The sequence below is a fragment of the Orcinus orca genome, chromosome 1 (genome assembly GCF_937001465.1).
Source record: "Orcinus orca chromosome 1, mOrcOrc1.1, whole genome shotgun sequence".
Taxonomy (NCBI): Eukaryota; Metazoa; Chordata; class Mammalia; order Artiodactyla; family Delphinidae; genus Orcinus; species Orcinus orca.
In genome coordinates, this window is record NC_064559.1 from 43,423,968 (window position 1) to 43,545,863 (window position 121,896).

Sequence of the window (121,896 nt, forward strand, 5' to 3'; positions counted from 1 at the left end):
CTGTTAGTTAGCTCTGTGAAATCCTCTGGAAAGCCTTCTGTCATCTCCAGCTTCTTTCCTCAAGACAAGTCAAAGTATAATAAATGGTGTTTTGCATATTGAGAGGACCACGGCAATTGCCCCCAAAATTCCTCTTTAAATTATTCTAAGTTAACCTAATTTACGTGCCTTTATTAAGATGGGAGTTTATAAGAAATTACTCACCCTGCTATTAGAGTTTGCTCAGGAATCTAAACGTATAGCATTGGTGTAGCCTTCTTTAAGAAAAACTCCATTTTTAAAAGATCTTATTTTTACAAATTTACGGGACCATGTGAATACACTGGTAGGACCCCCTCTCAGGACCTTGAAAGCCACCTATAAAAATGAGAAGCTCCGGGGCTTCCCTGGTGGCGCAGTGGTTGAGAATCTGCCTGCCAATGCAGGGGACACGGGTCCGAGCCGTGTCTGGGAAGATCCCACATGCTGTGGAGCAACTAAGCCCGGTCACCACAACTACTGAGCCTGCCCGTCCGGAGCCTGTGCTCCGCAACAAGAGAGGCCGCGATAGTGAGAGGCCCGCGCACCGCGATGAAGAGTGGCCCCCGCTCACCGCAACTAGAGAAAGCCCTCACACAGAAACGGAGACCCAACACAGCCAAAAATAAATCTAATTAATTAATTATTTTAAAAAATGAGAAGCTCGGAAGCTTAAGCTTAATTCATTCACAGTAAACCCACCTCTGACTGAGGGGCTTCTTGAGTGGCAGATTTATTCTACAAGTATTTGGAGTTCTGTCTCTTCCTGCAAAGGAAGCCTGTAGAGAAAGGGCCAGGAAGAGAGACAGTCTGGACATTTAAAAACTGAACTTCCATAGTTCCAAGCAATTAAAATCACAGCTGAAAATGGACATTTCAATAACATTCATTCCACAGCTATCCTTTATTCCTCAGAAATAACCAAATAACTAGATGATATTTAAAACGCCTTCAGCAAAACTGTTGGTGGGTGGGTGGAAGGTTGATATCTCCAACTCCTAGGAAACAGACTTTGCGTTCTGCTTTGTGGCACTGTCTGAGGTATGACACACACAGATTCATTATGCCTCAGAAATTAACCTGAAAAGAAAATGTGAGGGCTGCAAAGGTATTCGCTTTCTCAGCATAACCCCTTTCCAAGCTCGCCTGCCCCCATCCCAGGGCTACTCACAGGCGGCGGGGCTATGGGAAGGAGACCAGGCACCAGGTGGACCAGGTCATTTTCTCGGTGCTTTGTCCCTGGCTTTTATTTTCTGGGAGTCCCACAGAGTCAGCACAATCAGGATAAGCTGAGCTCATGTGCGGACAAAGAGCAGGCTTAGTGCCCTGGGTGCAGGGCTCTCCCATTTCCTTGACGTGCTCCTGATGGGAAAGGCAGGGGAAGGTGGGAGATGCACGTTAGAGAAAAAACCTTGGGTGCCTCTATCATTCGGCCCAGATCAATTCTTCACATCGAAAAGCAAACGTGATAGAAGAACAGACCAGTGACTCCAGAACAATCAGACGGGAAGTGTGACAAAGAGCTGGCTTTGTATTCCCAGTGGCAAACTTCTGTGTGTGTGGAAACATCTGGAGAGATGACTGAACTCAGTTTTGAACCAGATGTTAGACACTGTATCGATGTGGCCTCTACCAGCATCCTTCGTTTCCGTATCCGATGGTTTAACCTAGATCCTCCCAAGGGACCTGGTACCCGAGCCCTGCAGCAGCTCAGTCCTTGCTTGCTGTGTGGAGAGGGTGGGGCTGGGGAGACACACAACGGCGGCTCCATCAGAAGTGAGACTGGCACTGGAGCTGCACCGCACGACTGTCCCCTTTCTTCCAAAGGGCAGTCTAAAAACGACGGCGTCTCACTCTCCTGGCACAGCATCAGTCCTTCATGGAAGGGATCTACTGTCGGGACAACTCAGCAGCTTCAAAGGCCTGAGGGTTCCTGCGGCTGAGAGCAACCCCGTGCATGCGAACTCCAGGTCACCCCACAGTGGCGAGCACACTTGTTCAGCTCCTCGCTGGCTGCCCGGCCCTGACGGAGGAAAGCGAGTCCCTGCTTTTAAGCCAGAGGAACACAATTACCTCCTTATCCATTTTTAAACAACCTCTTCCCTTGCAAATCTCTGCTAATAAGCACAGCTTATCTTTATTTACCAGGTAGCTCCTTTCTCTTCGGAGATACCACCAGGCCCGATGAAGGGAAGCAGACAGAAAAGCATTTCCTACAAAATGACAAGGAGACAGCACTTTTCCATCTAAAAATACACAGATGTCCTTCTCCTTGGTGGATGCTGACTTGCTATAGATAGTAGGAGACAGTGTTGGAAGAAGTCTTAAGAGAACTCTGTGTGGTCTGTAATTGATGGGCGTCCCCATTTAACTGTTCTGTGTCCTGCTCATCCTTCCACCAAATGAGCTAAACAGCAAAAGGCAAAAGAAACTTGAGGGCTTCCCTTCCCTGGTGGCGCAGTGATTGAGGGTCCGCGTGCCGATGCAGAGGACACCGGTTCGTGCCCCGGTCCGCGAAGATCCCACATGCCGCGGAGCGGCGGGGCCCGTGAGCCATGGCCGCTGAGCCTGCGCGTCCGGAGCCTGTGCTCCGCAATGGGAGATGCCACAACAGTGAGAGGCCCGCATACCGCAACAACAACAAAAAAAAGAAACTTGAAAGCCAACTGGTCTAGCCCCTGCCTCTGAGCAGAGAGTTACACTTCACCCTTCAAAATCCTTAGATTAAAGGCTCTTATCAAGGATGCATGGTTTTTGTTTTGTTTCCTTTTCATTCTCATAAACCGGGAGTGAAAGCCCTTATCCTGAGTCCAGATACTAGAAATTCCTTTTACTGAAGCGTGCACTTCATGACTTTTATGTCACTTTAATGCTAAAAATGCTACTTCCCTAATTAGGTGATTCCTATGCAGTATAATAACAGCTCTGTCGTATTTTATTTTACGGATCTTTAGAATACCCTGGAATATACAAACCACAGCCACAGGCATGAAATATATATTAAAGGAAACAGCAAGGTGGGACCCCTAATCTCTAAATCTGTCCATTTGCATTATTATAAAGACTGAACAAGATAAGTTTCAGTCCTATAAAACCCATAGACCTAGTAAAGACTCAAACCTCTGTCTCAATTTCACGGGGAGCTAGATGGAAGCACAGTCCCAAAGTGGGTGTCGTTAAGGGAAAGTAAATACCCTCCTCTAGGTCAAAGTATTGCTCATTTCCCAGGCAAAAAAAATTTTTTTTCCCATTCTAGGAAAAGAGGCTATTTTCTGCCTAGCTCACCTACAAAAGGCTTCAAAGATCAGAAATGGTCCCAGGATGACCTGAACTGTGAGGTGCTCGGGGGGGAAGGAAATGTATCTTATTCGTTTTTTTTAAATCCCTGACATTGCATAGAGACTGGTGGTGGTGATATGATGATGATGATGACAGCAACTATGCTTTGTTCAGCACTTACAGTGTGCCAGGGACTTTGCTACATCCTTTATGTGCATTAATTCATTTATTCCTCACAGCAACCTGTGAGGCAGATACTATTAACAACCTTATTCTATAAACTCAGAGTGTCTGTGAAGTAACTTCCCAAAATCACACCTCTAGTAAGTGACAGAGATGGGATTGAAACCCAGATCTTTCTCCAGAACCTGTGAACTGAACTACTCTGATAATATAGCCTGGTGCATGTTAGATGCTTAATAAATGTATGTTGAAGAAAACTGAGCAGATGTAATGGAATTTGGTGGAATGCTTCTCTCCCTACTTCAAACTCCTGTCTGACTTGCAAAGGCCTTGTTTGTTACAGGCTACATTACTGTGATTATTATTATAGTCTTAGCACTCCAAACTAGACTACAATTTCCCTGAGGGCAAGGCAATATATTCTTCATAATAATAATAGGTACTGTACCAAGCTCCATCCTTTATATATATTTTTTAACCCTTATAATAATTCTGAAAGTAATATATTATTATCCCCATTTTTCAGATGAGTAGACAAATGCAGAGAGGTGAATGAAGGCTACAAAGCTGGTAGTGGGAGGTTTAAACACCCTCTGTCCACCTCCAAAGCCAGTGCAATTTCCACTCTGACCCGTGGCCGCTTTTTTGACCTTTGTGTCCTCTAGGTGGCATAGAATACAATGCTGTGGCAAGCATGAATCAGAGAGTCACCATCAGATATATGCAAAATAAGAATCACTTTTATTTTTCAACTTTGCTCTCCTGAGAGTAGACATCTTACATTATCCACGTCTTGAAATTCACCATGATCCAGGAAATGTGGGTATTATCACCTCCATTCACAGCTCTGTCTCCTTGTTGGCCTTGTCAAAATCATGGAACTCTTGTTGAGAGGAGGAGAGGAGCTGGAATGTTATACTCTTGGTCTGGTCTGGCCTGGTTCTCTGCCTGGTCTCATTTGCTTGGATGGGCTACAGAAAGTCAGCAGTAGGGGGTCAGGAGGTTGGAGGTCAGAGTCTGTTTATGTGAGAGGGCTAGACATAGAAGGAAACCCTTCACTTTTTTTTTTTTTTGGAAGATAATATATTGAATAGAAGAATATCTTTATTAACTTGGAGCTGTAGAAAGATATTTTAGATAAGACAAAAATGTCTATATATTAAGGAAAATGATAAACCCAACTGCAGTAAAATTCAGTGTTCCCAATCGTCAGAAGACACAATAAAGAGATAAAAGCCAAAGAATGGGAGAGAATATTTTACAATATATAGGACCGATAAAAGACTTGCATATGGAATATTTACCAAACAATGTTTTTTAAAAAGAAAAACCAATAGAAATATGGACCAAATATTTAAATGGGTACTTCACAGAAGAGTAAATCTAAATGATCAATAAAAATAAGTGAAAGTACTCAATTTCAATAGTAAATCAAATTTAAAACCACAACCACCAGATTGTCGAACATTAAAAATGAGGCTGTAGAGCAATAGGAATTTTCATATGCTGCAATATAATGTGTAAATTGGAGGAAACCCTTCACTTTCTCGGTGCTGTCTACTCTATATCCCAGGACTGGCACCGCATCACTGCTAACATTTACAGCATCTGCTGGCTCGGCTAACAGTGCCCCATGTGGTTTCCATGGCTTTGATGTCCTTGAGGGAGCCAGACCAATTTCTCTAGCAGCTCCAGCTCCCAGAGGGACAACAGTGGTTTCCTAGATCCTAACACTGTCACGTGCTATGTCCACTTCCGAGGTTAGGGTGTTCTCCCAGAATCCCTACCCCATCTGGCCATCCAGTCCCACCTCCCTACAAGCCTGAGGATGGATGTCTGGCACAAGGCAAGGGTGCTTCCTTGAACTTAGACTGTCAAGATGTACCACTTCTATTCTCAGTTGAGGACTTTCTCCTTGGAGTAATGACCAGTCACTGGGGGGGCGGGTATGAGGAAGGTTACCTTTCCTTGACACTTGGTCACTTTTTATGAAAGAATGCAAGAGTTAACCTAAAAACAAGAAAGATCTGAAAGAGTGATAGATTCCTTGGCCAATCAGCCCCTTCATGTCTGAAATCCTTAAAAGAGATCTACCTAAAAAATATATTTTATTTGAGTTCTCTGAGGACCTCCATGAAATGCATTTAAATAACAAACCCAGTTTAAACCAAGCCCTCCAAACTGTCTGATATCACTTAGTGCTCATCCGTGCAGTTGACTTTCCACTTGGACATAAGGAAGAGGACAGGAACCATATCTTCCCTGCACTCCCAGCCCTCTGTGTATCCCATAGTAGGTACTCAATAAGCATTTGTTGAATGAATATTGAAAGTCATCAGAGAGTCTCATTTGGCCTCCAGGAATAAAGTATACTGAGTAATAGAGGATAACAGAATAAAGGCACCCATGTGGTCCCTGGCTGTCAGTGGAGCTAAGCTCTTAGTACCTAATAAAAAGTAACAGGGCTCATTTGCAGCTACATGGATGGACTTAGAAATTATCATGCTAAGTGAAGTAAGTCAGAAAAAGAAAGACAAATATCATATGATATCACTTATCTGTGGTGTCTAAAATATGACACAAATAAACTTATCTATGAAACAGAAATAGATTCACAGACATAGAAAGTAGACTTGTGGTTGCCAAGGGAGAAGGAGACTGGGGGAAGGTGGATTGGGAGGTTGGGATTAGCAGATGTAAAGTATTATATATAGGATGGATAAAAAACAAGGTCCTATTGTGTAGCGCAGGGACTTATATTCAATATCCTGTAATAAAGCATAATGGAAAAGAAAAAAGAATGATTAAAAAAAAAGTAACAGGGCTCTTCTGATGGGACCCTTTGGCTTCTTGACAATTACAAGTGAATTTTGGGAATAAATATTTTGACATCTAGACCCGAAGCACTAGTCATTTGAGGACAAGTGAGATTGAATCTATGATGGGACAGCAGAAATTAGGAACTTGGCATTAGGTTGTGAGAATGCAGTTCGGTAGGAGTTGGATGAGGCATGGAAGCCAGAAGACCAGCTTCAGACAAGAACCTTTCTTCCAAGTCCCACCAAAATCAGCCTTCAGCATGTAGCTCCAGTGCACATGGGCTGAGGGTGAGCCTTGCTCCTCAGTGTAGTTGCTTTATTCCCCTTCGTGTACATCTTGGCCTGGCAAAGTCCCCAGCTCTACCCAGTCCCGTTGAAACCTAGTCCCAGCTCTACCATCCCATTTCTTGTGGGGCAAGTCACTCAATTCCTCATCTATAGAATGGGCACAATTCATATCTGCTGTACTTGACTCAGTGTTCCTGAGGGAAATCATATGAGATTATTCATTCATCCTCTCAACAAATATTTATTGAGCAGTTGCTAAATGACATCATACTGTGAGTGAGATTGTGAGAGACACAATGATGAATCAGACTGGCTCTTTCCCTCGGGGATCCAGGCAATGTGCGTGGCAAGGCAGGTCTATATTCCAAGGTGGAAATCATTAGTCCAAGAGAGGTCTCGATTCTGGGCTATGGGAGCTCAGAGGGAAGATGGATTATTCCAGAAGGAGATATGAAGGAAGGCTTCAGAATGGAAGCTGCAGCTTTTGAGCTGAGTCTCAAGAGTTAAAATGGAAGCAGTTTGGAAACAAAATTCCTATGCAAACATTGGGCATAGGTTATAAATAATAACTAATTTATGAAATTCACTGTGTTCCAAAGTAACACCTGACTAAACTTACGCAGACTTCAAGCAAATGTTAGATAGCATTTATCTAGAGCTTGCGAGGCACCAGTTACTGTATCCTTTACATTTGAGAGCTCATGTCGTTTGAGCCAAAACCCTGTGGAGCAAGGTCTAGTATTATCCCCACGTTACAAACAAGGAAGCTGCGGCTCTGAGAAGTTGAGTTCCTTGCCCATGGTCACACAGACGATAAATCGTAGAGCCAAGGTTTAAACTCAGGTGGTCAGAATTCAAATATTGCCTCTCCGACAAAGGAAAAGAAATATCAAGGTGACTGCTCAGATAATTCAGTCCCCTCAGAACTGTGATTTTGAGAGATATGCATGTTGGATCCTGGTGAATTACAGCACAACCTATCCGGGAAATTACATTTCAGACTGGGAAGGTACAGGAAGAAAACGTCCTTCTTCATGGGTATAATCTCAAGGAACCCCGGAGTAATTTGCACTGTGGCCAGTAGATGGCAGAAAGTGACAAGAAAAGGACTGGAAACCACAGCGGGACACCCAGCTGGCTCCCAGTTTACACCACAAAATGTATTTTGCCTACAGTACGGTTTGTTTAAAGTAACAATTTTTTTCCTCAGAGCGAGCTAGCTCCCGAGTACAAACTGTAATTGATTGAAACTCTCCAGTCACGGAGTCCCAGTACCATGAGGAAGGACTACCTCAGCAGCTTCCTCTATAAAACTTTCATCCACCTCTGGTCAGTGCTGACCAAGCCACCCCGGGCATCATCCCCAGCCTCTTTTTTTCCTGCAGGAAATCTTGGGGCTGTGCAAGTGATAATGCCTGGAAAGTACTTGGCAACATCTGAAGAGTTTTATGCCTGCTGAGTTAAGACAAAAGCCAGCGGCGTATTCCTTCAACAAGGTGTGTTAAGCCCCTATTGCGGGCCAGGCTCTAGGTTCAACCCAAAGCTTGCGGTTGCTATATATCTCCTCCTGGTTCCGCAGCTGCTCACTATTGCAAAATGAGCTAGGAAAGTCAGTGCTGTGGATTCATTTCCTGAGTAGCTCTGCCACAAAACTAGGAGAAACCAAAGATATCCTGGAAACTTGAAAAGAATTACAAGATATCTGATTGTCATCTTAGAGGATAGAAGACCTAATTATTAAAAAAAAATTAGCATTCAGAAGCTATAAAGGAAAGTATACTATTAAACTTGATTATATAAACATTTTAATCTTCGGAACTGCAAAAAGCATTTTGAAAGTTGAAAGAAAAAGACTGCAAAACATATGACAAAGAACTAATATTCTTAAATACAAATATGCTAAGAACTCATAAATTAATCAAATTTGTATATCAGTAACCCTTCTAAAATCAGTAATATGGGAAAAGGCAGGCAGGTCACAGGATTTTTTTAAAATGAGAAAACAGCCAATAAAACGTTGGAAATTGGCTCAATTTCATTTATAACTAAATAAATGCACATTTAAATAGCTTACTTTTGGGTGTAGCCCTCTCTCAGGCTATTGATAAGTATAAATTAGCAAAACTTTTCCAAGAGCAATTTGACAGCATTTAGAAACATGTCTGCATGGCCTTGACTCAGAAATCTGTTTTCTCTGCTTCCCTCTCTCCCTGGGTGCACTCACCCAGTCCCATATTTTTAAACATGTCCTATAAGCCAATGATGCCCAAACTAGCCAGCCCTGACCACTCCTCTGCCCCAGGCTCCTTTCTGAACTGGTCCCCCAGCTGTGTGATAGACACAGAAAACCTCAGTCCACACAGGGACTCTTCTTCCCTGCCCCACCTCCTCAAACTTGTCCTTCCTGTCCCCCCTCTCCCACCCCTTCTCAAGTAAGTAAGCATTTTAGCAAAGTCTCCAGACCCAGGAGTCATCCTTGATACTCCTTTCTCTCTTTGACCATGCCAGAAACATTTTCATCTTGGGACCTTTGCGCTTGCTGTTCTAGAATGTTCTCTCCCTTGCTGTGTGATGGAAGCTCAGATGTTCAGCCCAATGTTCAGGTCTTTCATCAGAGAAGCCTTCCCTGACCACTCTCTCTGAAACAGCAACGCTATTGCTCTCCACTTCCTCGCCCTGCTTTGTCATTCTTAGCACACATTTTGACATATATATGCCTATTTATTATCTTTCTATCCACTAGCAGGTAAATACCATTAAAACAGGACCCTTATCTGTCTGCAACACAGTGTTCCTAGTACCTAGAACATTTCCTGGCACATAGCAAGCTCTCAAAAATAGGTGTGGAATAAGTGAATCTAGGACTTTATCCTATAGATGCTCATTGCAGACTATATATATATATATATATATATATATATATATATAATATTTATAAATAATCTGTGATAATATTTAATATATATTCAATTAAATGTGCCTTAATAGGGACTAGTTAACAATTAAATGAATTATAGTTTTTTAAAAAAAATCTTCAGTTTCCTCATATGGAATATAGAGGGGATAGAAGTTCCTACCTCCTGTGGTTTTTATGAGACTAAAATAAAATGATGCCCAGTAGTTGGTACATAGACACACCCAATAAATGCCAGTCACTGCTTAGCAGACATTTTCTTTAAATGAGTGAAATCAAATGTTCTGATGTGGAAGACGTCTACAGCATGTCGTTAAATAAAAAGACTACAGTTGCAAAGCAGTATGATGCTAGAAAAAAGCCCAGAAAATATCTGGGAACCACCCCTCAAGCTGATGATGACTGTGGCAGCTACCTATTGCAAGTAAAGTTCTCAGAGAAAGACCTGGGGAAGAGAGCAGGAACCAGGCACATTACTGTTTTATTTAAATATACTTCTGTATTGTTTGAATGTTTTGCAAAACATATTTACTACTTTTACAATACATTGTTTTTAGTTTTGAAAGAAGATGGTACATGGAAACCAGAGGAGTGAGAGCTTCTCAGAGAACCACTCCATTGTTAGGCTGCAAGAGGGAAATGCGTTGACCTTCCGGAAAGCTGAAGTCAGCTAGTAAAGGGATTTTGACCCCAACTTGACTTGCATTTTCAGAGATGAAATCTGATACTATACTAAAAGTTTGAGACAAATGCATTCCACTCAAGGCTGGTGAGAAAATTTTAATTGTTAGATTTGAATTTTAAGCAAGCTCACAGGATGACGATGAGGATTAAATGAACTAACAAGTTTGAAACACAGAGCCGCGTACATAATGAATGTCCATTAAACACCAGCTGAGTCAGAATCTGATGCAGAGAGGAACATGTGTAAGGACCGGAGAGAGTTATTAAACTACATTTACCGTTTGCTTCTTTCACTGACCAAATGATAATTGAGCATCTACTATGTACAAGGCACTGGGGCAGGTATAGGATAGAGCAGACAGACTTCTTCTTTGCCCTCTGGAGAATGCCTTCTCTTAGTTCTTACACAGCTGCAGGGCTCCTGGGGTTAGCCAGGACTTGGGGAAGCTTGGTTATTCACGTATCATGCTGTATTTTTTTTGTCTACAATTAAGTATATAAAGCGATAGAAACTCAATGGCTATCTTTAAGCTTAGAAATTTAATCCGTGTCACAAGTGCGTTCTTGAGCAATGAAATGGCATGAAAGTTGTCCCTAAACAGCAGTATTTCAGAAGGGTAATTTGGATGAAATAACGTACTTCACAAATGTCAACAGGTTTATTGAACCGTTCATGTAGCAGAAATGGCAGCTATGAGGGCTCTAAGGAGACAGGTTCACACTTTTGGTGCAAAGTAACCCATTACCTAAGGAGGGGACTCCCTACAAGTAAAATTGAAACTCACGTTGCTACACTCATGTACGAGAGTCAAGGTTCCCATGGACCCTTCTGGAACATTGTTTACTTGAAGAGGCCCACGCATCCCAAGCACCAGCCCAGGGAGGAGGCATCGATGGAGGGAGGCAGATTGGGATACAATTTCAACATAACCTCCCTGAGCAGCTTCCCAGGTCCAAACTTGGGGGACTCTCCCAGAAAGAGCGTAGTCCACACAAAAATTCATACACATTTGCAACTGTCTGCTTACATGAGTTTGTTGCGTTGGCCCTCCATCCATTCATTTCACAAGAATTTCTTTAGAATCACTGCCATTCACCTTTTTTTTTTTTTTTTTTTTTTTGCGGTATGCGGGCCTCTCACTGTTGTGGCCTCTCCCATTGCGGAGCACAGGCCCCGGACGCGCAGGCTCAGCGGCCATGGCCCACGGGCCCAGCCGCTCCGCGGCACGTGGGATCCTCCCAGACCAGGGCACGAACCCATGTCCCCTGCATCGGCAGGCGGACTCTCAACCACTGCGCCACCAGGGAAGCCCCATTCACCTTTTTGACTCCTCTCATGGGGAACAATCCAGCACCATGCTCAGAGAGGATGCTCCCCAAACCATCTGTAGATGTTCGGAACAAAAACAAGTGGGCTTGAAAAAGATTTAGATAACTCCTTTGAACAGAAAACATTCTAGAGCTTTTCTCTGTGTTTCCTCCACACTACCTTGTGCTCAAGCAAAGCACTGAACGGAGGACACGGCAATAGCAAGGTTGGCCATGTTATTGATATTTGTGGAAGGGGGCTGAGCAAGACTAAATTGAAGGCCATTGAGACTCACAATTCTGGGATGGCTTCCATGGAAGCAGGAGACAGGAAGAAGCTAGTTCTGGTTGCCCAGTTTTGGTGACGCTTCAGAACTAACCTAATTCCATCAGCTGCTGCCCCTTATGGGGTGTCCTTTCTACCTTTGGTTTAAACTAAACCAGATCTCACCAAAAGCTGGTTTTGTTTTAAATCTTCTCCCTCCTTTTAAATAATGAGCTAAGTCCATATAACCTGATGTAGGAAGTTGGCCCCAAAGACACTCGGTAAAACTCAACAATAAGAAAATAAACAACCCAATTAAAAGATATACACCCATTTGGTGTATGCTTTCACCAAAGAAGACATAAAGATGGAGTACGAAAATATACTCTATGTCATATGCATCGGGGAAATGCAAATTAAAACAACAATTTTACACACCTATTAAAATGGCTAAAATCACTGACAACACCAACTGCTGGCAAAGATGTGGAGCAACAGGAACTCTCATTCATCGCTGGTAGGAATGCAAAGTAGTACAGTCACTTTGGAGGTCAGTTCGACAAGTTTTTTACAAAATTAAACATGCTCTTACCATAAGATCAAGCAATTGCACTCCTTGGTATTTACCCAAAGGAGTTGAAAACTTATATCCACAGAAAAAAAAAAAAACCCTGCACATGGATGTTTATAGCAGCTTTATTTATAATTGCTAAAACTTGCAAGCAACCAAGATAACCTTCAGTAGGGGAAAAGATAAACTGTGGTATACCCAGACAATGGAATATTATTCAGCACTAAAAAGAAGTGAGCTATCAAGCCATGAAAAGACCTGGGGGAAACTTAAATGTATATCACTAAGTGAAAGAAGTCAATCTAAAAAAGCTACATGTTCCATGCATGACTCCAACTACATGACATTCTGGAAAAGGCAAAACTCTGGTACAATATTGTGACTCATAAGAAAAATATATATTTGGTAGTTCAGATGACAAAAAGATATTTCTCATATTCATGAGCTTTTTTTTTTTTTTTTTTTTTTGTGGTACGCGGGCCTCTCACTGTTGTGGCCTCTCCCGTTGCGGAGCACAGGCTCCGGACGCGCAGGCCCAGCGGCCATGGCTCATGGGCCCAGCCGCTCCGCGGCATGTGGGATCTTCCCGGACCGGGGCACGAACCCGTGTCCCCCACATCGGCAGGCAGACTCTCAACCACTGCGCCACCAGGGAAGCCCGATATTTCTCATATATATTTGGGCTTTGGCCATGGTTCTTGGCTCATAGGTCCCAAAATCTTTAGAATTTCCTAAATGCTGAGAGTGTTCAAGGTGCCTTTTTTATGTTAATGAGGTGACTTTGGGGGGATGGTAAGCATCTAAGGATGGAGGTTGATTGCTAGTGGAACCAATTCTGTGATTAGAGGGTTGGAACTTGCAGTCCCACACCCCTGACCTCCAGGGAGGGAAAGGAGGTGGACTTTGAATCAGTTCCAAATGACCAATGGTTTAATCCCTCATGCCTACATAATGAAACCTCCATAAAAACCCAAAAGGATGGGATGCAGAGAGTTTCCAGGTTGGTGGAAATGTGAAGAGAGCATGCCCAGAGAGGGCGTGGAAGCTCTGCACCCTTTCCTCATACCTTGTCCTCTGCATCTCTCTCATCTGACTGTTCCTGGGTTATATCTTTTTATAATAAACCAGTAATCTAGTAAATAAAATGTTTCTCTGAGTTCTATGAGTTTCTCTAGCAGATGATTCGAACCAAAGGAGGGGGTCATGGGAACCTCTGATTGATAGGCAGTTGAGTAGGAGCGCAGTTGATTAGGAGCCGGGGTTTGCGATGGGCTTCTAAGTACTGGGTGGGGGACAAGTTTGTAGGACTGAACCCTTAATCTGTGGAATCTGATGCTATCTGTGGGTGGATAGTGTCAGAAATGAGTTGAATCGTAAGACACCCAGCTGGTGTCTCAAGAATTGCTTGTTGATGTGGGAATCCCCACCCCTACATTGGAAATTGGGTCCAGGATTCCATTTACATGGATACAGTAAAAAAAAAAAAAAAAAAAGTCAGTTGTTGTCAGGAGTTACAGGGGGAAATGATGAATAGGCGGAGCATAGAGGATTCTTAGTGCAGTGAAACTATTCTGTTTCATACTATAATGGTGAATTCATGCCACTATAACTTTGTCCAAAGCCATAGAATGTGCAGCACCAAGAGTGAACCCTAATATAAACTATGGACTTTGGGTGACTCTGCTGTATCGCTGTAGGTTCATCAGTTGTAACAAATATACTGCTCTGGTGGGGGATGTTGATGATGGAGGAGGCTCTGCATTTGTGGGGCAAAGAGTATATGGGAAATCTCTGTGTCTTCTCCTCAATTTTGCTGTGAACCTAAAATTGCTCTAAAGAAGTAAAGTCTAATTTTTTTTTTTTGTAAAGTTTGTGGTTGGTGAAGGGAACCCAAGGAGAAGAGAATGGGAGACAAGTCCTTGGCTATTTCTTTAGACATTAAAGAATACTTTTCAAAGCCAAGCCTCCTGTTCATTTACAGAAAAGTATGCCCAGATCCCAAAATTCTTTAGAAACATTTCTGTTCATTTCCTCCCAGATGTCTTACTTATTACTAATTCTAAAATTAAGTGCAGAACTTTGAGGGTGAGAATGATATTTCTGTTCATTTTTTAAAGAAGATATTTGAATATTCCTCTTCTCTATAACCATATACATTTCAAACGTAAATCTTGAGTTAAAAGATAAACTACCCCTCATAAGCATCCCAAAGGATTTCCATTTAAATTAAGCAATTCCTGCATTTAACCTTCATTTCTTTGGATTTTCCCGACAGGTCTGCGCATCATTTCCGGCCCTACCCTCAACTCAAGTCTCTCCCAGCCATCTGTATCTGTCTTAGTAGGCAGTTCTTTCTAAGGGCAGGTCAGACAGGAAAAGCTTCCATCAACTCAGCAGGAAACTGGTGGACTCATGTTCTACCTCCTTCCTTGACCACCACTTTCTCCCCTGCCCCCAGCATGGAAAATTCAGCATAATTGTGGGAAGAGATAGAGAAGGATGAGTTAGCTGTGGAGGAATACTTCACGGGAAAGTTATGGGAGGTCTGGGAGCATTCATATTACGAGGTAGTCAGTCATTCTACAATCTGCCTTTACAGAAGCCTTAGATGGAATAAGGGGTCATCAGCTGAGTCAGTCACTCAATACTCTGATCATCTATCTTGTGCCTTTGCTGATGCATGTGAGAAGTATCATCACAGATTTAAATTGGAAGACTTAAACTTTGCAAGAAGCCTAGTGCTATTGCTAAAGTGCTGGCAGTGTAAAGATGAATTTAAACAAAAAGATTTTTTTTTTTTTTTTTTTGCCTTATGGAAACTAAGAAACTCCAGGCTACTGTTCTGAAAAACAGTCTCTTCTGGAGGAAATCATCATAGAAATAATTTAGAAAATTTAGGACAGTAGAAGAAAATAACCAACAGGGGCTCATCCTGGTAAAATTTCAGAATACTGGGGGCTAAGAGAAGATCCTAAAAGTGTCTAGGAATGGGGGAAAGCAGAGGATGTATTTATAATGTAATAATACTTATTAAGAAGGTTTAGGAATCATTGTAGGACAGTAGTATAATGCTTCAAAATTCTGAGGGAAAAATACTTCCAGCCCAGAATTCTCTACCCAGTTTGAAACTAACAAACAGATATGAGGGTAGAAGAAAGACATATTTAGACATTCAAGGTCTCAGAATTTTCCTTCCATGCACCCTTTCTCAGGAAGTTTCTAGATCAAGGAAAAGGAAGATGATGGATCCATGAAGAGGGGGATCTAACTCAGGAGGGACACAAAGGGAATCCCCAAGATGTTGGTGAAAGAAAATTCCAGGATGACAGCTCTGCCCCAGCTCAGAATGCAGCAGGTCAGAGTGCCCTCAGAGATCTGTCTCCTAGAAGAAATGGACAGAATTCCTGGTGTGTTAGAAGGAAAACCAGTAACACAAGAAAAGAAACATAATAATGATATACTATATAGCTCATGTGTGAATGCCATTCGTATAGTCAAAATAATGTAAATACTGGTTGTGGATCTAACCCAAAGTGTGATTTAACTATACTGGGAAAGTGAGTGGGCAGGAAGCAATAAGTGTATGATAGAAGTGAACAGTCTTCCATGGTGAGAATTCACTGGATGATGCCTAACTGAAAATTAAGAAGTCGATGAAAGTAAGAAAGGAAAAGCCAAATAAGCTGAAAGTGGTTAACAGGGAATGGTAAATAAAGAGAGAAATGCGGAAGGCATTGGTGGCTTTTGTAATAAGCTTTGCCGAACCATTTGACTTTTACACTATGGGTGTGTATCTTTTGTTAAAAAGATAAAAATATTTTAAGGACACATTGTCTTCTAGAGAAATTTCCATCTTCAATGGCCTAGAACCACTGCTATAGTTTTAGAAAGACCATATAAAGTAGCAATTAAAGCATGAGTTTTGAGTCAGACATAAATCTCGGACTCAAATCCTAGAGTGGCCAGCTAGTAAATTGTGACCTTAGGAAAGTTAGTTAACATTTTGAGCCACAGTTTCCTCATCTGTAAAGTGAGGATATTATTATTGTCACTGATAAGGAAGTGGGTAAATGAATAGAGAAGATCTAAATAATGGAAATAAAGTCTTAGCTGTGAATTAATTTATCTGACTCTCTGAAGCCTGCTACCCTTCATAATTCAGCACCTAGTATCTTGCCTGGCACACAGGAATGGCTCAATGAGTATATGTAGAACAAATGAATGAATGAGTGAATGAATGCATACATGTATATAACTCAGCCCCAAGCCTCTCTGGATATCCTAGAGCTAGTTCAACCACAGGGAGAGGAAATGCCATGAACCCTAGACTCATGGACTTAGTACCTGGGGCAGAATTCATTAGTTGCCAACAAATAATGTATCTTTCATTCCTTAATATTTGAATTTCAAGTTTTAGCCAGGCACATGGTTGCCCTTGTGGAGACTACATTTCTCTCCTGCTGGCGTTTCTTATCTTCTGCTATTAGGACTTCCTGCAACACTGCTTCTTCTTTACCTGTTTAGTCTCCTTTTCCTGGCCTCCGAAGGCAAACTCATCCCACTATTGACTGAGCCCTGTTTTGATGTGCTGCCTTTGGCTGTCAGGACCAGTTGTGATGGGGCCAATATAGTGGAAAGATAAGCAATTCCAGGGGAAGTGGACATCTGGCTGGTGCCATTGGGGACTTCTAGATTCATCCAAATGTTGATGTCTATCCCAACAGATTTTAAAATGTCCTTTGGAGGTGTATGGCTAAATACAGTAATCCAGGTGACTTTTACCCAAAGTAGAACTAAATGATCTAATTCCTTGGTTGCTTTACTAGTTTGTCTATTGAAAAATCTCTATTCCTAAAATTTATTTTAAAATAGGCTAGTTGTCTAGCAAGGTTTTAAGGATTTCTCTTCCTCACACATTGAGAATACTAGGATTCAAGTTGCAGGCCAGCTCATGCACCTACCAACTCAAGCCTCTGGAACTCTTCAATATATCCATGATGGTAGAAGTAATAAAACTGATAAGAACTACAAAATGGATAGAATCCCCATGGGAAAGTGACAAAGAATCATTTTAGGTAGGAAAATCTCTTCATATAAAGTTTCCTACATCAAATCTCAAGACAAAAACCATAGAAAGCTACTAGACCCTTCTGTGTCATTCACTAGATACCACTTTCACAGAATAGATTCTATTTAAAACAGAAAACTTTCTTCTCCACTGTATTAGTTTCCTAGGGCTGCCATGACAAAGTACCACACACTGGGTGGCTTAAACAACATAAACTTATTTTCTCACAGTTCTGGAGGCTGGAAACCCAAGATCAAGGTGTACGCAGAGTTGTTACTTCTAGGCGTCTCTCCTTGGCTTGCAAACAGCCCCTTCTTGCTGTGTCCTCACATAGTCTTTCCTCTGTGCACTCACAACCCTGCTGTCTCTTTGCGTATGAAAATTTCCTCATCTTACAAGGACACCAATCACAATAAATTAGGACCCACCCTAACAGCCTCATTTAACCTTAACCTTAATTATCTCTATAAAGGTCTTATCTCCAGACCCACATTCTGAGATACTGGAATACCTGAGGGTTAGGGCTTCAACATTTGAACTGGGGAGGGGACACAATTCAATCCATAACATGCACTTTTCCTCACTAAGTGAATAACTGGGATCATTCACCATATGGAGAAGCAAGAAGGTCATTTCACTTACAGGAAGCAGTGAGAAAACCTTGAGCACTAGAATGTGAAATGTTGGAGTCTGTGTGACAAATGACAAGAAGTGACATGCCCAGAGTATCAGATGCCCGAAGAAGAGGAAATCATGGGAGAGAGGAGTGGTTTGTAACCAGATCCTGGAAGGTAAGGAATTGGAACATAGGTTTTTAGGCCAGGAGTGGTGAACTCAAATGTTTGTGAGGCCCAGGGAGGTTATGCAAATGAATGGAGCTGGGAAGTGATGCAGGTGCTTGTGTACAGTTAGAGTATGATGGAGACAGTGGATGCACATCACACAAAAAGGCAGTACCCTCACTAAACAGGAAAGGACCTGCTCAGCTGCAAGCAGGCCCAGTGGCAGCCATTATCACCAGGTCTTGATATTCTCCCAAGAAGCCAAAATCCATGAGAATGTAAGTTGGGGCAGTCACTGTGGAAAACAGTATGGAGGTTCCTCAAAAAACTAAAAATAGATTTGCCATATGACCTAGCAATCCCACTCCTGAGCATATACCTAGAGAAAACCATAATTCAAAAAGATACATGCACTCCTATGTTCATAGCAGTACTATTTACAGTAGCTAAAACATGGAAACAACCTAAATGTTCATTGTTAAATGAATCAATAAAGAAGATGTGATATATATATATATATATATATATATACACACACATAAATACATACACACAATGGAATATTACTCAGCCCTAAAAAAGAATAGAATAATGTCATTTGCAGCAACATGGATGGAACTAGAGGTTATCATACTAAGTGACATAAGTCAGACAAAGACAAATACCATATGATATCACTTATATGTGGAATCTAAAATATAACACAAATGAACTTAACTATGAAACAGAAACAGACTCACAGACAGAGAACAGACTTGTGGTTGCCAAGGCGAAGGGGGAGTAGAGGAATGATGGATTGGGAGTTTGGGGTTATACTATGTAAACTATTATACATAGGATGGATAAACAACAAGGTCCTACTGTTTAGCACAGGGACCTATATTCAATATCCTGTGATAAACCATAATGGAAAAGAATATATAAAAGAATATATATATAACTGAATCATGTTGCTGTACAGCAGAAATTAACACAATATTATAAATCAACTATACTTCAATATAAAGAAGCCAAAATCTAGATTTTCATTTAAAATAAAAATCTAGATTTTTATTTTTATTTTCCAGATGTTTAAATGATAGCTTAAAATTTTTTAAAAATATTATTCAAGTCAATCAAAACTCATTTGCTGACCAAATTTGGACCACAAATCATGAGTTTTAATCTTACTCTAGATGCTTCTGAGTTAGAAAGTAACATGAGGGGAAAGAATAAATACTTGTATATACCTAGCACTGTTTCAGGTACTGAAAAAAATTTATTTTAATTAAGCCTTACATTTCTAATAGAGAGGTATTATTTTCCTTTATTCTAATGGATGAGAAAACTGAAGCTCAGATAGTCAGGAGCTAAGGCTACCTGGCCAGTCAATGGAAGAACCAGATTCAAACCCAGGATGTATTGGCTACAAGGCCCTTGCACTTCCACACCATCATTCCATCTTCTATATTAGCTCTTCCCAACCCTGGCTGGCACATGGAAATCACCTGGGGAGCTTTTAAAACTCACCATGCCCAGATCACACCTAAATCAGATAAATCAGAAGCCTTGGTAGTAGGACCCAGGCTACAGAATGTTTTCAGACCTCTTCAAGGTGATTCAAGGGGAACCAAAAACAATAATCACCTGAGATCTTGTTCAAAATGCACCCCAGATCTACTACATCAGAATCTGCATTTAACAAGAGCTCTATGCAATTTGAATGCACATTAAAATTTGGGAAAGATGGATCTAGGAGGGAAGCAATGAGAGCCTAAAGTAGGCTTCAAAAGTCTGGCTTCATCTTCAATAGTTTGCATTTATTAATTATGCAAACTTGGGGGCTGGAGGAGAGAGAGGATTGGTGGGGGAGAACAGGAAAGAGAGAAGAGGAATTTACAGTACCACAATGAGTAAAACACACCCTTGGGTCTGAATGCTATGCTTTTACTTCTAGTGAGTTCTCAGGTGCCTCGTTTCAGTTCATTTGCTTATGCTTTTTCCTCAGATTATCAGAAGATAACTGGCCCTCTCTTCTGTGAAAGAAAAATTTATTCATGATACTAAAACAACAGGGCAGACTTTATTCAGGGAGCCTATAAGATAGATATGGGGACTATTGCATTGGGGGTTTTGCAGTAGGGGAGAGAGATGAGCTCAACTCTGAATGCAATAAGGAAAATGGAGATTTTCTAGTCAATGAGAAGGAGGTGGAAGAGCGGGGAGGGGGAGGGGGAGGGGTGGAAATTTACTAAGAGGAAACACCTTAGGTAAGAGGGGATTCTGGCTAAATCAACCTAACAAGGTTCTTGCTGAAGGCAGGTCAGGGTAATCAGACATCACCTGGGGGATGGTGGGGACTGAGGGATTTGGTTAGATATCAGGGGTGATCAGATGGGGGATTCTGCTAAACCAGCTTGACAGGAAAAGTCCAGGCCTAGTTGGGAAGAGAATTCAGAGGAGCCTGTCTAAAGTTCAGTCAAGGAGAGACCGTCACTTTCCAGCCTCAGACTCTTATCTTGAGAATAAGAAAGCAGAGAAATGACCATCAGTTAGGTTTCAACTAACTGTGGACCCAACTTCATACGAACAACTGGCATCCCACAGACATTCGCCACTCTCTTCGGGCCACTTAATCATCTGGGAGGCAGGTGAAAAGAGAAAAGGATAATGGCCTGTCCAGAGCAGGCAATGTGGCCCAGCTTTGCAGGCCCTTCACCTCTTCAGCCCTCTAGGTTTCCCACGTGGATGTGGCATAAATGAAGTCTGGAGCACATGTGATTCTTGGGCTCTCCTCTCCGTTACAGCCTCACTCACACGGCCCAGCATCCGCTCCTTCCTCCCCTCCTGATACCCCTGCTCATTACCCCTCACTTCGCCCTCCTCATCCTCCTTTTCCTCCTAGTTAGGGGCCAGGAGGCCTGGCTCTGGGGAGGCACCCGTACTGTGTGTTTTCACCTCTTTAATCCTACCATATTATCTGCTGTTCCTACCACCAAGATCTTTGACGGCTGCTTTCATTGTGTTGTCAGGTTTCCCTTTGATGCCTAAATTAATACTAATGGGAAGCCCTCCGTCTCAGGCTCTGTGAGCTGTGTGCTTACTTTCCTTTCTGCTCAGTTTCTCCCAGTTGAATATTCCTCAGTCTGTGCTGTGTGCTCATCTGTCAGCCCTTTCTTGGTTCCATTTTTTAAAAAACCTGAACGTCTTACACACACGGTTTGCCACTCTAGGGCCTGGTAATTCAGAAAGGAGTAAGAGAGAAAATTATACTGAAACCTACCTGATTAGCCATCAGGACTCAGCCCACTTGAAACTGCAGACCACTGGCTTTGCCCCTTTGCCTTGGATTGAATGAGTGTGCCCTCCCAACTTGCTAGTGTTTCTTATTAAAGGACTCTTCTAGGGGTCAATCTCTGTCATTTGAGGAGCTCACCAAAGGCTCACCTAACCCCAAATACTTTCTTTCATGTCTGATAATACCTGAAATTTTACCTCTTTAGAAGATGTTCTTTTAGGGTTGTTTTTGTTTGTTTTCATTTTTGTTTTTTTTTTTTAGATTTGAACCAAAGGAATGAACACAGTCAGCATTGGGATGGTTTGCATATGAAAGTAATGATGAGTATTTATTTGGATTGGGGGACTCTGTTGACAGATAGTGAGAGCAAGATAGAGGAAGAAGTTTTTTTTTTGTTTTTTGTTTTGCTGTACGCGGGCTTCTCACTGTTGTGGCCTCTCCCATTGCGGAGCACAGGTTCCGCACGCGCAGGCTCAGTGGCCATGGTTCACGGGCCCAGCCGCTCCGCGGCATGTGGGATCTTCCCGGACCGGGGCACGAACCCGTGTCCCTTGCATCGGCAGGCGGACTCTCAACCACTGCGCCACCAGGCAAGCCCAAGGAAGAAGTTTTGAGTGCTAATGTGGGGATGGGTGAGTGGGTAGGTGGGGACCAAGTGCCACTTCACAACTTTGCCTGTGAAGGAGGCAGCTGTGACCTTAAGGAAAAATATATTAGCCTCTCCCACTCCCCAAGATCATCTCTCATGTTTTCTTTCCCTCCCCAGGCAGCCAACATTCAATAAATACACATTAAAGGCTGAAAGTTATGGCCAGAAAGTGAAGAGAAAGTGCAACAGAGGGGTGAAAGTGAGAGTAAATTGATCACCAATCTTAAATACCTTCTAGGTTCAGAGATACAAGCCACCACAGAACACAAAGATACAGATCTTGCCTTTAAACTTACAGTTCAAGGTAGGAGGAGACACAGAAGTGAGACAGGGAGGGGAGAGCATACAAATATATATATACATATATATATATATATATATACACGCATACACACACACACACACACACACATATATATACACATACACTCACATATAGTAATACATATTATATATGTATATTTCTCCTCAGATGTCTCTTCATACCTTAGACTGTAAGTTTATACACATACCTACACATAGTGTTCAATACATCGAAAGTCAAAATGATCACCTCTCTATCATTACTGATCAAAGTCTGAATCTCATGGGCTAGAGGAACTGCCCATCACCCACCATCTCCTCTTAGATTCCTTCAGCAGCCTCAGCTCAGCACAACTATCTCCTATTGTTTTATTATTGATTCTCCATCTCTTCTGTTTTGCCTTATATTCCTTAGTAACACGTTAACCATCCAGGATCTGTTCTCCAAGTCTCTTATCTTTTCCCTCATGATTGTCTTTTCTGTGTTTTTGTTTTAGTTGGTTGGCTTTTATTCTTTGCTTTAAGATTTTTTTCTTCCACCTGGTCTTCCAAATTATTCATTTGAATATCAACAGTGTCCATCCTCTCCTTCAAATTGTCTACCTAGCATTTTGGCTCACAAATCACAGTTTTTAGCTGGAAATTCTCTTTAGAGCTACCCTTGAATTCCCTTAAGTGGTCTTATCTTCTTCATTAAAGTGGGTAAATATCTCCCAGGCTGCTCTGCTTTGCTTGCATTGTTCTATTTGATCTTCACTTATCTGGCTGAGGGGTGCCCTTGGATGTGTTATTTTTCTTTGTCTGCTCTTTGGGACCTCTCCCAGTTGTTGGAACTCCCATGGAGACTAAGGTCTTAATTGCTCTGAGCTGCCTGCCAGTCTGGCAGCTGTTTGAATCAGGACTGACAGCTAGGTTTAGTGTTGGGAATGATGAGGAAGTGGGCTGAGGTCAGGTTGCCATCTGCCCCAAATCCCCTAGAAATCTAGGGGAACTGAGTATTTAAATCACACTCCACTGTATTTTCAAGAATCCTAAACTTACAGTCAATGATCTGGATTTGAATGCAGTGTTTTCTTCACCATCTGAGTGATCTTGAGTGTGTCCTTCAAAACACAGGGTTGCACTTCCTCATGTATAAGTTCAAGATTAACCGTACTGACCTACTTGCCTCTAAGGGTTTGTTATGAGGATCAGGTAAACTGGTAACTATCAATTGTAAACATTGATATGTCTTTGTGCTTGCTACTCTTCCCAATCCTAGCTCTTTTTTCTTCTTTGACTAAAGTAATAAGGATGGAAGAGTAAAGCACTTGAAAACAACTTGAAATGCATGCAGCTCCTAGAACTCTATGGAGAATTGCCTATGAACAGAACAATCATAACATGTTTTTCAGGGAACTACTAATTTACCTCTTTAGCACAAACTGAAGACAGGGAGAAGGCAGAAGAAAGGCAACTGCAGAAACACACCAATGCCTGCTCCCTCCCCCCTTATAAAACAGGGAGCAGGAGAGATAAGAGGAAGTGGGGGAGAGGAGACGACAGAGATTAGTATAGCAGTTTGGGGATCAGAGAGATGATCTTGCACACCAGTTACCATTTATGTGAACTTGGGCAAGCTGTTTTATCTCTCTGAACCTATTTTCTCTTTTGTAAAAAGGGCAAATAATATACTAGTATTGCCATAAGGGTTTTGTGAAAATAAAGCCAAATTCCTGACATCATTAAATTCTCCATAAATGGGATTGAATCGTATATGTATTTCCTTTTTCAGACTGCCCCCACTACATATGTTTGACTTTACAGACTGACCTTTTTTCCTTTTTTTTAACTTAAACCCTCAACCCATTAGTTGCAGTCTAAGGTGGGAGTGGGGGGTGGAGAGGATCCCTTTCTTAAGTTATAAAACGACAGCCCTTCTGTGATGGGCTTCTGTGATGAGTCTTTCCTCTGTCAAGAATAAAAATAACATGAAATGAACATTCCCATTAGCTGAATACAGGCCCCAGAGAGACTGGCATCTGTCACTACGTCATTGTGAGGACACATTGACAAGCAGGGACACAGAGTGCCTGGTGCAACACTGTAGGTCTAATTATAGAATCTTTACTTCCCTGGCCTATTTTGGTAGGGCTGGCCCCCAGCACAGATCTGTGCAGACAAATAAAGCTTCTGCATCTTAACACTTGGCTTGACAGCCACGAGGCTTACTGAACACCTGCTTAGTGCTAAGTACCGAGCATTAGAGAGATGCTTTCATTTCAAAAGAAATTAAAGAGATGGTCAGTGCCCTTGAAGAGCTTATGGTCCACATGGTCAAATTGCTTCTATAGTCTTGCCTTAAAAAATATACACATACATATTTTTCACACAAGTTGGATTTTGCAGACGCTTATTTTAAAAACCTTAAATGTTGTTTCTCGATCCTCTCCATTTCATAGTTTAGGTAACTATGAGGCCTGCAGAGTATGTGTAGCTTGTTTATGCAAAAATTATATTATTTAAGGGACTAGAATAACTAAATGATATTTTCTGAGTACAGACCTAGTAGAGTTCTTAACAATCATATTAGCATCCTTCAGGCAGGCTGAATGGGGCCTGTGACCCAGTATTTATCACATCTTTGTTTTCCTTTGCACCACACACAGATACAGAAGAAGACTGGCTTAAAGGAAAAAAGGGAAGCCTTTTCCAAAGGTGACAGTGCGTGAGCCAGCAGCCAGCCCCTGTGGTGGTGGTGGGAGATGTGCTGACCCCTGGGGTCTCAATCAGCAGCAGCCTGGCATCCACGTCCTTCCCCACTCGTGGAAGAGCTTCATGGAGTTGCTCCATCTTTGACCCTCTGAGCAATCATCCTTGAAAGAGCAAGTAGAGGGCAATCTCCCTGAGGAGGGGGTCTATCTTATGAACTTTTCTGGCTGAGGCATTAGAAAAAGATAATAACAATTTTTTCGCAGAAACTCATCCAAAGCCTTCAAAAGGTTTTATTTTATTTAATCCAAACATCCGTACCCACGTTAACTCCCCATCCTCAGAACTCTCCACTTTTCCTCTCACTCGGGCTATAACTAAGTACTCCAAGCAATGAGTGATGCCTGCAGTAGGATAGACGTTTCCACACCGATTGGTCCTGTGACCAATTGCTTTAGACTCATCACTGAACCACTCCCACCGCAAGTTTCCTAGTCTGTAAAGTTGGGATCACAATTCCTTCTCCAGGGACATTGCCTTGAGGGAGTAAAGGACCTGGCAGGAGGAGGCATTCAGGGAATGGCAGGACTTCTTTCCTCTTCACCTTGGTTTTCCCAGGTGACCTTCGTGTTGTGAGGGAAGTAGGTTCCTTTCTGGGGTCCTTAGTAGAAGCGTGCAGAGAAGCTCCAGGAAACCGCTGCAGACAAGGGCTGCCGAGTTCAGCCTTTTGCTCAGAATCACAGCCCTGGGTGGCACTTAGCAGTCACCTGGACTTTTCCAGTTGTGAAACCCTGGGCAAGTGCCGTAGACCGAATGTGTGTGTCCTCCCGAATTCATATGTTAAAACCTAACCCCAAGAGGATGGTATTTGGAGGTGGGACCTGTGGGAGGTGCTTAGGTCATGAGGGCTCTGCCTTGTCATGTCACGTCCCATGTCATGACGGGATTGGCGCACTCATAAAAGAGCCCCCAGAGAGCTCTGTCACTCCTTCCTCATGTGAGAAGACAGTGACAGGAAGGCTGTCTGTGAACCAGGAAGCAGGCCCTCACCAGACACTGAATCTGCTGGTACCCTGATCTTCTACTTCTAGCTTCCAGAACTGTGAAAAATAAATGTTTGCTGTTTAAACCACTCAGTCTACGGTATTTTTGTGATAGCATCCCGAACTGACTAACTTTCAAATGGAGAAAGTACTAGCGAGACTACATCAAGAGGTTATTACAAGGGTTTAAAGGAGTTCAGTTACGCAGTGTTTAGAACAGTGCCTGGAGCAGGGCACTTGCCAGGCCAGTGTTTACTCTTAGTGGCATGTCTCCAGGCTCAATAAATGGAGCTGCTGGTGGAGATGCAGCTGTACACAGATCTGATTTCTTGCCCAGTGCTTTTCCGCAGACCCTGTGACTCAGCTTTCCTAAAATGCACATTCCTAGCTCTTTCTCTTACCTTGGAGAGGAATTAGATCTATTTCATGTAGCAGGGTAAATCGCCAGGTATAAATTTCCCATTGTCTGCAAATCTATGGTGAAATGTTAGCCCTAATCTGAATTAAGATTTAATTTAATTACATACAGTGTTTTTCAAGACATAGTTTTGAAAATATTTAGATGGTAATAAGAATTTAAGCAGTATACTGTGGAGGACAGAATGATGTAGCTCATATCTTATGCAGGAAGCCAGAAAGGAATTATAACATCTAAAAAATACGATCAAATTAGTACCCTGAAGCCTTAAGAGTTTGGTTAATCACCATTTGCATTAAATTTCTCTTACGGAAGAGAGTATCAGGTTCAGCCCAACTTCTTCATGCCCAAGTGATGGGCATGACTGCCTTGGCCTTGGCCTTGGTTTGGAAGGACAAGCCAATTTAAAAATGGGCAGAGGATCTGAAGGACGTCTTCCCAAAGAAGACATACAGATGGGCAACAGGTACATGAAGAGATGCTCAACATCCCTAGTCATCAGAAAAATGCAAATCAAGACAACAAGATATCATCTCACAGCTGTTAGAATGGATGTTATCAAAAAGATAAGAGAAAGGCCGGGAGGATGTGAAGGAAAGGCAATCCTTGTGCACTGTTAGTGGGAACGTAAATTGGTGCAGCCACTATGGAAAACAGTATGGAGGTTCTTAAAAAAACTAAAAATAGAACTACCATGTGATCCAACAATTCCACGTCCAGGCGTTTATCCAAAGAAAATGAAAATACTAACTTGAATAGATATATGTACCCCCAGGTTCATTGCAGCATTATTTACAATAGCCAAGATATGGAAACATCTAAGTGTCTGTCAATGGATAAATGGATAAAGAAAATATGGTGTGTGTGTGTGTGTGTGTGTGTGTGTGTGTGAGATATGGAATATTATTCAGCCATAAAAAAGAAAGAAATCTTGCCATTTGCAACAACCTTGAGGACATTATACTAAGTAAAACAAGTCAGAGAAAGACAAATACTGTATTATCTCATGTATATGTAGAATCAGAAAAAAAAAAAGGCTTATAGATTCAGAGAACACATTGGTGGTTACCAGAGGCCCAGGGGGGAGGGGGCAGGTAGGTGAAATGGGTACAGGGAGTTAAAAGGTACAAATTTCCAGTTATAAAGTAAATAAGTCATGGGTAATACTGTATCGTATATTTGAAAGTTGCTAAGAGAGTAGATCTTAAATGTTTTATCAAATCATTACAATGTATACCTTAAACTTGTGCAATATTAAATGTCAATTACATCTCAATAAAACTGGAAAGGGAAAAAAATCCTTATTATGGACTAAATTGTGTTTCCCCTCTCCACCTGCCCAGTTCATATGTTGAATCCCTAACCCGCAACGTGACTTTATTTGGAGGTAGTTTCTTTAATGAAGTAATTAAGGTTAAATGAGGTCCTAAGTGTGGAGCCCTAATCCAATAGGACTTCTGTGCTTATAAGAAGAGAAGGAGACACCAGGAGCACATGCAAAGGCCCTGAGGACACAGCAAGAAGGTGGCCATCTGCAAGGAGAGAGGCCTCAGGAGAGACTAAGCCAGCAACACTTTGATCTTGGACTCCCAGCCTCCAGAACTGTGAGGAAAGAAATTTCCATTGCTGTAGTCCCCCATCTACAGTACTTTGTTATTAGCTGACTACTACTAATCCCACCTGTGCCCTGAACTCTTTCTCTTCCCTGATCTTGAGAGTAGAAACACTAACATACATACATGTAACACGGAGCGGGAACCATGAAAATAGTCGCCATTTCCAGCAACGTAGAGTGTTTAAAATCATCTACATTAGCAAAAAGGAAAAAAAGAAGTTCTGCAAGGTCTTGCAAGTTTTGTGTAAGGAAGGAGGAAGTATAACTGAGGTATCTATCACCTCCTTTTTTTTTTTTTTTTTTTTTTTTTGCGTTACGCTGGCCTCTCACTGTTGTAGCCTCTCCCGTTGCGGAGCACAGGCTCCGCACGCACAGGCTCAGCAGCCATGGCTCACGGGCCCAGCCGCTCCGCGGCATGTGGGATCTTCCCGGACCGGGGCATGAACCCGTGTCCCCTGCATCGGCAGGCGGACTCTCAACCACCGCGCCACTAGGGAAGCCCTATCACCTTCTTTTTAAATTCATTTGAGTAACAAATGAAAAAGTCCATTTTGATGTTCAGAGGTGAAAAATAAATTGTTGTTTTGCACTATGTTTCCTGTTATATTTCCAGTTAGGATGTAAAATCTTGGGAATAAAGTGTTGGTTTTCCCAAGTGTTCATTTCATTCAAAGCAAATTAGTCAAAGAATCACAACCTGTATAAATCCATCATCATCAGGGCCCTTGATCTCAGAACACTACTGTGCTGAATCCTGAGATAAATCTTCATGCCAGAAATCCTATTATTTAGAAGTACAACAAAAATAACAATCGGAGATGACATCAGGACGGTGAGAACATTACACTCTTCTTTGCGTATCAGAAGAAGCTAACATCCGCTCATCACTGGCTGAAGCAACAGTACAGGAGCCTGAGAAATATCTGGTTGGCTCCAACATAAATAATCTTCCGTCCTCTGGGAAAAAAATCTTTTTTTCACTCCATGGCTTTAGAAAGACCATTGACATGGGCACACAAACATCTTCTGGAGATGGCATGGAAATATCATTCAGTGAGTTGAGGACAGATAAGGATGCGTGTTTACACTTGTGAAGTAGATCCTGCTTGGAGGATACCCAACACTTTTGTCAACACGTCCCTTCTCAATCCTTGGCCTCTGGCTTATTTAAAGGCTTTAGAGAGAGTATTGGTTGAGGGTGAGGGAAGTGAGCAGTTAGGTAGAAGAAATTGGCAAGAGTTCAATACAGATAAAACTGAAGAGATGAGGCAAGGCGAGAGGAAACATCTGGAGCCCCTGGCAGGGGTCGTTTCAGGCTCCTCGCCTGAAGTAACTCATTACTGACTCTTCTTCATTGTTGGCTTGTAATCTGGTCTTTCCTGCTATTGCAGATTTGTCTAAAAACAATAGGAAAAGAGCAAACATTACCCTTTGTTTTTAAGATTCACAAGATATCCTCTCATATCTCACATGGAGATCCTATTTCAGTCATTCACAGCTAGTTGGGGTTTCTACTTAAACTGCCTCTCAAAATAGCACTTAACTTGGAGAACATGTAACAGGGAAACTACTCAGGGTCTCTCTGGGTCACTCATACCTGATCCCAAATCTATGAGAAATCCCTGCAACTGTGTTCCTTGGGCCTGACTAGGCTGAGTCAAGAGACAGTACATTTACCTGGAATGTTCAGAGAAAGGAGTTGTTTAAATATATATATATATATATATTTTTTTTTTTTATTGTGGTAAGAACACTTTAGCCTCATAAATTTTAAGTATACGATACAGTTTTGTTAACTGTAGATACAACGTTGTACAGTAGATCTCTAAAACTTAATCATCTTGCTTAACTTAAATTTTATGCCCATGAATTAGCAACTCTCCAATTCCCCCCTCAATCCAGCCCCTGGAAACCACCTTTTCTCTCTTCGATTCTATGAATTTGACTATGTTAGATACCTCATATAAGTGGAATCATGTAGTAGTTATCTGACTGGCTTATTTCACTTAGCATAATGTCCTCTAGGTTCATCCATGTGACTTGGAATATGGATCTTTCAATCGGTAGAATCAAGATCCATTGGATACTGAAGCCCTGTGAACACAGGTAGACCTCTCCAGGCTCATCTAGCAGATGTTTTTAAGTCTCAGAGAAAGTCAGGCTCTAATGCTGACCCTCAGTTAACCATGGAGCAATTACATAGAAGTAAGTTTGGTTGACTCATCATAGACATTGCTTTAGAGAACAAGTTTCAGATGTTTTTTTGTCATCCTGTCATTTTTACTTACTTTCTAAAAAATGAAAAATTTAGATACTTTTGTGACCCTTATCCCTTCCCTCCAATTCAGTTACCAATTTCTGTGGACATTTCAAGCCCAATATGTCAACCCTAATATATATATATATATATATATAGCTCTCTGGTGACTAAATTAATTAAGTGGACACTTTATTAATAGCAAGAATAAGAAAAAGGAGTTCATGGGGATTTCAGTTTCAACCAATATCACATTACACTTAATTATACATAGAGCCAAGATGAAATTTATACCTATACATCTTTTACCATATGTTTTCAAGGCATTTCTTACAAAATATTCTCTATACCACAAACAATTGCTATTTATAAATTACTGAGTCAAAACAGGTCTCAGCAAATTCCCAACTCTCTATTTCATTGGAATGTTAGTATACAAAAGAGGTCCTAAAGTAAGTGGGCAATTAGCTTACACTTGAAGATCCATTTTGGAGATCAGAGATGCTAACCTTAGTCTTATTTGTTGTAATAGCTCCAGTTGAATTTTTCTTTTGTACAGATACCATTTTTATGGAATAAGTCATTCTGTAAAAATAGACTTTATTTTTTAATGAAAATTAAATGATAATAAAATACATCAATGTTCCTCTTTAATCTGCTCATAAACTATAAAAGTATTAAATAACTGTTATGTTACCTTCTTTCTCTGTCAGTCTAATTTATTTTAGAAGACTGGCTTTTTTATTAAAACAAGATTATTTTACTTAGAAATGAGTGGTAATTGTGGGGATAGAACAGGCTGGATAGGACCCCATTAGGACTGATTATACAACACTTGGTACAAATAATCCCTCCTCTGCTACATAATGATGCTGGTGGGCTACGACTTCTCAGTCAAGGACACAACCCATATTAATAACAGCTATCCACGTTGAGTGCTCACCTGGAGCCATGCAGTGGTATTTATGTTAACTATTCATTGAATATTAACACCAAGCCTACAAGAAGACACTATTATACATACTTTAAGATGAGGAAACTGAATCCTAGTGAGATTAAGCAACTTGGCCAGTTAGTAAGCGACAGAGCCAGAATTTGAATCATAATAACAGGGGTTCTCATTATAGCAATGAGCATCTCTGTGACCAAACACTATTTTCATAATAGTAATACTAATACTTTTTTTTAACTTTCTTTCATGAATATCCAGGCAAGTTTTCCAGAAGCTATGTATGCACTGACAGCAGTACCCTGACAGCTAATAGAATATGGACTTGTGTATTCTTGTATGTAAAAATTATCAGTTTTAATTTCCAATATCCATTCATAGAAATAACCCAAAAAACAAAAGCTCTTTGGAGACCTAAATAATTTTTAAGAGTGTGTAAAGCAGTTCTGAGACCAGAGAGCTTGAGAAACAAAGAATTATATTGGACCACCTTCCACAGATCAAAGATACTCCAACTTCAGATTTCAAGTAGCCTAGTAAAAAACAGTGATCAAACTAAGGAAACCTAGTCAATAAGGTATTACAAAAATTAGCAAACAAACAAAAACACAAGGGTTTGTGTTACATTTTATGTGGTGAGAATTTTTCATTTCAAGGTTGAAGAGAACTGGTGGGTTGCTTCCCATAGTTTCATGGCAGATTTTCATCCAATCATTGATTCTCATTGAGATGCCAAATGAGCTATCCTTGTGAGCCTCCACCTTGATGTCTAACAGAGCATTCCCTCCTCCTTGGGACACAAGTATAAAGCTTAACAGCCAAGGGGGAGGGTGGGGAGGGATAAACCAGGAGTTTGGGATTAACAGATACACACTAATATATATAAAATAGAAAAACAACAAGGACCTACTGGATAGCACAGGGAACTATATTCAATATCTTGTAATAACCTATAATGGAAAACAATCTGAAAAGGAATATATGTGTATATAAGACTGAATCACTTGGCTGTACACCTGAAACTAACACAGCATTGTAAATCAACTATACTTCAATATGAAAAAAGTATGCAAGGGGAAAAAAATTTTTTTTAAAAAGCCTGGTTAGGGATCCAGACTCAGACTGCCTGGTTTCAAATTCTGGCCTATCAGCTATGAAAGCAGAGGCAAGTTATACTTACCCTGTCTTAACCCATCTACTCATCTACAATGTATAATAACACATATTATTACAACTATAATAATATGTTATGAGGTTATTAGGAGGTTTAAATGAGATAATGCTTCTCAAAAGTGAATGAAATAGGGCTTCCCTGGTGGCTCAGTGGTTAAGAAACTGCCTGCCAATGCAGGGGACTACAGGTTCAAGCCCTGGTCCAGGAAGATCCCACATACCGTGGAGCACCTAAGCCCATGCACCACAGCTACTGAGCCTGTGCTCTAGAGCCCACGAGCCACAACTACTGAGCCCACGTGTCAGAACTACTGAAGCCCATGTGCCTAGAGCCCGTGCTCCGCAACAAGAGAAGCCACCGCAATGAGAAGCCTGCGCACCACAATGAAGAGTAGCCCCTGCTACCCACAACTAGAGAAAGCCCACACACAGCAACAAAGACCCAACACAGCCCAAAATAAATAAATTTAGTTTTTCAAAAAGTGAATGAAATAAAAATCATTTAAACTGTTTAGCACGTAGTAAACAATCAATGCATTTCAGTTATCATTACTGTTATTTTTGAGTCAGTTGGTAGCTACAAAGTGGTCTTATTTTTTTTCTTAAACTCCATGCGGGCTTCAGTGAACAGTTGGTTCTTTCTACAGCAAGGAATTAATTCTTCCTCTTCTATCACATTTTTAGCAATAAAGTGACAAAATAATCAGAAAAAGTTTCAAGAGGCAGCTTAGCTGGTTGCTTCTCCCTTTTGAAGAACCATCTGTCAAAGATGGTGATTGTGGAGAAGATATAAATTATGGGCCTCACACTAAGACCACTTGCTGAGAACTATGAGTATGATGTACAGTAGATCTCATCCTCCTCTGAGCCTCATTTTCCCTTATGAAAAGGAAGGGTTTTTTGTACAAAGTTTATAAAGATCTTTGCCACTGCGTCCTTCCATGATTATATACTTTCAGAGGTAAGCATTATTTCCCCCCTTAAAAATCAACAGACTATCCAATGTGTTCATGGAATTATTCTATAATATTATATTTAAATAAAATTGAGTAAAATTTGCAAACAAGAATTACAAGTATTACGAAATATCAACATAAATGTATTGTTCCTCACATTTTCCAGATAATACACAGATTTTAATATGTGCATGGTGTTTTATCTATTTTCTTGAGAATTTCTGATTTATCATAGGAGCATAATCTAATCCTAGACATTTCCCTAAGGGATTAGTCAACATTTATTTTAATGCCTTTTAAATCTTTAGGTTCATAAAATCTTACATCTCTCAGTTTGAATCCAGTCTTGATTTCCTAGAAATCCTGGTTAATGTCAACAATCCCTTGAGTCCTTAAAGAGTAGCTGAGAACTTGTGGAAATATTGGAAACAGATTAATTCTTAGTGATCACAGCTTTCCCACATGGAGAGCAGTATGTATGTATTTTTTTAATATTGATTTTTTTTTATTTGGTTGCACCAGGTCTTAGTTGGGGCTCCCTGGCTCCTTAGTTGTGGCATGCATGTGGGATCTAGTTCCGTGACCAGGGATCGAATCCAGGCTCCCGGCATTGTGAGTGCAGAGTCTTATCCACTGCACCACCAGAGAAATCACCGAGAGCAACATATTTTTAGCTTTGTTTATTCCCACATTTTAATGAGGAAAACAAAAACAAACTTTTCAGTAAGTTAGTCATCAAATATTCATTGAGCACTTTCTGTTTTATGATGTTACAATATTAATAGGCTAATTTATTCAATTCCTAATCCCGTAAATCTAAATGGTGTAAATCTTTCCTTTGTTTTTTTCCTCCAGACCATTGGTATTTATGGAGATTGCATTTAGACTCATTCATTCATAAATGTTCTTTGGAGCATTTCTATTCCAGCTTTCTATCAAGCTGTCTTATATTTATTGTACTACTTCTTCCCTCCCATCTCTCATGGGATAATAATGTTCTGCACATTGGGAAATGAATAACCATCACTGACTTATGGCTGCCATTTTGGATACCAGAGCACCATTGCTAAAGAATTGAACCCAAAATCTATGACATTTAGAGGGACGCTCTGGTGGCATTAGGCAGACGTGATGGGGTAATAAACATTTACCATCATCACCATTACCATCATCGAAATTATCATCAATCAATTGTAGTGATCTAGGAACTCCCTGGGTGGATTATCCTAGGATGACATTTGGGTCTGATTCATTCATTTGTGTTCCTCTATTCAGGGAGGCTATAGGGGCAGAAGATCATGGAAAAGAAGACAACCCTATAGTCAGCCCTCTTCTCCATGGTTTTTAGAAATATCCCCAGAAGCTCCTTTTTTGAGAACTGGTAAGAGCCTGGAAGAGGGGAAAGTGAGAAAACACATAAAGATGTAAAAAAGAATTTGCAAATCAGAATGGCGATCATATGAACAAGAGAAAAGGAAAAACAGTGAGAAAAGGAAAAGTATGCAAGGAAACCTGGGAAGGAAGTGGACAGATGGAAGCCAAAGGTAAGCTTGCAGGCCTTCTTCCAGTGTCTCAACGCCAGTGTGGATTGGTTTATGCAAAATGAGAATTCTGTGGAGTAATTATAACACCATACCTTCAGAAATCTTAGTTTAGACCTCTAACACTCTCTTCTATAGACTTTTAAATAATTTTAAATAGAAACTGGGTCTAAAATTGTACAAGAAAATGTTTGGAGATTTTGACTTGCTGCCTATAAATAAGAAAAGCCCCTGTTTAATTAGGAATTGTCTACATGGCCAACAGGGCCAATCAGATCAGAACAGAAAAACCACCAATGCAGAATTTCCCCAAGGTAACATGGGTCTAAGTTCTTAGTCACCCCACAAATGTCTATGGCCTCTTTGACCTTGAGAAAATGCTAGGCCTCCCCTCACCGCCAACGTACAAACCAAGCAAACTATGGCTCTCCAATGAACAGCAGCTTCAATGTCAAGGACCAGCCTTAAAGGCGGCATCAAAAGATGCAGTAGTTCTTGGCTGATGACAAACTATGCCTGGAAATAGGTATCAGAGCATTCTTGTTTCATGCCCTAAAGCACTATGTAGATGATAAAATAGAGGGTGCACCAGAATTTCCCAGGTTGCTTATTGAAGCTGAAGATTGCTTAGAACTCCCTGCCCACTCGCCAACCCGTCCCCGAGCTACTGATTCCTCAGGTCTGGAGTGTGTCTAAGAATCTGCACTTTAATCAACCTGTCCAGGTGATTTTGATGCAGATGATCTAGACACTTGAAGAAATATTGCAGGCATAGCCCCAGCATCTTTTTTTAATGTCTTGCTGTCTTAATGTTTGCCACATTTTAGGTTTTTCAAATCTATAAAGCTTAACCCTAGGAAATCAAAATCTTTACCATAGACACTAAACCCTTATGTCAACTTCAAGGAAAGTGTGTGTAAGTGTAAGTGTGTGCGTGTGCGCGCGCGCGCACACGCGTAGAGAGAGAGAGAGATTAGTGCAGAAGATAAACCATTCAGAGTCCCTTCAATTGGGTTCCTTGTGACTTCACATTTGGACTGTTCTCTAGCTGCCCCTGGTGTTATGGGAGGAGAAATACACTTCCCAAAGTGATAGCTCTGCCTGAGGGAAATTAAAGCATTATTGCCCGGGCATGGAACCACATTAGTAATTCAAAGTGATGTCAAAGGGGAAGGATTATGACTATTTCTATTTCCTGAAGGTAAACAAGCTAATTTACATTAGAAAAGAGGACTTTTCCCAAGGACAGCCTGAAAAAATATATATCTATAAAAACAACGTGTTGGCTTCCCTTCATTCATTCACACTGCACTCAGAGGAAGAGTGCAGGAAGTCGGCTGTGGACATGTCTGTGGGCCTCAGCTCTGTGGCAACAGCGTGTGTCTCCAGGCTTTCTGTGGTCAGGGCTGAGGACCCACCTGGGAGAAGCTGGTGTGTCTGCCTAGATGAGACAGAACAGGGAGCTTGGGCACTGCTGCCTGCCCAAAAGCTGGGAAAGTGCCCGGCACATAATAGGTTCTCAATCAATATTTGCTGAATGAATGAATGAACTCTCTGATTCTTTGGTTGTTTATGTTCTTTTTAAAAAGAACTTAAAATTTTAAGATCTTTGTACATGTACACATATACACACACACACACACACAAGAAATTTGAAATTTTTTATACCATTCTAAAGTTCCACCACTGTGTTAGTGTAGACATAGATATTTTCATATGGTTGTAATTGAGTGTGTGCTATTTACAATTCAAAGGTTATTTCATGAATCTGGGTTTCTTCTCCAAGAATGTTCTCCATGGGCTCCAGGAGGCCTTTTGTTTCTCTCATCCATCCATGACATCCTCTTCCACCTCCAGGACGATGCTGCTCTCCTCCAGACCTCCAAGAGGCTCATGTCCACCTGCCCACAGCCTGTGGCTTTCAGAACACTTCTCCATAAAACCGTATCTACAGAGAATAAAGGGGAAAGAGCTTACTTCAGTTGCCTTAGGGCTGCCTGGGAATTTTCCTTGGGTACATCTAGCCAAAGTGATTATGTAACCCTTTCCTCCTCCTGTGAAGCTATGTGAGTTTTAAGAAAGACTGATCACCCTCTCTCCTCAGCTCAGCTGCTGTCCCCCAAACATACGCATGCACACACACACACACACACACACACCCCATAACTGTCCAAGACAAGGTCTAATTAATTGCCTCTGGGAATATCCCCCCAAACCTTCATCTTTCCTTCAGAAATATTCTCACCTGATCTTGCCATCAGTGACAAAAACTGTTGCCCCAATTTAAAACAAAAACAAAAAACCCTTCTGTTTCCTGTTTTCTTGGCTGTAGCTCCTTGCTAGTTTTTATTTTTTATTTAATGTGGTTTTAAATCCACAGTGGTCCACACTATATTCATTTAAAAAGAAAGGAAAGTGACTTCCCTGGTGACTCAGCGGTTAAGAATCCGCCTGCCAATGCAGAGAACACAGGTTCGAGCCCTGGTCCAGGAAGATCCCACATGCTGCAGAGCCAACTGAGCCTGTGCACCACAGCTACTGAGTCTGTACTCTAGAGTCCATGTGCCACAATTACTGAAGCCCGGGCGCCTGGAGCCCGTGCTCCGCAACAAGAGAAGCCACCGCAATGAGAAGCCCACGCACCACAAATGAATAGTAGCCCCCGCTCACCTCAACTAGAGAAAGCCTGCGTGCAGCAACGAAGACCCAATGCAGCCAAAAATAAATAAATAAATAAATAAATAAATTTATATATATAAAGAAAGGAAAAACTGGCATTTTCATCTTAGATTGTATATTTTAAAAAATCTTCATTAATAGTAATTTCCATCCCATGTGACTTTATCAGGTGCTGTCTGCAATCTTGCCCTCTACCTGTCACAACTGCCCAGAAGGCCCAGCAGTGTCCCTGTGGTGAAAACAATCTAGTGTGACTCCAAATTTTCCTATTTAAGAAGGACAGAAGTCACCATCTAATTATCAATGATGGCAAGAAAGCAGCTGGGTAAACGTGGCTCATTCAGGTAAGATGAACAACTACAAATTTCCACATTACAATTAGCTAGAAGACTAACAATATGAGAATCCCATAATGACCAGAAGGATCATATATGCTACCTCTTACAGTTTTTTGCTCTGTGTTTTTATTTTCTATTTTTTTGCGGTACGCCGGCCTCTCACTGTTGTGGCCTCTCCTGTTGTGGAACACAGGCTCCAGACGCACAGGCTCAGCGGCCATGGCTCACGGGCCCAGCCGCTCCGCGGCATGTGGGATCTTCCCGGACCGGGGCACGAACCCGTGTCCCCTGCATCGGCAGGCGGACCTCTCAACCACTGCGCCACCAGGGAAGCCCTGCTCTGTGTTTTTACTCCTTTGCTTCTCTCCTCTCTGACCTGTCAGTGTGAGTCTCAGAAGACAAACATAATGCGGATGGGGAGAATTATTGTGAAAAACCACACAAGATAATGAGGCAAAGCCACACAGTACACAAATGCAAGCGATTACAACAACAGTCACTGCTTCCTCTGAAAAGTGTATGAAACAGTATTGTAAACCAAGCATGATTTTTTTTGCCTTACATGATCATTTCAAAGATGCATTCTCTGTACTTCTAACAGGTAAAGTCTTGAAAACTCCCACGTCCTTACTTAGCTATCAGAGAGTTAATGCTAAGTAAACACTTAAAAGTATTAAAGGAGCTTTTTATCTTAAAGATTCTTGAAGACGGAAGGGTCTTCAGAGCTCATCTAGTCCACTGGTTCTCAAACCTGCTTTTGCTGGACCCACAACTAGAGATCTGATTATGTGTACGGGGCAGCAGCCTGGGAGTGAATTCATTTGAAAAGCCCAGAGTTGATCTGATATCCAGCCAAGGTGGACACATTGAGTCCAAACATCTTATTTTTTTATATGAGAAACAGAGAAACTAAATGAATTGCTAATGAGACATTTGAATCTCTCCTGAGATAAAATGAAGAGTTTTCATTATTCAACAAACATTTATCACATTCCCACCATGTGCTCTGCTCTATATTAGGCAATGATAGGATGAAGACAAACAAGATGTGAACTTTGCTCTCAATCATCTTACCTTGTCAAAGCAAATAATCACCCTCTAGTTATTAAATGAGTTAACACATTTTAAAAGCATTTGCACACAGTGAATGTTAGGGAGATATAATGTGTAATTATGGCTTCTCTGCATTTGGACCCTGGAATTCTATGTAAAGCAAATAGCTCTGCACTGCTTTTTCTTCGCAGGAAATTGTGGTAACCGTTTTAACATGTAACCGAACACCTAAGACATCCATATCGCCAATTTCAGAAGATTGATAAATGACTTCTGTATAGCCACTGAACTAACCAGCCAGAAACCACCGTGGTCTTACCCCAGTTGACCTTTGTAAATAGACTTGCTCATCAACACAGAGAAGGGCAAATGAAGAGACTGTAGGCTTCAACCTCTCCAGAACTGTTCTGCTGCCTCTGCCTGCTGTCCTCTGCAGAGGACATACGGGAACAACCATCTCGGTACGTGTTGAGATTCTGAACATGGATGTCTTTCCAACAACAAATCAATGCTTCTGCTCAGTACATCTCAACTGCCCCATTTCTACTAACAGGCTCCACTGTGGAAACTATGCTGCTTTGGGTATTGAGCTGGCCAGCCCTTGAGTCACCTTTCCATTCCCGTGGCTAGTGCGGATGCATTTACTCCCTAAGAGAGTGCTCTGGAAGATTAGGAAGGCCGTTCATTTTCCGCTAACCACACAGAAACACTGCTGAGCCGGCTCGGGCTCACCGATGCCTCAGACAGTTCTGTCACCCAAGTTTGCTTCTCACTCTTCTACGTCTTTTCTTGTGCCATTTGGCACAGTGTCTCAACTCCATAGGATTGAGAGCCAACTAACTTTTGGATTTTTTTCATTTATCTTTAGATGCTCTTGTTTTCCATTTGGGGCAGAATTTTCCTAATAAGTGCTTAAACAGCAACTCCAGAGTTTCAAGTGACTTTTCTATGCCGGAATAAACTCTGACCAAGTAGTTATATGAGTAGGTCCTTGACTGGCTTAGGAAAAATCCATTTTATTGTTAAGAACAAATGATAGAAGGGAAATTGCATGTTGACAGAACCATAATGCTCAGTAAGGGAGCATTAGGGATATTATATTTTGGGGTACAATGCTAACATTTTGAGAACAGCATCCCAAAAGACAACAATCACCCTCTTCTACAAATTATCCTTGTGTTCCATTTTCTACGAAAAATCTTGAGAGGGATGGACCGTAAGTCTCACTTAAAATTGCCCAATGTGCTTGTTTTTATAAAGGAATATAGATACAAATATGGACTTCAGGCTCCCCAGAGGTGAATGACTTATAGGTTTATGAGGTTCAGTTACCCTACAGTTGACTTTGCTCACTTCTTTATTCTTGTCTGTATTCAAGATGAATTAAACATAAATGAAATTACCCCAGACTAGGATGTGGTGGAAAGTTTAGCCTCATGACAAGGAATCCTTTTCATAGCAGTTTTTGTTTTTGTTTTGTTTTTGTTTGCGGTACGTGGGCCTCTCACTGCTGTGGCCTCTCCCGTTACGGAGCACGGGCTCCGGACGCGCAGGCTCAGCGGCCATGGCTCACAGGCCCAGCCGCTCCACGGCATGTGGGATCTTCCCGGACTGGGGCACGAACCCGCGTCCCCTGCATCGGCAGGCGGACTCTCAACCACTGCGTCACCAGGGCAGCCCCTTTTCATAGCAGTTTAATCATGCGTTCCCCGCTAGAGGCAGAGTGTGGAGATGGAGGAGCTTCCTCAGTGACGATTCCTCCATCGGTCACTCTCTCAGAGCCAAGGTCTTATCTCAACTTCGCTCTCCAACACGACGTACCAAGCATCCGTGGCCATCTTTCAAGCTCTTTTCCTGTTTATTGCCTTAAAACTGGGAAATGGCTCGCCGAACAAAGGCAGTTCCCCAAGGCCAAGCAGTAATAAATATTCAAGCCAATGTCTTTCAAATGCTATTGTGAATCATCTTTCCCTCCTTCCTTCCCATGGTTCAGTCATCTTGCTGGCTCCAAATGTTCACCTTTTGTGTCAGGCCTCAGCTGCCTTCAGTTTACTGCCTAGGACTGCAATTGTCTTTGTCTCCTTTATCCGCTTCACTGTGTCTTGTTTTCCTAAAGTATCTGGCACCCACTTTTCCACAACATTGTTCCTTTGTTCCAGGGAAAAAAAAAACAATTTGGGGAGGCAGCAGAAATACAGTTCCAAAGGCCACAGGGTGACATCCTCTCTCACCTGATCTTTATTCATATCTGGGTTTTAATTGCATTTTTTTTCCATTTCTCAAGCACCAGACACCTCCCTTCCTCCCTGACAGGAAGGAGCATTTTATTTCTCATTCAAAATGCTTTCCTACTGATCCCTATTCTTCAGAAGCTCCAGAGGCCCCTTGTTACCTGTTGGTTTTTCTCATATTGGTTGATCTGTTGGCCTTGCTGTAGTTTATTACCTTTTCAACCTTTTTTTGCCTCTTTCCGAACTTAGGCCAGAACTTACAACCTGCTGTCTTTTCTCATCTTCACTATCATTATCCCCAGACCGAGTCTTCCCAAAACGGATTTTTTTTTTTTTTTAACCAACCCCGTGCTCTTTAAAGAAACAAAGAGGAGAATTATGCGATGGTTTCCACCGTCCGAGTGTCTGTGGCTTTGTTTGAGCGAGAGCTTCAAATCCAAAGCTAAACCTTGACTTAACACACAAACCCAATTGAGGAGAGGAGTACCCGTGTTGAAGCCCACCCATTGGCCGAGGACACAATCAGAGGGTTATTGGCAGGTATCTTCTTATCTCCCTGGTGCACTGAAAAAACTCAATTCATTAAAATAATAAAAAAAGATCTTGGTCCCTCATGTGAGCGGCATGTGATTTTTCCATGAACGTTCGGCTCAGAAGGCATCGTGCCTATTATACATTCCATTTATAAATCAAACGCCCCTCGCCCAGCGGCTGCACGCTGACATGTCAGCGAGGTTTGGGTCAGCCGCATACACTTCCACGTGCACAGTAGATTAAGGCAAAGAGACAGGGAAGCGGCTCTTTTTTGCCCCCCTTTTCCACCAGTAATAGGCAGCTTGAACGTTAAAATTGGGCTGAGACTCCAAAACCAAAGTCCCATGAACCATAGAAGCAAAGCGACTTGAGATAAAAGAATCTGTCTGTTCTCTGGGATCCATCACCTTCCTTTCTCTCGCCTTCATCATGTTCACTGGAAAGGAAAGGATACGCATGTGTGTGAATTAAAGAATATATCTAGGAAAAGATGGGATCAAACCCAGCCCAAGAAAGACTTTGGTTTCTATAGCTTGGGAAGGTGGTTTGGAGCCTGGAGTCTAGGCTGTCCATGCCCGGAAATGAAAACAGAAAGAAGACTCGCAGGTGGCCCATCGGAAGGCCGCGAGGGCCCCGCTGAGTAGCTCCACCATGAAGGCAGCACCTTCCAAGTCAGCCCTGCCAGCCTGTGAGTCACTCAGCTGTTCCTCACTTCACGTGGAACTAGTTTCATCTCGTAGCCTCCCAACCATGTCAAAGGCAGGCGATTCACCAAGACCTGCTGGGGAGATTCTGTTAAAAAATTTCCTACCCAACAAAGTCCATCAAAACTTTCCAGAGTTTGCTCCCTTGCCTTCATTCCCATCACCCATTTCCCTATTACTTTTCGTCATGAATAATAGAAAACAAAATGAGAGGCGAGCAAAGGAGAAGAAATCTACCTGTAATCTGTATTTCCTTTGGACTTTTTACCCACTGTACTCTGAATGAACAGGGAAGAAATGAGTTCAGGGGATTTAAAAATCTACAAAAAAAAATGAGATTCTGAAATTGTACAGTATCTTTGGAAAATGACTACATATGGTGGGTATTGATCCTACCTGTAAATGAGGGAAAGCCAAAGGGGAAAATGAGATATTGAAAAGTGGTGGTAACATAATTTATTACCTATGTTTTTCATATGTCATGTCCTAAGACATGGATCTCCCTGTTCCCCATGCTTTGAGGGATATAGAATAAATAATTCAGTAAAACCTCTTAAAAAGGAAAAACAATGAAGATGATTAAAATAGACTATAACAAGTTATTTTCCTTAAAACAATGAAATACTGTCAAAACAAGTAGCCCATGGCTTGGTAAGCTAACAGGGTATATCTCTGACATTTCCCTCCCAAAGACCCTAGAGTAGTGGTCTAGAATTCAGATAGATTTTAAGGTAAATTGGTCATGTCAGAAATGTTTCATTGAAGAGTTTAATTATCATATAAACCAGTCTTTTTCATCTTTGGTTGACAGTGGAACCTGCATTTAATGTAGTTTTCAAAAAATATAGATTGTAGACAGGTTGAGCAAAACATCAAGGGATAGGGTTTGGGAAACATGAATTTGATAATAAAAAACCTCAGACTGTTGCAGTGTATATCAAAAGGTGAAAACCACTGAGGTAATGACTTGGCCTGTGTACAATTTAAGGGCTTTAAATAATAAATCATGTGTGATTACTTGAACATGTGGTTGACATTTCAGGTCACTTTTCCTAGTAACAGGAATGGATCAGTGTTTTCACCTGGTTCCCTTTTATGGCATGACATTTGCTAAAAGTGTTAGGACTGAGGAAGGAAAAGCTGGTTGTCCTCTAGCTGTAGGTCAACTCCCCGCCAGCAGAGAGAGATTATACAGCCTGGACTCACCAAACAAAGCAAGCACGGTATGGCCTGCCTCATCCTTTAAGGCCTTTTAGAGCCGGCGTAACTCTTAGTATTAGAGGCAATGTTTATTACTGTTTTCATTAAATACAGTAACTGAAATGAGCATATTTTTCTTAGATGGTACATTATGTATATCCACTGAGCATTTTTATGTTATGATCTGACATCATTTTCAGGATAGTTTCTAATTCTTTAGTTAACTGAGTATAGATGACTTATGTTTTCAAGACAGTTATTCATCCAGTTTTGCAAAATCAGCTTCTGACTTGGCCTACAGTGTACAGTGTATCACATCTGGTGTATTATGTCTGCCACTAGAAAATTATTCTTGAGATTTTTTAAATGTCCAATAAGACTTGTAAACTTCAAAATAGTTTACTAAGAATGGAAAATTATGTTAGCAATCCTTGTGTTGCCACTGATTTATTTCAAATTTAAATTTTATATTTATCACAGTTATATATACATATTCTAATATTTCAAATTCATAGTTCAAAGCCTTACTATTTTTAAAAAAAGAGTCCTCTGACCCCAGGACTGCTATCCAGAGGCAACCTCTCTCAATTCTTTTAGCTAATATACGTTAATATCATCTTTCAATAATGTTTACTTGTATGTCATGAATTTTCAAGATTAGGCATAAACAATTGCCTTCTCACCATAAAAATTCAGGATTTAGCTTTTTACCAACGATGATGCACCCATCACCATCATATATATCATCATATGTATATACTTTCCCTTCCCCATTCCTCCAATATAGTTACATCTTAACTTTTGATTAGTTTATATTCAGTGTTTATAGTATTATTACTATGTTTATCCTAATCACAGCTGAACTACTTTATTAAATAATTTTTTCTCACATTTTAACATCTCTGAAATCTGGATGTGTCTTTCATTTATGGTTAGCCAGACAGCTATTGTAATAATTGTCACTGTATATGCACAAGTCTGGTCAAAGCTGTTGATAATGTCATCACTTCAGTTGAGATTGTACATGAGAGGAACTACACATGCTGAGTTTAACTGCCACACAAAATATCTTCAAACTATTACAGTATGAATTGACATTAAAACAAAAAGTTATTGTGTACCTAAAAAGGCAAAAAAAAAAAAAAACCCAGAGTAGTGGAGCATAAATTTATTATTAGTGAAGCAAATATCTGTCATTGGAAGAATGACAGCAATTCAATATTTTCTTGCAAAGCATAACCTAGTGCTTTGTGTAGATCTAAGAAAAAAGATGCCTACAGGTAGATAAACTATGTTATGTTGATTAATAAGAATATGGGAAGGTATCTTATCACGGTAATGCAAATGAAGACAGGAAACTATACCAAATCCCTCCATACAGAAGGAAGAAATTTCAAAGCAACAAGAGACTGACGTCATTGATTCATACATCACACAGGACTAACACTAAGTAATTGTGTCATCATTTGATTGCAGAGATTTTTCTTTCTTAGTAGTCTAAAATGTTGGTGGATTTTATAATTTATAGCCTCTTAGAGTCAACAAAATATGGAATGTAATAACTTATGATATTTATTTTTTGAACATATTGTTTTCCTTAGAGTTATTATTTCATTGTTTTCATTTGTATTGTTTTCTAAATGTTTATCACAAATTCATCCACAAATTGTTCTCTAAAAGTATAAATCTCTGAAAGAAATCAAGATCAGAAATACTCCCAGTTTCATCTGATTAGTTGCAATCTGAACTGGGTGTTCTGATGTCTATTGCACAGCTGATGTCCTATGATCCTACATGACTAACCTCCTAGGAAACTTCTTTCTCCTTGAGTATGTGTCCTAGATAACATATCGTTCCCTTTGATTTATTTCCTTATTTTGGTATACCACATCCCCTAGTTAGTTCTGGGCAAAGGATTTATAGACTTCATATTTTTTGAGAAATTCTATGTCAGAAAATATCTTTACTCTGAATGATAGTATGGCAGGATATAAAATTCCAGGTTGGAAATCATTTGCCCTGACACTTTTTACATTATTCCATTCTCTTCTAACTTCCGGTTTATTATTAACTCAAATGCTATTCTGACCTTCTTTGTATGTGACTTGGTCCCCACCTTCCACTCCCTCTGGAAGCTTTATGGTTTTCTCTTTGTCTCCAGTGTACTAAAACTTTAGGGTGATCTCTCATAATGTAGATAAATCTATTTTCATCCATTATGCGAGGCTCTTGGTGGGTTCATTCAATTAATAATAGAAAATTTCATGTTTCTCTGCTGATTTCTATTTCTTATGTTTGTTCATTTTCTCTTTCTGGAACTCCTATTATTTAAACATGGGAATTCCTAGACGGATATTCTAAATTAAAAAAAAAATTTCTATGTCTTGTCTTTGTCAAATTGTTCTACTTAATTAGAAATTTCCACTATTTCATCTTTCCCCTTTATTTTTTTATTTCTGCAATCATATTTTTAATTTCAAGGATTCTTTTATAGTTTCTGAATTTTTTTATAGCATCATGTTCTTATTTCATAGGTATAATAACTTCTCATATTTCTGAGACTAATTTTTCTCCTCACAGCTTTCTTCTCTACACATGGTCTCTATTTCCTCCACATTTCTTTTTCAGTTATTTGGTCTGTCTTTCCTGTTAGAAGTTTTCCTCAAATGTATCTGTTCATACCTTGTGATGGAGAACGAAAAAAAAAAACAAATTGGAAGTTGTAAGAGAGCGAGGCTTCATGAATGATGGACTTCAATCTAAGATAATTTTGCTTGGCCTTTTCATTACTGGATGCTATAAATACTTTTGAGTCTGTGCTCTTGGGCTAGTCAGATTCCTCAGAGAAAGGACTTCCAATCTCCTGCCTGGCTCCTGGCATTTATCCCCTGTTGAGGGGATAAAGTTGAGATTCTCTCCTTTTTTATGATCATTCTAATCATCTGATTTTAGAGGTTACCCCTCCCCTCAGCTGTGCTGGTGTCCTCCAGTCCAGAGCTCCTTGGGTTCACCTTTTCGGAAAATAAAACTCTTCCCTTCATATTTTGGTGTGGAGGAATGGAGAAGGGGGGCAATTGCCAGTATGAGAATACTGATCTGGGGCTTAACTGATTCTTTAACAGCCTTGCAAACAATTCCGTTCTCAGCCCCATCTATACCTTAACTTTCAAAGACACCTTGTACTGCCAGCTCCTGCGCCTTTTGTGGTTTGGAAGTTCAAATCCGGTTGCTTCTGTGCTTTTTTCCACCACAAGCTTTCAGTTTTCATGGTCTAATACCTGTGCGTTGCCTTTCTAACTTCCAACATTGCGTCATTGTTGTTATCTGCTCTCATGTTCTCTTTGTCCTTGATGATCTATGCCTTTAAAAACACCTTTATTTTCATTTTAGTATCATTTTTGGAGGAAGCTGTGGTAATCACATATGTTCAATTCATCAACTAGTTGAAGTCTCCTCTCTCCCATTAAACTGTGACATAAATATGTTGTCTTTCTCCAAATCACCCATATAATGAAACTTGAAGGTGTTAGAAATAAGCTTCTATTATAAAAATTTGTTAAAAAACATCAGTGACAGAGAAATGTTCATATAAAAAGGATTTTATGTATCTGTTGCTCTGGTAACAGAAAAAACAAGGACATTATACATGCAACAAAGACATTCTCTAGAGATGCAGCAAGACATTGACTGTTTATATTGACTAGTAGATGAGGAAAAGTAAAAGTTTTTCCTCTTGTCTATGTCTCCTGAGTTTTAGTTAATTTTTTTTTCATAACTAGATATAGTCGGTTTTCTGTCACTACCAAGTGGAAAAAGGCCCTGAGCGAGAGAAATATAGTCAAGGTTAGGAAGCCGAGTCTCAACAATAAATCAAAGTGGAACATCGGTCGAGTTTGGATCATCTGATGATTCAGGCCCGTAGATTTTCTGTGATGGCTGTCTCCCCAACAATGTGCCACTCCACCCCTGCTGTGTAGCAGCCCACGTGCTTCAAAGGGCATTGACCCTTTGACATCTCCAAAGATGTAAGCGAGTCAAGGGAATCCGATCCCTGGGTCATGGAGTGACCTGGGCCTTAACACCATCCTCACATGGCATTCTGCTGGTCACAAGGATTGACACTAATCTCAGATGACTTGCCTACTAACCGAAGAAGGCATTCCTTCTCCTGAGGCATTTTCAAGAAAGCAAATAGCCGAGCTATCATGGCAGCCTCTCTAAGCCTGTCAAAGCCAGCTTTGGGTTGAAGACAATACATTAGATGGCAGAGCAGAGAGGCAAGAAAAACCCCAATATCAGAGTTTTGATAAACAAACCCAGAAGCCTGACTACCTCCGTATTTTCTATTACATACGAGTCAGTAAACTCCCTTATTTTTAAAGTTGGTTGAGTTTGGGTTTTTCTTTATCTTATCACATGCCTATATTTTCTAGATTGCCTAACCGCTATTATACAGTTCACTATGAAAAAAAAAATGCTCCTGAGCTTGCCCACATTTACCCAATTAACTATAAAAGAGTATAAAAATAGTTCTGACATTAAAATTTAGATCTTGACAGAATGCATTTATGCCATGGGCTTATTTGCAGTTGAGTGAACTCTTCATCTTCATGAATTGTCTTTATTAGCTAAAACAACAAATATGTTTACATATTTTTATCTTTGCCTGGAGACAGCATTTCCTCCTCTCTCTCTCTCTCTCTCTCTCTCTCTCTCTCTCTCTCTCTCTTTCTCTCTCTCTCTCTCTCTCTCTCTCCTTGATTAGTAGTAGTTCCGCTCAGGCAAAACTTTTAGAAGACATTTACTGTATCATCAAAATGAGAACTGTCAAGTTATAAGCATTAGAAAGTGAGGAAACGATAATCATATTCCAACAAAACATTTTATTTAAATTCAGAAAATAAATACAGATGAGGATTACTCCACCTCAAGGTTTACTTGAAAGCATTTTTGAACTTTACTGCCCTAAAGATGAATACATTATTGATTAAATAACACTAGTCTAAAGCAGCTCAAATTGTAGCTGTCCTAGTGTCTGAATAATGCAGACATTTATAGAAAATCAAACAAGATAATGGATGAAAATTAATATATTTTACAAATGTGATTATTTGATGGACTGCCTTCAGTAATTTAGGTAACTGTCAATTTTCCCTTTTATTTTGGGCAGTGTAATATTTTTCTAAACAAAATGAGAAACAAAACAAGTATAAACACATAAAACAGAATAATTTCAAGGCACAGTCCGTAATATTCTTCTCTTCTCTATTCACACTCACTGTCTTGGTGATCATACCCAGGCTCATGGCTTTAAATAACATTTGTACACCAATTAGGAGCAGTTTTAAATCCCCACCCCTGACCTCTCTCCAATCTCACAACTTCTATCTCCAAATACCTTTTTGGCATCTCCATCTGGATGTCTAATCATTTAAACTCAGCATGACCCAAACTCAACTCTTGCTCTTCCCCTCAAAATCTGTCTGACTTTCGTCTTCCCTAGTTCAGTGCAAGGCAACTTCATTTTTCCAGTTACTCAGGACAGAACACTGAGTCACCCTTGACTCATCTCTTTCTCCCAAACACAACATCTAATTTATCAGTAAATCTCTCCTGTTGGCTCTACCATCAAAACATACCCAGAATTGGATCACATCTCTCCACCACCAATTCCATTTGCCTATGTGGAGTCACTGTCACTTCTTGCTTGGATCATTGCAATAGCCTCCTAATTGGGGACCCTCTCCCACCTTTGTCTCATAACTTACAAGACAGATCCTTTTCAATGTTAAGTCATGTCATGTCAATTCTCAGCTCAAAATCATCCATGGCTTCCTATTTTTACTCAGCATGAAAACCAGCACCTTCATAATGACCTCTATGAATAGCCCTCTACTCCCTCTCTGACTTCATATCCTTCTATGAATTCCCCCTTGATCACTCAGCTCCAGCAACACCAGGCACACCCTCACCTTTGATGGTCTTTCTTCCCTTTCTTCCACTTTCCTTCCAGCTCAGTGTGAGGTCATATTTGAATGAAACCCACCCTGGGGAGCCTATTCAAAATTGCAACCCTCTTCTCTGCAACCACCTGTTTCAATTTCCTGCCACACTGTTCTATTTTTCTACTTTTCCTTGGCACTATCACTGTCTAACATTCTCTGCACTTTACTTAGTTATCATGCTTATTGTCTCTCTCTCCTGTCAGAAGATAAGCGCCATGCATTTAGGGATCTTGGTTTGTCCACTTGTGTATCTCAAACACCTTGATCAGTGCCTGGAAGATTGTGAACATGCAATACTTATTTCCTGAACAAATAAATAGGAAACATAGACTACTATACATGCCTTACTTGTTGGAGACAAAAATGGAACAATCCTAAGACTGAAATTAGACCTTTTTTAGTTTTATAAAGGACTTTACATCCCTTTATCTATTTTCCATTGCATGGAAACACGAATTTTTTTGAAAATACATACTGATGCATGTAATACTAGTACTAATAGAAACTCATTAATAAATAAGCTTTCACATCTCATACACCCACACATAACACATGTCTACAGATTTCAAAGCTTGCCTATGGGTTCCAACCCCAGCACACTTCTCTCATTTGTCCTAACTCAGTCCAGGCAGATATATTGGCTATATCCTTGGCTGGCTTTTACCTTGAGATGAAGTTTATTTCTCCTCTAATTTTTACTCCCCCAATTCTAAACCTACAAAAAAGTTTTTAAAATAGTATATACCCCTTTATTGTTGTCAATTTTTAATATTTTGCCACATTTGCTTTCTTTCTTTCTCGTACATATTTTCATTTTTTTCCTGAACCTTTTGATAGCAATTTGCTGATATCATGATATTTCACCCTAAAATACTTCATTAAGCATCACTTAAGAACAAGAACATATCCTATATCACCACAATAAATGAATCATACTCAAGGAATTTAACATTAATATAACATTTTTACCCAATATAGTCCATATCGAAATTTCCTCAATTTCCCAGTAATGTTGTTTGTAGTCTTGTTTTTTATATTTAGGATATAACCATAGACTGTGCATTATATTTAGATGCCATATCTTTAAAATAATTCCTCCTCCCTCTCGTCTTCTCCCTCCTCCTCTGCCTCTCCTCCTTCTTTTTCTGTCTGTGATGTCATTGACATTTCAAAAGTGTCCAAGCCAGTCACTTCCCCATTACTAGATTCAGGTTAAAGATTTTTCAGCAAAACCTCTCCCTTAAAATTAGGCTCTTGATGGATACTTTAATAGCTATAAAAGTGGCAGTTCAATGAAGTGGTTACAAGCCTAGCCCATGCAGCCAGACATACCTGGATTTAAATCCAGCTCTACCACTCATGTACTGTGACAAATATTTAATAGTTTTTTGCTTCAGCTCCCCTATTAGATGGAGATGATCATATTACTCATAGCGTTATGTAGATTAAATAGGTTAGTGTATGGGAAGCACTTAAATAGTACCTGGCATTTGGCAAATGTTCTGGGTTAGCTCTACTTAGTTTTCAAAAAATCTGGACTGATTTCTATTTAGTTGCTGAGAGGGGGACACAGGAAAACTATGAAAGGCCTAGCTTAGAATTTAATTGTCCCATTATTGTTTCTGGAAGTTCAGAGTCTTTTTTACCTCATCCCCTCTTGACAAATGGCATTGGTTGGAGATTCAGAAAGGAAAGTAAGGGTGTCCTATGTGTGCAACCCAGGGGAAAGGTTCAGAGATGAGCTGTCATCATCTGACACGCCTCTAGAGGGCAGCAGAGGCACTAGCGGCTCTCGGCTCGTTGCAAGTGAACCCCACGTGAGTCACTCCATAACCGGGGTAGGAGGTTGGCTGTACTTAACAGAATAAAGAGGTGTGCGATTCTTTACTTGGGAGATGGAGCAAATAACCACAAGTAACACCGACGTACATTATCATTTTGGTAAGAAAGCTAAACTTAGGTTTAACTGTTTCCGAAAACTAAATATATCACACTAGTGTGCATGCCTCATCCGAACCATGGTAACATGAAACTCACTAGGTCTGGTTCCAGCAATTTAATTCTTAGCAAGCAGCTGAGTGTTGAGAGTGACTCTGATATAATTGCTGCCAGTGCCAGCTCCCCATGGGCAGGGAATACCATCCTCTCCCAGCAGAACAGAGAGCTCATCGGCACGACTGCCACCTCTTCTTCTTCAGTTTCCAAACACGTACAGGGGTTTTCTACTTCATATCAACTTTGACCTTACGGTTAATGTTTCTAACTATCAGAATTCAAGTGTTCTCCTATAGCTTAGCTATTTCCAAGTGTTGAAATGGAGGTCTCCTAAAAATCTTTCAGAGCTTCAAAAATTGATTAAACTACAAATAATTAATTATCAGCAACCATTGTTAGCACATCCTCAACATTTCAGATGGACAGTACAGGGTCATGGGTAAGGTCATGGACTCTGAAAGCAGATAACCTGGGTGTGAATCCCAGCTCCACAACTAACTAGCTGTGTGGTCTTGAACAAGTTAATCTCTCTGTACCTCAGTTTCCTCTTCTGTAAAATGGGGATATTGATAGTACCTACCTCACAGTGTTGTTAGGAATATTTAAGGAGTTAATATATGTAAAACTCTTTGAACAGTCCCTTGTACTTAATAAGCACCCATAGAGGTGTTAACATTTATTAGCTAGGGTCTCAGGATCTTTGCCAAGCATTCAAGCCTTTCCCTGCCCCCTTCTCCCCTTCTCAACAACCATGGTGGCAGAGCAGCAACTAGGATTCAACGCACCCACAGAGCATTGCTCTGCACAGGTATCTGCAAAAAAGGAGCATTTCTCCTTTCACCCAAAACACACGGGAAGAAAACTGTACAACTTCAGCCTCTCCTAAGCCTTCTCCTTTAAGTGCCCTTGATCCATCTAGTCCCTTTCTATAGGCTCTGCATCATCTTCTCTGGACCAGCAAGGTTCTGGCTGATTTTCTTGATGGAGGTTTGGTTATCACTTATTTCTCTCTTGATCACCTGCTCTAGCACAGCCATTCTAACCTCTTGAAAGAATACTTAATTGGTCACCCACCACTATGCACTAGCTTTTCCCCTCTTTTAACCAAGCAGAAAGAGATAGACAAGAATTATACATATTCCCCATGTTAAAACAGAAAAATAGAGTTCCTTTAGTAAAAATAAAGTGAACTCCTTTAAAATTTAAAAAAAAGAATTTAAAAATGTTTTGGAAAACAGATATTGTTACACCAAAACCAAAAAAAAAATCACTTTAGTGATTTAGAGAGGAAAATAAACTTTGTTTAAAAAATGGGAGATTAAGAGGATGATGAATATATAGAAAATCAGATCAGCATTTTGAACTGACATTATCTTATGTAAAAACAGGATCTGTGTGAGTACATCTCGTTAAGAAAGACTTGTGGAATCACTTTTTACATAATTTTCTGAGAACCAGGCAGGTTCCATTGGTTAGAGTGGTTTGGGAGCAGTACAAATACACCAATTGTCTAGGGTTTTGTTTTTGTTTTTTGTTTTTTGTTTTTTGCGGTACGCGGGCCTCTCACTGTTGTGGCCTCTCCCGTTGCAGAGCACAGGCTCCGGACGCGCAGGCTCCGCGGCCATGGCTCACGGGCCCAGCCGCTCCGCGGCATGTGGGATCCTCCCGGACCGGGGCACGAACCCGTATCCCCTGCATCAGCAGGCAGGGTCTCAACCACTGCGCCACCAGGGAAGCCCCCAATTGCCTAGTTTTTTAGCTTGTCCTCTGAGCTTACCTTAGGCTTGAGGGCTTGGGTATCTGAAGCTTAGCTCAACAAATTATTGATTGCTCCTCAGATATACTTTCAGCACTTCTAGAAACCCAACAAAATCAAAATAGTTTATGCTATATAGTCCATTGTGAAAATTGTAATAATACCATAGCACACTGTAAAGGTATGATCTTTCCATTGTAACATAGTGGTTTAAGCACGCGGCAGTTGGAATCGAACTGCAGCGTTTCAAATCCCAGCTGTTCCACTTACAAGCTTTGAGATCTTGGGCAAGACGCAGTGGCCTCAACTGTCCCATGGAGATAATAGTACAGACATACCTCGTTTTATTGTGCTTTGTTTTGTTGTGCTTTGCAGATACTGTGTTTTTTACAAACTGAAGGTTTGTGGCAACCCTTCGTTGAGCAAGTCTATTGGCACCATTTTCCAACAGCATTATTACTTTTTTTTTTTTTTTTTTTGCGGTACGCGGGCCTCTCACTGTTGTGGCCTCTCCCGTTGCGGAGCACAGGCTCTGGACGCGCAGGCTCAGCGGCCATGGCTCACGGGCCCAGCCGCTCCGCGGCATCCTCCCGGACCAGGGCACGAACCCGCATCCTCTGCATCGGCAGGCAGACGCTCAACCACGCCGCCACCAGGGAAGCCCTACAGCATTATTTTTAAATTAAGGTATGTATTATACGTTGTCTTTTTAGATATAATGCTACTGCACACATAAAAGACTCCAGTAGAGTGTAAGCATCACTTTTATATGCACTGGGAAGCCAAACAATTTGTGTGCCTCACACTGTTGCTATATTTGCTTTATTGCAGTGGTCTGGAGCTGAACCCACAACATCTCCGAAGTATGCCTGTACCTACCTGTAGCAGACAATGTAGACATTTCTGACCCATCGCCTTTGGTAAGCAGCTGATGCTCTTCCTTCATGGATTCTCCCTCCACCACACATTCCCTGCCACTCCTGTTGGTTGTTAACCAATAACTCTGGGGGAGGGTGGAAGCCAAGCTCCCTTTCCTAGCAGTTACCCCAGAGTTGCCCCCTAAAGACTTTGGCCTGGGCTTCCCTGGTGGCGCAGTGGTTGAGAGTACGCCTGCCGATGCAGGGGACACGGGTTCATGCCCCGGTCCGGGAGGATCCCACATGCCGCGGAGCAGCTGGGCCCGTGAGCCATGGCTGCTGAGCCTGCGCGTCCGGAGCCTGTGCTCCGCAACGGGAGAGGCCGCAACAGTGAGAGGCCCGCGTACAGCAAAAAAAAAAAAAAAAGACTTTGGCCTGATATGCATCCTTACTTGGCTCAACTCCATTTCCTGTCCTGCTTCCCCCACTCCATACTGGTCTCTTCTGGGGCCACCTCAGGGATAAATCCCTTCCTTTTGAACCTCATCTCAGTATCTGCTTCTGGGGACCTAGGACTTCACATTTAACACTCGTAGAGTTTAGAAAGGTTAGAGGGGGATAATACACCCAAAGCACCTAAAACAGCATCTGGCATATCGTGAGTGCTGTATAAGTGTTAGCTATTGTTCTTATCTGAGGTTGGACCTCTAGTACCAAGAAGAGCCGAGGGAGCCATACAAGGACTTCAAACTAGCATAAGGCCACAAACATACAACCTCTTGAGAATTGTTGAGGGAACTGAATAATCCACATAACTGCTTTCATTTGCATCACTGGTTGCACCCGTGGCCTTAATTACAAGGGAATAAGTGCTTCTGGCTGAGTTGTAATATAAAGAGGCTGCCACTGTGTGCTCCCATGAGACCCACCACAGGCATTCAATTTAGTTAATAAGTATGGGTACTGAAGACTTGAACGTTCTCACTCCCATGTGCTACTTTTTTTTTCTTTGTAAGTGAAAAGTCTTTGGTTCCTCCTTTAACTGGGTTTCATGGAGTAGTTTCAAGGTTGCTTGTCTGAAAGTAAACAGCAGGAGTCTTAAGAACTTAATTTTAAGAAATTCAAAGAGCAAAGGATGCACTTTGTTCTTCGAGTTTCTTAAACCTATATTTCATATCCTTTCATAATAATTTGTCTTTTATGGATAAAATATACACAAATCACTTAGAAAAAAAGACATCTAAAATGACCTTGGGAGACCAAATTCTGTTTTTAAATGGCAGGCACGGGGTATATTATTAAGATTTCTAAATGGTAGCATTTCTAGCACAGCTCAGAAAGAGCATTTACCATTTCTTTATTATTCAGTTCAAATATAAGGGCAAAGAAAGTTACTCATAGGATTTCTTTTTTTATGGTTTTCATTTATCAGCTCCTGGAAAAAAAAAAAAACTGATATAGGCAAAAATCCCAACATGATAAAACCAGAACTAAAGTAATAGTGGTTGGGGGGAACCTCTAAGTGAATTATTATGATCCTAGGTCCTAAAAAAAATTATTCTTCTCTGGTTCTCTCATCTGACCCCACTACACACTGGCTTTTGTCCACTTCACAGCACTTGAGCCATTAATGATCTCTTCCAGGACAAATGGAATGTTCTCTCTTCTACCCTTATTCACTTTAATCTATCTGTCGCCTTTGTTCGACTCAACCACTATCTTCCTCCTCCTCCATAAGCCTCTCCTAATTTTGTCTGATCCTTTAGTATTTCCTTTCTTTTCAATTTTATTATATATTTTAAAAATAAAAATGAAAATGACAATAAGAGGTGAGGGGGAAAAAAGCACCACCTCCCCGAAGCCAAACGTTATTTCATTGGATTCCTCAGGTTTTTTTCTTATTGGTTTTCACATACTATGTATAGGATTTTGTAATCTTTTTCTACCAAATTTTTATTTTAATTATTTCACATATTGCCATATGATCTCCATAACCTCCATCCTTAATTCCTTTGAATAATTCCATCTCTTTCTTTGACTCGCTCCTCTCCCCAACAAATCTGCTGACGAGCCCAAGACTACTTTATGTCCCACATTCTCCTTTTACATTCAACTGTCTCTTTTGTTCTAATGATATGAATACTATTAAGGAAACAAAACTCCAGGGTCCCACCAAAATACTTGTACCAAAATACTACTTATTCTGAAACTTAATCGGGCAATTCAGATCAAAGATGTAATCTTCTGAAATGCCTAAAACATAGGCATTTCTTTCCTCTAAAAAAAAAAAAAAATCCCAAGATTTTTTCAGAGTTCCTAGAAAAATGACAGGTAGGTACAGACACTTAATTAGTAGTTTTTAACAAGATACTAGATTAGCATTTTCCAAATTCTGCTCCAGATAAAATCAGTGAAATACTAGTAGATGTTCTATTTTACAAAGGGGAAGGGAGTGAGAGACATTTCCATTATGAAAAAAAAGTTGGAAAATCTTAAATTAAAAAAAAATTTAAAGGGTTTCCTTACTGAGAGAATTTTCAGAGCCTTTAATATATTAATCCCAGCACCTAGCACAGTTGGTAGGTGCCCAATAAGTATTTGCTTAATACATGAATGTGCACTGTGAATCTCCAAGAAATAATACTACATGTGACATGTAAATTGCTAAAGAAAAGCAATTTATTTGAGATATTTAAACAACAATTTAAAAGATTGTTTATTGCGGCATTGTTTAGACTAATTAAAAACTCCAAACAACCCTAACGTCCATCAACTTAGAGGTTGGTTGAATGAATTATGGTGCAATAAAAGGCCATGTAGCCATGACAAATTATAATATAGGTTAATATTTATTGACACTAAAAGATGTCAACGACATATGAGAAAAGTAGATTCTAGAACACTGAAATTTTGTATGCTATCTGTCTAAGTAGACAGATATATCATATATACATATTTTTTATATATATATATATATATGATGACAAGGATATATACCAAAAAGCTTATAGTAATTATTTTTGGTTGGTGCAATGATTTTCACTTTGTATTTTATATCTTTATTATTGTGTATGATGCTTTGTGCAATGAACATGTCTTATTTAGTCAGAAAAAGCAATAAAGCTATTTTAATATTTAAACAATAAATAAATATAAGCAGCATCAATTGAAATTACACAGCACTTGGTGGCCATCAGTATAAAACTGCAGATAATAAACCAACCTTTTAGAAAGCTCTTCCAAGCTGAAAAGTTTCATCACAAAATTATTTTTAAATACTCTAGCTTGCTAATAGCAGCAATAACAAAATTGGTGAAACTTATACTTAGAATCTATTTACTTCCTCGCATCCCAATTCTCAGTGTTACTTGAATATCTAAAGAACAATTTGAACTTCAGTGAGCACCTTGGGAGCAGAAGACAGCACCTGGGGCCAGGATTGGATTGGCTCTCTCCTTGTTAACTATTACTGTGAAGAGGATCTGTAACAACTTTAGCTTCAATTTCCTGAACTCTAGAATAAAGCTTAGGGACTAGATGTTATGTAGGATTCCTTTAGCCAAAGTTGTATGATTTTATCTAAGATGTCTCATCTTAACTGTAATGAAATGCAGGGAATGCTATACAATGATTTAAATTATTTTTCTATCCCCTTCACCAATGGTAAACATTACAATAAATCATCAAATAAATATATACACATATTTTTACATCAGTTTCACACAATCTATCAAAAGTTTTATAAATTTGTATGTGCTTTACCCAGCAATTCCACTTTTAGGATTTATCTTAATGAATTGTTCAAGAATGTATATAAAGATTTAATTTGACAAAGATGTTCATTTCAAGATTACAATAGAAAAAAAAAAAAAACAACGGACATCGACAGTATCCAACAGGAACTAGTTAAATAGATTACTGTACATTATAGAATACCACAATAGTCATTAAAATGATGTAGAAAAATATTTGTCATAGAAAGAGATTTACAACACGTTTTTAATTTGAAAAAGCAGGTTATAAAACAGCATTTACAATATAATCTGTATTTGTTGTAAAATATTTATATGTTCATAAATAAAGGTATGGAAGGATCTACAACAAAATTTTACCTGGCAATCACTGGGTTTATATGTGTTTTATAAACTATATAAAGTTAATATACATTGCTTATGGAGCAATAAAATCAGTGGACTTATGAATTTTTTCCATAGTTTGTTTCCCTTAGCACTCCAGATAACATAAATAAATCACTCATTGTCAAAAAAAAATGACTCAATAAAACTATATCAGTAATTCTTGCTTAAAACGGTAATGTTAATAACACCATCATCAAAGATGCCTAATCACTTTTCTAAATATAATAAAATTGTGATAAGCACAGAAATGAATTTTTTAAATGCCTTTGAAGAAATGATAGTTTCAACTGAATGTGGCCTTACATTTCTTGATCCACAGTAGTCTGTACATTAGATGGTACAGACAAGCCCCAGGGTTCATGACCAAGAGGAAAATAAAGAAAATCAAGGTGCCGTAATTCTGAATACTTAGCATTGGGTTATTTGAAGACTCACCATTCTGCACTAAGGAATAATTCCAAGTAGTCTCTGAAATGACACTGTAAAGCCCTTCTTAACATTCACACCCCTAAATTTCACAAAATAGTATAATTTATTAAAAAGCTGATGGGATCCCGAGAAGACTGACAATTTTTATTTTGCCTAGCATATTCTAAAGAATATCACTTACAAATATTTGCAAATGAAGCAACTGACAAAGGATTAATCCCCCAAATTTACAAGCAGCTCATGCAGCTCAATATCAAAAAAACAAACAACCCAATCCAAAAATGGGCAGAAGACTTAAATAGACATTTCTCCAAAGAAGATATACAGATTGCCAACAGGCACATGAAAGAATGCTCAACATCTTTAATCATTAGAGAAATGCAAATCAAAACTACAATGCGATATCATCTCACACCGGTCAGAATGCCCATCATCAAAAAATCTACAAAGAATAAATGCTGGAGAGGGTGTGGAGAAAAGGGAACACTCCTGCACTGCTGGTGGGAATGTGAATTGGTTCAGCCGCTATGGAGAACAGTATGGAGGTTCCTTAAAAAACTAAAAATAGAACTACCATACGACCCAGCAATCCCACTACTGGGCATATACCCTGAGAAAACCATAATTCAAAAAGAGTCATGTACCAAAATGTTCATTGCAGCTCTATTTACAACAGCCCGGAGATGGAAGCAACCTCAGTGTCCATCATCGGATGAATGGATTAAGAAGATGTGGCACATATATACAATGGAATATTACTCGGCCATAAAGAGGAACGAAACTGAGTTATTTGTAGTGAGGTGGATGGACTTAGAGACTATCATACAGAGTGAAGTAAGTCAGAAAGAGGAAAACAAATACCGTATGCTAACACATATATATGGAATCTAAAAAAAAAAAAAGGTCATGAAGAACCTAGGGGCAAGATGGGAATAAAGATGCACACCTCGGGCTTCCCTGGTGGCGCAGTGGTTGAGAGTCCGCCTGCCGATGCAGAGGACACGGGTTCGTGCCCTGGTCCGGGAAGATCCCACATGCCGCGGAGTGGCTGGGCCCGTGAGCCATGGCCGCTGAGCCCGCGCGTCCGGAGCCTGTGCTCCGCAACGGGAGAGGCCACAGCAGTGAGAGGCCCGCGTACCGCAAAAAAAAAAAAAAAAAAAAAAAAAGATTCAGACCTACTAGAAAATGGACTTGAGGATGTGGGGAGGGGGAAGGGTAAGCTGGGACAAAGTGAGAGAGTGGCATGGACATATATACACTACCAAAAGTAAAATAGATAGCTAGTGGGAAGCAGCTGCATAGCACAGGGAGATCAGCCAGGTGCTTTTTGACCACCTAGAGGGGTGGGATAGGGAGGGTGGGAGGGAGACACAAGAGGGAGGAGATATGGGGACATATGTATATGTATAACTTATTCACTTTGTTATAAAGCAGAAACTAACACACCATTGAATACCCCAATAAAGATGTTAAAATATATATATATCACTTACAGCCTCCATCACTTAAAAAGAAAAGATATTCTAAACTTAAAAAGATCCTAATCTCAGATTTTTTTTTAAGTCCTTTAGGAAAAGTCACTTTAGCTTTATAAATATAAGCAGTACATTGTTTGTGTTTGTCTCATTTTACTGTAGACTGGTGAAGGTTGAGCAGGCACTACCACTGCTTTTTGAGTCAGTTATCTAGTAAAGAGGTTCCTGTTTAAAAAAAACAAAAAAACAAAACCCAGGACAAACACTATGTGTATTTAGTCAACTATTCAGAAAGTTGTTGAGAAACGATTCAGAGGATTTAAGAAAGTGAACTAAGTTTAATATTATTTAGGTTAGGTAAGGACAATTTTTTTTCCACTTGAAGTTCATTTAAATAACAACAGTAAAACTAAAATGAACTTAATCATCTTTCTTCCCATTTCCCAAACATGTCATTTATGTGTTGTATTTACAAGGTTTGTCATATTTGCATAACACCTCTACTATTATTTATTAAATATTTTTCCTTTCAGCCTCTCTCCTAGGCAATAATACCTATGAAACCAGAGATCTGATGGGCAAGTGTACACATTTAACCATTCTGCCATCTAAAGGATCTTGCGTATTTGTCTCCACAAACACTCACCTAGTCTAACTTCCTCATTTCACTGAGGAGCAGCATGTTAAATAGTGTGCTTTTTACTTATGTGTTCATGATCTTACTTGAAGAGGATGCCAGAGCAGTTGATGGACTTGAAAAACAATAGCAATGCACAGAATCTCTTCATGGCCTGTCAGCTTCATTGTCTGTAAGATACGTGTATAATTTTAAAGATACTGCAAGTTGACCTAACTCTCCTATTACCAATTTCAATTTTTTTTATGGTTCTTAAATGGCTCAACACTCTCTACCTGGTATTATCCATTCATCCAACAAATATTTCTTGGGTGTTCAACTTGTATCTGGCACTGCCTGGGTAAAGCAGTGGGTAGAACAGACAACATTCCTTACTCTCATGAGGCTTACACTCTAGTAGATTTTTGTTGCTTTCTAAGTGTATGTCATGTTTCCTCTTCTAGATTCTAAGTCCCTAGAGAACAAGATCTGGGTCTAATTTAACTTTGACTCCTCCATAGCACCCAAGGGAGCGCTTTGCACTGTTATATCAGTAAATAATTGACGAGGGAAAGGATGCATAGCTCTTTGGTTTGTTTGACACTTTGACCCTGAGAACCACACTTATTAATCATTTTCCCTTTTTCACACATCTTTTTTCAGTTTTCAATTTTTCTGATTTCAATTTACAAAATCCTGAAGATGAGAAAAAACAGAGAAGGCTTGTGGTGGAGGAAAACTAGCAAATGATGGAGCAAATATGCACATTTCATCTGTTGCATTCAAAGTGCTGTAACTCAGAAATGTGTCAGTGAAATACATGCCTGAATGTTTAAATTTGCATAAAAAGTAGCCTTTAAAATATATTCAGATAAGACAATGTTTTGACCTCTGTATACTTTCCAAAATCATTCAAAAAATTATTGGGGTCTTAAATTTGCTGTATTTAAAAACACTGTTGCATACATTCATTTTGTATCAAGTAAAGTCACAAATCCTGTTTTTCCAGCTTAAGAAAATATATTGTATTTAACTTAAATTTTCATGATTTAATAAACATTTAATCTTACTAATTTTTAATGCTTAATAGGAAAGAAAACTAAACCAAAGTTTTTTTTCAAAGTGTTGCCATAGCTCGCAGTTTAGATGATGACAGTCATTTTTGCACGGATTCTTCTTCAAGAATTCAATTCACAGCTATCGACTTTTTTCCTCCTGTATTTTTCTTCCCTCTTATAAAAGAAATAAACTATACTGATATATTCAAATTCTGTGTAAAGATTAAACCTATAAGAGGGGTAGACTCAGGCTTTAAGGCTTTAAATATCATATCTCATCTCTTTTTTTGGTGGAACTCTTCTGCCCTCACATAAATCAGTGGGGATTTTACACGTAGCACAAAACCCTGAAAATCTGGCTCCAGGGGAGTTGCTCAAGGTCATGGGCCTTTGGTAACAAGTCAAATTCTGTACCCAGCACCCCTCCTCCAGCCACTTAGAGACACTGCTTCCCCCAAAATAAGAAAGTTGTTAACAGTTCTCAGTAAGACGGAAGTATGCAAAACCTCTAAACTTTGTTACAGTCAGTACTTTTTTTAAATGGGGAAAAAAGGTAGCAAGAGATAAAGGAAAGAGTTTACAAGTCTACATCAGGACCAACTATGTCAGTAATGGGCCTTTTCTTGGGTCTTTGCTGCCTTTTTAAAAAATTATTAATTTTTTTATTTTATTGAAGTATACTTGATTCTTAACCACTGCACCACCAGGGAAGTCCCTTGTGAAGACTCTTGTGATTGCATTGAGGGCCCACCTGGATAATCCAAGCTAATCACGCCACTCAAGATCCTCAATTTAACACAACTGCAAGACCCTATTAAACCATAGAAGGTAACATTTACAGGTTCCAGGGATTTGGGCCTAATATCTTTGGATGCCATTATTCAGCTACTACAGAACTGCTTGCATGTGTGTTGGTCTTTTCACCTTTGTATAATAAGGGTCTCTCACAGTGTAAGCACGTCATGTGTCCTCAATAAATGAAATACACGCAGAGGTATAGTGGTATAGGCTAGGGGTCCACTATCAGTGGTCATTGGTATTCCTGCTTTGCTAAGGCTTAATTTCCCCAGGCCAGAGTTATTTCTTTTATGTGCTAATCTGTGGTTGGAAGGATATTTTACTCATGAATCAGATCAACTTATAGGTTAGAGAAATTAAGTGAAAGGGGCCTTCATACTCTCATCGCTTCTTCTGAGCTATGGTGAGGCAAAGTAACCAAAAAACTCCATTCAAACTCCATTCCTTTCAAGCCGTGGGGTGAGAGGTAGTGGAAAAGGTGGAGGGGCCCTGGCAGCTGAATGGCGACTTTCCCGGAATGTGAGAATGCGACGTAGCTGGCTGACAAGCATGAGCTGCATTAAGAGTTGCATCGATCTACAGGGCTGGTGAGTTGCCATTCCTTGGCCGTTTATTTTAAACACAGTATTCTTCATAAGGTAAGCTCCTAAATTCATGGCTATTACTTAACTGATCATTTCTCCATCTCGAGTCATTTGAGTTCAGTACAGGCATTTTTCTGAAATGAGGCTGTTTCTTTTTCAGTGTTCTTAAAATCATAGCCACCTTCACCATAAGAATAAGTCTGTTCCAGCCACGACTCAGTTGGAAAGACAACTCAGCCGTAACACGATTGTTTTGCTCAGCTGTTGGAAATCTTTTTCAGTGAAAGAGGAAAAAATGACTGCAATAAAGTGAACAAGCAGATTACTGTGCACAAGTAATCCTTGAAACAGTCAATTGTTTACTGCATTATAATTGTTTGTTTACTTCTATGTTGGTTTTTCATCTTTGTGCTGGTTAGAGCCGCCAGGAATCAGAAAGTTAAAAAAACTATAGAGTCCCCAAATATATCCAAGATTTGCGCAGGGTGGTGTGTATTTGGAAACTTCTGAGGCTTGAGAAAATTCTTTCATTAACATACAACATCCATCTGTAATAAAACACAATTGTCAAAATCGATTTAGGTGATGGCGACTGGCATAAAGCTCATCTAACGTAGTCTGGCACCTGCCAGAGGTTTCTTTGATCAGAGAGGATTCCTTGTAGGTTGTCCAACAGGACCTACTTACCTCCTAAAATCATCTAGAACAACACTCTCCCTCTAGCCCTGCTCTAGTCACCCTTTCATGGCGGTCATATTTCTTACAGTCAATGAAACTTCGGACATGTGTTACTAAACCAAACTTGGATCTGCTTGCCCATGCACCGTAAAGCCAATCTGCTGACACTGGGTTGTGGTGAAGGAAAGTGCAGCATTTATTGCAGGGTGCCAAGCAAGGAGTCTGGGTAGCTAGTGCTCAAAAGGCCTGAACTCCCCAGTGACTTTCAGGGAAAGGTTTTTAAAGACGGGGGCATTGGGGTTGTGGGGATGCATGCTAGTGGACATTCTTCTGATTGGTTGGTGGTGAGGTAATCGGGAGTCAACATCATCAACTTCCTGGTTCCAACCAGTCTGGAGTCCATGTGCTTGTGGTGAGCATGAAGTTAATTAACTTCTCCCTGGTAGGGATTTCTGTATCTGCAAAGCAGCCCAGAGGATATGGCTCAGAATATTATCTATGTTCCTCGAGAAAGAACTAAAGATCCTTGACTTTGTTTAATGGCTAAACTATTATTATTTTGTCTTGCTTGACCGTTTTCCTTTCTTTCTGCATTTTCTCACTTCTCTGATTAAATTTACCGGGGGAAGGCCTAGGAGGCTAAAGTTTTTCTACAGACAAGAGGCAGGCGGGGGGCCCTGTGGGGGTGGGGTCTGTTCTGAGAAGGCGCCATAGGGTCCTGCTCGATTACACACGCTGCTCCCTCTGCTTAGAATGCTTGTCCCTCCTCCTCTTCTCTCAAGTTCTATTCATCCTTCAGATCTTAGTTCAGTCGTGACTCTCTGAAAAGCATTCCTAGATTAGGTCATATCCTCTAAGCACTGCCCTAGCACTTGAGACTGTGGACAGTTTGTATTTGTTTATATGATTGTCTGATTAATGTCTGCTTCCTTTGCCAGACTGTACAAAGCTCTGTGAGGACAGGGAATAAGTCAGGTTTTTGTTGTTGTTACCATTATATCGCCAGCCTTTATCACTGTTGCTGGAACACAGTGAGCATATCATAAATATTTAAATGTTGAACGAATATGTCATGGAATCTCACACTAGCTCTGCCACTGGGTTATTAGGCAAGTTATTTAACTTCACAGGGCCTCACTTTCCTCATTAGTAAGAAAAAGCCTCTTACATTCCCCAAACTCTAGGATATTTATGGTTCCTGTTTTGAGCCTCCAAGATTTACTAGGCTAGAAAGCCAGCACTGTTAATTGCCTGCCGTGGAGAAGCCATATGCCAAGCTAGAAATTAGAATTACCCTCGACACCTTTGCCTTTTTCCCTAATGCCACCGCCTTGATTTCAGCTTTCCTCCACTCTCATTTAAAATACTGCAACTGCTCTCTTTACTGGTGGTCCTGTGTTTGGTCCTCTCCTCTTCCAGTCTATGCAAAGCTGCCAGCAGAACTGTCTGTAACACTGAACTGATCGTGGCACCCCTCTGCTTAAACACTTTCAGTGACTTCCACACTCCCGGGACAAAACTCACCTTTTGAGGAGATGCCCTTCCACCGCTCCTGCTTCACCTCCTGCCCTCTCCTTGAGAACTCATGCTCCACGCAGAACTCCTCAGGGGGCTGCAACTAGACACCTGTTTCCCACGCAATTCTCTCAGCCCAGAAAACTCTCCTCCTCTCCTGCACTTACAAAGTCCCATCTACCTTTTAGACTCAGCTCAAACGTTACTGGAATGTGGCCCCCGCCTTGACCAAACCCTCATTCACCAGGCAGAGTTTGTCACTCCCTGCCTGTATTCCCACAGAACACTTTGTACAATCCACCATAATAACACTTAGAGAGCTGTCTTTGTTTGCAGAGGGACATTTGGGTTAAGTGCATGGGCCTCAAATTCAGACTGACTGGAGGTTGAAACCAAATTGTGCAACCTAGTTGTGTGGCCTTGGAAATTATTCTGAGTTTTAGTGTCCTAGTTTTGGAAATGGGAGATATGTAACACCTAACTCACTGGGCAGTTGGAATTACAGATTAAATGGGATAATGTGTTTAAGGCACTTAGCACAATGCCTGGCCCGTAATGTTCAATAACTAAGGGTAATTGTTGTTGGACTGTAAACATGTCAAATGCAAAGAACCAGGCCTACATTTTGCCCATCTTTGTATCCCAGTGACTGGCCATAGTGGATGCTCAGTGAATGCTTCTTGAAGTGCCTAAATGGGAAAGTATCCATTATTATTTTTTTTTCAGGTAGGCCAGAGGCTTATTCATTTTAGGAATTTTACTGACGTGTCAAAAATTCTCCTAACCTTATGACATACTCCAAATCACATTTATCTTTCCCTTTGCTAAACCAGTCCTTAACTTACACATGCAACATAATGAGATCAAACTTGAGTTTTAAGTATTAGTGTTTTTTGCTAAATTCTCTCTTCATACATTGAGTCCTTACTGCACGCATATCAATTTCAGCCTTTACACATTCCTCGGTGAAACAGATTATATCCTTCTTTCTCATATCGCATGCAAGTGTATAGGACTTACGTGCTCAGCCCTGTTCTATGAGCTTTGCGTGTCTTAAATCCTCTATGAGACTTATAACCGAATTGACTTTTCTAAGACGACAGTGCGTGGTCAAACCGATTAGAACCACCGCAAATTCTAGCCGTGTGTTCTGGCCACAGCATGGCATCGCCCCCAAGAAGTCTAAGTCCCTTGACTGCAAGGTTATATCCTTCCTTCTCCGCATCGCTGCCTGTATGCAGAGACTGAGTGAGCAAGCCTGACCAGTGCATTTCCTTTTCCGTCTACGTAAGTAACTTCCACCAGAGGGGCAGAGGCAGAGTAGGTTCACAATGAATACTTGAGAGACTCTCTGGGAGGTTTGAAGTCTCACAGGGTTTAAACACCTTTAACCTTGGGGAAGCACCCTTTAACCCTCAGCACGTCAAACTTTGCTATTGTGGTTTCTCTTCGGTGTCCCCTGAGGACTCCTTCTAGGGTCCTTGACAAGGACAGAGGAACTGAACTTAAGGTTGAGAAGCATCTTGGGCCCCCCCCCCCCCGCCCCGCTTTCAATTAACCAAGCGCGGGTCACGCCACGGGGTTCTCCGGGAGGCGTTGTATACCTGACCCCCGGGCGACCCCTTCCCGCCCACCGGAAAGCCGGCAGCGTCCAGCGCTCTCCGTGGAGACGCCGCGGAGGCGCAGACGCCTCCCGCCCTCCTTCCAGGAGCCGCCTGGGATGCAGATCCTGGCAGCTGCCACACCGGAAGCGGCCCCGGGCGCGTGCGGGGCGGCAGCCGAGGGTCCCGCACGCGGGGCGGGGTCGCCGGGCAGGTCCCCCGCCTCCCGGGGGCGCGCGAGGGCCGGGCGGGGCCGCCGTCCCTTCCGGGGAGCGGTGGCTGCCGCCGCGTCCGCCGGGCAGCTTCCCACCCCGCCCCCCCCACGGCTCTGGGTGACGCTTCTCCAATAACAGCTCGCGGGGAGCCGTAGCTGGGGGCTCCGCCGGCGCCGGGGACCCTCCGCGCCAGCCCGGCCGCCGGCATGAGGGCCGAGGGCGACGGCGGTCTGGAGCGCTTCTGCAGCCCCGGCAAGGGCCGGGGGCTGCGGGCCCTGCAGCCCTTCCAGGTGGGGGACTTGCTCTTCTCCTGCCCGGCCTACGCCTACGTGCTCACGATCAACGAACGGGGCAACCACTGCGAGTTTTGCTTCGCCAGGTAGGGCGGTGCGGGCCGGCGGCGGCGGCGGGGCGGCGGGCGGGAGCCTGGGGCGCCGCACGGACGGGCTGGCGGACCGCGGCGGGAGGAAGTGCGTGCGGCCCGCGGGGTCCTAGCGCCGGCGGCTCGCGGGGGAGGGGGCGGGCTGCGCCCTTGAACCCCGGACCGGCTGTGCCACGTGCGTTAGGAAAGACCAGCCAGGTTCTCGCCGCACGTCCTGCACGGCATGTTTTCCGAGTCGCTCCCGCGGGATGTGCAAACTGGCGAGGTGCAGGGTCCTGCCCTCACACGTGGGCTTGGAGCCAGGCTTCCTCCCAGCGCTGGCACGCACTGCCCACTCGGTGCGTTGCCAGCGGGGCCCCAGGTTCGCGCGGCCACAGCCTGTCACCTTTAACTTGTGCTTCCTGCGATGTGTTCTGTGGCCCACAGTCTTTTCTGCCGCAGATTTGCCGTGTTTCCTCCAAGGAACTTAATGACACAATATTTCATGTAAAGTACATGGCCCCTCTTCTTTCTTGTCACCCTCTGCACTTGGTATTCGGAGAGAAGCCAGAGGAGTACTGACCACACACCCGTGGTTCAGAGGGGCTGCACTGGTGGGACGTATCTAGCCCTGGTTTGGGACTGGGAAAACATGGCTGCTGGGGGGATGAGGCAGAACGTATGGCTGGAATTGGTATTTAATTGTAGCATGTCATGTATGTGTGTATATGTGTGTATCTTCACATACACTAACACATAATTATATCTTCAAGCCTTATGATAGTTCCAGACCTGAAAGTCGTGTTAGAAGTCATGAATGCAACACTCTTTCCATTTTACAGGGGAGAAAACTAATGCCCAGAGAGGAAGTGTCACTGTGTATGTCTAGTCACACCCATAGTTAAGAAAATGAAGTCTGGTGTCTTCAGTTCTGCCCATTTCCTACCTAGTTAAGTGCTCAATAAAATTACTGAGGCAGGAAGCATGGCATTGGAGTTAAATTCGTACAGGGCCTTCCAGGACCCTGCTTTACTTTCTTTGAACCTCAGTTTCTTCATCTTTGAAGTGGAGATTCCTGGGCTAGATTGAGCCCACCTGAGGTCCTGCGGGTACCTTTGGAATACAGGTCTCAAGTCCAACACACGCTGAAGTACTCAATCTCCGAGACGTGTTCCTCTCATTCCATGGTAAGACAGAGCAAAAGAAGGGACAAAAGCTAAATACTATAGTAGTCTTGTCCAGACTCCCTGCCAGAGCTGTCTTCCGCTTGGGGGGACCTGGAAAGGAACTAGACACAGAATCATGCCGTGGGCAGCTTAAGGGCTGTATGTGATGTGGCTCTTTGAATTGGTGAGCCAGGAGCTGAAGGGTCATGGCACCACTTTGCGACGTTTGAGTGAAGTGAGCATTGGGTTTTCCCAAAGTTAAAAAGGCTGCTGTGTCTGGTCCCTTGATCTTCTGAGCCTTGCTGTGGCTCAGAGTCTGAAGCAGTGTGGGTGTCTGGAGTGGCAGGAGCAAAGCAAGGTCACCCAGCACAGAAGGGGCCTGCCTCCATCAGGGATCCTGGTGATTCCTGGGGTCCAGCGTGGGAGAGAAGACTGCGGTACCAGGCACATAGTAGGTGCTCAGATGGTAGTTGCCTGACCACTCCTCCAGTGAATGAAAGATCAAATCCAGCTGGGTTCTCAGTGGAGAAGCAGAGCTGAGAGATTCTTCTCTTTTGCTGTGAGCCTCCACTCTCTATGTACTACACACACCCCCGACCTTAGAACAGGAAGGTACAGTCAAGGTGCAACTTGGCAAATCACCCTGCCATATGGGACAGTGTTTGCCTTTGTTTTCCCTTTTTCTGAATGACATTCATCAGTGTCACTGTTGCCTTAGATCCCTCACCAGGGTTACCCCCTCCCTGCATTGGGGTGGGACTGCTGCACCTCCCCCCCGCTTTTCTCTGGCTTAGGTGAACTTCTGTCAACATCCACAGCTCCTTTCCTCTTTCCCCAAGGACTCATTTGAAATCAACTAAAATAACACACAAGAAATGATGACATCATGATACCTGTGAAATTAGAGATATATTTGTACTCCACTCTGGTTTCCATTAAATGCGATTAGTTTGGAATTAGTGGCTAGATCATTCTCATAGATTTAGCACCGTTTCCTCTGTCAACTGTCTGTATAGACCGAGGACAAATTATTCTGTCCAGCTGTACTAGAGGAAGGCATATATGTCCCCACGATTCCCCCAGGGGGTAGGAGCAGAATTCTCAAATACTGAAGCATACAGGGCAAAATCCACGACTTCCCCTCCCCTCCCATAAAAAGAAAACTACACCTTATCGTTTCTTGTACCAGAAGTTGAAGGTAAATAACGTTGCTTAAGACAAATGAGCCACTACAGATCTTCCCTATCATATTAATGTATCAGGGTTTGACTTATTTTGAAGGAAAATAAGTGATTTTTTTCGGGAATAACTATGTTCTATAAGTTGAAAAATAATGGGAATTCTCTTAAGTCACAGTGGAGTGGGATTCTTACTGTCAGGGCAGTGCAGACAAAAGTTTGTATTTGTGTCACATTTACTCAGGGTGACACTTGGGAAGATGTGTATCTTGCCTCAGCTGCTAGAAGGCAGCCCCTAAAAATATACATGTCTTCCAGTTGGGAGCTGTCCTCATCAGACCTCTCAGATGTGTTTTATGTACACACACACACACACACACACACACACACACACACACACACACACACACACACACACACACACACACACACACACACACACACACGTTGGCCTGGCCAGCATTTTGTGGCACATTTTTTACATTATATTTCACTTGGTATTTGACATCTCTTAACACTTGCTAGTGTTTGTCTCAGAAAGGAAAAAATCTGTAACCCTGGGTTCCATCTGAATATTCATTGTGTGTGCAGTTCCTCAGGAGGGCGGATGTACCCCTCTTGATCTTTCATTCTCTTGACTCATGGGTCATTTAAAGGCAGGAATATTGTCTTTTTTGTCTGTTTGTTCAGCGTATCGGGGCAAAGTAGGAAGGCCCACTTCACCTCCTTGGACTAGAGCTGTTGGAACCTGGTTTCAGGAAATTTATATTCTGTCTGGCTCAGTCAGAGTGGTTGACGTAAATATTAAAATGTTTGCATGATCGAAATACTGTGATTGAGATGGCCTGTTTCGGCAGTTATACAGGTGTAATGTCCCCCCGATTTTTTTTCTGTAGCAGCATTCATCTCTTCCCCACTGTTTTACCAAACTGAAGTCATCTTTAGTTGATCTTAATCAGTATTAAGAGATGTGAACCCTTGATCCTGTTCTTAAGGTTCTCTGAAAGAGCCCTGGGCCTGAAGCTGTTCTCAGAAGGGGGTGTCATCACCAGGGCTGCTGTGATTCTGCTTATTCCGAGAACATTCTCTGAGACTTGGAGAGTCTCTGAGGAGAGAAATGGCTTCCGATTGTTCTCAAATTATCTTGTTCTCTGAATGAAAAATTGGACACACATGCTCCAATAAAGGATTCCCTCCATCTTTTTACATGTATTTTTAAGAAATGGGTAGGAAGATTAAAATACACAGACAACAGATTTCCTCTAAAAAAGTTACATGAGAGAGTATAGAGTTAAGCCATCTGTATAGTAGATAATGAGGTGTTGGGTTGCCATTTTCAACATTTCAGTATTTCAAGTTTTTCGTTTATTTAGAGACTACAAAGGAGGGACTTCGGGGCCAGATTGACTGGGTTTGAATTCTGGCTTCATCCCTTCCCGATGGTTTGTCTTGAGGCAAATTACTTAACCTGTCTGAACTCCCGGGTTCCTGTATCTGTAAACTGTGCACATTAACACCCACCTACTGAGCTGGCCCTGAGACAGTGAAGTCAAGTGCCTAGCACTGCCCGGACACTTCGGGAGCTGTCAGAACTGGCCCCGTGTCTTGCTTGTAGGGACGTGTTTGATAAGCTCTCTTGGCTAAATGTTAAGTAGTGTGATAACATAGTCTCACTTCAGGGACATTTTTTTATGGTGGTGGCATTGGGGTGGGGAAAACTGGGAAGGAGATACTGTATCTTGTTGACCAATGGAGTCATCATTCAGATGGCACGTTGACCCAGAGTTAAAAGTGGCAGTTCTCAACCTCGGGTCCCCCAGCATAATAATGAGCGTCTGGAATCAATTTTCAGTATTTTTCGAAACCTGACAGAACTGATATGATTAGCCTACACAGATAAAGCTTTTTGAAACAAATGAGGCTCGTGTATCTCCAAAGTGCGTAGATACTTTAATACTCTTTTACCGTGGGATTAAACAAATGTTTGAAAAGAGAAATGGAGGAAAGCAGAATTTTCCACCTAGCAAGGATACCGTGGCTCCTCTCTGCTCTTTGCTTCCAGCATGATTCTTTCAGCTGTGGCAAGGAGCCGTCCTGCAGGACTTCAGATGTGCCGAGTGCCAGCACACGCACATTTTTCATACGCGGGAGCAGAGTTTCTGTTATAGCTTATCAGGGCTCAGTGACCAAGCTGCACATTTGGAAACGATTTGAGATGAAAGAGACAGAACGGCAGCAGGATATCCTGAAGTGAAATTCAAACCCTGGTGAGTTAAAACCACCATCTAACACCTTTCCCTCCCAAAAGCAATTGCACAAAATCCTCTCACAAAAATGTGAAGATCCCATATAAAATGACGTTCCTTTAAATCGTGTTGCTCTTTGCAGCTCACAAAGCATTCCAGATACATTCTTATTTTGATCCTCCCAAGGATGGCCTGTGTAGAGAAGACCTTATCCCATTTTATGTAGGAAGTAACTGAGGGCTGGAAAGGTTGTTTCCTTGAATTTCACATTTTTGGGGTCAGATATTGATTGAGCGCGTCCTAGGGCCAGGCTCTGTGTCCTTCGTGGAGGGAACCATGTCTTCCTATTCTGAGTGTTGTTTTCCTTCCCTGCCCCTTTTGACCTGAATCTACCGTGTGGTTCACACCTGGACACCAGGACTTAATTCACTTCTGATTTCTCAAGTGAATGCAATTTTTATCACCTCTCTTCTTTTGCTTCCCCTTCCCCCAAGAGATAATTCAACAGATTAACGCATTGTTTCTAAAAGTTCAACAAATAAATTGATTCAGCTGTCTTGTATCTTGTGCTGCTTTGGGTCCAGAGGTTTTTTATTCCAATGCTTTGGAATTTGCATAAGAGCTACATATATTCTTCTGTATTATCCACTATTACCTGATAAAATGTAAAAAGAAATACAAGGCTTTGGTCCTTTTGTGGGTTTGGGACATTTTTCAGTATGCTCGAGTTTATTTAAGACGAGTTTACCGTCTTAGTGTTTATAGCTACGTATAAAGAGTTTGTTTCTGTGCCCTCTGGTAGGGCAGCATGAGAGTATAAACCCCCTGTCCTTTTTTTTTCCTTAAACATACCCAGTCTTCAGAACTCTACTCTGTGCAAGGTTAAATGGGCATGGTTTGGAAACAGAATTCATGGTGCAGCTGTGCTAAGAGGCCCCAGGATGGTATTCCTGTAGGACAAGCATATGGCGCACTATCTGTCAGAAGATTCTTTTAAAGATCCTCAGAAATGTCTTAAATTTCTTTGGGAAGATCCAGGGCTCAGGGCTGTAGCTTGGCAGCAACTGGTCTTCAGGAGGACTCAGAACCGGGTGAGAACCTGGGACAGTGACGTTGTCTGTTATAGAATTTGAAATAGCAGCAAAATGCAAAGAAAGTTTCTACTTGATTTTGGTGTTTGAGACGTACCTCTTTTGCCTGAGGTTTACTATCCCCTTTTTCTTGTCAATATAAAGAAAATATGAAATAATTACAATTTTAAGCCACTTTATTTCTGCTTCCCAAGGAGGCAATCAATTATTACAAATATCCCTTATGTAATTGGAGTCATCAGTAGTAACTGAGGTCACTCCCACCCATACACACACCTTGTTTTCTGAGTTCAAGGCGTGCTTCCATCTGATCTGCGTAAGGACAATTTGACTGAAATGAATTTCTCCTCTGTTATTGATTCTGCATTCCCATTTCCTGTTCTCTCACAGACAGCCCCTCTCTGGGTTTGCCTGTTTGTCTTTGCACCTGTGAGTATATATGCCCTGATCACCTCCAGGGAACTAGACAGACATGGAACAGGCCACCCTGATTGTACTTGACCAGATGCAGACTTTGCACCGTCCTTTGGTCAGCCTGGTGGCTAGGTGGTTTCTGGAGCAGTCCTCTTGCCCTGGAGAGGGGCCAGCTCTGGCACTAGAGGTCTCTCAGTCCCCTCTCAAGGGATTCGCAATATCAGCCTCTGTACACCACCATCACTCTCCCACTCACATCCCCAACCCTTGCATCTCTGGATTTCTAGCAAATCTGTGGTAGTTTAGGGGTGCAGCCCTCCAGCGGGGAATTGACTGAAGTAACTGCCTTTTCAGGGGCTGAACCCATGACCTTGGCCTCATTAGCACAGGCGCTCTAACCAGCCACAAAGCCACACACCTCACTTTGTGTAACTTCTGCTGACTCTGTTCCTACCACCCTCGGAGGCCTCCTTTTCAATTGCAAAGGCGTTCACACCAACACAATAGAACAGAAGGAAACCAGATCTCTTCTAGACTTCTCTGAAGGCCAGAAATATGCAATTTAGCAGGAAAATAATACCAAAACGTCTTGAGGGTTCAGGAAACAACTTATCTTTCTAGTCCATGCACTTGCTGAGAATCCAGCTGCGTGTCTCAGATTTTTCTTCAATCAAAAATTTAAAAATACTATGGAACTCCCCGTGCCAATTTATTAACATAAAATCCAGGGACAAAGTGGAAGGTTTCAGATGACTGAGTGGAAATATGGCATGTACGTTATTAACACGGATTGGGTTTGCTTTTTAAAGAAGGAGAATCCATAAGTGCTTATCTTTGGCAAGTTTATAGTCCCTAGAAACCAAAATAAACGCTCGCCTGTGATAGCTGAGCCACCGGTGTGTATCAGCAAGTGCACTATGACGAACAAGGCGTCTCAGAGCCCCGGGAATCTGCAGTCACCGTGGGGGAGAGGAAAACTAAGGGCGACGCGCTTACCAAGAAGCGAATTTCACACCGAGGCCTGAAGACATAGGCGTATCCTGGGGGGAGAGGTGGAAAGAAACCGGCTGACCAGCAAGATGCAGTTTTTCATCTGAGTCAAGTAAAATCTCAAGGATTTTGTATCCAGGCACTTGCAAGGAGTTATGTTGCCATCTGTGGCAAAATGAAAAGATCTTGGACGGGAGGAGCTTTTTCTCTTCAGTCTGTGAGGACCAGGAAAGGCTCTTCAAGGGATATGGGCCCTGGGCTCACATCTTGTTGATTTTCCTCACCACAGCAATGTTTGTACAGGAAACACCCTGGTGCAATCGGAAAAATCTCTTATCTGTCAGTTGCACAAATCTGTAGCAGAGTGATGATTGCTGTTCACGGTGATAGCTTCACATGTTCTTAAAACCTCAACAGTAAGAGACATTTAATTATGAGCAGATGGTAAACTCCCTGAGAGCAGGGATTCTGTTTTTAATGTATTCAGCAAATATTTATATTTATGGAGCCCTCGCTGAGTTCTGAATCCCTAGGAAACAACTGTGCAGAAAAGGGACACCCTCCCTCCACAGAGCTTATATTCCAGTAGGTTTTATTCATCTTTATAAACCCGTTGTCGACTGAAGAAAAGCACAACATGAGAGTTGTGAGTTAAGTTTTATTTGGGGCAAAATGAGGACTGTAGCCCGGGACACAGCCTCTCAGAGAGCTCTGAGGGACTGCTCTTAGCAGGTGGGGTGTGACGAGGTCAGTGTATATGTGATTTTGGTGAAGGGGCGTACATGCAGTCAAACACACATATTGGCAGAAGGTTCCTGCCAGTCTCAGGAAGGTTGCTGCTAGTCACGACGAGCAGATGTCTCTGTTAATCATTTCAGTGCTTTTCTGGATATGAGAAGGTGTCAGAAATTGGGCTCATAAAATCTTCTGAAAATTTCTAACTATCTGAAGGCCTGTTCTGCCAGTTCTTTCCAGAGCACAGAGCACCTCGTTCCTGATCTCCACCCTGAACTCCTTTCGGGGGTGTCGAAGGTCACCGACCGCGGTGGCTAGTGACCTCATCCTTGTAGAGGCAGATGGCAAGTGACAGTTTTTAGTTGACACTGTAGTGCATTGAACTTTGTCATTTTAGCAGATTTTTTTGTTAAAGGCATAAGGTTTTGGGTTGAGTGTTTTCCTTTTATGGAACACTGATAAAGTATGTCATAAAGAAAGCTCTTAACAAAGAAGTTTAATCACACACGCTGGCTCATGACTTATGCAAACCAAGGGAGGGCTTTGATCAGATAATAGTTTGGTCTAATAAAATTGTGGCATCCCTGCATTGGGTTAAAACAGCAGCACTTTGGGTAGACATTTTTTAGAAGTTGATGAAATTTAGTCTACTCATACACCTGAATAAATATTTCTAAATACTACTTAAAAAAAAAAAACCTTTAGGGTTTTTTCACCTTAAAAACTTTCAGGCTCCCAAAGTAGTAGAGATTTAGAAACAGTCTACTTATTTCACTCAATATTTAATTGATTTCGGCACATGTTCAGGCCTTTCAAGGCACCTAGCTGCTAAATATTTTCTAGGCACAGGGGGAAAGCAGCCCACTGCCACCTTCTCTTTCTGTGCATCTTCAGAGAGTGGCCCTGGTAGGACTCCACTGTAGGGTCAGTGCTGCCTGCTGGCACACTCCGAGGGCTGGGCATCTGGGATGATGTTTGGGTCCACCTTGCTCTGCAGTGTTAGTTTCATTTCAGCAGCTCCAAACTGCTTATAGTGGTACACACACACACACACACACACACACACACACACACACACACACACACTCGTGTGTCCTTGCACCCATAGCACCTTGTGCATACTTCCTTCATACACTCGCTCCTTGACTCAGGAACCAGGTCTTACTCAACTTTGTAGCCTAGCACTTAGCCTGAGGCCTGGCACCCCGTAACCTCAGTAAATATTTATTAAATGAATAGTCTCATTTCTGCAACTTATTTTACTAGCGGTTCTTTGGACAGGCCTCATCCCCTATCTATATATGTACATCACGTACCAATATATATACAACTCTGCTTGTTCTTAGAAATGAATCCTTATAAATAACCACAGAACCCTTCATTGATCCCTGTTTTCTTCAGGACAAAATCTTGACTGCTCAAGTCCTCCGTATTCAGTGCTCTTCCCACCCTGTCTAGTGTTATCCCTCGCTACTGTTTCATTTAAACCCTAAACAAAATCTGAGTGGTCTTTCCAGTACCCCACAAAGGTGCTGTGTCATTCCTCATTCTTCCCAATGTCCACTTGAACCAGGAATGCTCCTCTGTGCCTTATTCCCCTACTTAACCCTCTAACTTCTTCCCTGGTAGGGCCTTCTACTCTAAGTCTGTTCATCCTGAACAGAGACCCAGCTCAAACTGCATCTCTTTTTTTTCTTTTTCTGGCCGCACCATGAGGCTTGCGGGATCTTAGTTCCCTGACCAGGGATTGAACCTGGGCCACAGCAGTGAAAACGCCAAGTAACCACTGGACCGCAGGGAACTCCCCACATTGCATCTCTTTTTATGAAGCTTCCTCTTCAATACTTCAGCCCACAATCTCTTCATTTTATTTAGTTAGTACTTTGTTTATTTGACAGGAGTTTACTATTTACTCTTTATTTGTATCTGTTCAAACGATATATAAGTTGGAGTTATCAAGGTCTAGTCCAAAATCGGGGTAATTCACCTAAGTAAATTGACAATTCGATTTTTTATTGTTTGACTGTAGGAAAATGAAATGAAGAGGATGAGAGTGTCACCTCTTAAAATTCTTCTGTAACCAATTAAGGTGCACTTTCTTGCACGATTTAGAGCAGGTCACATGTTTCTGGGGCCAGGAGTTAATACTCACGTTTGGAGGCAGAGGGCCTGACCATATTCTGGAACTCAGGCTTATCATTAGGTTATAAAGGTATTTTTACATGGCCTGTTTCTACTCTGTGGCCAGAATGTTGAAGTGAGGGGTGTTGTTAGGAACATTTTAAGCTTTTAAATAGTTACATTTGTATGACTTTGTCCTTTTCCTTGATATTTAATCACCTAGGTGTTGTAGACCTTACGGCAACGGCAGTCATAGGAGGATCTAGTATTGTGCTCGTTACAAAGTACTGTTGATGACATCTGTCATTTATTGTCCCATTGGAAGAAATGGTGGCTGTTGCTTATTGGCAGTTCCTGTATGAGAGAACTCGTTGGTTGTTTCTTTCCTTTTTTTTTTCTTCTTTAAATGGCATATTTATTTTTTCAGCTTTAAAAAAACTGTGGTAAAATATACATAAAACTTAAGCATTTTTAATGCTTTACAATCAGTGGTATTAAGTAAATTTGTGTAACCATCACCACTCTCCATGTCCAGAATGTTTTCATCACCCCAGACAGAAATTTTCTATCCTCTAAACATAACTTCCCATCACCCCAACCCAAGGGGCTGCTCTGAGGAGGGTCGCTCTGGAGCGAAGCCCCTCCTCAGGGCCCTGCCTTTCCCCAGGACCCGGTGCCCGACTCGGCTGGCACCTGCCAGACACAACACCAAAACGCAGCCCCCAGCGGCAGCCTCCTCCCTAGCATTTTCTCAGACTTAAAGCCGAGAACAAGTTAAGCAATTATGTGCTTCTTTAACCTCCTGTCCCAATACTGCACCTTGAGAATGAAAAAGTGAGGTGGACAGTTACCTGGGATGTAGCATCCCTGATGGGATCCTGACACAGAAGAAACACACGGGGGAAAAACTAAGAAACTCTGAACAAACTATGTACTCTAGTTAATAATGTATCAATATCACTTCATCAATTGTAGCAAATGTACAACTAATGTAAGATGTTAACAATAAAGGAAATTGTGTGTGTGCCTGGGTGTGTGTGAAGGTGGGGGGCTGTAATGAGGGCATTCTGTACTCTTAACTTTTCAGTAAATCTAAAACTGATCGATTGCTTGCCACGTTGCAGGGCGTGCGGGATCTTCGTTCCCGACCAGGAATCAAACCCGTGCCCCCTGCAGTGGAAGGCTCAGAGTCTTAATCACTGGACTGCCGGGGAAGTCCCTAAAACTGTGTTTTTGTTTTTTTTCTTAATATAGTCTATTACCAAAGAAAGTGAGGCGGGTCTGTCGTGATGATCTCGTGTGTCAGAGAGCCCCTCCTTTTGAGGGCCAGACATCCTAATGGGTGGTGGGTGCCTTAGGTTCTGGGGAAAAGGATCCCAATGTGGCTATGCCTAGACTGCCCAGGGGCAGGCCCCGCCCTGTATGGTGAAACTCAGAGCTCTGGGCCCGTGGTTCCAGCATCCTAATTATGCTCCCAGAACACCACGGTCCTGTTAAGGTTTTCCAGACACTGGGGCTGATGATGGAAACAGAGGGGACGCGAGTGATGGGTGGGTCTCATGGACGAGGGCCGAGTCCCTTCTGGAGGCGCGGCACAGGCCCCCTTGGGGTACAGGAGCCACCTGCTGGAAGGCCTGCGGGTTGAGCAGGTTGATACCTGGGTCCAACCCTGGCTCCTTCACTCCAGGCTGTGCGGCCTCAGCAAAGTCTCCCTGTCTACGACACTGACCCCACACGGCTGCTGGAAAGATCTAGGAAGACAGCAAAAGTCAAGTGGTTCGCACCCAGAGGGTGCAGGCCCACCGCACACCCACTCTGTACGGCTGGTGCCTGAAGTCAGCCGAGGAGAGGGGCGCTGCCCTGCTCTGCTCGGCACATGATCCATGGCCAGCTTTCTGGGCAGATGAATGGGGTGCCCGCTTCCCCGGGCCGCTGCGTCCCGCCAGGCCTTCGCCCCGCTTCTAACTTGGCAGGGCAATCCATGCACCCTGCTTCACCTAGGCCTGAGGCAACCCTGTTCCCCTGGCAACACTGTACCCACGTCACAGGCGAGGAAACTGAGGGCCAGATCACGTTTTAGGCGGGCTCTTAATTCAGCAAGTGTTCGAACTCGACTTGCCCACGGCCGTGTGCGGAGGCCGAGACGGGCCGGCAGCCCGCAAGCTTCTGAGTTTAGGTCTCTCCGGCCCTTCGCAGCTGTTCAAAGATGCCACCGTCACCTCGGCCGAGTGCCCGGGAGTTGGCTCACGTCACGTGCCCTATGGCCCCTGTTTCTTTCCTTTTGACTTCTCAATCGGTAGGCATCAGGGAAGTCAAAGGCAAATTGCAAGGAAGTGTCATTCTCAGCTCCCACAAAATTTGATACAGAGTTTCAGAGGAGAATGTTAAATTTAAAAGCGCATACATCTCTTCTTCTGGCAGGATTCAACTGTTAGGGATTTTACAGGGCCTGCAAGATGAGGCTTGGTTGTAGGTGTTGTCCAGTGGCTGAAAAGAGTAATATAATGTTCACTGTTCAGTAGGGTCAGTAGTTCTCTGCTCTATCCGTAAACCTCATGAATTTTTTTCTTTCTAAGGCAAAGGTAAATTTCATCTCAACTAGAGCCTGCATTAAAACAAATCCTAAATTAGCATCCTCACCGTTTTTTCATTGCTGAGCCTGACTTCTCATGAATCAGTGATGTGGAGAGTCATGTCTACAGTATTTCTTCAGCTTTACTGAGGAATAATTGACAAATATGATTGTCTGTATTTAAAGTGTACAATGTGATGATCTGATATACATAGAGGTTGTAGAGTGATTACTAAGATCAAGATAATCAACACATCCATCACCTCACCTAGGTAACTTCCTTTTGTGTGGCAACAATGCTTAAGCTCAATTCTTAGCAACTTTCAAGCATACAATACTGTCTTATTAACTGTAGTGACTGAGCCATACAGTAGATCCTTATTCTTCCTACGACCGAAACTATACCCTTTGACCTGCATCACCCCATTTCCCCCAGGGTCATCGTTTTATAACAAGGTCAACCATTCAGTGCTGACCACCAAGCCCAGCTTTATCCTTGTAAATCACAGCTCCTATTCCAATATTGGGGAAAACCTATTAGTTGCTGCCTTACTGCCCTAAATATTTCCCGCCTCCCCGGAGGCCCTGGGCTCTAACTTTTAACAAGCCTCAGAACAAAGCCTGATGCCCAGGGGAAGGTTCAGCCCTGCTCTGGGAAGACGTTCCCACAGCAAGTGGTCCCATTTTCACTGTTACATTGTGGATTAAAGTGCTATGTGGAGCATCTTTCACTGTTACACAAAAACCAGTACCCTGAATATTATCCTTGTCCCCTGACCAGGGTTATAATAGGGTTCTGCCACAATTTCTCCAATTTTTATTTCTCTCAAATAGAAATTTGCCAGTGTAACCACCCTCTCTGGGTGGGAGGCTAACTTTGTTTCTGATTGTCTTATTTCAACCCGTGGAGAAGTTACATTGTGCCACCGGGGCTTTTTTCCTTTTCTCTTTTTCATTTGGCCGGGACTGCCTCTGTTCCACAGAGCCTACTTGTCATTTCTTCTGTCACCGTTAGTTAAAAGTAATTGTTATTGCAAACCCACTCCATGCCAGTATCATTCTCTTTCATGGGGAAAACCCACGAAGCATTCATTTCAGTAGCAGAAAGGAGGGAGCTCGCAGGATCAAATCCTTTTGATCTCCACCAACAGCGCCTGTGGCAACGCATTTAACTAGCAGGAGTTGTTAATTACAACCCTAACTTGTTGATCTTCGTGGCTTCCGAATTTTAAAAGCAAGAAAATTAAACACGGTGTGTTTCTCCTCCAGTAGAAAATGACAGGAGCGTGTCTTCTAAGTTCTGTCCCAGTCGCTAATAATCAGATACTTGCATTTTCCTGTAACATTTCTTTCCTCCCTTTGTGGATAGAACCATTTCTTAAGTTCAAAGAGCCCTTCCGTTCACAGCAGGGTAGATGTTTGCCTGTAAAACAAAGGCTTTAGAAGCATAAATCCTCTAACTATGAGTCTGAGTGACATTGTACTGAAGATATTTCAGGAGTTGACATCACTTAAAAAAAACACACACACACAAAAGAATGAAGGCTAATTAAAAGTCTAGTAGTCCTAGGCTTCACGGGTTATTTTCTCATTTAATTTGCATAACAAACCTATGAGGTGGAAACTGTATCTTTACAGTGGAGGAAACAGGTTCAGAAAGGATTACTAATTTGCCCAAGATCGCACAGCACCTCCGGCACCAGAAAGAAGAAAGGACTTGAGATGGGGAAGTAGGAAAAGTAACTCATCGTTTTCATCCTACATTGTGAAGCGGGAATCAGGCGGAGGCGGAAAGAAAGCTGAGCCTTCCTTTTTTAAAATTTGCACCTGGCTTCTAGAATATTTGCTTGTCATAGTTCGAAAATACGGCGTCTGCCACTTGATTCTGACCATCATCAAGGTAGCTAAACAACCTAATACATCCTGTGTGTGCCAGTCATTCTTTAAGAAGAGTTACATTGTAAAGTCTGCATTGCAGAGAAGAATGCTTCAGCGCTCTTCTTCGGCAAATTTAGCACTCAGAAACACTCTACCCAAATGGATGACCATAGGCCTAGGCCAGTGGTTCTGCATTCTGGAAGCACATTGGATCCGGGTAGTTCTCTAAAACTCCCAACACAAATCAGTCTGATGAGAACTGCTAGACCCAGCCCCACCCCCAGACGGGCCCATGCAGCCGAGGTTGAGAGCCACTCCGAGAGGTTATGAGTGTGATTTCACCAGTAACTTTCCTTTAGTTCCCTTCCTTTTCAGTTATTTCACTTCATTCCTCCAAATGACCTTTATTAATCGTTTCTTTGAGGGCAGCTTTCTTTTCTTGGTTTTTACAGTCTTTCCCCAAACCTCCTGGGCAATTCAGATCAGGTTGCATTGCAAATGAAAGATTTACAGCTGTGTCTTCTGCAAGACCAGAGTTTATTCTAAAAGCCTGTATATTGCTACAGTGAAAATGGATCTCCCATATGAAGTTTCTCTCTGGCTAAACTTTGCAGTCAGCAATAGTCAAACTCTCACAGGAGCTCTCTCTTTCTCTCTCAAACACATACACAGTGCACGTTCCAGCTCAGCAAATTTTAGTTTGGGTTTCAACCATTAGACTTATGAAACGTGTACATCTCTCCCTATGAAAAGCTATGGGAAAAACTGAAGCACGTATCAGGATAATTTAAACAGAGCTCCCATCCCTACCCCACTTCATCGAGAACTGCTATTACCAAATAGATCAAAGTAGATTCTTATGCTATTCACTCTCCGCAATTGGCTTAGCTTCTCTCCTTTTCTACTGTGAAGGCCGTTTGGCCCAGGAGAATCTTTGCTAAGAAAATTCCCATGTAGCCAGGCAGATGACTCTATAAGCATATATACAGTAAAATCTGCCTGTGAGCCAGGCAGGGCTTTTCTATTGTTTGTGAGAGCTGCAGTGTTCTATCACCCAGTTCCCAGAGAACACAGTCCTGCTTGGACTGGCCCAGTGTCTGAGAAACACCTGGGTTTAGCACACCGAATGAGACAGAGGGACCTTCTTTGCACAGACTGAATACAAAAGTAATCCTTATTTTATTCCAGTCTGCTTCAGGTGATATTGATTCCTCTGGAACAGTTGATTGAGAGACCCTCTGTGGGGACGCTCCCTCCCCAGATCTCATTTTCAGAAATGATCCTGGATTCTCCCCATTGCATCTTTGAAGCCAAGTAGCATTAATGGGATACCATTGGAGCTGGGACATTATGCAGACCAGAGTAAAGAATGCCTCTATTTATACTTTGTTATTACTGTTATCCAGACACATAGATTATTTTTGTTTCATGTCACAGTACTCAAGGAAGGATATTTTTGCACGACGGAGACATAGTATGTACCTTGATGTGTGAATTCTGATTCTGCTACCCACCTTCTGAATGACCGTGTTGGGTTAGATATTTCACCTCTAGCATCCTCAATATCTTCATTTGAAAAGCGGGAATAATAACTTCTTCACAGCTGATGGAATTATTGCAAGAGATCAGTTTTCAAACTTTTTGGTCTTTTTTTTATTGGAGTATAGTTGCTTCACAACATTCTGTTAGTTTATACTGTACAGCAAAGTGAATCAGCTATACGTATACATATATCCCCTCTTTTTTGGATTTCCTTCTCATTTAGGTCACCACAGAGCACTGAGTAGAGATTCCTGTGCTATACAGTAGGTTCTCATTAGTTATCTATTTTATACATAGTCTCAATAGTGTATGTATGTCAATCCCAGTCTCCCAGTTCATCCCACCCCCGCCCTTCCCCCTTGGTATCCATATCTTTGTTCTCTAAGTCTGTGTCTGTATTTCTGCTTTGTAAATAAGATCGTCTGTACCAATTTCAGATTCCACATATATGCATTAATATACGATATTTGTTTTTCTCTTTCTGACTTACTTCACTCTGTATGATAGTCTCTATGTCCATCCATGTCTCTACAAATGACCCAATTTCGTTCCTCTTTATGGCTGAGTAATATTCCATTGTATATATGCATAACGGAGGTCTTAAGAGCCCTCGCTACCCTTAGAAATTGAGAACTCCAAAGAGCTTTTTTTATTTACCTTGGTATTTATCAATACCATTTTTGTATTAATAATTAAAAATAAAGAATATTATAAAGCGTTTTATTTTATTTATTTTATTTTATTTTATTTATTTTAAAATGACAGCAACCGTTACTGTTAATGTAACTTTTTTTTTATGAGGACTGTTTTCCAAAACAAAAGAATTAATGAGAATAGTGGTGGTTTACAGTTTTGCAAAGCTCTTTAATGTCTGGATTTCCAGAAAACAAGTGGATTCTCAGATATGCTTCTGAATTCAGTCTGGAGAATTATGTACTTTTGGTTGAAGTATGCGAAGGAAATCTGGCCTCAAATAAATATGTAATTGGAAGGGAAGGAATATTTTAATAACCTTTTCAGTTAATTGCAGATATTCTTTGATTCAACACTAGAACTTAGTAAGTGATTTTGTCTTAAAGACTAGTTGTAATGTGCAACCTGAAGCCATCTGTGAATTTTATGTACTCTGATACGTAAAATCCCTTAGTCTGTCTTGTACTTTGAATGCCTCTTTTACCCATGCGTAATTTTTAAAACATCATACACTGGTCATTTGGAAAACATTGGTTCACTAAATTATGCAGACCTTCTAAAACTTTATTTCATCAGACCATATCAAAAAATCATAATTATGAAAACCACCACCAGTCTCATCAGACGAGAGACTGTCAAGCCTAGGGCGACAGACGTATGTTCTGAAATTTTGACTTTTGCTCAAAAGCCCAAATTTTATCATTGGCAACAAATATTGCTAGTTATTTTCCTTGATGTGATGGGCTCACTTCATTCATTTCCATAATATAGCTGCCAGATACACAAGTCTGAATAATCAGTTTGTCTAAAGTTGTTCTTTCAGGTAAAAGTGGTATTTCAAGAAAACAGTGGCTAGTTCAGTTTATGGCTCCAGGGATGACCAAGAGCTCTTCCTTGAGACACAGCCCTCATCCTTCAGTAGGAGCAGAAATGCTTCCCGCCTTCTTCCCATTTCATCTCAGGATGTCAAAAAAAAACACATACCAAAGAGTTGAGGTTTAGTGATGTTAATATTTGTTACTGCTTCATTAGGGACATTCTTTTTTAAAAAATTTATTCAAGTATAGTTGATTTACAGTGTTGTGTTAATTTCTGCTGTATAACAGTAATTCCGATATATATATATCTATATACATTCTTTTTTTTTTTTTTTGCGGTATGCGGGCCTCTCACTGTTGTGGCCTCTCCCGTTGCAGAGCACAGGCTCTGGACGCGCAGGCTCAGCGGCCATGGCCCATGGGCCCAGTCGCTCCGCAGCACGTGGGATCCTCCCGGACCGGGGCACGAACCCGCGTCCCCTGCATCGGCAGGGGGACTCTCAACCACTGCACCACCAGGGAAGCCCTGTATACATTCTTTTTCATATTCTTTTCCGTTATGGTTTATCACAGGATATTGAATATAGTTCTCTGTGCTATACAGTAGGACCTTGTTTATCCATTCTATGTATAATAATTTGCATCTGCTCATCCCAAACTCCCAATCCATTTCTCTCCCACCCCTCCGCCCCTGTTGGCAACCACAAGTCTGTTTTCTATGTCTGTGAGTCTGTTTCGTAAGTAGGTTCATTTGTGTCATATTTTAGATTTCATTAGGGACATTCTTAAGTGATACTGGCTTTCCCCCCTTGCTGTAGTGTGTGGAAGTGAGGAATCCAGTGACCACTCGGACAGTTTGGCGCCGCCGCTTTGATTTGTACTAAAGCATCGCAGGTTTTACCCTCCAGGCACCTTACACCTTCTAGAGCGCGGATGTCAAGACAGAAAAGGCAGTAGTAGTATTCTGGAAATAGTTTTCACCTCACGGACTCCCTGAAAGGGTCTCCGGGCCCCCAGTAGTCTACAGACCACATCTTGGGAACCACTGGCGTGGACAGTAGGAATTGTGTAACCTCTCGCCAATCCTGACAAGTTAGCTCTTTCTGCCTGATCTTCATTATTTGTGGCCGTGGACTTGGTGACTGGCTGGGCTGAATGAAACCCGGCCTTTGGGAGATTTATCATGTCGATGAAATCCCACTGGAGTTCTTCCCGAGCTCACCAGAGCCCAACTGCTGTTTCTCTCTCTGGGATGTTACCTTGAAACTGAAAACAAACATTGGTTTTTCCTATTAGCTTTACTGCTGGCATCTGTGCAGGAAGATCTCTGTATCCTTGTTTTTTTGTATGGTGTAGAGCTAATAAAGACATTATAATTTCCTAGTCTTTTATATCAAGGGGTCTTAACTCTAGTTTCAGAGCTAGTCCACGTATAGACTTTAGGTGACTCGTGAGCCTTTGAAATTTCACAAAATTTGCTGTTGTTTTTCCGGGGTTGGGGAGAAGGTGGGTTGTTGGGGAGAGTTAATAGCTTCAGGTTCTCAGAGAGGTTTTGTGACCTCCCCCCTTGCAAAACCAAACCTTAGCTAATGGTTATTTCAGATGGACATTGTTATGGGTAGCACCTACCCATCCATTGACCATTTCCAAACGCACTTCTTTTTGGAAAGAATTTTCAAAGTTCCCTCCTTGGCTTTGCCTGTCTGTACTTGCCATTCCTTTGGCATTCCTTCACGGTTCATGTCACTTAGCACTTGCTCACAACTCACTTCACAGCTGTCTTCACGCACATCTGTCCTTTTCCTCTTGGCATAAAATGCAGGAGAGCAGGGACCGTGCATCTCGTCCAGGTGTATCTCCTCGGAGGGTATTTCAGGCCGGAGAATATGCTCAACCAAATCAGTGGGTTCCTTTTTGAACCACTGAGATGTGCAAACTTGGAACATTTATTTATACCTCAACCACAAGATGCGTTTTTCCCCCACACATTCTTCAGTCTGCTTCTTGGAACCCAAGCGCTGTCATGAAAACTGCAAGGCAGTCTGTTTCGTTCCAACAGTAGCATTTTTGGAACAGTTTCCCGATTCCGTGGGAGTAGTGTGGTGACTACCACTTGCTGATGAGATGCAGAGGAGGACTCTGCAGCGTGATTATATGTATATCATGAACTATCAGCTCTCCGGGGAAGCTGCAGAAGGAATGGGTGTGAGGGGGCTCCGCTGCAGGGCAGGGGGCACCCCTGACAGTAGCAAGAGTGCTCTTCACGGTGTCAGCATTTCTGTAAGTCAGAAAGCTGGCTTCAGTGTGGTGGGTGAGAATCAGACAGTGGGCTTTACAGATAGTGCTCTGATTTAACCACGTGGTGGTTCCCCGCCTCAAAAAAATTTTTAAGAGTTCTATCGTATGTGGTTTAACTTAGAGGCTTCACAGTTTTTGAAAAAACTGTGGCTTGTCTAACGCAGCAAACATACCAGCACCTAACAGTTGGGAAACAGCAATATCCCTGTCCTCTGTGGGAAGCAGGAAGATAAATAATACGGCAATGAACAGGGAGGACTGACCTAATTATGACGAGGCAGAAGAATCGCTCAATAGGATACCGACAAGGTGGATGTGTATACCAATCAGATCCGGGAATATTTTATTCAGGAATATGTTCCCACTTGCTGGGTTGCATTGTTTTTAAACTTAGCTTCCCAGACAACATTTGAGCTCCTGACACCCTCCATCCTATCTTCTGCATCACTTGTGTCTCTAAATACTAAAAGTTGCCACTCACGGTGCATTTTCACCAGTGTGGGTGGACCCAGTCCTCCATCTGTACAGACGCAAACTTCCAAGATGGCTTTGTTTATTTCTGTCCCTGTCTAGCAGGTGAGAAAATCAGGACATAAGAGCCTTTGACTTGCCCCAAACTATTGAATGATAGTGCAGGTGATGTTAACAGCTGTGGTGTCCCAGGCCAGACTCATGAGTCAAGGAGTGTGTCATTCGTCTCTTTGGAAAGTGCCTTTCATGCCGTGGGGGTCGGTAAATGTCGGTGCGTGTCCTCTTTGACTAACTCACTCCTACTCAAGGGCTGAATCTGGTCAAACTCTCCTTTGGGAGAATGCCACCTATCAGTGGGAGAGCAAGGTAAGGTGACTCTTGGCTGTGCTTTCGGACCAGATGGCTGTTGCTACTGCATGATAAAATGTGCAACTTCACGTTTCCCTGCCTCTCGACACTACAGTGCCCTTTCTGTTTTTTAAGGAAAGAAGGATTGTCCAAATGTGGAAGATGCAAGCAGGCATTTTACTGCAATGTGGAGTGTCAGGTAGGTGTTGGGCCAGCTGGCAGGGAGGGCCTTGTTTCCTCGGAAGATCGGGACCCAACATCCTTCTCGCCCTTGTCATGGCATCCCAGAGCCCTCCTGCAGCCAGAGCTACAAAGCCTCCTTGTGGCATAGGAAGTGGCTGGGTCCCCCTGTGTGCTGCCGGTGATGACGGGCAGCCAGCAGTAGCATTTTGGGGCCACAAAGAAGATCAGAAATAGGGGAGCCATGTTGGATACAGGCATGTGTATCACTAAGGTTGACAGTCTGCCCCCCAAGACTACCAGCAACAGACGGAACATGCAAAGATGACCAGTGAAAAATGTTAAAATGCTATCTTTAAAATTGTTTAATCTTTACTGTCACAGGTCTGTATTTGTATATGTCCCTCTAGCAGGCCACACGCTGCACTTGGGCTGGTCTAACCCAGCCTGATTCCAGCTAGACTTAGGTGAGCCCCTGGCACAGCCTTTGTACAGCCAGAGGCGAGCTGCTCTGAACTTGGACCTGGAGACCTGGGGACGGTGCCTCGGCAGCAGTCGGTGCTGAGTGGGTTCAGGAGGCAGGTTGCATGTAGACCATGGGCCATCTGGCTTGATGGATACGTCTCAAGGGAGTCTCGGAACACGGGACTGGGAAGCTCAAGGGGGAGTTTGGAGGAGCTCTTGGTAGATTCTTTGAGGGACGAGGAGTGGTGTCTTCCAGACTTTTCTACTTGATACTATATAGTTATACAAAATGTTCATAGATATTTTACAGAAAAAGTGTTCCATGTTCCAGCAATTTGAATTTGGGGAGAATATGATCTTTGACTTCAGTATACCCTCCCCAAACTATTTTTTTAATGGAAACCTGCTGATACTCCTTGGGAAATGCTGATGCCATTAAACAATGGCTCTATATGACAGGGAGGATTTTCAACATATCTGTACCTCTTTTTGTTGTTGTTCTTCCCATACTTGGTGTCATTCCTGTCTGTCCCCTCCCCCCTCCCTGGTCTGCCTCATTACCCACGATTTCATTTTTTTTTCTCTCTCTTCTCCCTGTGCAGCTGGTCTCTGAAAGTCTCCAAAGAGCGTTATTTGGCAGTGGGAGAGGTTGCTAAGCTCCGATGTCTAGCATGTCAGTGTCATCTAACCGTAGAGCTCCTGTCACAGGGGCCCTGGCGGGAATGAAACACAGGCTGAGTCACTGGCTTGGGAAGGTCAGCCTTGGTTCTGAAGGCCACGTACACGGTCCCTCTCCCTGTGGGCTTCCAGAGGCTGTCAGCCTGTGGGGCAGTGAGAATATAGATGGGTTTGTCGTTGAGTTTTTAGGGAGTGTGGCTTCTTTTGAAGAGGAGAGATCATACTTTGCCCCTACTGATGGTACACGGAGAATTCTGTGGTTAGATTGCTGCGACATTGGAGAGATCAGTGAGCCCTGGAATGACATGATTTGGTTCCAGGCCTGATAAGTTAGCTGTTTCTATATTTAAGTTAACCACTTCTAGAAGAAATAACTCATGACGTTCTGGTTCTTTAAAGAAGCAAGCTAGTAACTCACAGGCAGTTCAGACTATTGAAACACAGAAGACTAGGAGGACATGGTCCCAGCTCTGCAAATGACTAGCTCTAGGAACTTCATAGGACATAGGACATAGGACAAAGGACATCTCAGAGTCTCTGTTTCTTTAAATGTAAATGAGGACAGTGGCCCCTATCTTGATGAATTGTAAGGACCAAATGATTTGACAGATATGAAAGTTCTATGTAAACTGTAATGCTGTGTACAGGCGTGAGGGCTTATAAGTAATAATATTACAGTAACTCAGGCTGGACTGAAGCTTAGCTGTATGCAGAGAATAACGTATACAGCATATGTAGATTTAAGGGACTTTTTTTTTTTCTTTTTTAACTTTTTATTTTATCTTGGAGTATAGCTGATTTACCATGTTGTGATAGTTTCAGGTGCACAGCGAAGCGACTCAGCCACACATACACATGTATCCAATCTTCCCTGAACCCTCCTCCCATCCAGGCTGCCACATAACATTGAGCAGAGTTCTCCGTGCTACACAGCAGGTCCTTGTTGGTTATCCATCTTAAATATAGCAGTGTGCACATGTCGATCCCAAACTCCCTGACTGTCTCTTCCCCCGACCCGAGGGGCTTGTTTTTTTCACCTAAGAGAATGGATGGTTTCTAAGAACTTGAGATCCCTAATGGTGTACATTGTATGAGTAATGCTTGTTACAAAATGCTTGTTAACTTCTCTGATGAACTGTAAACTCTGCATTAATATAAAATATGAGAATCTGTGAGATGCTGAGCTACCTCGGGGTCTCCTGAGCGGGCCGCTGAGCTGTCTTCCATTAGGCCTCACCAGGTGGCATTATTTTGACGAATCATCGTGGTCCGGGTTGGGGTCTTGAGGTGGCCATTGTGGTCCCCCTGCCTTTAGGACCTAGTCTCCCAGATTTGCACACTCACAGTAATAGGTGCCCTGCTTGGAAGGTTCACAGTGATCGAGTTCATCAACCCATTTTAACCAGAATGCCTCTTTTTTCTTTTCTTCTTTTTTTTTTAAAGAAGGTTTTCTTCTCTTCTTTTAATTTTTTGGCCGTGCAGCGTGGCATGCGGGATCTTGGTTCCCCCAGCAGGGATCGAACCCGTGACCCCTGCAGTGGAAGCGAGGAGTCTTAACCACTGGACCACCAGGGAAGCCCCCCAGAATGCCTCTTTATTACTTTACAGCAAGCAGCTTGAAGTCTGTACATTCTCCTCCTATAGACAGATTGTACAGGTTAAAGCATAATGCGATTGCTTGTAGCAAGGAATCCCAGGATGTGGGGGGATACAGTGCTGTGACTGTAAGTCACATTGAAGGTCTGGGCCAAGACAGCTTGCTGTGTCCAGCGTCGTGATGTGCAGTCTTCCCTGTGTGTCGCCCAGGTTCGGGGCTAGGACATCATGAGTCCTGGAGAGCACTTCTGCAATTCAGTTTTCTGTGCTCTGTGAAGTATCTCTCGTGACAGAAGTAGCCTCCTAGAGGACAAGTGATAACACAGCTCCCAGAGCCACTCGTTTTCTAGAGGTGAGGCTGGATTTGACCTGTAAGTTTCGTTTTTGTTTCATCTGTCTCCTGATGTGGAAGGAAGAGGCTAATAGTCATTAAGGTGTTCTATCCTACGGTACTGAAGAACTGAGTAAGTGCAGGACACTGTATTACAATGAGATAGAATGGTCATAAAGGTTTAATCAAAGTAAGCGCCTAGAAATAAATGGCTGTATAAGGGCTTCATCCATAAAATCATTAGGGAGGAATCTGGGGCATTTGCTCCAGATAAAAATGTATTCAGGGTTCTGCCCAAGGGACTGCTTGGATAGGATCAAAGTGGAGACTCTCCTACAAGTGGCACAGAACAAGAGCGGCAATGAAGAAGGTAAATGAGTGATTCTCGCCTAAGAAAGCATGGCCCTCAGCTGCTGGTCATTCACTGGGCGTTCTTCAAAGGCAGACCCCACCCACCTGGAGTCACCAGGGGGTCGGTACCACACATCAGATGATGGGGTTGGAAAGAAGGTTATCAGTAGATAAGAAAACTATGTCCACACTGGTTGGGTGACCCACCCAAGGGGACACAGCAGCAGAACCGAGACCAGACTGTGCAGGCTGCCTGGGGAGGGCTTTTCACTGCTTTCCAACACTGTGCTTGGGGGTTCTGCGGACCCTCCAGGAGAAGAGGCACCGTGGGAATGTGTCAAAGACTGAGAAGTGGCCTTTCATTGAGGTGAAAGGGAAGACCCCTTCCAGTAGTGTTGTCTTTCCAGAAACCTCTCCAACAGTGTAAGGCACACATCCTTCCACAAACGCAGCATCTTAGGAGGTCCTCAGCACTGTGTTTACTCTCCCCGGGCCCTCCTCTCTAATTGCAGGGCTTTAGGATCCTGCTTTATTGTATGCAGTTTGGCCCTGTCTTGCCCCATTTCCTTTCCTCTTCATTCACTTGCCTCAGTGGGATCCTGCCAGAGGAGAGATTTTAATTGACGATGCATGAAAGGGTAATGGGAGGAAATATAAAAGAAACAGGAATTCCTTTTTAGTTAGGCTTGGTTTGTAACCTGTGTGTTTTAATGAACTATATTTATTTTTATAAATATGCCTGGAAAGCTAAGTGTGTTATTCACTCACTTAAGACTTTTTCATTGAGTCGTACTCTGACACGTTGAAGAGAAGAGTTTTAGAAAGTTATTACATAGAGGAGTTGTGGAGTAGAACTTTCTAGGGTATTATTTCTTAACTTTGACAAATAGAAGAAAACGATTTGTGTTTTGTAAATAGAGGTGATAGGATTATGAGTGTGCTTTTGACAGTAGGAAGGGGCATATCCCAATGGAGATTTTAAAAAGCACGTGTGAGGAGCTTGTGATCAAAGATTCGTGAACATTCTTGACTTTTATCATCGATTAGAAAGTAACTGAAGTGTAGAAAGTGTCCAAGAAGTGCTCCCATGACCCTGTCATTGTTTGGGTGATGAGTGAGTGGGGCCAGAGTCATAGGTTTAGTCCTGGTTAAATTCGCTTTGTCCTCTTAACCCAGACACAGGAACCATCTTCAACAGAGCCACTCTTTTTTCTAAATGGTTAATATCACCAGTAGGAAAAAACGTGTAGGAATGAATGAGCGCATCCCAATCACTCTTTTATGGGAAGAGAAAACAAAGCAGATGTCCTTGTGATGGGGGCTCAGCAGTGTCTGTCATCTTGGCGTGAGATGGTCACTAAGCCCCTGATTCCCTCTTCATTCTTCCTCTCGCAGAGAATGGTAGTAGAGAGCAGCAAGCCTGACCTTTTCTTACTATTCCACATTTTAAGAAATCACCTACGCGTGCTGCTCCACATTTCAGGAAACCACGTATGCGTGTGTACAAGTAGACATGGTGTAGATTGAAAGCCCCATTAGAACGAGAGAAACACCAAATGCGAGAGTTAGAAAAGGGGACGTCACAATAAGAATCCGGTCTTCTTACGCAGGGAAGCAATATATCGCTTGCTCAGCAGAAAACTGGATGACATAACAATCACTCTTTTCTTCCAGTGTTGGAAGTGCCGGGGTACCATGAAACAATTTTGCAACGCTCTTTACGCATCTTTAAGCATTTTTGTCCATGCGCAAAAAGGAAAGTCATGCAGAGCTGTTATTACATTGGCTGAAAATGAACTAGAAGTTTAAAAAGTGTACCAAAATATTCCCTATCTTACTTTTACGATAGTTAATTGTTCAGATTTATTGCACGAATAATCTGTGCTCAATATAGAAAAATCAGAAAGTAAAGACTGAAAGAAGAACAGAAAGAGTAGCCATACTTCATAATTTTATCCTTCCAGAGAAAATCACTAGTAACACTTTGGCATGTGTCTTTCTGAATCCTTCCTGTGCATTTATTTGTATATTACTTTCCTGGGAAATGGGATCCATTTGAGTTTGCATAAAATTTTATAAAGATTGCAATCAGGCAAGGAGGAAGAGCTTGAATTTTGAAGAAAACTAGTAGAGAAAGTTTTGGAAAAACGGGCAAAAATGTCTTTTTAAAAGCATAAAGGGTTGCAAAATCATTCTGTGTACAGTGAAACTGCCAGTACTAAAAAACAAAACAAAACACAAATAAAGCACTGTTAATTGATAAGACTTATTCCTATCCATCAGGTTAGCTTAATTTTTTGTTTCAATTTTGTCCAATCTGATTGTTTATAATTTCTTATGGGCAAAATTGGGGCAGATTATATCAGGATATGCTCAGAACCTAGGGGCAGATTATATCAGGATACGCTCAGAACCTATCTGACATTTCTACCAGATGTTCTTTTCCCCCCCACAGTTTTTTTTTTTTTAAGAATTAAAACCGAAAAAAAAAAAAAAAAGAATTAAAACCGAGTAGTGACATTGTGGCACATCTCTGTCATTTCCACCTTCTGACAGAAAGTGAAAACTTCCTATTACCTAGTAAATTTCCCTTGATGAAACTTACATGATTCTGCGCATCCTTGGATTTACCCAGCTCTCTGATTTAACTGCTCTGTGTGGGGCTGTTATCACATTCGAGGTGCTCTTACTTTTACCTTGTGTTCGGATATAGTCGTAAACTACCTGAAGTCAAAGACTCCATCTCCCACCTCTGCCTCTACGGTCAGTCGAGGGCTTATTGGATGAATGCAAGAACCAGTAAATGAACAATTACCAGCGTTTGTTGAGAGCGCAGTGTGTGCCAGGCGCTGGTCTGAATGCTTCTTGTGGGTTAGCTTATTTGCTGCATCCCATAATGACCCTTTGTGGTGGGTTGCATGAATGCCTAATTATCCCGTTTGAAGGTCCTATATTTGTTGGTAGTCTTCAAGCTTTTGCGTCTGATTATCACTGTTGGAAAGCATAAAATCATAGACTCAGAATTCTGGACCTGCTAAATAACTCAGGGATCATGTTATTTACAGCCAAGGGTATGGATGCAGAGGGATTAAGAGGCCTGCCTGGTGTCACATAGCTGCTTCGCTGAAGAGCGGGGGGTGAGAATGCAGGTCTCCCCGAGCCCCAAACCAGTGTCCTCTTACTTCACAGCACTCTGCTCGCCTCCGGACCGTGCCCTGTAGTCAGGTTCCCTCCCCTTTGAAGACATTAACATCAATACGTGTCTACATTGTATGTTACTTTTTATTCACATTAATTTGACATTAATTCTATTAATAATATGTAAGTCATATTAAGAAATGTTAGTATTAAACTTATTTCTCCCAGGAGCTCATTGTTAAACACCGAAAGACACCACCTACAGTTCAGAAAACTAACATCTTCAAGGCCCTGCGGAGACCTTGTATTAGCGTTCCTGGGGTCATAGTGGACACGTGTGTGTTCCTAGTTGCCAGTTATCCATCTGCCCCAGCTGGTGGTGCTCACTCCCCTTGGATATCCCAAGGCCAGGCTTGAAGCCCTCTTTGACTTTCCCTTTTTGCCTTGCATTTGGGGAGGGAGCTGGTTTGTCGGCTGGGAGCTAGACCCACCTGTTCCTACCACATTGCCTCATCACCGTGCTCTCATTTTAGGCTTTGGCTAAAAACAGATCCTCTTCTCCCTTGTGCATATCTTGTCATTTCTTTCTCCCCCTGTTCTTAGTTATATTTGGCATGGTGTTATTTAACTCTGCAGAACATCTTGGCACAGAACTTGAGCCAAGGGTCTGTGCCACGGGCTGCCTTAAATCATTGTGACATCGTGTCTTTCCTGTATTTGGCATGGGGGAGGGGAGGGAGACATCTTCATTCAGCAACTTTATTGAGCTAGTAAACACCAGGCACTGTTCTAGGCTCTGGGGTAACAGGCGTACACAAAACAGACTAATAAGGTCCTTTATTTTAGTGGGAGCGGGAGGGAGACATAGTAAACCAAACAACTAATCAGTGTGTAATATGTCAGGTGGTGAGAGCTACTAAGAAGAAACATAAAAGCAAGGAAAGGGAGAGTGTTGGGGAGAGTGCTGGTCTTGACAGAGTATTCGTGGCAGGTACCCTGGAAAGGGGCATCGGAGCAGAGACGCGGAGGAGGGAGGGAGCAAGGTGGATGTCTAGGGGAAGAGGCATCTAGCCAGGAAATACCGCAAGTGCCAAAGATCTCCTGGCAGGAGCAAGCGTGGTCTGTTCAAGGAGCAGCAAGGAGACGTGGTGGCCAGCATGGAGTGAGGTGAGGGAGCATGGTGGTGGTGATGAGCTCAGAGTAATGGAAGCGGGGGAGGGGGGGCTCCTACCACGTGTAGCCTCATGGGTCATCTTTAAGTCTTGGCCTTTCGCTCTGAGGTGAGAAGTCATTAGAAGGTGCTAAGCTGAGAAAAGGCAGGATCTGAGTTGTGCTTTGCAGAATCAATCACTCTGGCTGCTCTCTGGAGCAGAGTCGGGTGGGGGCAGAAGCAGGTGTCCAGGTAGCCACGGGGCGAGGTATTGGGTCTGCACACCCAGTAGAAAGGTGGGGGTGGTGGTGAGGCAAGAAGTAATCAAAGGCTAGCTGTATTCTGCAGGCAGACAGGATGGATTTGCCAGGGAGATGAATGTGGAGTGGGAAGGAGAGAAGAGAGGCAGCCAGGAGGACTCCAGGGTTCTGGCCTGAGCACCTGAACCATCAGACTTGCCATTTTCTGAGGCAGGAAAGGCGGAGGGGAGAACACGACGATACCCAGTTCCGTTTCGACAAAGAGTGTCTGCAGACTCCCACTGAGTCCTCTCCCACAGCCTCTCAGCCCCATCACGCCACCGCGGTGGGCTTTTATTGGAGCTCGTGTGGTCCAGGCAGTTCCCAGTCACCCCACAGTAACCCTGTCACTGACGCCGGCATCATTCTTTATGCCCAGTGCTCAGAGCCTTCCTCCACGGCACCCACGTCCTCGTACTTCCTCAGCCTTCCCCTCTCGAAGGAGGCATCTCCACCCTTCCAGGAGTGAGCACACGCCCTTTACCCCCCAACCTGCGGCAGAAAGCTTCAAGACAAGTGATAGAAAGGAGTACAGTTTTCCTCTTTTATCAAATGACTCTACAGGAAGTCTGAGTTCCTAAATATTCCCAAGAGTTGCCCTGGGCAGACTCTTAGAGGGCCCTTGACAAAGCCCTCATTTGTGTTTTGTTTTTATCACCTGTAAAAGGGTGCTGTGCTGTGTCTGTGTAGACACACACAGACTAGGTGCTGTGTGTGTCACTTCTTGGTTATTTGCTCTGAAGTGAGAACAGAGCCAGAACAGAACCGTAGGTAGCAGAGCCAAACCAATGGCTAATGCCAAAGTCACTCGCCCCATGACTTGACAGCGACCACAGATAATGGAAAGGTGTGTGTGTTGTTTGGAATGATGAGGGGCACCAGATGCTTGAGGAAACAACACAAAGCAGATTTTCTCTTGCCAACAACGTTGGCCAGGACTGAGTCAAGGTTATATAGCCACAACTATCTTAAAGGATGTTTTCATCTCTAGCTTTTGTGAGCATCATCGTGTTTTCCAAAAGGAAACATATTTCACTTGACCTTAGTAGGACTTATTGCATCCTCTCTTCTCGAACTTTATTGCAGTACGTGTGTGTGTGTGTGTGTGTGTGTGTGTGTGTGTGTGTGTAATAATTGTTTTTTCACTTTCCCAGAGAGAAGATTGGCCCATGCACAAGCTGGAATGTTCTCCCATGGTTGTTTTGGGGGAAAACTGGAATCCCTCAGAGACTGTAAGGCTAACTGCACGGATTCTGGCCAAACAGGTGAGGAATTGGGATCATGTTCAAGTGTGTTTTAGTTTTATTTTTCTTAAAGGTCAGAAAGATGAGTGAGTGACCCATGGTGATCATCTCTCGTTAAGTGTCCTGGGACCCCATTTCCGGTCACATCCATATGGATGGGGTTGGGAACAATGCTGCACGTGTGAGCTGGTTTGTTTGACCTGTGCAGCTAGGATGTCACTTACCCCAGGCCAGGAACGTAGCCACAGTTACTAAATTCTGAGCTTTTTATGAGACAGGTTTACATAGAAAAATACGGCCTTTCAGGGTGTGAAAAACTGACTGACAATAATCAGAGCGTCCTAGGGAAGCAGACCGGCCTTCGAAGCTTTGCACTGTTCCCGTCTTTCCCCAGACACAGAGTGCACTCTGCTCCCCCCGCCCTCCGCCCCTGTCCTGTGCTGGGTCCTGCTCCTCTCCTCGTTATTCGCCCTGCCTTGGGGTAGAACAGCCAGCATGGCATGTGCAAGGAGAGGAGAAAGAAAAGGAGCGGAAACGTAGACATCGAGGCAAGGGGAGAGGGGAGAGGGGAGGAGGGTGGGGATGAAGACAGCCATCAACGGTTTCCTCCAAAGATGAAGCCGGGGCTGGTGGTCCTGACCCCCAGTTTGCTCAGGCCTTATTGATTGCATGTAAATAAGACGCCTGATCTTGACAGGAGGGGCGGGAAATGCCGTAGGACTTGTCCTTGTGACACGATGAAATGGGCCGCACGGAGCTTAGAAGGTGTATGTCCACGGAGCTGCCTGCTAGTGACAAGCTGGGAGCAGGGCCTCTGTACTGTAACTCTTTTAAGCTGAAATTTCATCTGCCTCTTCTTTCTGTCTTCCCCCACCCCACCTCCCTCCATTTAAAACTTCGGTTTTTCCTTCATCGAAACCAAATGTGATCCTGACCAGCTCATATCTGTCCCCAGACCAAGTCAGGCTCCTCGGCATCGTAGACAGGAGGACATTTCTGACCTCTGAAGTCACGCTTCTGTTATGCTCAGCCTGGGTCAGGTGCTTGCAGACATGCGCCTTCGCTGGCTCAGGGTAACCACAGGCATCAAGGCTGGCCTGTCGAGTGAGACCGAAAAATCAGAATGCTTTTTTGCTGGAGGAGGTTAACTTTTGGGTTCTTACTAAGTGTCATCTTTAAATATATGCCAAGTACTTGGTTGGAAGGAAAGGGTAGGAGAAAGAAAACGGTGTGACTGGGTGAGGTGTCAGGGTAAGGAAGCCATCCGATTTGATCCGTAAGCATCTTGGGAGGATTGGGTGACCAGTCTGCTGGTTCCCCCCCAGCCCCACCGCCTGACGTTACTGAAAGTGTGGTGGTTAAGAATTCAGAAGGAGCCGGTGCCCTTTCTGAATGAAAAGTTTTCCCAGGCAAAATGACTTACTAATCTTATAGAAATGGATCCTGTGAATGGGAAGATTTCCGCTCTAAAAAAGAACTATTGAAATGTTTTGGCACTAGGAGGGTAGTCTGAAAGCTATGATGAGTTTATACCAGTTTCATTCAACTTTTATTATAATTACTACTATGACTAATAGTCTATTAAATGAAAAGTTACCTGGCCATCTTTTCATCCCTATAGGACTTGATGATTAAAAAACTAGACCATTTGTATTCTAGTCACTTGCAAAGGATTCGGGGAGACAGGCTACCCAACTACCAAGGGGAAGCGTAGCATGCTAACTAGGGAGGTGAGAGCGCCCGGCTGGACCACCTGTATACCCAAGTTGAATAGCCTGATTACAAAGACACGGCCTTGGGCCAACTCTTGAGCTCTGCGTTTGAACTCTTGTCAACACCAGGTTTATTCATGTTCTCAAAGCCTGGCAGGTTTACTATTGTCAGCTCCTCTTGGGGTGTCTAGAACAAAGCCGGCAACACGTTTCAAGTGAATCTGGGCTCACGGATACAACCGAAAGTGTTCTTTTTAAAACCTGGAATTTGAGATCATTTTAGCTTATGCTTAAAGAAAGTGTGAAATGGATGGGGGTTTGATTTTGTTCCTTTTTAGAAGGAGAAATAATAAATGGGATGGTTCATCTGTAGACTCGGTCCTTTTAAGTCAGGGACCTAAAAAGTTGTTTTCTAGCCACCGTTCTTTCCCATAACAAGCATTTTTGAGCCTACTGTGTGCATAGCATTATCAGGGTGTTAGGAACGTGGCAGGTGCTTTTAAAAGCTTTTCAAAAGAGTCCTTTGGATTTGGATGTTAGGCAAAAGCTCTCAGAGCCCAAATGGCAGACTCCTTGGCTGGCGCTCTTTACTTCATTCAGAACTATTGCCTTTTTCTTCATGTTGATGTACAAGTGAAAGCACTGTTTTCTGCACTAGGTGTTGAAATCTGTCTGTGTGATTTCTTCCCCAATTACTAGAAAATCCACCCAGAGAGAACACCTTCAGAGAAATTGTTAGCCGTGAAGGAGTTTGAATCACGTAAGTCTCCCTGTGACTGGCTGAGGAGTTATCTTACCCACACATTATCTGTGAATTAGACGGGATTGAGGAAAGGAAGAGATAGCTGGATTCTTAGTGGTGGGGGGGAAGCCGGATTCTTAGTGGTGGTGGGGATTTCACAATTACCAGTTTTTATTTTGACTTGTGTGCTGTTTTGAAAAATGAATATAACTTTTTTTTTCTGAGTTGCTAGGACCTGCTAGGAAATAATTAAGGGGAAGTAGGAACTTACAGGATGAATTGTTACATCCTACTCTATCTCCTGCTGGCTCTCCTGGCATGCTGAGTATTTTTTGGATCTTTGCTGAATTGCAGTCCTGTAAACAGCTGACGTCCTTACGGAAAGGCATTAAATCAGGGGCTGTCCACTTTCTCGATCATGACATAGACTCCAGGGCCAATCGGGGGGCCCTTGACTTGGCCAAGCTAGTTATCGGTCATCGCCACTCATTCCTGACCTTGTTGCTAATGGTCAGTTGAAATTCCCTGTCCTGAGTGACTTCCAGTTGTCAGAGGAAGAGAAGAAAGAAATGGCATGCTTTTCTTGCCCTAGGGTTTATCCGTTAGACCAGATGAGGAGGAGGTATATTTCCTGGGGGCTCCACGTAGTTTTTTCTCCCACTTCATGCCATTTACAGGATATAGCTAGACTCCAGAGTTTAACACACTTGAACATGATCCCAATAAAAGGATATAGCTAGAAATCCAGAGTTTTCTACCAGCTGAATGATGGTTTATCCACAGATCTGGATAAATTAGACAATGAGAAGAAAGGTTTGATTCAGAGTGACATTGCTGCTCTCCATCACTTTTACTCCAAGCACCTTGAGTTCCCTGACAACCATAGCCTGGTAGTTCTCTTCGCACAGGTAAGAATGCGAGCATCAAGTGACACTTAGTCTAACCTTTCCCTGCCTGAGTCCCTCTCCCCAGCACGTGGTCGGTGAAGATGAACGAAAGTAGAATGATGGCATCTACTTGGCAACGTGGTGCTTGACCTGTTGGGCCCTGTTTTGCATCGCCTGGCTGGGTGTCCTTGAGCAGATCAGGGTCCTGTCTGTGCTGGCCCTCACTGATGGTGGCACATAGGAAATTCGCCCTAACCTCTGCCTCTTGCTGCAGGAAGGGTTTATGAAAACAGAGGAGTTGCCAGTGCCCCAGTACCATGGCATACTGGAAGCTCTTGGAATAGAAAAGACCATTTGAGGTTCCTACGTTAAATTTTACTCTTCTCTTAAACCTTCCCTTCTGACAGTAGTGGGCTTCTTTTGGTTGGTTGTTTTTGTTTTGTTTTGTTTTTTTTACTCCTACCAACACTGTATGGATAAATTGAGGCACATACAGACGGCCCCAGGAAGGACAGTCACCAAAGAGAGGAGCCCAAGTGGGTCTACGTACAGGAAGCCTTTCCTGATGGTTGCTAAGAAATCCTATTTAGAGGAGCCTAGGTTTACCAAAATCAGATATGATTAAAAAAAAAAAATTAAAGAGGCTTCTAGACAAGAGCAACTTAAAGGCGCTGAGGCTGGTTGCCAAACCAGCCATTTGGAAAGGCCGAGGCTCCGCTGGGCACGGCTAGGACACAAAAGACAGTGCGGCCGGCACCCTTTGGCCGAACACAGTCTGGCTGCATCAGTCTTCTGTTACTGTGAGGGTGGCTCTTCCTGGCATGACTTACCAGATCGGATTTCTCTCCCTAACATACCCTCGCGTTTTCCCCTCCAAGCTGAACGTGTAGCTGAAGGTGACCTTCCCAGAAAGAGAGGTACTAGAATACTGCTCTGTGGGCACAAGTAGTTACATTTCCCTGCCAGAGCCTTCAGTGCCTAGATGGATAAAAGAGCTTGGTAGATACTTACACATTTTCATCTTAGGACAGAGTAAGCATCGCCTATATACCCCTTGACCCACTAATTCCATTTTTAGGGATCTAGCCTAAGGAAGTAGTCAGAAATTATGGACAGAAATTGACATGCAAATTGTTGATTGCGTGGTTCTTTTTAAAACCAAAAAAAAAAAAAAGAAAAGTGGAAAAAAAGAGAAAAAGAAAAGGAAGTACGTATTATAAATGGTCAGCAGTAGGAGTTTGGTAAATAAATTTTGGCCTAGCCTTACGATGGAAGGTTATGTAGCCTTTATAAATTACATTTCAAAGAATATCTGAAGATGTGAAAAACGTTGATGATAAAAACATTAAGTGTAAGAACAGGGGAATGTGTAATATGAAAATTTACTTACGTAAAAAAAAAAGATGAAATGGAAGTTCACTGTTGGTTATCTCCTGAGTTGTGGAAGATTTTTGCTTTTTTGTTGGATGATTTTTCTGGATTTTCTACAATGAGCATGGATAACTTAAGAAAATACTAAAAAGAAGAAAAGATGAAAAGCACCCGTAGTTCTCCCACTTTAAAAACTGCACATATCAAGAAAGAAGTGAGTCATCACCACTTCATTCACCTACTTCAACCCCTCTGTGAGAAACACTGTGAACAGTTTGATGAGTTCCTTGATAGACTTTATGTTTATGTGGATGTATTTCTATTGTGTGACTGTCACAATCAGAAAAAAATGCTGTTCTCGGTAAAAGAAAAAATGGGCTCAAGTTATGAGTGTTAATAGGCATGATGAAAAACCTTCCTGATTTCATTATATGATCCTGGGATTATTACAGCGTATTTCCCTAAGCATCCTAAGACAGTGGATTTGGGTGACAGTACAAAGTTGAGGAATTGACTTCTCTTACATTTTTTCAAAAGCTAGATACATGACTTCTTTCCTGGATTAGATGAGGCATGGTTCTGTGAGAAAGCAAGAGAGATGAAATAAATATAGGTATCTTTTCACTTCAAGCTGTGGAAAAAACAACTTTTTTTCCACACAGTAATGCATGCTGATGGGACTTCTCAGTGTTGACATGGTAGATATGGGACCATAGTTACCAAAAATCAAGGCACTTGGTGCAGAAATATATTTGTGCTGAAAATGACTCAGAGTCCTTGAAATTTGGACTGACTCAGAAAATCCAGGAGATAGATACAGATATATATATATTCACACATGCACACACACACATATATAACTATAGGTAATTAATTCCTTGAAAGACTTTATACTTATCAGATCATAATATCCACTCTGAGATCATGTGTGTACACATAGGTGCACATACACGCACACATACATATCTTTTCTCCATATATAAATTGGAAAAGGGACATTCAGTACCCTCAAAGACAACCTTAAAGCAAAACTGAAAAGTGCTGTTCCAGCCCCATGCCGCCTTCTGGTCCTGCCTTTCAGCCCTCAGCTGCATGTCTGCTCTTCCAGCCTCTGAGCCCTTTCCTCTCTCTGGTTCATGGGAGGGTGTTGTGGGTTAACTCGCGGCCCAGCAGCAGCTGGCAGCAGAAGGTGACTGCACTCCTTCGGCAGCGCTGAGGTGCATTTTAATCACCGGGAACATATGCATGGTTGGGAAATGTATTTTTGGTGTGCAGCCTACATCTAGTCTAAATGCTGATTATGAGAATAGCTTCAGTAAGGCACTGAACGCCTGACTTGACTTGGAAAAAAAAAGGACGATGGCCCATGCATCTTTCTTAACAGGCAAATTCACTTTTCTTCCCTAGGGATATTTCAGAAGGGAGGGAAAGCTAGCAGGCAAATTGCTATGCAAGTTGGCTTAAACACCAGTACCACCTCCCAGAAAGGAACAGTGATGACACTTGTGCTCACAGGAGCCGTCCTTTGCAATGAAGAAACACACTGTCTCCTCCACAGTGAGAGGAGGGCGGCAGAGGGAATAAAGCCGACCAGTGGTCGTGCAACGTTGAAGCCTGAAAGCATTTGGAGTCATAGACAGTCCAGCTGAGAACCTCGAAGAGGAAGAGATTACGAAGCAAAGGGGCAAGTCTCCTTCCCCGACCTCCCAAAGCTAGTCAAGAGCTGTCGGTCCCTAGATCAGTTGTCAAATTGCTAAATTCTCTCATTCATTCTTCCACTTCGCAGACGTTTGTCGTCATCCTGTGGGTACCAGCCACTGCTGAGGCATGTTAGTTTCCAGTCTGAGACTGGGTATAGATCATTCAGTTCCTAGTATGGTGCAGGACGCATAGTTCATGCTCCAGTAAATTTTGTTGAATGAAGGAAGGTGCTGATTTCCTCTTAACATAATGTTGGTTGATGGTCACTGATTAATGATAGTTGGTTAATGTCCTGATGACAGAATAGGTTAGAGTACCTGAAGCTGGCACAAAAAATAGTATGCTAAGTCTTCTACATAAAAATGCCCAACACCTCAGGATTTCAAAAACTGTATGTTGTTCTACTAGCCTACAGTCATCTCTTTTTATGTTGAAAACTGTAAATACTGATCGTAAATGTGTTGAATTGTAAAAACTGCAAGTCAAACCCATCAGAGCCTTTACTTCTCTATGTACCAAGATTTCCAAGCCTTTGACACTGGCCCTTCAATTTTAAGTAAAATTGCAACATTAAGAAGCAGAGATCAGAACAGTTTTAGAAGAAGCATGGTACAGTGAAAAGAAATACTTGTGTTTCTGATGGCTTTGCCATCAGAATGTCTAGTTTGAATTTTGACTCCTGTTCTGCCACTTGCTACTTATATGGCCTTGAACAAGTCACTTAATCATTGACTTCCCTGAACCTCAGTTTTCCCATCTGTAAAATGGGTTATGCCAGAGTAGTAGTATGGATTTATGAGAGGGTAAATATGCAGCACCCAGCCCAGTGCCTAGCCCAGAGTGAGTGCTTGGTGGGTGCTAGTTTTAAAAAGCCCATCCATTGGCCTGAAAGGCACCAGTGTGGTGTGTCTGGTAGGAAGGAGCCTGGCTGCAGCTCACGGGGTGAAATCATTCAGCACGCAGGCTTCACAGACAGCCTCATAGCTGTGAGGGAGAGCAGGGCTCTCAGCCTTTGCCACTGGCTTTGGGTGAGTCACTGCCCCTCTCTGACCTTATTTTCATCATCTGAAAAGTAAAGCGACCGAGTCCCCTTCCAGTTGTGAAGTTTTAGATCCAAATGAAAAATACCCACCGAATTAACCATCTCCCAGGAGCCTGGGTGTTCCTGGAGAGCACATATTTTGGCCCGTTCTCCCTTCTCTGCACAGTGCCCAACATATAAGGGTTCCTCGGTGGATGTCTGTGGAAAGAGTGAGTTTGTGAAACAGCCTGAACTGGGGAAGTATAGTCCTTATTTTCAGCTCTGAGCTCTAAATTAGACTTCCAGGATGTTGAGAGCTGCCCTTGGTGATGTTCAATGTAATATTTCTTTTCAAAGATGAACAAGTGGCCAGTAGTTGATGTGGCTGAGGCAGGAAGGAACATTCTCAGTCCCAAGCAGCTTCAGGGTCTTGGTCCCCCTGCCTCTCAAGGGGATGGACAGCAGTTAGATTAGCTATGTAAAGGCTATTTGCCGCCTCACCTAATGAGCTAGGTACCAGGTTAAGTGACTCCTTTTTTTAACGGAGGAAGACCGAGGGCAGAGGAACACAGTGATGGGCTTAAGATCCCACTCCGGGTCTGTGGCATAATTAGGATCAGAGTGCAGATGTCCTGACTCCCATGCAGATCTGCAGACTTCAGTCCTTAGAGCCTTAGTGGTTCGTTGTGCTCTTGGGCTACCATGGGCAGGTGGGCAGGTGGGCTAGACTAAGGGTGCATCAGCCCTGACAGTTCTGCTTCTATTTGTTCACACATGAGCCTGATCTGTAAGCTGTGTTTGAACATAAGATATCTTGGCCAAAAGAAAGGTTTTCAGATCACTAAACCAAACATCTTCCTAGTTAATTTGTTAAAGGTCAAAATTAAAGAAATGATTTCTATCCAGAGAGAAGCTTTAGCTCATTTTTTTTTTTCTTTCTCTCTCCCCCTCCTTTCTCACTACAGGTTAACTGTAATGGCTTCACAATTGAAGATGAAGAACTTTCTCATTTGGGATCAGCAGTATTTCCTGAGTAGGCTGAGTGTGACTTCATTTTTTTTCTTTTTACTTATTTATCACTAATTTGAATTTTTTTTTGATTTTTAAATAACCTCCCTAACTGCATGTGGCACACGTGAAACTCCAAGTGAATTAAGTCCCCTTTTTAATTGTGCCAGATTTCAAAATATTTCCCCTGCATTTAAGGATCTGAAGGTAGCAGTTAAGACAACAGTTGCTTGGTAAGTCCTGCTAGGTAGAGAGTTGTTATTCAAGAACGTTTTAGAGTGTGCATAGAAGGAACAGCCCAGGCCCCGCTGAGAAATTTGCTTTTTGCATATCTGTGGTTCTGGGAATCTTTGGGTTTCTTCCACTCAAAGGAAAACATTAATTGCCAAGAATTGGCTGTAGGCTTACGTAGAGACTGTGTAAGCTTCTTGTTCATCTGTCCTTTTTGAAAAATGCCAGTATAGAAACAGCACATCTTGGAGGGAGAATATGCTAAAGTGGTGAACTAGGGAAAAATTTCAAAGAACGATAGGATTTTTCTTTATGTTAGGAATACTCAGGTAATTCAAGAAAGGCCAGCCAGTTGAGCAACGGAGATCATTATAGCTCTGATTGTAATGGACTGCCAAGCATGGCTTTGCCGTTATCTATTTGATGGACAGGATGGTCTCCAAATGCGTCAGTCCCCTGACATCAAGCCCTGGCTTCACAGATGGAGCAAAGGAGCCCTTCCTGCATCCCTTATCTTGAGTTCCTCCACGCTGTAGATTAGTTTCATCTAAAGTGATGTTGCTTAATATAAACTACAGGAGCCTCTGCCTCTAGGTTGAAGCAATTGCAGGAAACCCTTAACAGCCATGCTTCGGCCGTGGATGGCACGTGAGCCCTACATGTCTGTCTGTTGCTGCCCAGCTCTGTGCATCGTACGGGTCTGAAAGACAGAGAAAAATCTGTTCAGGTCCATGTCCCCTGATCAGCTGTCACAGGCTTTCCTGAACCAGAGAAACAAAAAGTTTATTCCCGTAGTATTACTGTTTCTGTGGCCAAAATGGTGTCATCTGCAGTTTGAATTCTGATGGTGAGGAAAGAAGTGGTTTGGGGAAAGGTTCTTTGGGACCTTTGCCCTTGGGAAAAGGAAGGAGAAAAAGAAGAGAAAGGTGATTAGACCCTCTTTAGAGGCTCATCTTGACATCTTCAGCCCTGAAATGAGCTCTGGAATGTCTGCTCTTGGTATGTGAAAGATCGAAAGCAAGGCTAAGAGTGGTGGTGCTTGAGGTTTCCCCCTGTCCAGCAGTTGCCCAGAGAACGGCGGTACCAAGAGCATGAGCTGTGATAGGTGTCCTGCCTTCGGGCAGCTCCCCCGCCTTCATGAGAAAGATGGCCAGGAGTCTGTCTTGAAATGAGTTACTTAATACTTTTGCAAAATGGTTCTACAAACCTGCCCTTCCACTAAGAACAACCTCTGGTGCCTTTCTTTATCAGATTTCCTAGGGCCTGATTCCCTGTGCATGACTTGCTGGGAAGCAGGGTGGAGGTGGCCCTCCCCACGGACAAGACTGGGAAGCCGCCGCATGGCCCTGCCCGTGGCAGCCACCCCCTTCACCCAGACCTCTAGCAGCCGCTCCCCTGGTACGACGATCCGGGGGCAGCTCCTCTGCATCAGGCTCTCCAACCCCCTTGCTTTTTTGTGTTCATGGAGCAAACAGGAGAAGGGGTTTTGGTCACTGAGGGTCAGGCGAGTCACACCGGCCACCAGAACCAGGATGCACCGGGATGTGAGTGCCCATCTGAGCCCCAGTTTGGATCCAGGCAGTTTTAATTGGAGGGAAAAATTCCCTTTGGCAGAAATCATATCAGCATTGTGATTTCCAAGGCAGCATTTTCAGAGATCAAGCACTTTTCCCCTGTAGTTTAGAAATTTCTGTTCTCAGAACTTTGACCTTGATATAAATAATCAGAAAGCTCAAAGCCCTCACATAGGCGACTCTCTCTGTCCTCGCCGTCCCTGTAAAGCAGACCGCAAGCAGCCGGAGCAGCAATGTCCCAATTTTCCAGATGAGGAAATTGAGGTGCAGCGCCTCAGACGGGCTCCTCCAGGTCTCTCAGGGAATCACACACCCTCACTCAGGAAGCCGGCATCTCCCGCGGTGCCGATTTCTCAGCATCTGAAGACAGCATGTTAGAAATCGTCCTCTGATATAAAAAGCTGCTTGGCAGTGACAGCCCATTTGTCTTGTACAGTGTCCAGTGGAGGAGCTGCTCACTGTAGGTGTTGAGTTTTGAGTCCTGCATCTAACAGGAAGGAATTTGTTGTTGTTGCTGTCTTTATCGTTGTTGGGGGGCGGTTTTTGGTTTTGCTTTTGGCTTAGAAATCACTGTTCTGAATGGCAGATTTCACTTTTCAGTACTGTTCAAATTTAAGATGTTAGATAATTGTCATAAATGCATGCACGACAACCTCTTAGACTCTGATGGCCAGCTGTTAGATTTTTTTTAATGTCCTACAAAGATCCAGTTTCTGTAACTTAGCAAGTAAGTGGCCAAGGAGTTACCTGAACAGTCTGTCTGCCTTCCTGAGAACATAGGGTTTTTCTCTTCTCATCGACAGTGTTGCACTGATGAATCATAGCTGTTGCCCCAATGTCATTGTGACCTACAAGGGGACCCTGGCAGAAGTCAGAGCTGTACAGGAAATCCACCCTGGAGAGGAGGTGAGTGCGTGGCTGAGGGCAGCCGTGTGGTGGGTACCATCCTCAGTCCCTCCAGGGTTCAGGGTCAGACCTGCGGCTTGATCCAAACTTTCAGCTTCCATTTGGCGCTCGCCATGTCCATCTGTGGCCAAAAAAAGAAACCAGGGAAGAATAGATTCGAGTAAGGTTCCTCACAGAGATTTATAGAAAAATGAAACTGCCAAAATGAGCAAAATGCAATCTTAGAGTGTGTGTATTACCATTTCCAAATAATTGGGTTTGAGTTTATTTTTGATTCATGAATTTTGGCCTGTTCCCCCCCGGCCCACAAAGAGAAAAGCAACCCAGCAGTAGCTAACGAGTTACAACTCGAAATGACATCAACGGTTCATGTCGTATCAGTTCCACATCTGAACATGGGAGGGTTCACTTTCTAGGAATGGAATGCAGATGGCCAGGTGTACACACTTGATGGGACAGGTAGAGGCAGTCTGTGGCCAAGGGCCACCATTAGCTTCCCTCCCTAACTTAGGGATATGGAGCAAATCTGGTCAGCGATTCCCTTCTCCTTTCCTGTGCTGTGGGTCCATGACTACCCTGTCAGGTGCGTTGAGAACGCTGGCCAGGCCTTGCCAGATGTATGCTATACTTTCTTAAAGTAAATCCTAATATCCCTAGCAAGACACGTGAATTTTTAGGGAATGTAATCACCCACTTTAGATACATTTCAGTTTAAATAATCTCTAATGCTATTTTTTAAGTTGCATGTCTGGATATTTAGAATGTTTTAAATACCATGATTAGTGTATGAAATGATATGGGCCTCGGTTTCTCTGGACCTTGTTAACTAACCCACCAGCTAAACTGGGAGCCCCACGCCCCAGGTACAAATCAGACTTTCCACCCTTTGTGGAATTCGTCCTGAGGAAGGCATCTTGTTTTGAGTCAGGGTGTCTTGGTTTCCGAATGTCTTGTGGAGGCTGCCCTGTGCCTCTTTTGTTAAAACAGCCGATTGCAGTCAGTAGGAACCTAAGTCACCAGGACCCGTGCTTGGGGCTGCCTGGAGCAGTTTGTCACCTGGACTGGCTGTGTCTGGGCCGCGAGCGGCCTTTGTCGCCATCTTCTGGGCCCTTCTGTCTGTTGCACCATGTGCCCATCAGTCATTTCAAAGAGATGAGGCAGGCTCTGGCCACTGGGGCAGGGCGAGGCTCGCTCCTGTTGTTTTGCCCTCCTGCTGTCACAAATCATCAGAAATGCAATCTCCTCCTTTTGGGCAAATCACTGTTTTGGGGGTTACCTGCCCTACAAAGGGGAAAAAGCCACTCCCTGGGGTGTCAGATGAGCCACAGGGTCTCTGTTACTACCCGTTGCACTGGGGAGAGCTCAGGGCACCTGCAAGCACCTAGCCTGTGTGGGTCCCCCACCCTCGCCTGCCTGCCAGTGCCCGAGGTTACTGGCACAGTGACGGCTTTGGGACATCCATCTGTTCAGTCAGACGTTTGCCTGATGGTGTGGGATGAGCAGCGAGTGCCATCCCAGTGAGTCGATAATGGACAGTTAAATGCCGGCCTCCTCCATATGCTGCAAGTCTCAGTTATAGAGCCCGTTAGAAAAAAGCAAGGACGGGAGAACTTGACGAGCCCAAAGGTATGACTTTTCCAAGTTCTCTGGCCCGGCTGGGTAAGGCAGCAGCTTGCTGGTGGCCTAGGAGCTGCATCCTCCCTGTGCTGACCTGTCCCGGCCTGCTGAGCCGAGCTTCCTGGTCCATTGCCAGCTGATGGCAGGATAAAGGGACACACACCGTGTGTGTGTTCATGTTCCCCCTGCACCCACCCAGCAGTGCATCTAGGCCGTCCCGGGTTGTGAGATCAAAGAGGCTAAACAAAGACCAGGAAGAGATAGTGCAGGGCCAATCCCAAGGATGAGTAGGCTCTTTGCCCATCGTGGCCTTTGCTTCTATACGCAAGACAGGGGCATCTACTGCTGGGCCAGATTCACAGCTTGCTCTCTGGGGAGGAAGGAAGCGGGATGCTCTCAACCTTCCAAATTACCGTTTTAGGGATTCCTTGATTCTGTAGGAGGTGGGTAGAGAAGCCCTTTCTCTTCACCACCACTAGCGGGTGCTCGGTTTAAGGAATTCGGTGTGTTAAGGTAAAAGACTGTATCCTGAGCTCTGGCCCTCCTGTCCCTGCAAGGTCACCATCAGGAATGTTTGCAGAGTGACAGGCAGGATGAGGCATGAGTTGGCCTGTAGCAATCTGCAACATCAACTTTTTGGACCCCCTTAGGTTTTTACCAGCTACATTGACCTCCTGTACCCAACAGAAGATAGGAATGACCGGTTAAGAGATTCTTATTTCTTCACCTGTGAGTGCCAGGAGTGCACCACCAAAGACAAGGTAAACTCCCCGACCCGGCACAAGTGCTGACTGTGCTCTCTCTCTCAGGGCCTCTGTGCCAAGTGAGCGCCCCTGTCTGACTTGGGGCGTCTCCTCCTGTCGTATTTTTGAGGCTTTAAACCGCCTCACTAGCATAGCCCGGGGGAATCCAGTTAGACCAGATCTTTGTTCAAACCTGATTCTCGCAGCTGATTAAAACATTTCCATCACATTGTTCAGATAAGAGAAGGATTTGCCACATTGCTATGTCTTGAAAAGAAATGGCTGCTCAAAAGAGAGGGAAGGGAAAAAGCACATGAGAAACATTTTCAAGCTTTCCCACCTATTCACCAGAATCTGAAGAATTTTCTCTGGCATTGCGCAAATTATTTTGTCAGTGCCACCCCTCCTTATTCTATTCTTTTGATTTCATAGATGTCTGAACACACATATCTGCCCACAGCAAACATATTCTCGGTGTCTTGCCCCGATAAGGAGGGTCTAGAAAATTAATATTTTTGTTTTTTTGTAAAAAAGCAATGAGTATTGAACTTCTCTTAGATCCCCTGCCTGATTCCCTTTCATTCTTCTGTAACTTTAGAATGGGTAGGCCTCTACCTCTGCATGGGAAAACGTGCTATTGGAGAGGCCTCCCCATCAGTATGGTTTCCGTGGGAAGTAACCTGTGGACATTTTCCTCAGGATAAGGCCAAGGTGGAAATCCGGAAGCTCAATGATCCCCCAAAGGCAGAAGCCATCCGTGACATGGTCAGATATGCACGCAATGTCATTGAGGAGTTCCGGCGGGCCAAGCACTACAAATATATCCTTTACAACCAGCCCTCCCTTACAGGGGCTGTTGGGGAGTTGGGCACGGGGAACGGGGGGAGAATGGGTTTCAGATTCTGAATATTGGAGGAAGGCTGTGTCCTGGTAAAAGTTTAAAGACTTACTCGCCATCCATCCCTTGGAGTCAACTACATCAGCATTTCATGATGTTGACCGTATCTGTTTCTCCTCTTTGACTAGTTTGCTCAGGAGTGCATCCTTGTGGAAGACTTTTATTGTCTAAAACTGCAGAACTGTTCCTTGAAGACCCTCACTGACTGGGTATCTTCCTTTGGGCAAGGCACCTCACCGAGGGTTTTGCTGTGTAACAGATGGAAACAGGCTCATAGATAGCAAGTAATTTGCCCAAGGGACACAGTTCACCAGGGCAGAGCCAGGTTTTGCCCCAGGTCTGCTAGCACAATCCATATTCTTTTTTTTTTGCGGTATGTGGGCCTCTCACTGCTGTGGCCTCTCCCGTTGCGGAGCACAGGCTCCGGACGCGCAGGCTCAGCGGCCATGGCTCACGGGCCCAGCCGCTCTGCGGCACGTGGGATCTTCCCGGACCGGGGCACGAACCCGTGTCCCCTGCATCGGCAGGCAGACTCTCAACCACTGCGCCACCAGGGGAGCCCACAATCCATATTCTTAACCGCTGTGGTATAGCATTTTCTTGGGTGTTGAAAAGGCATTAGATTCGTACTGAAGAAAGAAAGAAAACCAGTGACAGGAAATTGGAGAAAGACACATTTTTTTCTGAGTGTAAAAAAAGAACGTTCCCATGGTGGGGACTTTTTCCTTAAGAACTTTAGCGAAAATTCTCAGCTTGGGTGAGGATTTCAATTTTCTAGTTAAATTTAAGATTTTTGATTCTAATCAATATTGTTGACAGCTGAAAGGAGGCTCTGTTCCCCGTGGCTAAAATTCTTTGTGTTTAACAGCTTGAGGTCTCCAGTTTCTCCTAGTCTTTTTCTTCCAGAAAAATAGGACTCCTTTCACTTTTGCCGGGCTTTCTGTAATTTACTTTTTCGGAGGGTGAAGCTAGAGGTGGAGCGAACAAAATAGCAACTCCTTGCCCCTGGGGCCTTGGGAAGCCTCCTAGCTGATCTGCCAGGCCTGTCCTTTCCTTGACTCTAGAGCACCCCCTAGTGAGCTGCTGGAGATCTGCGAGCTCAGCCAGGAGAAGATGAGCTGTGTGTTTGAGGACAGTAACGTGTACATGCTGCACATGATGTACCAGGCCATGGGCGTCTGCTTGTACATGCAGGACTGGGAGGGCGCCCTGCGGTACGGACAGAAAATCATCCAGCCCTACAGGTGATTGCAGTGGCGCTTCCCGTCATCTTAGCACAGAATGGAAGTGGGTGATTTAGAATGGTCCCTTGGCTCTTCTGTCTTGACGCTATCATGTTGGAGCATGCCAGGAGCAGCTTCCTGTCCTCTGTACACATCTGGAGGTGCAGTCACAGGGTGCTTCCGCTGGGCCCGGCCTGTGCCCTCCACCACCCGGAAGAGGCACCCAGGGAGGCAGACTGAGGTGACGCAGCGGGTGCTGGGGCAGGATCCCTCCCAGGACCCGTCCAGGGTACTCCGTCCACAGTAGTTAATTCAGACCAGTATTCAAAAGCCACCGGTTTGTTTCGTTCCCCTCCCATGCCTTCCAAGTTAAATGGCACTTAGTAATCCATTAGTGGTTTTCTGTCCCCTTCTTTTGCTTTTTTCAGGGTGCAGCATCAGTTTTGCAAATGGGGAAACTCTGGGACTGGTGTGTTGTCTGTGGTTATTTAATATCCTCCTCTAGATTTGAATAAAATAAGTTGGATTTTAACTTGTAGTGATAATGAATGTTAACCATGGACAAGTTTCCATGTTGAGAGGGTTAGTAAACCTTAAAGTGGGTAACAGAAGGGGGTTCTGAGTAGCCACTTCAGGGCCTGGCTGGCCTAGATCAGATCACTGGGGCGTCTGTTAAAACACATTTACGTTATGCATTTACAGGGTCCTCTCCAAGACCAAGTGGATCAGAATCTCTGGGTATTGGACTTGAAATCTCTGTGTTCCAGAAGCACCCTGAGGGCTTTTGAGAAGCACTCAGTACTTCTTCAAGTTCTAAGATTGGGGACTGTAAAGTGTATGTCCAGTCTGAATTTCCACTGCCCAGTCGGCCCTCCACTTACCTCACAGTGCCCTGATTAGCCAGCAGGGGGAGCCCATGGGGGAAGCCAGCTCCTAAAATCTGCTCCTGGAAACAGAATTTGATACTTTAGGGATAATCTCAAAGCCTGTCCTTCTTCCTGAGGTGGGTGAGGAAGTCCTCTGGGCCATGTACACTTCCCTCTGTAGATCTGTAGGGAGAGAGACAGAGAATGAGAGTGAATGTTGGCTTTGTGGTTGCTCTCCCAGCAGGGCTTGCTGTTCTGGACCCTCTGTTAGCTTAGGGAGCTCTTCCGGGGGGCCCAGCCCTGGCCTTCTCTTGGTTGCTGGCTCTAGGGATCTCTCTGGGCAGCGAGCTGCCCACTGCCTAGGAATACAGCTAGAATGTGTCTCTTTTGGATGGACTTTGAGGATAGAGCAGGTAGAACAGACCAGCCTGTAAATAAACACCTTGAACACACACACGTGTGTTCACACACACACACACACACACACACACACACACACACACACACATGCGCCAGCTGCCTCCTGGTCTCTGTTCCTAGGGAGATGGCTCCTTCCTAGGCAGGCCCCATCAGTCAGCCTTCAGTTAAAACCAGCGAGAATACCTGCTGTCTACAAAGCCTTCTGCTGGGCAATAGAGAAGGAATATCTAGAAGAAGTAGGAGGTGTGTACCTGACTTCAGAGAGCTTATAATTTTGCCAAACCAACTGATATCATAGAGTGTGACAGAAAGCTGAGGTCTTGAGACATTGGTATGTTTGTATCTTTAAGTACACTGTCTTTTTAATATGAGGGGATAGGCCTATTGTCCTCATAAAAAGGGAATTTTCCCAATGCCCTGCGATGCGTACACCTAAAAGACAAAAATCTGGGGCTGGGACTCAATGTTGTGTTTATACACGTTTTTCCATAGGATCTCCCCTGTAGTTTTTATGTGGTTTTTCAGAAACACACAAACTGCATAAAATGAAGTGCATCCACGATGGGCAGACAGGGTTGAACCATCCATGCCCTCCACCCAGCACCTGCCGGGGTCTGGAGGAGACTGGCTGCCGTGGAGAGTGTGGCCACCAGCTGGGCGGCCACAGCTCACTGCACCCGGCCCGTGGGCTCTCGGCAGGCGTTGACAAGGTGGCCTGTTGTCTCTTCTCTCCTTCCAGTAAGCACTATCCTCTGTACTCCCTCAACGTGGCCTCCATGTGGCTGAAGCTGGGAAGACTGTACATGGGCCTGGAGAACAAAGCTGCTGGGGAGAGAGCTCTGAAGAAGGTATGTGTGTGATGTGAGGTTAGGAGGCCCAGTGCCTGCCGGACTCCTCACACCTCCCTTCCTGCAGGACTCAGGTGACTGACGGAGTCATGGAGAAAGACTAGCCCTTGGCTGCCCTCCAGCCATAGGAGTGGGAGGGGGGTGGATTCAGCAGGCGGCAGGGTAGGAAGTAACTGAGCCTTTGGCACGTTTGCATCCTGACCCTTCTGTTGGGAAAGGGGTGTCCACATTGTGGTTACAGGTTCACGGCTGTGGGGAAGGGGGTACTTGCCCTTTGTCCCCTGGGAAGCCATGGAAGTGCTGTAAGTATGTGATCATGATATGAGGCTGGCATTATTAAAATGTCTTTTCTGGTCCACTATTACCTATAAAAAGAAAGGAAAAATAAGAAAGAGGCCATGGATAGGTCAGGAGACCGTAGTGAGGGAATTCTCCAAATTTCTGCCCTTTGGGATTTATAGATTCGTGATGCCCGATTGTGGTGAAATCAAGGCAGTTGGGTCTGGAGAGGCCCTCAGCATGACGATTATCCACTTGCAGTTTCTAAAATAGGCTTAATAATCATTGTTAGCGTTCATTGAGTATGGTTATGTGCCAGGACCTGCCAGTGGGCCAGGGGCCAGGCCCTGCCGCTCACAGAAGCACAGCCACCATCCCAAGTATTGGTTCTCATTGCTGTTTATATAGGAATCAACAGTTGATAAAATACAATCTTTGGGACAATTATTATTTATGTAGAAGACAAAGGTTGATAAAATGTAACCTTTGGACAGTCTGTTTATACCTGTTAAGAGAATCTTTGTGAAAGTTGGGGCCGTGGACTAGGCCTGGATGCCTAATTCTCCAGATTCCCCAAATCTTCCCGATACAGTATACGGAAAGATGGAGTAAGGTCCGACATCCCAAAAGGAAGGGCCAGGGCTGACCCAGCCTAGAAGTGGGAGTTAATAAAATTTTCTGTTTTTAAACTGTGGAAGTTGTCTTCTAAGATGACATTTATTGCTTTGGTGAGGTTGGAAAAAAATTAACCAGTTAGGTCTCAACGGCAGAGTGCTGTAAAGTAACTAATTGCTGATCACTAAAGGCTAGAGTAGATCTGAGGAAGGAACATGAGTCCTGACGTGAATGCAGAGGGCAAGGAGAGACATTTAAACCAGGCGATTCCTGAAGGCTTGCACTCCTGTTGGTTTGAGATCTAGGAAGAGAATGGTAGAATAGAAAGGAAGGCCCGTCAGAGTCACAGGCCATCAAAAATTCCCTCTTTGGGGGACGTGGGAATAATTTAAGTTTTTCGATCTGTGAAGAATACAGTTGAATACAAAAGAGCAAAATAAATTATTATGGATTACCTTAGGTATGTAATTCCTATATGCCAGGCACTATTCTAAACACTTTATGTGTATCAACAACTCTGAGAGGTATGTGTTATTCCTATTTTACAGATGAGGACAGTGAGGCACAGAGTAGTTAAGTAAATTGCCCAAGGTTACACAGCTAGAAAGTAATGGAGCCACTGGAAACTCTTGCACTTAAAGAAACCTTATTAAATATGTGCTCTCTGGATTCCTCACATGAAACTTGTGCCTATTTTTAAGTTTTTAAAGAATATGTATAAAGATGTAAGCGTTCACTTTTTGAAAGGGAAAAACGGTTTAGTCATGTCTTACACATTAGTAATATGAACTAAAATCAAAAAGGTTTGTCCCTAAATCAATTTCTCTATCATTTCTTCAGCTACTGAAGAATGTTTTCCTCAGCCGTAGAGACTGGGTGACTAGTTGGATGTGAGAGAATCTTGTTCTCTTTTCTTTTTTAAAAAAAAAGCCAGACTCTGGAGGCTAACACAGGCTCTGAAAGCCAGTTTGCATCCTGTGCCTTCAAGCAGAGAGGTCCAGCCTGAATTAAAGTTAGTCCGGGGGAGGGGCAAGGGGACTGGCTTCAGGCTCTCAACCCCTGTTCTCTCTCTCCTAGGCCATTGCCATCATGGAAGTAGCTCATGGCAAAGACCATCCATACATTTCTGAAATCAAACAGGAAATTGAAAGCCACTGAAACTATGCTGACATTTTAGTTTTTATTTAAATCCAAGTGCAGAAACCTTCGAGGATTTGACTGTTTCAAATCATACACGTCATGCCAGCATCTCTGTAAACTCATTGGAATGAAAACACAACTTGCACTTAACCTTACAAATGGCTTACTTGGATGTTGGTCTTAATCTTGAACCTTCATATCAAATTAATTTTTGAATGCTTTTTTTCCCTAAAAGATAATGGCATGGTTTCATATATTATAATATACATTTAAAAATGCAGTTATTTTTCCCTTCATGCCTACTGTAATGTTCTAAACAAACATGAATGATGAAAGAGAATTAAAAAAGGTAATAGTATATGAAGTTTGTGTTTTCCTCTGTCGGTCGGGCGGGGGGATGTCGAAGTGGTGATGGAGCTGGGTCTTGGCATGGATGTTGCACCCGTTCTGCATCAGGCAGGGAGCCCAGGCACGCTCCCCCCCAGGAGTGGGGTCTGCAGCCTCATTAGCCTGCAGCTGCTTTCCCTATACAGTGCCCATGGAGGACGACAAGACCCAAGACTGAGAAGGTGCAAGAAGGGAAGAAAGGTATCAGCAGCTGAGAGCAGTTGAGTGATATGGGTGCCCCTCCCTGGCAGGAGAATGCGTCAGTTTCAGTTTTTTTCTGTCCAGTGTCTGGTATCCCTTCAGTGCATAATGATTCTGTGCTCAGGGTAAGCCTGAGCAGGAAAAACATTTTTTCCTTACCGACTCCATGTTCTTGAGCAAACGCTGATCTCTCCCTGCACGGCCGGCAGGAATTCAGCTTCGCCACAGCCTGGACCACAGCAACCTGCAAGTTTCTCAGCAGCTGCTGCAGAGAGGGGCACAGCCCTGAGCACTGCAGCGCAGGGATGTTTCTTGGATGAGTTTCTTCTGATCCAAAGAGAGGAACCTCCCCATTAGGTAATAATTAAAGCCTGATGGAGTTTACACTCAGCTTTCTTTCAGATTCATGGTCTGCAAACAGCTTGGAAACAGCTGTGGATCTGGTCTGTTATCCTTCTTTCCTCATCTACAGACACCACACACATCTCTCACTCGCAGTTAACTGCACACAGCGGATTCAGCAGGTAGAATGCCTTCTCTTGTTCAGTGAAGTGTGTTAAGATGTTTACTGAACACCTACTATATGCAAAACATGCTCCAAGTGCATAGAGATGAAGAAGGCATAGTCCTGGCTCTGGGGAGCTTAGTGTTTTAAGAATGCAAATTTACTCTGTAGCTAGGCCTAAAATAAGCTTAGCCCAACATCTGTCTAGGTTTTATAAAATTTGTAAAGGTAATACTTTCTCAATAAATTTAAATTATATGAAAAAGTGAGCTGTTCCTTCTTTCTCAGCAGTCCTACCACCCAGAGGTAACCACTGTGATAGTTTGCTTATGTGGCCCCAGTGTTTTCCACACCCGTATAGCATATCTGTATAAATAGATTTAGAAAAACAAAGGCAGAATGGTACTGACATATTTTGTAGTCTGCTTCTCTGACCTAACAATAGGGACCCTTTTCATTTCAGCATTTACAGATTTGCTTCATTCTCTTTAGAGGCAGAACGTTGCATGGAATGTGTATGTCATAATCTATTCAGCTGTTCTCTTATTTATGGACATGTGGGTTTTCCACTTTGCTGCTATTATAAACGACGCCACAGTGAACAGTCTTAGACGTATAACTTTGCTGACATGGGGTACCATTTTTGGAGACAGATTCCTAGAAGTGGAATTTCAGGATCAAATAGTGGAAACTTTATTTGAGTAAGTATGGCCACATTTCCTTTTTAAAAAACTGCAGCAGGTACCAATAGAATATAATATTTATAGTATTTGTTTTCCTCTACCCTCATAACACTGTATTGTTTAAAATTTTTTTGCCAATATAATGTGTGAACTATTTTGTTTATATGCATTTATTAATGAAGTTGGGTACTTTTTCATATACTTAGGAATTATTGTGTTTCTTCTGTGAGTTGATATTCACAGCCATTGCCTATTTTGTTATTTATGCCGTTCATAATAATTTCTAAGATCTCAGTGTATATTGGGATATTAGCTCTTTGTCATGTGTTGAAAATATTTTCCCCTGGTTGTCCATTAACTTTATTTTTCATGACATTTGTACTAAGGAAGATTTTTTTTTCTCATTTTGAAATGAAGAAAAGAAATACAACTTTGTCTATGATCTATCTGGAATCGTTTTATTTAATACATTGTTTAATGGTTAAGGGATCTAATAGTACTCTAAACTTTTTAATGTTCAGAATTGCTAGCCACTTATGCCAGCATTGTTTATGGAATGATTTCTTTTCCCCTGCTGATTTGAAATGATACCATTATCATTTCCCTAAGACTTAGGTTTATTTCTGCAGTGTTTCAGTCCATTGATCCGTCTACTATAGAAGTAAAGTACTTTTAACTACTGTTGCACTGCAGAACTTTTAGTATCTACTAAGGCTAATCCTTTTGCATTCTCTGGAGTTTTTCTGACCATTCTCCCATGTTTAACCCTACAAAGTACTTTAGAATCACTTGGCCAAGTCCTCTCATGGCCTTTCCCTACTCCCCCAGCAAAAGTACTCCTGGAATATTTATTAGAATTGCATTGAACTCATTGGTACTCAGAGAACTGACCTCTTCATGAGTCTTTCTATCCAAGAATGTGATGAGTTTATCAATTTGTCTACATTTTGCCTCTGAAGTAGTTTAGTTACGTTTATACAGGTCCTGCACATTCTTCTTAATTCCTAGATTTTATGTTTTCTATAGCTATTAGGAAAGAGCTCTTTTCTTCTATATATTTCTTAACTGTTAAGTCTGACAAGTTTTCCCTATTTGTTGTTAAAGATAATAAAAAGTAGAATCACATGAAATTGATGTGTTTGATCCTGTTTTTGTCATTTTATTGCATATTTGTGTGTTTTTCTTATATTTATCTTTTGCTCTTTTGAGTTTTCTTTTCTCTCTTTTTTAATTTACTTCCTGCTAGTAGAGTATTTGGAAATAATACTATCTACTCATAGTTAGTTTTATGTCTAAACTATAGGGTAAGACTACTTTTTCTGTTCATCAACCAAAGAAATTGAGTCCATTTACTCATTCCATGAATGACAAAGCAAATTAGTGTATGTACCTGTTCTCTTGCCATTCTACTTGACTTCTTTCCATGTTCATTGGTATTTTGTCTAGTATCATCTTTTTTTGTTAAAATTGATGCTGTACAATATGATATAAGTTATAGGTATACAATACACTGATTCACAGTAAGATTTTACTCAATTTATAGTTATTATAAAATGTTGACTATATTTCCCCTGTTTTACAATATATGCTTGTAGCTTATTTTATACCTAATAGTTTGTACCTCTTAATCCCCTACCCCTATATTTCCCTCCCCATTCCCTCTCCACACTGGTAACCACTAGTTGGTTCTCTACGAGTCTGCTTTTTGTTGTTGTTATATTCATTAGTTTGTTGTATTTTTTAAATTCCACATATAAGTGATTTCACACAGTATTTGTTTTTGTCTGACTTATTACACCAAGCTTAATGCCCTCCAAGTCCATCCATGTTGCTGAAAATGGCAAAATTTTGTTCTTTTTTATGGCTGAGTAGTATTCCATTGTATATATGTACCACATATTCTTTATTCATTCATTAGTTGGTGGACACTTAGGTTGCTTCCATATCTTGGCAATTGTAAATAATGCTGCTATGAACGTTGGGGTGCATGTATCTTTTCGAATTAGAGTTTTTGTTTTCTTCAGATATATACCCAGGAGTGGACTGTAGTTCTATTTTTAGTTTTTTAAGAAACCTCCATACTGTTTTCCACAGTGGATGCAGCAATTTACATTCCTACCAACAGTGCATGAGGGTTCCTTTTTCTCCACATCCTTGCCAGAATTTGTTATTTGTGTTATTTTTGATAATAGCCATTCTGACAGGTGTGAGGCAATATCTCAGTGTAGTTTTGATTTGCATATCCCTGATGATTAGCGATGTTGAGCATCTTTTCATGTGCCTGTTGGCTCTCTGCATTTCCTTTGGGAAATAAGCCAGCTCTTCTGCCCATTTTTTAATAGGGTTGGTTTTTTGACGTTGGAGTTGTATGAGCTGTTTATATATGTTGGATATTAGTCCCTTATTGGTCATAACATTTGCAAATGTTTTCTTCCATTCAGTAGGTTGTCATT

At 42.6% G+C, this 121,896-nt stretch overlaps 1 protein-coding gene across 2 annotated transcripts; it reads left to right on the top strand.

Moving 5' to 3' along the window:
• Nucleotides 1-67,525: 67,525 nt before the first annotated feature.
• Nucleotides 67,526-118,025, top strand: SMYD2 (SET and MYND domain containing 2). Of its 2 annotated transcripts, XM_004275245.3 has the most exons (12): nt 67,526-67,890; nt 88,569-88,632; nt 97,776-97,886; nt 100,277-100,337; nt 101,103-101,227; nt 106,265-106,332; nt 108,916-109,018; nt 111,286-111,396; nt 112,078-112,198; nt 113,346-113,520; nt 115,525-115,633; nt 117,605-118,025. In XM_004275245.3, exons 1-12 carry the CDS (start codon nt 67,718-67,720, stop codon nt 117,683-117,685), a joined length of 1,302 nt encoding a protein of 433 aa, XP_004275293.1. In that variant the 5' UTR covers nt 67,526-67,717; the 3' UTR covers nt 117,686-118,025. The 2 variants fall into 2 exon arrangements, with proteins under 2 accessions (XP_004275293.1, XP_033293911.1); XM_033438020.2 differs by lacking the exons at nt 67,526-67,890; nt 88,569-88,632 and adding an exon at nt 91,563-91,704.
• Nucleotides 118,026-121,896: the final 3,871 nt, after the last annotated feature.

What these genes read in the sequence shown, in the direction of transcription:
- SMYD2 (XM_004275245.3), top strand. Translation starts at nt 67,718, where the DNA reads ATGAGGGCCGAGGGCGACGGCGGTCTGGAGCGCTTCTGCAGCCCCGGC. An exon ending in CGTGAAGGAGTTTGAATCAC is followed by an intron (nt 100,338 to 101,102) that starts GTAAGTCTCCCT and finishes GTTTATCCACAG; the next exon opens with ATCTGGATAAATTAGACAAT. An exon ending in AAATCCACCCTGGAGAGGAG is followed by an intron (nt 109,019 to 111,285) that starts GTGAGTGCGTGG and finishes GGACCCCCTTAG; the next exon opens with GTTTTTACCAGCTACATTGA.